General features: G+C 41.8%; 3 protein-coding genes across 4 annotated transcripts; 2 read left to right on the top strand and 1 right to left on the bottom strand.

The window, feature by feature from the left end:
• Nucleotides 1-4,202: 4,202 nt before the first annotated feature.
• On the top strand, nucleotides 4,203-18,406 carry st8sia2 (ST8 alpha-N-acetyl-neuraminide alpha-2,8-sialyltransferase 2; the record flags this gene model as incomplete). The annotated part of the gene is made up of 6 exons (XM_080475541.1): nucleotides 4,203-4,300; nucleotides 5,709-5,765; nucleotides 7,133-7,273; nucleotides 7,357-7,614; nucleotides 11,480-11,773; nucleotides 15,967-18,406. 6 exons carry the CDS (start codon nucleotides 4,203-4,205, stop codon nucleotides 16,268-16,270), a joined length of 1,152 nt encoding a protein of 383 aa, XP_080331667.1. The 3' UTR covers nucleotides 16,271-18,406.
• A 13,984-nt stretch (nucleotides 18,407-32,390) lies between these two features.
• On the top strand, nucleotides 32,391-62,351 carry chd2 (chromodomain helicase DNA binding protein 2). Of its 2 annotated transcripts, none has more exons than XM_080475536.1 (42): nucleotides 32,391-32,818; nucleotides 34,216-34,283; nucleotides 34,432-34,492; nucleotides 36,682-36,738; nucleotides 37,907-39,816; nucleotides 42,960-43,242; nucleotides 44,911-44,997; nucleotides 45,200-45,261; nucleotides 45,681-45,815; nucleotides 46,110-46,289; nucleotides 47,024-47,163; nucleotides 48,481-48,706; nucleotides 48,799-48,899; nucleotides 49,126-49,167; nucleotides 49,275-49,453; nucleotides 49,536-49,660; nucleotides 49,891-50,107; nucleotides 50,195-50,284; nucleotides 50,375-50,565; nucleotides 51,069-51,257; nucleotides 51,365-51,527; nucleotides 51,712-51,864; nucleotides 54,165-54,236; nucleotides 54,453-54,602; nucleotides 54,702-54,850; nucleotides 54,948-55,044; nucleotides 55,168-55,260; nucleotides 55,343-55,516; nucleotides 55,978-56,147; nucleotides 56,259-56,300; nucleotides 56,416-56,555; nucleotides 56,639-56,777; nucleotides 56,890-57,040; nucleotides 57,166-57,288; nucleotides 57,389-57,508; nucleotides 58,069-58,209; nucleotides 58,352-58,468; nucleotides 58,579-58,757; nucleotides 58,866-58,965; nucleotides 59,049-59,238; nucleotides 59,379-59,622; nucleotides 60,558-62,351. In XM_080475536.1, the coding sequence occupies exons 5-42, from the start codon at nucleotides 39,755-39,757 to the stop codon at nucleotides 60,841-60,843; spliced, it is 5,502 nt and encodes a 1,833-aa protein (XP_080331662.1). In that variant the 5' UTR covers nucleotides 32,391-32,818; nucleotides 34,216-34,283; nucleotides 34,432-34,492; nucleotides 36,682-36,738; nucleotides 37,907-39,754; the 3' UTR covers nucleotides 60,844-62,351. The 2 variants fall into 2 exon arrangements, with proteins under 2 accessions (XP_080331662.1, XP_080331661.1); XM_080475535.1 differs by having other exon boundaries at nucleotides 46,107-46,289.
• Nucleotides 62,352-64,399: 2,048 nt separating this feature from the next.
• Nucleotides 64,400-79,725, bottom strand: rgma (repulsive guidance molecule BMP co-receptor a). Its single transcript, XM_080476201.1, has 4 exons — nucleotides 79,117-79,725; nucleotides 73,538-73,653; nucleotides 71,443-71,960; nucleotides 64,400-67,301 (listed from the first exon to the last, which is right to left on the bottom strand). Exons 1-4 carry the CDS (start codon nucleotides 79,128-79,130, stop codon nucleotides 66,567-66,569), a joined length of 1,383 nt encoding a protein of 460 aa, XP_080332327.1. The 5' UTR covers nucleotides 79,131-79,725; the 3' UTR covers nucleotides 64,400-66,566.
• Between the last annotated feature and the right edge of the window lie 64,454 nt (nucleotides 79,726-144,179).

Below are 144,179 nucleotides of genomic sequence, written 5' to 3'. Positions count from 1 at the left end.
GAAGCGTCGCACATGCAAGCAGCCAATTAAGAGGCTGATCCAACGCTGCCCCGGCAGCCGGAGTCAAAGGTCACCACTGTCACACTGTGCACGGTTTATGTGCTCTGGATCAGAGGACCTGGAGCTGGGGAACAACTTTGTACCTGAGCTGAAGCCTTTCAGCCGCTCGAATTAGTGACAAACGTTTAGACACGTACCTTTTCTATTGTCCAGATAAAGACTTTATAATTCTGCTGGATTAGTGCATTTCCTTTTCTGGTCAGTCCACATGGGGCCAAAGTGGACGACGTCCCCCAGCTCTTATCTTATCCAGACTAGATATAATCTCTTCAACCTCGGGGCCTCGTCACAGATCGGCCTGCCAGTTTCCCCAAAGTAGCACAGTGTGACAGACTGAGTCTCCCAGCGAGTCCCTCACTCTATCACAAGGAGTGAAGCCCACCGCCCTGCAGAGAAAACTCATTTCAGCCACTTGTATCTGAAATCTCATTCTTTCAGGTGTCGGGACCCAGAATTCATGACTGGCCAGGTTTATTGTTTACTTTTCTCTCTCACTGTGACCATTTGCCCGAAGCTACAGCCGATCTCTGTTCTTACATCACCGGCGAATGAGAGCCCGAGATACTTCAAGAACTTCATCGTAGGAAGGTTCCCTCTGTTTCTGTAAGAAGACCGTAGACTCGGAGGTGCTGGCCAGTATCGCAGTGAAGCCGGAGGTCCTCGAGTCTTCAACCTTCGGCCTCCGCGCGCGGCGTCCTGCTGACCTCGGCTGTCAATGAGAATCATCAACCATAATGGATCCGACTCTGATTTACTGCTGAATATACAGAGAGCAGATAACCTGTAACGACTCCCCCGTATTCCCACAGCACCTCCCCAAAAGATTCGTTTGAGTCACACACCTAACCGATCCGAAATAAATCTGTGGCGTCATTAAGATAATACATCTCAACCTGATTCCAAACTGGATTGCTTGACTCCCGCGTCAAAACAGACACAGCTGCTTCTGCAAACGGGACACTGCGAAAACCCAGTGCGAATGCGCTGGCTTTCGTCTGTGTAGGTTGTCAGGTGGTTGTAAAGTCTAATAATAGCTCAACGACACTCTTCGGCTCCACAAAAAAAAAAAAAAGGATGTGCATGACAACAGCCGGAGCATCATCTGAGTCTGCCTCCGTCAACAATACCCCCTCGCTCCTGATGCTCGACACAACACAGGCACACGGAATGCAGCGACAGGTTTCCAGCGCGGTGGAAGTCGGGGAAAGGAAGGCAGTGGAAACAGAAGCTGCTGCTGCTGCTGCTGCTGCGTCAATTAGTCTAATGGGCGCTTCAAGGCCAACTGTTGCACAACAGCTCCAACAGGAAGAAAGAAAGAAATGAAGCTGTAAATCCTCACTGGGGTGCTTTGATTTACACCTTCCCTGTACTGAGGGTATACTGGGTGTGGTCCTGTGACTTTTACTCTGTTGCATGACATTTAGATTTCAAAGCTTGGACGTTGTTGTTGTTGTTCTTGGGTTTTTCAAATGTTGAACAGGCCTCTTGTATGTGCAGCTTCACAGATGAATTTGTCCTGAATTCTATTTGACATTATTACCTGAGGTAAACATCATCACGAGGCCTGTCATTAGGCGCTCTTCTCAGGGCTTCCAGCCGTACTTCTTCGTTTATGCAAATCAAGACATTTAACCACGCGGATGAGACGCAAACCGGGAGCTAATAAATGCACGGAATGTGCAAAGTGACAGAGTCTCGCACTCGAGATTTGTTTTGGCCGTTCCGTCTTTATTTTGCTTTTTAACAAGCAGTCACTTTTAAAAAGAAAGAAAAAAACCTTGCCTGCTCCATGTGTGATGTGCAACATCTTTGGGAATGAAGATGGAAATGATGATGGGTTCTGATCTGTCTTCCCTTAACTATGACAGGATGTAAAAAAAAACACATTTCAATTCTGTATTTTTAATTACGATGCCAGCGCTGACAACCTTCAAATGTGGCTAAACTACATTCACATGCTTTAATTACTGCTGCCAGCGCTGGGGCTGTTAAGATTAAATGAGTATATACACACATTTGCAACTTAGGAATAATTAAAAGGTTGACATATGTTTATTAAAGGACCAATGGCTGTTTGATTAGGGAGAACTGGCAAAGGAAGTGAAATGTGTCTTTGCTGTAACTCCGACTAATAAGCTGAAGAAATGGCAAGAAAGATCAAAAAATGCTCTGTCATGTTTTCAGGGATAATCAGAAGCTTTAGGGGGAGAAACATATATTCAAAGTAAAATGTAGACACGGTATAGCTGGTGGGAGTCGGTGAGATACAAAGATATATAGGGTGTATTTCTCTCCCTGAGTGCAGCACCGTCACAATTTTACACTTTAAAAGAAAAAGACCGAAAACTCAGCGAGCGAAGCAGAGGAAGCGAGAGATGATACATTCAAACTCATTTTGAAAATGATACCACAGTCCCACGTTTATCGGTTTGGAGAAGCACTCTCATCAGAAAAAAGAAATGAAGAGAAAGAAAATTGTATTACTTTCATCAAAGGCTTTCTCCCAGCGACGGGGGATAACAGAAATAGATCCACAAAAACTTAAACGCCATCAAATCTCTCCTGAAACCGTCAGTGGCGGGTTGGAATCGGTATTCACCGCGTAGCGCCGCCGTGGATCCACCTCCAGTTAAGTCGAAGGACCAACTGTGACTTTGTCAGGAATAGAAGAACCACAGTCTAGAGCTTCGAACCTCTAAGGACCAGCAGTGAAACAGCTTGTTGCTCGTGTCCCTTTTTGTTTGTTTGTTCTCGTATGTGGGCTGCCGAGAACTGAGATCTCTCTCTATATCACCTCTAATCCATCCATCCATCCATCCATCCATCCATCCATCCATCATGTGTCTATATGACAAATGCCCTTGTAGAAGTAACTGAGTCCACCAAACTGCCCCCTAAACATGGACTGAGTGCATTAGTGAGATGTGAATGGGTTAATAATAATAATAATAATAATAATAATGGCTTGGATTTATATAGCCCTTTTTTCTTGCGCGTAGAGAAACCATTACTCATTCACACCGGTCACACCGGTGGTGGTAAGCTGCATTGGAGCCACAGCTTCCCTGAGACTGCCGACAGAGGTGTGGCGGCCATTTTGCACCTACAGCCTCTCCGACCACCACCAACATTCATGCACCATCCGTACCCATTCATACGAGGTAATGTGGGTCGTCGCCCCTCGTGTGGTTAATGTGACCATAGTGCCTTGCTTGCCTCATGCACACCTCGGGGCGCTTCAGGGTCACCAAGTAACCTCACATGCCCGTTCTTCTACTGTGGGAGGAAAACCGGAAAACCTGGAATAAAACTTGCACGTGCTCGGGGGGGAACATGCAAACTCCACACAGAAAGGCCCAGCCGGGATTTGAACCCATGTCTCTGAGAGGCCAGAGAAACTAACCAGTGACTTTAAATAATGTCTCACTAAAAGTTTGGCAGGGTGAGTAAGAGCCAAGCTGGCAGGAGGTTTGTCTCCGGGTAGGGTTCAAACATGGCGGAGAGGTCAAAGGGTGGAGGCCTGAAGCATTCTGCTGTCCCTCCAGGTTGGTTGGTTGGGGGGGGGTGGATGAACCAGCTCCTGGACCAGGTTCACCCACAGTGACCCGTCACCCTGAACTGGACCAAAGTGTTTGACACCGGGACTGGAAGTCATGAGCAAGTTCTAATAAATGTGTGTTTGAAAAAGCTGTGGTTTGGGGGGGGGGGGACTACTTCCTGTGCGCCGGCTGCCCGGGACCATTTGGCGCAGACCTGCCGTCCACCTGCGCAGCGCGTGGCGCGCCGCAGTGTCTCCACCGGAGAGCCAGCTACACCTGGAGAGAAGTGAGAGGAGAAGGAGGAGGAGGGGGACAGAGAGAGGGCCCCCCCCCCCCCGCGCGCGCCTTTAAGGCTGCATGTGGTCCACGTCCCGCTGCTCCGGTGGCAGGCTCCGCTCCGGAGGTGCACGCGTTCAAAGTTTGACTGGGGAATAGAGGGAGCGAGCGGAGAGCCGGGAGCCCGTCGGGAAACGCGGGAGGGAGGAGAGCACCGGGGACCGGGGAGGGTCCGACTCCCGGCGATAAGAACAAAGGCAGAGATGACTGAGCGGATTGTCGATTAGTGAATGGAAAACAGAAGCAGGTTGAAGTCAGACTGCAGCCATGCCGCTCGTGTTCCGCACGCTGCTGTTCGGCTTTGTGACGCTGCTGGTTGTTCTTCTCATCATTGATGATATTGCAGAAGTGGAGGAAGAAACTGCGTAAGTAGCCGTGTGCGCGCGCGCGCGCGTGTGTGTGTGTGTGTGTGTCTGTGCATTTGCATTTGCATTAATGTGTGTGTGCGCACAGCCTATTGTTTCCCTGTACTGCCCTGCAGCTTCATTTCCTCTTGCAGAAGATGCAGTCTGTGAAAGTAGCGGGGAGAAGAATGAATGAGTGTTCTAATCGGATGTATTTAAACTTTGTGGTGGGATGTGCAGTGCTGAGCGGTTTGTTTCTACATTTGTAACACTAGGGTGCAGCAGCAGCAGCAGCGGCGGCAGCAGCAGCAGCAGCAGCAGCAGCAGCAGCTGCCTGTCCGGGTCTCCAAGGATTAGGCTGTTTGTCTTGCAGCAGCCTGCATGCAGGATGGGATACATTTACACTATAAGAGAGGGAGGGAGGGAGGGAGGGAAAGAGGGAGAGAGAGAGAGAGAGGGGGGGAATTAGAAAACAAAGGAAGCTTTCCTGCTTCTTATGTTTTTTTTCTTTCTCTCATTCGTTTTCAGAGCAGTGCAGTAGAAACCTTTACAAGTCTCTCACACTCAAGAGGTGCCCCTCATTGCATTTGACCTGCAAAATCTCCAAAAAGACCAGAACAAAAATCTAACCATCCCTCCTCAGGTTCTCCTCAGATGCTGTGTTACCTGGATGTGCAGAAAGAAAATGTGGGTAGAAACAAAGAACAAACCCAAAAAAAACAACCAAACCCCACTTTGTGTGTCTCTGTGAGGCTTTTTGGGGATTCTCAGATTTCCCTTTCAGCAAGAACATTTTGTTTTGAATGCAATTACCCGGCTGTGGCTCACATCGTAATGAGGTCACATTGGTTTGTGATGCGCCGTGGGAGAAGAACCAGAACCAATTCCACTTCTGCATAAATGCAGCTTAATACTATTACACCAATATGTTTTCAAGCCACCAGGACGGTTGAGACGGGCCGGCAGCAGTTTAAAGCTTCTCACTCCTTCACTGGTGCGGCTGCTGAGCGCTCGGCACAATCATACCAACGTGTCCAAGGTCACAAGAGTGTAATTGTGTGAGGCTTACAAATGTGAATGACACTTGCGCCGTGTTTACCGTGAAATGCATCTGGGCTGACGTAATGGACCCTCCTGCAAAAAGATTGCCCACTTGCCGGTGGAAAAAGAAAAGCACCTTTCAGCGTAATGGCGCTCCATTAAGGCCACATTTCTCCTCATTACATCAGCAAATGGGTCCACGGTGGATTTTTGTCTAAAAATACCTTGATGTGTGCCTTTCACCTTCGTTCTGTCTTGAGGGGAGGATGTACAGTACGCCTGCTGCTGACTTACAGGAGGAGCATTGGATTGGAGAAGCCAGGCTGTGAATCAGTGAGTGATTCATAATTCAATCTTCTTTTTCTTTTTCTTTTTTTTCCTCCCACAGAAATATTGGACATTCAAAGGAGATGAGCTCACAGCGACTCGTACCTAAACCACACAGGTTTGAAATGTTATCTTTACACACACACACACACACACTGTAGACCACCAGTAGGGACCTGAATGGTTTCTGTATAGTTTCCAGTTGCCATTGGTCACTGAATCCGTCGCAGCCTTGATAACACAGTGAGTCATTCACAGCGGTACTTTTTAAGGCAAGACGGCAGCAGCTGCTATAAATACCCGTCACTGTGGTGGTGTCCATGCGATAACGCCAACATCTGCTGCAAAGAGAATACTGAATTGAACTTCTTTATAAAAGCGGGAGCCGGGGCTACAGGCTCGCCTGAGATTGCCCCCACCCCCACCCCCCATGAGACCTCATGAGTTGGAGAAGGCGGATGAATGGATGTTACCATTTTAACAATTCGACCAGATCCAGAAATAAACGTACATATTTCTCTTTAAATTGTGAACGTCTGGCTTGTTTGTAGGTCAGGCGTCACATACGACCCGACGACGGCATAAAAAGCTTCCAGTAATGACGGCTTCTCCATCCCCCCCCCCCTCTTATTTTGAAGGAAAGATGTATATACGGATTGTCTCTATCTTAGCCAACAAGCTCAACCAGTTGAAAATTCTAAAGAAAAACTTTTACATTTGAGCAAATTGTCATTTTTAACTCGACTTCCTGCTGCAATGAATTAAAAAAAAAAAAAAAAAAACTGTAGGTGATTTGAAGTACAGGCACGGAAAAAGGCTCATCCACCATTTGAATCTCTTATTTTCTCTTTGAATTTTGTTGCATCCAATAATATAATATGACTCTGTGCGTTCTTTGCCAAGTCTGCTGAAAGCGCCGACTCCCCCTGTGCTGCAGTGTTTCTCCTCAGGTTTTATGACGCCAAAAGCCCGTCGCCCTCTCTGCAGCCTTCAGCCTTCACGTTGTCACCCTCGCACTGCGGCCTCGACGAGAATGCTACTTCGGTAGCTCCATGGTGGCGGTCCCTCACTGCTGCGTGGCTGATCTCATGTTTGCAGTGTTGTGTTTTGTCTGCCACTTTTATCGGCGGCATCCTGGAAATGAAGTGATAACGCAAGCCTGGGGCAGCCAATGGGTCTGTAAAAAGGTTTTAGGGACACACACAAAACCTATCTTAGTTCCAACGGCTGAAGCTCAGACTCTCCACATCTTAAGTGTTTCATTTTAAAACCCATTGCGTCGGCGGAAGCAAATGAAAAGCAAACAATTATGTAAGACTCCGAGAAATGGATCCGACTGTTCTCCTCTTTTCTACGTCTGCTTGGAGTCGGAGGAGTTTTAGTTTTATCAGTCATTTCCAAAACTTAAAAGGCCAAAAATAAAAACCTGAAAGATCACCTCTATGTAAAAAAAAAAAAAATACAAGTTGTTGTTTTGCATTTCAGAAAAGCTGCCCTGCCCGTGGATCCCACCACTTTGACGCCACAACGCACAGATACGGATCGTCGTCGTCCAGCCTTCAATGCATCTGCCAAACCCTCGCCTCACGCCTGGACCTTCAATAAGACCCTCTCCAACCTCATCAGGTACTTCCTGCCCTACGCCTCATCACCTCTGCCGGGCGGTATAATATGCACGTACAAACTGTATATTTTCCCCTCGTTCACAGGAAGAACATTCTGAGATTCCTCGACCCGGAGAGAGATATCTCCATTCTTAAGGGCACGCTGAAGCCGGGAGACATCGTCCACTATGTGTTCGATCGCCACAGCACCACAAACATCTCGGAGAATCTCTATCGTCTTTTGCCGACCGTGTCGCCCATGAAGAACCAGCATCACCGGCGCTGTGCCATCGTGGGGAACTCTGGGATCTTGCTGAACAGCAGCTGTGGACCCGAGATCGACTCTCATGACTTTGTGATCAGGTTGAGTTTTGTTTATTTTTTCCCCTCTTCTTTACATTTAAATGTGCACGATTTGAACAGTTTGCGTTTTATTTAGTGATTTCCAGAAGCTCCAGCCTCTCCTTGTGTTTCCTGTTCAATCTTCTATCGTTTTTGTTTGGCAAGGACTCGTTAGATGCTTTATTTGATCATTTGAGGAAACCCTACTTGGCTCGCACAGTAGATCTATGTTGGAACTGTTAATTAGCTTTTTAATAAGTTCTGACAGGTAAAAAAGACTACATTTTATACACCAAAAGTGATTTCACTTTGGAAGTTTCTTGAGCTGTAATTGCACATTAAGTTCAGCATTAGACTTATCTTACTTTTCAGGGAATATAATTCACATTGTAAAGAAGAGGAATACTTTTATTAAGGCATGAAAGTCACTCTGGAGTTCTCGGTTTGATTCAACTTTAGAGTTGGTTGCCCACACAGCTGGAAATACATTAATTGCACTTTTGAAAAAGCTGTCAGTTTTTTGTTTTTTTTTAATATCTTCAAGCCAACTGCCAGACTGAGAGCAATTAAATGCATGATTATACATGAAATTGACATTTTGAGAGGCGTTTGCGTCCAGCAGTATCGCGTTGTGCTCGACGGAGAGATAGCGGCTCTCATTTACCACAGAACTCTGTTTGTGAAGTCGGTCTGTGTTTGGGTACCAGAAGAAGAGTCGCCGAGGGGCTGACGTTTTCCCCCAAATGCATCCGTATTGCGCTCGTATTTTAACGCGAAGCTTAGCGTTCTGGTTCAACTCCTGCATTATCTGCTCGGGTATCTTTAGTGGAGGATCCCCGTGTCGTAAATCAGCGCTTTAATGTTGTCATATAAATGGAGACGGAAGCAGCTGTGTGCAGTAACACCTCATTGAGCCGACTGATCGATGGCTGAGTGGACCTTAAAATCCCGCGTGTCCTTTTTTTTTTTTTTTTCATCCGGGAATTGATTCTGTTGTCTGCATATCTTGTCTTTCCTAAGTGCTGCGATGTTATGCTGATGAGGAGAGGTCATGATTTATAGACTCCGGCAGCGTGATAATAATGCGGGGCCATGGCGGTAATGGCTGGCTGAAGGCAGAGAGCAGGAAATGTGTCATTTTGAGAAGCGGAGGAATTTGCTTTGGCACTCGCATATCAGATAGAGAGATAACGTCTCGGCTAAATATAGTTTCAGTGCCCTTCCCCTGGTTCCCACAAAGTAGGTTGACAGTTTTGGGGGAGATTTTCTGAGATACTCGATACTAATACTCGGGGGGGGGGGGGGGGGGGCAGGTAGTAGATTTTTGCAGTTCAGTGGTGTAATAACGTCTCTGAACCAGATGTTTCTTCAGCAGTAACATTAACTATTACACTGGAATGATGGAGGCCATTAAGTTGGAAAAGTAGGCAACATAGGGAGTTGAAAACTACGGATGCATTTCAAAATAATATAAATCGATGAATTCTTTGTTGCTGTATTTCAGAATCCACAGGCAATTTAAAAAAAAAAAAAAAAAAAAAAAAGCATCCTTTAAGTCTTTTACACACTTTGTCTGCTACTGTATTACACATTTATTATTTTAACTTATCTCATAATAAAAAGGAAAGAAAACTTGCGACGTAAACCCACCTGAGAACCACTGCTGTGGTTAATTTGAAACTGTGAAACTTACATATATTTAATATTTCTTCCACATAAACTAAAATGTTTCAATTTCCTTCATTTAGAAGTTTAAAAAAACCCAGAAATACTTCTTTATCAAAATATTTTATACAATTAGATGTTTTTCTTTTTTCAACCAGAGGCCACGATCAGAACAATTAATCCTCATAAATGCTTGAATGATGTGTGTAGAACTAATAAAACAATTCACATTTCATTGACAGTCTATTTTTTTTGAACTTGTATGTGACTGAGAAAGAAATATTCAGATGTTTTTGTGGCGTCGACATCATTTAAATACAGTTTTATAAACTCCAAGTAGGACTTACGCCTCAGGATGATGTCAAAAGTTGCTTTATTGTCCCCCGCATTGGTATTGGTTAATAACTGTAATCCTGACAAACAGAAACACATGGATAAACTATTCAAAACACACGAAAATCACTCCAATCCAGCAAAGTGTTGCAGCTGGTGTCGCTTCAGAGGATTGAGCCGCCTTCTAAACTGTTTCATAGAAATGGTCAAATCTCGCCATTTCTTGAATGTATGTGGAATTATTCCTGTTCATGTGAAAAGCAGCATGGAACTAAAGCTAATAAATGATTGCACTGAGATGTGGTGAAGCAAAGATAACAGGAAGAAAACTCCAAAAGCCGCTAATTAAATGAACGAAATTAACAACAACAACAACAAGCACTCCCGGTGTCTTTTCCCCCGCCTCGCTTCACAGGATAGAGACGGATGACAGTTGAGATAATTACCAGCTTTGTGTTTTCCAACATTTTCTTCAAAACGGAAGTCAATTGCACTCGGCAACATATGATCCTTTTTTTTTTTGCTGAATTTCACTTTTACTTTCCGCTCCGTTTCCCCCTTCAGCGGGGCAGAAACGGTTTGACGAGCCTGGAGGACATACAGATGGGTGATAAATTACAGAGAAAACACACAGAAGAAGGTGTTGGAATACTCCAGACTGCCAGAGCAGCTCCGCTGATGTCTGGCGTTCGATGCGTTGTGGCAGCCGGCTCCCAAAGCTTTACTGGTTCTGACCAACGGGTCGCTGTCGGGCCGCTGCAGAGCTCGATAACAGAGAGTCCTCCAGGACCGGGGTTGAGGAAAAAAACTCCGCTAGATGTGGAACATGAACTGTTGGTAAACATTTCTGCTGGACTTTGATGGATTAAACCAAAAGTTTGAATCCAGCTTGAAGAAATTCGGTGGAACTTTATTTACACAGCTCCGGTTTACAACACGGCCATTCACAAATGTTGTGAACGCTACAGAGAGGCTGGGAAGCTGCTCTAGTACATCCACCTTCACAGGGTGGGGCGGGAGGAGGGTGAAAGAGAAAAGGGATGAGACGGAGAACAACAAACAAGCTGACATTGGACAGCCATCTAATCGCCACACTGCAGGCTTGATGAGTGCGTGAGGCTCGGATGGTGGACGTCCTGCGGGGAGGCACAGAGAGGACAGACGCAGTGACATGCAGTGGTGATGTATGAATGTGTGTCGGCTGGAGATCAATTTGTCTTTGAAACAACCATTTGACAGCGACAAGATTGCATTTGTAAATTAATGATGGGGAAATAAAGCGACGGCTCAGTGACAGCCGGAGACCGGTGTCTTGCGGTTGTCCGTCTCCCCGCGCAATCCATCTTGTCCTTGTTAACACGGAATGTCTTGAAGGGGCTTCTCAAAAATTGACACGCGTGTTTATTTTGACTCGGAGATGATTTAGTTGGACCGCGTTTGCCTTTTTTGCAGAGTTTGATAACAGGGGAGCGGGACTGAGAAACACTTGAGTGCCCTCAATATTTATTCTCACCCCAGGATCTTCCATCGTAGCAGGAATCAAGGCGTTTGCTTCTCCTGGAGGGATTTCACCTCTCCTCTGAGAGACTTTGAATGTAGAATTTATGAAAATGTAATCGAGGTCAGTTGTTTTCTGGAACGCTAAACGCTCCGTTATTGTACGAAAGACTGAGAAACCTATACACTTGATTCATTCCTGTAACCGGTTCAAGGTAATGACGTCTGAGAATGAATAGAAAATGAAGTTATTTCTCAGAGGTTTCGAAAGGTGATGCAGAAGTTCTGTTTTCTCACTCTTAAGAAGGTTCGAACCCTCCCGGCTCAGGGTGGGTACTTTGCTGTCAAACCTGTGGTTGGTCACCCTAAATGACTCCACCTGTGCTTCCAGGTGTAACCTGGCGCCGGTGGAGGAGTACTCTCAGGACGTGGGCTGCCGGACCAACCTGGTGACCATGAACCCCTCGGTGGTGCAGCGGGCCTTCCTGGACCTGGTCAGCGAGGAGTGGCGGGAGCGCTTCCTGCAGCGTCTCCGGAGCCTCAGCGGCAGCGTGCTGTGGATCCCGGCCTTCATGGCCAAGGGCGGAGAGGAGCGGGTGGAGTGGGCCCTCCGGCTCATCCTGCTGCACACGGTGGACGTGCGCACCGCCTTCCCGTCGCTGCGCCTGCTCCACGCCGTCAGAGGGTAAGGGAGCCGCCCGGTAACAGCCGCTGCACCTGGCGCTGGATGTCTTGTAGGAGCACCTGCGAGCAGCGTCATCAAAAGGCTGGCGTGTGTGTGTGAGCGTGCGTGTGTGTGTGTAATCCACTCTGTCCTATTTAAACCAGCGTGCAGCGCCCGTCAGCTCTTATTTATCCCACCTGCGAAATGGCTTTCACTAAGACGGCGGTATTTTAAACACAATGCTGTTTGTTTCTGAGTGCTACTTGCTGCTGCCTCCGTCTCTTAAAGGCTCAGCTTCTGCTCATTTGCCGTCTTGCTGAGAGTTTGATTAGACAATCTACTGCGCTCTCATCTTGTGTGTTAAGGAGAAGCACAAGCGAGGCGGCAGTTCGCTTTATGCAAGAACCGGGAGCTGCTTATGACCAGACACCAAAGATATACCCACGAACCCCTCAGAAGCACAATGACGACCCACTTTGTTTGTTGTTGGCTTTATACGAATGCATGTAAATAATCATTAACGTGCTCGTCATTGTTGTATTTGGGCAGATTGGTCAGATGATGTTTTTGTATTCTAGTCATAACTGTGTTAAAGGGATTAAAGTGCTCTTCATCACGGCCGGTCCAACATTCAGCACAGATATCAGAATAATGTCTTGAAGGTTCAGTCTCACACTTCTCACACATTTCTCGGATGCTTATATTCCCAGGTTTGATATCCATGAGAACATATTTATTTCACATTTAAATAATTTATTTGGTTTATCCCTCCTTATGCTTCCCCCTGGAGCTCAACCAAAACAAGATTACTTCAGTTTGTATATGCAGCATTTGGAGGACTCTTTTCCTTGTGATGCAATAGAAGTTTTCCTTTTCTTCCTGTTCTGGCTTCATGTATGTATTTTCTTAGGCAGTGGACCACCCAGAGGAATACATATGATATGAGTTTAATGTTGTGAAGTCGTGCAGACAGCACTCGTTGTTTCTTTTGCACTGTTATTAATGACGTGTATTTCTATTGCTTTTTTTTTTACCTCCTATAAATGCAGTCTAAAACTGATACATGCCGTATTTGATTGAAAAGCACAACTACCTAAAATCAGTTGAAACGACCTGCAGGCTTCCTGGTAATGTGTTACCAGAACTGGCTTCAAGATAGAAAGAGGAAACCTGCTCCTCTGCAGCGGCTCAACATTTCCATAGATCCCCCCCCCCCCCCACAACACTCACATTCGCTGACTTTGTCTTGGCAAAAACAGCAGGATGTAATGAGCCCATGTCAAAACCGTGAGATTGCCAGGCAACCAGCGGAGAATCTGTATGGAAGCGCTGGACAGATGGACCTCATGTTGTTCATGAGGTCCATCTTCTCATCGGATTCTGCAGAGCAGAACAAAGAGGCATGTTGGTAGGATTTGTTTTTAGCTTTAATTGAGGTTGTGATGTCAACATTTCCGACGCCGCTTAAGAAGAAAATTGTCTTGTGAAGAGCCGTTAGTCTTCTGTTGAATTTCTGTGATCTGTGTTTTGTTATTTTGTTGTTTTTATTTTTTTTTATTTGTCAGCCGTGTTGTTTCGAGGCCTTCAGTAGGAGTTCTGGTGAAGCAGAGATAACAAGAAAAGCTGTTAAGCTTTGGCACTAGATTTGTTTGTAGCATTTTAAAATCACGTTCTACATATAAAAAAAAATGTTTGTGCCGATTTATTTTGAAGCTTGTCAAAGATTTGGTGTAAATATAGGAATGATGTAGGAGTTTAGTTTTTTTATTTATTTATTTATTTTTTCAGATCTGTCAAATCCAACCTCTGCTGCCTTCAGGCTTTCATAAAATCACTCTGCAGTTCTTCCTCTCTCTTCCTGCCTCCGTCATCGCAGGCAGACCCTGCCGCTCTGGATCGTTCCTGCCTCGTTAAAAGGATAACATCGGCTGCTGGTCAGCCACCAAGTGATCCCATTTTCTATGCTTCCGCTAATTCCCAGTGCTGAGGCGCAGAACGGACCACGTCAGTCCTTAAAGAGCTGTCTTTTTATAAAAGACATTCCAAATGCCTTAGAGGTGAAACGCAAGTCCTTTTTAAAGAAGAGTTTCACCCTCAACTCTGCGTTTATTTACGCTATACTCTGTAATAGCGATGCGATATGAAACAGCGCTTTATATAGTATGTATGTGGCCCCGAAATTTTAAATCAAGTTTGGGAAAAACGGTTTGTTTCTTCTGGTTGTCTGGATTCGTACGGTCTGTTGTTGCCTTTGGCCGAACTGTAAACCTGCCCAGTGTTTGTCCTGCAAGGCACACGATCTAAATAGTACGGCCTCTGCATCTTAATGCAACCTTGCACACTAACCTCTGCGGGTGTGAGAGGAGGCAGCGACGGCCTGAGGCCCGGACAATATGGGCCAGTGACTGGAAGAGACAATGTAGTTAGGGCGAGTGGACGTCTGACCATCTGTGCCCCCGAAAGCTGCTCCCCAGGGAGGCTTGATCCACGTCACTGTCGCTGGGGGTTTCACAGGTCGCCTTAAGCAGAAGGCAGCTGCGGAGACGCACACCTCGACGGGCCGCAGCTTGGTTAGAGAAAGCTGATGCAAGGAAAGAAAGCGAGTGCTCAGCAGACGCAGGAACAAGTTCCGCCTGTGAGAGTTATTGCCCTTGGAAGATGAAGAGTTGCTCAGCCGAGTGGAGGAGCGTTCACTCCAGAGTTTCTGTCACTACAGGAGTTTCTTTGTCTTGAAACTAGACAATGGGGAATTATTTTCGTTCTGTACAGATGGAATCACGCAAATGGCACTAGATTGGACCAGTTCGTCTCCAACTGAAAAAAAAGGACTTTCTTTGTGTTTAGAAAAATGGTGCTGGCTCTGAGTGTTTTCTGCAGCAATGATCCAATCTAGAAAATTTAATTTAGCCTGAAAATATAAATAGATTCCATTGGTTAAGTCGGCAGTGAAAAACACAGTGACGTTTAGATTATAATGATATAAAATGAAGAAAACACGCTTTAACCCTTTATGAGCTGGACTTGGTTTGATTTCATGACTGAAGAGTTTCTCAACGTTACTGTTTCTGACTGCACGTTGTAAATCTAGGGACTCCTGGAAGTGAATCTTGTCTGTGATTGAACGGTTCCACGGTGCAGATGTCCTGTGCGTCACCGTAATGACGAGTACATATGTGCAGGATTCTGTTTTCCCTGTTTTATGGTAGATTCTGAAGTTCCTCGACATCCTAGATGGTGAGGGAGTTTTAGTTATAAGAAGTAACGTGAATATCCAGAAAGTTTGTTTCTCCCATAAATATCTGTAGCTATCTTTTTGTCCAATGAAAAAAAATAGCCAACCTCTTGCTTCACCTGTCGAGATTTCACTCTGAAACATGTAGGGGTTTAAAAACAGAACTTCCATGTTTTTACTGTTTTGAGTTCGAGTTCATCTTCTGGATGTTTGGCTGGCGATCAAAGCTAATAGTCACTGAGGTAGTGTTCTGGAGACGTTGAATTTGTTCTTTCTTTTTGTTGTATTTCTTAAAGGGACTCCTGTGTGTGTGAGACATACTGTCATGTCCTTGTCAGCAGGACACAGATGATTCACATTTCATATGATTGGAAAATGGTGATTTTCCGCTTCACCCTCATGACTGTAATCATATTCAACACAGCTGGATTTAGTTTTGATTTTATGGCTGGAAAATTGTCACTTTTCCCAGCTTACTTAAAAGTTTTTAATAACAGTTTTCAAATATTTTATGAGTTTTTCAATGGTACGATTAAGCTCATGTTATAAATGTGCGACCCCGCTGGTGAAGCTGAGCTGTGGATGTCCTGGGGGGAAACTAATGACTGTTATATGGGAGCAAAGCTCTTATTTCACTGCGTTCTGGTAATTGGGGGTTCTGGTTATCAGAAGAACTCATACCAGACCTGCCATGGGTGACAGGACACGATATAATGGTTTTGTTATCCATCAAAAATCACTCACGAGACGGTCGACGTGTTGCTTCAGCCGTACCTCTGAAGTTCGGAAAGAACAGAAAAATATCCTGCAGGATTTCATAATCTTGATTTAGGATTGATCCTCTTTCTGAGGTTCGGCTTGATATCAATATATTCCTGCAGGACAAAAGGCTTTCCAGTCAATCTTGATTTCATCGGTTTGATTAGAAGAGAGACGTTGCATTTCTTTTTGGAATGACGTCTCGTCTCGTCTTTGTTGACAGGTACTGGCTCACCAACAACGTCCACATCAAGCGTCCCACCACGGGCCTCCTCATGTACACCATGGCCACCCGCTTCTGTGAGGAGATCCATCTCTACGGCTTTTGGCCATTCCCACTGGACCCGCAGGGAAAGCCGGTGAAATACCACTACTACGACACTCTGAAATACGAGTACACCTCCAGCTCCAGTCCTCACACGATGCCTTTGGAGTTCAGGACCTTGAGCGCGTTGCATAGACACGGCGCGCTGCGGCTCCACGCCGGGACCTGTGACACCGAACAGACGGACCCAGACGGCAATTAGCTTGAGGGGGCGATGTCGTCCTGGAAACCGACTTTCTTAACTGAGCAGTTTTCTTGTTGCTACCACTTTTGTGAAACTTGAAGTAACTTATTTTCAGTAATTGGAATGGACATTTTCTATTTTGAAGCTCCGACAGGGAGTCAGTGTTTTACCTTTTATTGAGATTTCTATGGCAACCGCTAAACCTTCCGGCGTCAGAGCTCAGCTGAGACTTTTTGGTTTTCTGAACCCGAGGCTACAAGTGTGAAGCAAACAAACACAAGCACATCGTTTGTGTGAGGGGGGGGACAAAAAAGAAAAGAAGTTATTACTACAATTTAACATTTCAGCTGTATTTTCATGAGGCATAATGACACCATACTCACTCAAATAGGAGTTGTTTGCTGGATCTTATTTACTTTATTTGTTAATTGAGGTTTAGATCAACACTTCAGACAGATCGCACATCTGAGCCAATCTGAAGAGACGAGGACCAGGTTGTTTAATTCTCTGAAGAACGTCGTCACATTCCCCCATGAGAGCTGCTCCTAACTGGGGCAAGTCTTATAGTTGAACTGGACTGATCCACTGTCTCACAGATGCTCCGTTAGGTTCTAGTCCAGTGAATATTAGCGATCAAATACTTTTAACACCACGTTGCTCCATTCATTCGATGGACCAATATAGTTTTTCTGCATAGTCATGAGGAGAGATGACCTTTTTTTGGAATAGAAATGAATGGCCTGTCTTGAGTAAACATGCGCATTTATTTTAGAAATGCTCATTAGCAACATTTATCTTTGAACATGGGTGTTGGGCTACTTTTAATGAGTATAGGGAAATTTAAATGATAACACTGCACTGATTCAATTCCAGAGCCCAACAGTCGCTGCATAATGCGTCTTTCAGTGTAGAGCTGCATCTCAAATAAATAGAACACAGTAGAAAAGTAAAATTACCCCAAAATGTATTTTTGAAAAAAGTAAAAAAATTCTTTATAGTTTACTTGCAATAGACATAGAGTGAAACATTTCAGGCCTTATTTGTTTTTATTGTTTTTACTTTTAGCTTTAGAGTTATGAACATTAAAAATCAGTGCCCCCCCCAAAAAAATTGCAAAAACATTTGATCTTGTGAAAAAAAAATTGTTTTAAAACTGAGATTCAAGTTTTGAGATGAGTGTGCAATTAATGACTAAACAATTCACTTTTCAACGACAATGTAATTGTTTGAGGTGTGCCTGGAGATGGAAACCAGAGAGGACGAGTAAAATAGAAGCAATATAAAAAATAAAAAAAAAACATATTTTTTTTCTCCAAACTTAGTAATGGGACTGTGTTGGTCCCAGTTTATGATATAATAGGGCTTTAGTAGAGATGTATGGCAGCATGTTCATGGCATGTAGAGCAGCTGAATAAACGGCTCCTGTTAGTCACCGTTTGAGCCACAAGATGGAAGCACTTAATAATCAGGGAGGCTGACGATTGAAGCAAAAACACACCTAACGTTTCTTTTTCAAAGCAGATGTACTTGACAAGGCGCTCCTGAAGGGGCTGATGTGACGTGCTGTGCTACCTGCGATAACACTTCCCCTGATAGTCCCTCACTTGGTCTCACAAGCGAAATCTGAAAAGGGTGACGTGAACGCCAGCGTGGTGGGTTCGGTTTCCTCGGGAGTCAAATGAAGGCGCGCAACCATGTTAGATTGTATTTGGAGGCTGTGAGCACAAGGGAGGAGTGTCGCAGCTGTGCACATATGAATGTTTACTTAGACTTGGTCACACTAGTAAAGTCACTTTGTAAACTGTCCTCCGAGAGCGTCGGCTGCTTCTTCGTCGTGAGGTCAGACAGTAGTCTTCCGGTGAGAGTAGGGAGAGCTTCGCTTATTGTCATGAATGTATTTTCTTCCAGATGTTGTAAATGATAGGCCCCAATATTGAGCTTTAAAGGGATTTCTCACCACGTTTCTGGTGCTTGCAGAACACTGAGGAGGGAAGCGGTGGGAACATGGATGCCTTAAGTCACTTTGTGTTACTTTTGGGTGAAGTCTTAAAAAGAATTGTAGCTGCTGCTATGTTGTGCCTATAAACAATGGATTTTACTATTTCGAAATGAACCGTTTCACTCCCCGAGAAATAAAGTTGTTCCAGTTTGAGCAAAGATTCATGTAAAAGACTAGTCTTTGGTGGCGTCTCTGCAAAAACATAGTTCCATGACATAGCCATGTGCAAAGCTTTCACTCTGATCTAATGTCAAATTTACTTATTCCTCTTATTGGCTTGAAATCTATTCTGCGGCAGAGGAAAACGACCTCCAACATCCTTCCATTTGCCACACCCCTTTATCCAACTCAGCTGATCCCAGCAGATGATGGCCAGAGGCAGATTATCCCCTGGATGATTCCACAGCAAACACAGAAAGACAAGACAATCAAACATACTCACTCTACGGACAATTTCGACTCGCTGGTTTCGCTTCAAAAGAATGTTTTCAAACTGTGTGTGGAGACCTGAGTGGTAAAACCCATGCATGCAAAGAGAGAACATGCAGACCACCGTGGCAGTGGCAACCACTGTGCAAAAACACATTGCGCTTATGAAGAACTACCTTCAGAAGCACGGGTGGTAAAAACCCTGTTATTAACACAATCCAGTTTGTGTGGGTTTAATTGAAAAAGATAAAAGCATCTGAACCAGATTACATCCCCAAGAGACCTGCTTAATTCCCCAGGATGTATTGAAACAAACGTCGTTGCGAAGTTCCCTCCAACGTTGTGTGCCGCCGACATGAAGTGATGCTTTGAAGGCATCGAGTGTTCACACTAAAGCTCGAAAGGACTTGGCGTATGTGCGTTTTGTCAGGGTGCGCTCGTTTCCCCCCCCCGCGCTCCGACAACCGAGGCGTTTAAAGTTAATAAATGATCCCCCAAAATATTGGCCGTACTTGTGAGTGTGCGTGCTTGTTCGTCTCTCTGTTTGCCTTGTGATGAACTGTGACCCTGCAGCACCGATCCATCCCCCCCCCCCCAAAAAAAAAACTATAACTTTCTCAAAGTCTACACTCAAACATCCAAAAAGTACATAATAGTATTTCCGCAAACATATATTCCAGTGTTAGTCAGGGAAGAAAGCAGTACCAGACTGATTTTTTCAAACATCTTAAATGTGACTTTCTATTTTTCTACTTCCAGGTTGTCTAAAGGGTTTTTCAGGAGATGTCTTGACACTGAACTTTGCTCTGTTTCCCCCGCAGGAAATGTCCCCGTTAACCGAAATAAATAAAATAAAGAATTAATGGAGGTATTTGAAGTATTCCAAAGCTCTGTGACTAAAACAAGTGACCTCTCATGCGATCCGGGCCATGTGATGCCAACCATAAAAATGTTGTTTTGACAGGATGCGCCTGTTGACTTGCATGTTGACCTTATTACGCCGCCAATTAAGTTAAGAATAGACATGAAAGTCGTCAGCCGTCTGCAGCAATGAAAGGTTTATTTGTGAAAGCATGTCTGACTTTGGCAAAAAAAAAAAATTATATATATATATAATCGAAACATAATGTGGCCAACACTGTTAAGTTAATTAACCCAGAATCTGGAATTTACCACAAACTTTCTGACATGTACTTTCTGCAGACTTGTTTTGGATACTTTTGTTTCTCATGTATAATGTATGACTCTTAACAAAGAATGTTACATTTTGCATGTTTTGTCTTATCATAAAAAAAAAATTTTTTTTTAAAAAGCTTGTGTATATTTAGATGTTTAGGTTTTATAACGGTCAGTATAACTGAGCGGTTTTGACAAGACTGAATGTATTTTTCTGCGTCACAAAAGATCCAAACGGAAAAAAGATATAAAAAAAAAAACACATCACAACTCAAGATGTTAAGACTTCAAAGAAAGCCGCTTTATTTCAGTCGTGTTTTTCAAAGTAATGGAAACTTAAGGAGACAGACGTGGGCAAGGAAACCGAGGAGGAACCGAGCGGGCTCGCGTTTTTCCATAAAACCTCTGAAACAGGCTGAACATTAAACCTGTTCAAATGTGGATTGAAGGAAATGAGCTTTCTACCACTTTGATTTGACTTTACAGCTGGAACTTGCCGTCGCAGATGATTCAGTTCGAATAAAAGTCCACAATTGGCATCCGTGGATGAGCAGGGTTTTTCCACAATTTCGAGACGTTTCTGAAGCCGGCCCGCTCACTAAAACTGACAATACTGAAATGAGCGTTTACATACAGTTTTCAGGAAAACACATGAAATCGACAGAGTCTGCTCAAGATATAGTAAATGACATATCAAAAATATGTTTAAAACTATGATTCACGTAAGATTTGATAAATGCTTTTGTCCGACATTCACACACACTCGCTCCATATTTAGCCATACTCGGATAGAACTCTCAATTTTAGACAAAACAACAAAAACACATCTATACTTTCTCCAGGAAAGACGCCGCTGAAACGGCTGTATGTGACTATTCTCCGCATCACTCCCCTCTCTTTTCTATTGGTGGCTTTTGTTACTGGACGTGGGATGGGAGGTCATTTGGAAACAGCTGCACCTGTCAGACATGAAGTACTATCACATAACGGTCCGGATTAAAACAGAAGGTCACCTACAACGCTCACGCTTGTGCTGCAGAAACCTAATCTGAGCCTACAGGTGCATCTCGGAACATTTCGAATACAAAGGAGGAGTTTAATGCTCCCACGAGAGCAGAGATAACTGACACAATAAACATTTTGATGATAATTAGATATTCTGAGGTCCACCTGTGTGCTGTTTCTCCCCCGCAGCCTCCTTTCTCAGTCAGGTCTCTGGGGAATATTCAGGATTTAGTGATTCAATTAAAGATATTAGAAATGCAAAGAGCAGTTCTTCCTTTTCGACGAGGGGACCAAGTCGTTTTTTTTTTAGGGCTTTTTCAAACACAGCGTTTGCAAAATGTGACAATTACTCATTAAAAGAAAAAAACATACATAAGATATTGTGCTGGCAGTTTGTAGTGATTTGTCTTTTTGTGAGCCTCCGAACAGTCACGTTTAATATTGATGGAAAATCACTGGGGGAGATATTAGAGTAGGACCAGCTGTTCATTTTCTATCTCGCATCAAGCAAAGTACATCTGGGGCGTACAATGTCCACGTCTAACTGAAAACATCACTCTTTGTGCTCCAGTCTTCGGTCACAGAACCTTTACAGCATTCATAGCAAGTAGACGTGTTACATAAATATTTGACATCCTGACTTATACTCTTGAAGCGCTTCTTCAAATGTGAACACTTGATACTCCAGCCGAGATAGCAGCAAAACAGGACCGCGTGAAAAGACACACAGAGTACAAAAATAAAGACAGAAAGCCTCCAACAGTATATATGCACGACAAAGTGGTTACTAAGTACATACAAGATTTGGTTCGGTTAGAAAATATCTGATACTGTATATTACGAGACTCCTCTTTGTATTTGATGCATGATAGTCCATTACGGCCACCATGTCATTATTTATTGATGTTAGATTGAACTGCACTAGAAAGTTAAAGTGACCTTTCTTTAAAGCAGATATTGATTAAGGTTACAAACTCCTCAGCCCATCATGATGTGTACAACATCTCAAGTGTAAAAGAAGAATTAAAATATATTGTTTTTAAACTTGTTTTTAACTTATGAGCAGAAATCAAACCATAAATGTTCTTTCGGAAACAGCAAAGCAGCTAATAATGTTATCCATACGATAACGATCACAGATAAACACCCTGAACCAGTGGCATAGGACGGTGATATGGTAAGACTTGGCAACACAAAAACAGAAGGGGGGGAAGAAAAAATAAATCACTTGAGTTTTCCCGGGGCGTGGGGGGGGGGGGGGGGGGGGGGGCTCAACAGGAGCTATCGAACGCCGGCGTCCACGCTGAGGTTCACCTGCAAACAGAAGCAGAAAGTCAGAGTTGCAACGGCTATATCTGATCACACCGAGAGGAGGAAATATGTTTGCCCACAGAATCCAGTCTGACTTGGAAATCAAGAATGCCAGAATGCAAACAGGACGTCACGTCTTCCCTTGAGGAAGCGGCTGTGTGTGTTGAAGAACAATTGGAAGTACGGAAGGGTGAAACTTAAAATCAACATTTGACTCAAACAAAAGGTGTTTGTTTGTTTTGTTTTTTTTTAACATTGTGCATTTCTTCACAAGCCAAGTTAGACAAATATACAATTTAACATCAACTAATACGTTGAGTTGCTAAGTTCAGCTGAGGTCCAGATCTGTTGAACCGTGAAGAGTCACAGCTCATTGAGAAAAACAGGTCGTTTATCTTGTTCAATCTCTGGAAGCAACCTGCTAGTCAAAACTGAGTTCTGTGTCATTTTACATGCAGGCGAAGCAAAGTGTCATAACCAAAATATGACAAAACGTTAAATTAAAATATGAAGAAAAAAAACCCAGAAGACCTGGAATCATTTACTCAAATATAGGGAAATGAATGTTTTTCCAAATGGGCACTGATCCTCACTACTTTAAATTAAGCTACACTCTTACAAGGAAATAGCACAATGTAAAGAACCCTTTTATTCATTTCAACATTGATCTACTTCTCATAACTAAAACTCCTTGACCATTGCTGAGATCTAGAAAACTGAAGGAATATGCGAAAGCTGAGCTCTAATGCCCTGTGTCCACACACTGGTCCTTACAGGGACTCCAGGATCTCTGCAGGACAACACAAACAAATCCGTGGGTGAGTCTTACCCACGGCTCACATTTGCAACATGAGCTTCTCTGTACAGTCGGCGCAGTAATTTTAAGTTTTCCTGGTAAAAGGATCAGACGTTCTCACTTGTACTTTTATGACAACTCAACCGCTATAAAATCGAATCACATCGTGGCAAAATAGAAGTAAAAAGAACGAGGACATGTTGTCTCAACACAGTTTGTTTCTGATGACTCCTCACAGTGGTCTCTTTCTCCAGATATTCGGAAGTTCCTTTCCAGTTATTTGCACACTATTCTTATTAGGATTCACCTCATGATTCTTCGTATTAGGCCATGAGCACGTGAGTTGTTTTTTTTTGTTTTTTTCCCCACTTGGTGCTTCTATGACCTTGTCAGTGCTTCATGAATACAGAAACAACAACCAACAAACCTGTATTTGACATCGAAGAGAGTTGAGTCATCCTCATCGTCATTCTCCTCGTTAAGAGGGGCCATCTCCACTCGCTCAGCTGGAGTAGTTATTATATCGTACTTCCGAGTTTTTCTGATTCGCCTGCCAGATCTGCAAGAAACAAGACCTACAAACATGAGGCATAAAATCGTGTCTTTTACTGAGTGAGAACCCAGCAGCTTGACTTCACTATTTTGACAGATGGAGCAGATTAGATTGGTAAACTTGGAGCTTTTACAGGCACTTTAATGCTCCGCCTGGCTGCTAATGTTCAACTATAACAGCCTTATGTTTTCCTCACACAAACTGTGCTGATATTAACATCCGATGGATAAAATGTAATTGCCTTAAACAATCTGTCATTTATCAGCCAACATGCCAAATGAAGGTGGTTCTTAACTGTGACACTTTATCTTCTCTTTGCAAAGCAACAAATTGTACTTTGGATAATTGAACTGGTCGTTTCCATCAATTATAGTTTAATGGACTGCAAAGACTCACTCTGTCAGATATGCAATCAATAATTGTAACAATAACATCAAAAACTAGTTGGACTATAAAAGATTATGTACAAGATACTTTTTCAATGCATTGATACATGTAATAGGTCTAGAGCTTTTTAGGTGTTTATATCCCTCATTTTACTTGTGCCATGATACTTATGTTTAAACTGAGAATTCCCTGGTTAAAACAGGTTAATAAACCAGTAATATGTAATTTAATAAAATTCTAATCAAGCAAGCTTATCTTAAACTCGCTGTAATAAAAGCTTATATTGTGGAAATGTATAAAAAAAAAACATTTCACATTGACTTATATGATTCAGGTCACATGTACATGGGATTACATTACTCTCATAATGTACCGACACGTTAGATGACTGCTTACAAGTGTTTCTACATTAGAAATCCCTATAGAGACGCATCATTAAAAGACCTTCTGCCAAAGCTACCACATGGCAACAATTGATTATTTTACCAGAACCGCTCCTGAGAATTCAAACAGCCGCAATGAGAAACAGTTTATCATTTAAATATAAAGAGAGAAAGGTCTGCATGGAGCTGCCTTACCTGACTATTTTGATGACCAGGCAGGTGATGAGAGCAGCTGTTAAGGCGCACACGACAATAACAATGTTTTTCAGAGTTGGAAGATGCGTCATGATGGATGAAATCCGGGATCCCACGGTAGCCTCTGTCACATTATCGGTTATTGCGTTCTGGCTCCCGATGGACGATGTTGAATTTAAGTGCGTCGCGGATGAAGGAGTTATTTGAGGCTCGCTGCTGACGCGCCAAAGCGCCGCCGCAATAAAAGTTAAAATCACGTTGTATGTCAGCATGATGCTGGAAAAAGAAAGGAAAGAAAAATACAAAACAAGCTTGTACGGTTCTCCCAACGAGATGAATTCCGGCAGCAGCTGTTACATTATACACAAGCGGCTTATCGGCGTCAATTCTTGCTTTTTACACAATAAGGACCATGTGAGGCGCAAATATCCATTTCTCTCCTCTCAGCGTCTGGCAGCCGTCTCGGTCGTGTTTCGCATTGGCTCCTAAAAAGACAAAAAGGTTGTGTGTTTTTTTTTCCCTGGAGGTGAGTCAAAGCTATTCCTTCCTGACTGACTGAGGACTTGGTGTAGAGATGAGGAGGATAATCCGCCTCCGGAAGCGCTCTGTTCCCGGCGCGCCGCGACGCGCAACGACAACAGCAGTATGTGGGCTGGTGCTGCCTTCACGTCACTACCGGACTGCGTAAAACACAGACATCCCTGCTGCCTCCAACAGCACAGCCCCGGTCACAAGACAGGATCATCATCATCATCATCATCATCATCATCATCATCATCATCATCATCATCATCATCATCATCATCATCATCATCATCTTCTTCTTAATTGAAATACATATGATATTGATGTACAACCGGATATAATACTTGTTTGTTTTTTTCTGGCCCAGTATAGTGAAGTGGTTAGAACTGTTGTCTCCCAACATGTCACAACATTTGTCATTTAAGCACACAAACAAATAAACACCTGACATATTCCACTTTGTGTGATGGATCTATGATACGAGAGTTTTCATTTCTGAATTGAACAACTGAAATAAATGAACATTTTAATGATATTGTTTATATATTGAGCTGTACCTGTAGTGTTCCAAGCATAATCAGGTAACATTTTAAATGATGGGCCATAGTTCTGTAGAGATACAAATGTTTACTAATCATTCATCTGCATTTACCACAGAAGTGTGACACATAGCAGCTGGTTTTCTTGTGCTTCAGATTTTGATAAAAGTACATCTAGAACATCTAGAAAAGTACATCTAGAACATCTAGTGGCAAGATTGAGTAAAGATAAGTTAACAAAGATCATCATTCGTCCAGGTAGAAGGCATCTCAAAACAAATTGATTCCGGTTAACTTAGTCAAATTTGCAGCATGAATGGAGGCGGGCCAAAACGCCTCCCAAGACATATGAGCAGATCCACTTGACCTGACGTCATTTTTTGAGGTTTCTCCTATTGATGGACGTTCTGTAACCAGACCCAACCCATTCACAGTAAGTTTGATGCAAACATTGTAATAATATCAGCAGAGAGATTGCATTTCATCACATATATTTGCAACTTAATTATGACCATTGTAATCAAAAAGTAAAAGAGTTCCTTTGCATGTTTTTGAATATATGCAGCTGCATATACATGTATTGTGTATTGTGATGAATATGATTGCATGTTAGATTTATTTCGGATTCATTTTTCCAACTGGCGACTCATTTTCAATCGTATATAATCTTGTCCATTGTAGATTGCTTTCATAATTGTTTGATGTCTTTGTTTCAGGCATATGGCCGTGTCATCGTTCTGTTCAAGTGTTCCAAATATTTGTGACATTTGGAACACTTACCTCACCAAGCTCATTGATCGTTATGGTGGGAAGAAGCTGGAGCGAGATCTGTTTGAACAAGCTCTGGATGGTTGCCATGCCAAGTCTGCAAAGAGTAAGTAACTGTTTATCAAACATTGTTGTATATTTAGTGACATCCTATTATATTTGTTTGATTTCTTATGAAATGATTGAAGCATTTTTGATCTCTTCCGAGCCATTTATTTGTTGTTTGCCAAATTGGAGGAGGAGTATGGTTTTGCATGGCCATGGCTGTCTTTGAACGAGCAACACAGGCAGTGGAAACTGAGGAGAGACATGACATGCTCAACATCTGCAGCAAGAGAGCAGCTGAAATCTATGGAGTTACATACACCTGAGCAATCTACCAGAAGGCTATCGAGATACAGTAACAGATATACAGTTTATATCTGAGTCATCAAGAGACGTGGCGCTATAAACTTTTCCAGTTGAAAGATTTAATTTGGATTTCTGTAGGATATAGTTTCCTCTTTGCTTTTAAATAAGAGTAGCCCAGTTTATGAACTTCTTGACAACGAGTTACCTGAAGTGAAATTATACTACAGTTACACTTGAGCATAGAACCTACTGGAAGTTCAATGGGAATAATATGGCAGCCACCAATTGTCACTTCTGAAACGTCTAAAATCTGAACCATAGTGCCTCAACTTGTCCAGGTCTTTCCTGATGAACATGCAAAGGACATGTTTCCACGATTTGCTGACATGGAGAGTAAACTGGGTGACACTGATCGGGTCAGAGCAATCTATATTAGCCTCTTGACTACTATATAAAAACAATTCCTAGCTGTTGGATGAAGACTCTTTTTCTTATCAAGAAGAAATACAAATAATAACTAATTATCTAGATTGTTTTAACCTTTTTCTTCAAAGCATTTCAGACCCCCACATCCAATCTCAAGAAGGTTATGTTAAAGGCAAAACAAATCCACTTTTATAAACAAAGGCGCCAGTCTTCAAGAGAGAAGCATCAGCCCTTTAACAAGGTCAGCTCTATAAAGTGTTTTATTGTAGCTTTATTTGACATGATCAAATCTAAATTTGACAACCTCAAAGCTCACAAAGCATCCTGCCCCCCCCCCCCCCCCCCCCCCCCCCCGTGTGATACATTGGTGTCCCTCCAAGGTGGTCCTGAACCCAAAGATAGGAACCGCTGATCTACGTCGCTCATAAAAAATGTCACGTGTGTTTGTGTCTCCAAACAAAGATATTTAAATGTGGATGCATTCACAAGGGGAATTCAAGAGAAAACTAAAATATGCATTGTCATTAAATGTTAGCATTTGGCAGATATTTGACAGTCTTTCTGATGAAGTAAGTGAATTCTGTATTTCCTTTGTCCTCAGGGGCCACAGCAGACACAAGTTTCTAGAGGCAGCCGACTCCGAGGTCACAACCTCAGATTCCAAGGAAAATCCTGAGCAGACAAGACGGTAATAAGCAGCAAGTAGATCTGTGAGAGTCTTTAAGCACATATATAGCCATTTAGTCCTCTCAAAATGAATATAAAGATCTATGCTTTCTGGGGAAGAGACATATTTTAAGAACTTATCACTATTGACTTATAGCACATTGATAAGAAAATCCGAACTATTGCAGATATACTTCAGATACATGAAACTTTACCTATACAGCCTATCTCGATGCAAACACAGAAGACTGTATTTTTGGTTTCACGTCCATTTTTGTGTCAGAACTTAAAAGACTTAAATCTCTACAGCTTGTTATAGACGTCTTTACTGTACTTTTGTTTCAGGGGGCTATTTGATCAAAGTCCACCAGATGGCAGCACTAAATAATAAAAAAAGGAGCATACTTGATTCCTCGAAAGGCCAAGTTCCCACTATAATGTCTGTCTGTGGTTTTAACACTCAGCATGCACAAGGCCAGAGGTGGGCAATTCAACTTCTCGAGGGGCTCCATAAAAATACACCGTGTGGAGAGCTGAGCTGTAGATTGACATCACTCCTGCTCAGTGTGTCCTAATAGGAAGCAGCTTGTTTCATGTTTTTCTTTCTGTCATTCCTGCTCTGCCTCGGTTTTGAATCTTCGTGTTTTGTCATGAAAGGTTTAATCAAGATTAAATCTTTAAAAACCTATAGTGTGCTCTCCAAGCAGTCAGCACACCGCAGCAACTTTCAGTTCAGTGAAAATGAAAGTAAATCAGCTGTATACTGCCTATTGCATGTATTAAGTCACTTAAATCCCCATTTATAGTAGAATGTCCTACTTTCTAATGCTTTTCACATAGACATACTGTTAACAGCTATTGGGATCAATAGACATTAAAAAGCAGCTCTCTTTTCCTGCTCGTTGGAAGTCGAGCGCGCCTTTATAAATAATCTCCAAATGACCGTTGGGATTAATGTTTTGCACTGAAGCTTATTTTACAATTATATTTTGTCATTTACACTCACAACAAATTCAAACTGTGTTTTAAGTAAATGATTAATAGTACAGTTTCACCGTCCCCTTTCTGGCACCACCCATTTTGAAAACCTGTCAGACCAGTGATTTAGGGAGATACCAACCTTCGCTTTTTGGAGAACATGATCTGACGACTTGACCATATGACAAATTGTTTACTGAAGGCCAAACCACACTGATGGCCATTTGCTTTGCCACGAGTACTTCAAACAAAAGAACAATGGAACTGAGCCAAACTGTTGTTAAGTCAAGTCAAAGGTTACTCCACCATGAGACAGGATTCGGGTTGAGCATTCTTCAACACGAAACTGGACACCCATTTGTCAAACCCTTCCTGTCGTTCGGGCTGTATCTGAATCACGTGGGGCACACCCTCACTTTGTTTGCAGCCTACAAACAGCTGCAGTGTCATCTTTCCATTCGGACAAAGAAAAGCTCCATGGTGATGGTTAAATACTTGATACAGATCAGGGGCAGTTTGAATTGTGTTACTGGTTCACCTGGGAATGTAGAACCAGCAGTTATTACTACGGGACCCCACAAACAATATTGTGTTGATTACTACTTATATTCCTAAACAACCACTGATTCTTGCCACTTCCTAGAGATCAGAGCGTGTTCTCTCTGGGTTTTCTCTGCGAATTCTAGTTTCCTGACACATTCTGAACACATACGCTTGAGGTTAATAGGCCACTCTGGAATTTGTGCTTCTGGGTTTGGAATGCGTGAGCCCCCTCCCACAGCCCAGAGAAAATATGTTCAAACGTTAACTGTGTGTGTGTGTGTGTGTGTGTGTGTGTGTGTGTGTGTGTGTGTGTGTGTGTGTGTGTGTGTGTGTGTGTGTGTGTGTGTGTTTACATTGGCTCAAGGCCTCCCACTACCCGAAGTCCTGCAAAGTACAGCAACGTAAGCACACTGTAGAAAAACAGTTATTCATATTCCCTCCGTAGAGGTTCAGTAGTTGTTGTACCTTCAACCTGTTTAAACAACTTGAGGCAAGTTAATCATCAACTCTTTCCATTGGATTACATTTCCTGTATGCGGCTGTTATACTCTCTACTTGCAGGGCCGAGTATGGCAGTGCAATGCTTGACAGGGCCACTGCTGTTGCTAGGCTGAGAATCTTTTTAAAGAAATCTTCCCTGATGGGGAGCATGCGCAGATCTGTGAAACATCTGATTGGTCGGTGATGGAGGTGGAGTACATACCACAGACTCCACACACTGCCCTACAAAGGCTACACTGAGTGAAGAGTACAAGTTCTCCAATTTTGGTTGGCTTTCTGGATTACGACACAATTATAATAATAGACACCATACATGACATGAAGCAGGGCGAGATATTTGTTGTATTTAGTTAGTGTGCTTCACTGAGGTTAAAAAGAAGCTTTTAAAATTAGAATTAAAATCACAACATAGCATTGAAGAAGAGCATTAACGGGTATGCACTTAGTCATAGACAGGATTTTTTCACTCCTGCTGCACTGGGCCAAAGACAAAAAGTAGCACTCTTTGTGTTTTTCATTAAGAATGTGTCTGTGTGCGATCAGGCTTAATTTACAGATGAATTTTGTCTGTTTTGTGAATGGATGGATGAGATTTGGGAACTGAAAGTGATACTATGACCATGGCTGGGGTTGTTACCAACATCAAATACAGCCTTTTGTGTTATCGTGGGTTTATTTCACATCCTGAAGGGAAAAGGTAGGACAAAATATGGTTAATAGTCATCAAACATAGTGTCACCCTTTAAAAAGGATACAATGTGAAGTTTAAGTAATTTTAAGTCAATTTATGTTCTCCATAAGCAAACATATACATTTTGTCCAGGATCGGTAGGCCACATTGAGTTTAATAATTGTCATTGTATCCATGCAACAAATTCAAAGAATTCATAAAAAAACAGTGCTCCTTTATAACTAAATGACCCTCACATGCCAAAACACACTGTTCACACAGCTATGTGAACATGGGCCTAACAAATATAAGACCAAAACCTGCCTGCCAGACAGTCCAATTCAGCCTTGTGTGATATGAAAATACCCCTACTTGGGGAAGAGTAGGGGAAATAACACAACCCCTCCAGCTGGGCAATGCAGCAACAAGTCGATTCCCTTATAATGAAGTGTCATCAGTATAAAAGCCATATTGTGAGGGTGGTTATGTAAAAAGATCCATGCAGAGGGCTAAAAAAAACATACATCGTGAATTTGGTTTTGTGACATTTCACTGCACTGAAATGGTAGACTACTTGTTTTTCAACTCATTAAACTGAAACTTTTTCAAATACATATCAGTGGATCTCAACGTGTGGGCTGCCCACCTGGGAAACGAAAATAAAAAGAAAGAAAAAAGAAATGAAAAAAGGTACATATTTAGGTTACACGGTGGATGATTCTAGTCCATCGCAGGGCAAATACAGAGAGACAGACAAACACACACACTCTAACATCCACACCTATGGGCAGTTTTAAAACCAGTAATTAACAGAAAAGTGGAGCCGCCAGAGAAAACTCACCCACGCACAGGAAAAATATGCAAACTGTACACAGAAAGGCAGGCCTAGATTAGAGCCCACAACCATGTCGTCATCCCAACACTGTGTGACTGGGTAAAATTCATCCATCTTCTGTACGGCTTCATCCTGTTCAGAGAAGCAGCGTGCTGGAGCCAATCTGAGCTAACTGTGGGCGAGGACAGGATCCAGCCTGGACAAGTCGCCAGTCCATCACAGGACAAACACACAGAGACATACAACCACACACACTCACATTAACACGTAGATGCTGTTGACATGACAGTGTTTTCAAGTGAAAATGGAATGTTTGGGGGGGGGATCGTTTGGGGTGCTTGGAGCCACTGAAAACGTAACTTTTCGACAATGTTCCAACGCCATCTCCGAGTGGAACTGGAAAATGGAACTTTTTGAAAATGCTCCACCTCTGTCTTCGTGGAAACAGGGTAAAATGCTACTTTTCTGAAACACTGCCACTGTGCACCACGGCTTTAATAAATAGTCCTTCGGCACATGAACAAGTAGATCAACAATAACATCAATGATATCCTCGAGAGTGGCATGACTCTATGTCGATATTCTCCAGAGACTAGGTTGTTTTTTTTAATAGCTGAGAGTCACCCGTAATAGCAGTCCAACTTTGTTTTCTGTCCATTCGAATGTCAATGTATTTCGCCAGTGTGAATGTTTATATTGTTTTGTCCTCTGTGCATCTGTGTGGTCTCATTACATAAACTAACAACAGCACCCATGAAAAATATCATTTTCAGGGTTTCTGCTGTTTCCATGGAAATGGACATCCTTCTCAAAATGTTCTAGTGTAATGGCAAAACTTTTCTGAAACGAAAATGCAAAAATGATACGTTTTCTCTTGTAACGTTGTGTAAACCAGTGTACACACAGGACGAACATACAAGCACCACAAAGAAAGGCCCTTCCAGCAATTGAACCCATAACATTCTTGCTGTGTGGTGAGAGCCCTAACCACTGTCCCCTCATACAACACCGGGTGTAAAATCATCTCATTGGTTTCTTATTTAATCAAACCACAGATTTGTTATTACTTTAAAAGCAGTTACATAGCAAGAGTTAAGCATTTCACAGCGTACTCTTGCATTCAACTATAAAGACACATGGGACAAAACATGTCTAAGAAATGGTGGACGCTACTGTAAGAACCTCAGAAGTGTTTTTAAACGAAATTAGAAACGAATCGGTGATCGTAAAGGGGTTGTGTTGTGTTATTGTGCAGTGGTGGTGGGATGAGCATGGCGCCGGGGCTCAGTGGCGCTCGAGAGGAAGCGCAGCTTGGCTTACGTCGCGCGCGGAGTGGGCAGAGCCGCTGAGATATGAGCCCGGCAGAGGCGGAGAGGACGACACACGCAGCAGAGGCGCGAGGCGGCGAGCACAGGCAGAGAGCAGGGCGCCACGATGCGGCTCCGACACCCAGAGAAACGCAGAAAAACACCTCGAAATGAGACACCGGCCGCGGCAGACGACGGCGGATAGACCCGGCGAGAGAAATGGGTAAGAAGCTACGAGTAACCATACATTAGGAGCAGAAAAACAGGAGCCTGGCGCGCGCGGCAAAATGGAGGAGAGAACGACAGTCAGACGCAGTGTTGTAAAAATGGCCATGTTGAAAGCAATGGATCAGTCTAAACCCGTCTGCAGCCTGAAAATAGGCAATAATTGCATTTCACTCGATGTATTTCTGCATGTTTGTGAGCTCTGTGTTGAGTTGGGTTAGTTCAGATGTGGACAGGTATGGTTGTTCTCGTCCTGTTTGGAGTTTTTTCAACCTACGCATTTAAAATTTGCTTTGTCCTTGAAAGGACAAATGCCCTTGTTTGAATTTGCTCGACAAAAAACAACAAATTTAAGCAAATGTCTGTATTTCTGACGTCGTGTGGACATTGATGGACGCAAAGGCTACAATTCTGGGCTGATTTTAATTTTTTTTTAAATTTATTCATTTTTAAAGGTTTTTCCACCGAATAAGAAATCCCCAAAATATCGAAAACTCGACGTTTTGATTCTTTTTCTCACCATAGTGTTTACATACTGAGTTTGTGATTAGATTGAGGCAAGTATTACATGTTTAATACTTAATATTTATAAATATTTGATACAAAATGTGCTATATTTTCAAATTGCTTAAAACGTGACTATGACCTCAATTCTTTAAATGTAGACACCATATAGAACTATACCTGACTTGATAGTCAATATTAAGGCTTTGTATGGCATAAAAGCTCACATATACTTCGAAATATAAAATAGGGTGTTGGCTTTTAACCCTTCGAGGTAATGGATGGTAAAGTCATTTAAAAATACACATACATTTTGATTTTTAAGTCACATTACTTCTGTAGGACATGTTGGGTAGGATTTCTTTTTGTTAGAAACCTTAACAAGTAAATGAATTAAGGCAAATTCCATAAAAAGCATTAAAATGATACAAAAAAAATAAAGTCATCTTCTTACCTCGGTTTCATACATGACATTGTAGATTTATCAACGTGTAATGTCAAATGGTAAAATTAATCAAATAAATGGTATGTAGTCTTTAAATAGGTTGTTATATGTAAGGTTATATTGTGAATTTTAAAGGATTACTAAGACGTTGTGTGTAACAAAATGTCCTCTTTATGCTATGCTCGAATTGATGTTGCTGTTAAAGACACATTTAGGTACCGTTTGATTCAAGAATTCAAGCTAACACATTTGCATGACTAAATATGTAATTACTTTTAACAGTTTCATGAATATGTTAATGAGCTCTTTAACCATCAAAAATTAAACTCACAAGTGTTTTAAAAGCAAATAACTTGTTTGCAGCCTTTTGTCATGTCATTGTAAGTTACTGTTTTGTCGATTGCTTTATATAGAAATGATTGTAATCGCGATTTTTATTTTTACAGGAATTCCATTTGATTCTTCGCAAGTTGCATCAAAGAAGAAATTAAAGACTTTCACCTTCAGCTAAAAGGTATTTTGTTGTGACAGTTCAATTTTTATTGTTTTCAGCATTCTGATGGGTTTTTTCAGTTTTTCCGTCTTTACCGCAGCGAACTTGTAGCCAGTAGGGTGTGCTGTTGTCGCATGTTTTCTGAACCCTTTTGTTTTTTGTTTTCAAGGGTTGACATTTAGCAATCTTGAATAGAAGAATCAAGATGATTCGCTTCAGGATCGAAACATGTAAGTATCATTTTAAGGCAGAATTAATGTTTCGATAAAACTGCCGGTATGATGTCTATATTTGGACTTGCCTGTGTCGGATCATATTAGCTCTTTTAATAGATCGTGTGCGTGTAATGGAATAAACATCAGCGATTAGTTTAGTTTATTCTTTTAACTCCCGTGTGAATAATGAACTGTGAAATAACAGTTTAATTTCACCTCCATTTCCCCCGGGTGTATGATTTTCGAACAACTTGCCCATAACATGAATGGTTCCCTGTGTTGTTAACTTCTGGTTATCTTAAAATAACTTGCACAATCAACCCAATCCTTTATACTACCTTAAGGATTTGAAATGCTAAAGTGAGTGAATTACTGAAAGTAGTTTAATAATCAAATTCATCATGAGATGTTCAAGTAAACAATTAGTAATGCTTTAAAAAAAAAAAAAATTATGTTCCTTTTCATTTTATCTTATTTACATTTTCCTACTTTAGGAAAAACACCACCTATGGTGAAGTTTGTTTAGCATCTAGCTAACATGTGTAACATCTCCCATCTTTATGAATACCCCAAATTAGCCTTTTTTTGTTATAACACTATTCTATCATAGCAAAAGAAATGACAAAAAACACTTTGCGTTCATGGTCTATGAAATTAGTAAGTGCCCTTTTGCGTATAATTATCATCATCTGTGGTACATAGGAAGGAAGAAGCTTGTGTTAAATCAACTTTATGTAGGCGTCGTATTGAGTGAATGGCCATGGGAACTTTATTTACACGATCATTTGTTGATTTTTTTACTCACAATTTAATCATGACACATTTGTACTTCAAATCCATAATCAAAATGAAGCCGTGAATTCAGACTGGTTATGATACCATATGGTAAAAAGACAAGTTATTACTGATCCTGTAATTTATAATGTATAAAAAAAGAAATCCATTCCAATTTGAAAATCGGCACACTCTTGGCAAGTCTTATGAGGTGGATTAAATTGAAAAATGGCTAATTTGGCTATACTGCTAAGTTCCAGCTAAGAATGTAAAAGTTTGACTTTAGAGTCGAATTCATGGCGCCGCGTCACATTGACGCCGTTCCCCGAAATGCCCCTCTACAAATTTGTAACCTTGCGTCAAAGTGACCACAGACCGCAAGGACTGTGATTGGTCCGCTCTACAACATAGTTTCCGGTATTCTGCTTTTCCGGGTTGGACGTTTTAGAATAAATCTGCATCTAAATCGCAAATGCTTCAACCGCTGTTCAAATATGCTGCGTCGCACAATACTGTACCAGAAAGAAAACACTCTACCGAGGAGTTTGCGTTGTATCAATGGTTAAAACATCTCTGCCTTCAGTCAGCCAGCAATTGTTTTCTACTTTTAACAGTCAAACTGTTATTAGTGGCTGTTAAATTATTTGCTGCCACAAGAATGATGAGAAACCCTCTTGCACTGAATCGTATTATTGAATAAACCCGTTGTTCTAAAATCCAAAAGCGACATGACAGTGTCTGGAGTTTAGGACTGCTCCATTTTGCTAACATTACCACCTCTTTGTAATCGAGACTCGCCAATGTCACCCTGTAGTATTTGCGTATATTTATTATTGTAAATACTTCACATCACTTTTCAGTATCTTTTGTACTTCATTGGCGAAAGAAAGTCTTCAAAGTAGCAAAAGCAGAAAGTCAATAGGGAGAATCGTAAAGGCCATATTGGTGGTGTAAATCATTTGGATATTTTTTTCCAATTTAATCCATTTTATTTGGCATCCAGTAGAGTTGCAAACCGCTTTTTGAATACTCACAACACACAGAATGGGAACAACACTCCATACATTCAATAGTCTGTACGAAAACAATTCAGGACACTACATTAGTGCTGATTACTGCATTTAATCAGTGATAGAATGGAAATGGGGCCCTGTTCTTTCAAATAGTAAACCCCAACAAGTTGTAATCACAGTCAAAGTTGGGTTTTATGTTAGCAGACATCCAGTTTTGTTGTATGACTCTTGAGAGTGCCTTGAGATAATCGTTTTGGTGCTATATAAATGAACAAAAAAAACCTGTTAGCCATTGTTTGATTGCAATTGACATTTAAATGCTGCAAGGCCCAACTACTTTAAGTGAAGGTTTATGTTTTGCTTTATCTGTGCTGAATGTAATTGAGTCTCATTCACTTTTCCTTGTTTCTTCCACAGTGGAGGCGTGAGTGACGGTGTCGAGGGTCGGACTTTGAAGAAAAAGAAGACATCTCTGTAAGTGTCCTGTATTTGATGCTTACTGAATATACCAAGTAGATCATTTCAGTTTGTAGCTTCATGGTGAGTTTGCTGACATTACATTTTTAGCACTAGAGCTTTCCACAACACTTTGTCAACAACGTATAGAGTTCCTTAACAGAAATACATGATAGTACATTTAAGATGGTGTCATGAAGCTACGATAGTCACTGCTAAGATAAAAACCATTTTTGTCCATGATGGCCGTTCTGCCACTTGTTGGCACTTCATACAAAATTCAGTGATTGTCGACAAACATTTTAGTCTTTTGCACTGAAAACACCATTGGAAAAAAGACTGTCTGCAACACAATGTCACTTCCTGTTTGTTTGGAACACTTTCCACCATTTGAGCTGCTGGTCAATTAATGCTAGTGTGCATTCCATCTGTTGCTCACACGTTTTGGTTATCCTGGTAATTACTTTGTCAGTTCAGCCAATGGATGTTATTCTGTACAAAACACTGTTGACTCACGCAAGTGTTTTCATGCCTTGATCTTAATTCCAACATAACTGCTGATGACGTTCTCCATACAACACATAGTGTGTCTAAAGTACAATTTCAGAGTCATTGTACCCCTGGTGGTTGGTTTGTTTTCAGATTTGGCTTCACTTTACTGGTAACTTTGAATTTGCTACATGACACAGGGTTTTTGTCTTTTCTGACACATCTCATGTTAGGAGTATTGTGTTATCCCATTTCTCACTTTTGTATTTACATCCACTCTAGCCATTTATTTGATGCTTCGAAAGTGGTAATACTTTAAATGTCAAGGTTTGCTTTCACTATAAACTTCACTTCTTGAGCTTTGACAAAATGCTGATTGTCAATGTTGGATCTCTGACGTCAATGTAGCTGTAGTTAGCATTTAATTCGGGATGCTAATTTGATTCTTTTCGATTTGGAAACTAAATCAGATTTTGGTAAATGTTTGTCTTCTTTCTCCTTTGTGACCATATATTGACCAGAAGGTATTCAATGGTGCAGTTCTCGCAGACCCAACAGAAAGTTAGCATTATGTGTATAAGCTGTTGTAACTTAGTCAAGGTTAGCATGCTCTTTCTTTTCTTTTTTTAGTGCAGTGAATCATTTCAGTTGCACTGTGGGCTTACAATTCTTCCTTCTTTTGTTTTATCCTATCAAGACCCCAATTCAGCGGCATATTGCAGAAGTGGAGACATCCTTGTTTAACATGAAGATGGCAGGCGATTTGGCAGTTAGCCAAATTTTGACAAGACGAAAACTATGACTGGACTTTTGACATTCGGATTTTTTTTCTCTTTTACCCACAACATGGACTTTGGAACACGTCGCTGGCTGTATATCGGACTTGCGCAAAAAGAAAACTTTTTTTTTTTTTGGGAAGAAACCAAAGCAAAAAAATTTTTTTGCATTTGTACATTATTCAAATGTTGTTTTGAATAAAGTGTATGTACTTGTACTTTTTTTCCTGGTTTTGTTTCATTAGCTAGTTGCCTAGGATATTTCGCGACTGTTGGCTAACGAAAGTTAGCGCTCATTTTCCTCACTGAAGATCAATTTGATTTGTATCAAATCTTGGATGGTCGATTATGAAACCTAACAAACGGTACAAAGTTAGTTGTACAAGGTTCTATTGATGGCGTTCGGGTATTGGTTTCGTTTCATGGCAAAGTGAAATATTACCATGATTGACAAGATAAAAACAAATGGTTAACTAAAATGCATCTGGTCAGTTTTAATCACTCCCACTGGACAATCTTTACCAATTAAAACAAAAATGAACATGACAAATCAATGCCATTTGCATTGGAATAAGTTTAAAAAGTGTTTCTCATATGAGCCCAAATGGTTTCCATAGGCTTTTCTAAAATGGCTACTGGCCGTTCTTCTTCCTGCCTCTGCAGGAAGTGATGTAATTGCTGCAAAATATACACTTTAAAAGCCTCCTACCCTTTCTTACTTTGAGCAAGTGTGATGAAAACTTTCCCTCTGAGGTTCATGTCCTGGGGTCGATACTCTATGCAAGTTTATCTTAAGTAAAAATTAAAAATCATAATGTTTGGGGGGGGCGGGACTTAGCCATCACCTGAGTGTGGGGTAAATGGAAATAACGTCAATCAAAAGCTTTCAGAGCAGGGAAGGAGCTCTAGATGGCGGCTGAGCCTTGGGAAGGGAGCCACGGCTGCGTTACACCCTTCGTCTCGCCGGCATTTTTCCGCCTCGCGCCGTTCTTTTTCGGACTCTAACCGCGAACCGAGGCTGTTTTTGACGGGATTATTCGCGTTTTGTTGCGGTTTTCGTGCCGGTTGCGCCGCTGAGCCGCTCCGTGCCGGGGGAAGGCTCGTCGTTGTTTTCCATACTGAGCCCTGGCAGCCATGGCGCGACTCCATTTTTAGCGAGCTGCTGCTGCTGCTGTCTCTGTCTCTCTCCGCCTGTCACCATCTACAGACTGTCAGGCCTGCCAAGCTTTAGCAAACTACTCTTTTCACCCCTAATTCATTTTAATTTTCTCTTTATCATCCTTTTTTTTAATTATCATTTCGAGTCGGATTGATATTTAAAAGACCGAACTAGAATCTATTCATTTGCAAGCTGGCACCTTTCTCCACCTCCATTTGTTTTGTTTACATTGTGTGGAGCTTAATTTACTAATTTTCTCACGCTTAAATGTTATTTTTCTTCTGCTTCATCTTGATGACGCAGTTACAATTAAAGGCATGCGGCTCGATCCGTGCACTACATTGAAAGAGACACGGTGGATCTCTGGCTCCTCGTATCGACAGCCGACATTCCTTCCGACATTTATTTGCATCGAATGTGAATAATGATCGTCGAATCTTCCGATTTTACGCCGTTTTCGTCCGTCGTGTCGCACCGCTGGGGCTTCGGCTGCCACCCGAGCAAAGTCAATCTGACGGGACTCCGTGTGATAGTTCATGCCTCCTCTTAACTTTCCGACAGTAAATACCAAGACAAAAACACCATCCCGTCGGGTTTTCAGGATACTACCATGATGAAGAATAAAAGCAAAAAGCAAGAAGATGAAGGATCGACTCAAAGCAACGCATCAAGGTACGAGACTTATACTTTTTTTTTTTTTTTGAACCCGTTTTGCCCCCCTCCCTCCCTCCCCTCCCATCTGCTTTGATTGTTTACCCTGTCAGGCATGGTTGATCACCTGTATTACTTTTGGTTTTTGAAGAAGTGCCCCGCTGTCATGAATGACCTTGCTATTGTTTATTAGCCACACCCTGATTTTTCCAAGCATTTCTCCCACTCCTATCACTTGGAGGTTTGAGGCCTGTGTTAAGACTCCCAAGATGTGTGTTTTAACAGCGAGGGGGAACTCTTTATGTCCTGGATGCTGCTGCTGATTTCCCCATCAGTCGCTATAATGTTATATGACCTTGTGATTTTGTTGGTGCTGCATTGCACCATTTTAACAATGTTGTAATCTGGATTATGCTTATTTACAAACAAAATGCATTTATTTGCTCCTTCACATTTCTTGTATATCCTGCCCTTTTCCATATGTCACACACATCCAGAGTTGTTGCTTCTTGTTAGGCTGTTTGCAATTGGCTGCACTCTATTTATTTATTTTTTTAATAGCAATATCCACTTTTTAGTTGCACTTGTTAAAGTTTTGATAAAGTTATACATTTCTGCAAACATAAGCAATTTTTGTCTAGTTTTTTTTCTCTTTTTGATGCTCTTTATTCCTGAGATTGTTAACAAGTTTTCTAAAAGTTACTTCAACTTGATCACTTGTGTGTAAAGAAATCATGTTGTGTTTACATGCCCACATTTTGTGCCACATTTACCTGACAGGTTTTCAGATCATCAACTGATTTGTCTTCAGGTTTTTAGGAAATTCTGGTTTGAATTTTAACCCACTTTCATTTTGCCCATGTCTCCAATAACATATCTGGTGACAACCTTTTAATTGGTTCAGTAGATGCTTTTTATGTGTTTGGATTAATGTGTTGACTGAATAATGCCTCAGATAAACAATGTAAATCTCCTTTTTGTTTTGTGGGGTAGACTGTAAGGAGTGTGGGTACATAAATATCACAATGCTAACTACTTTGTCTCATTTTCTTATTGTCAAACATTTCTATGTATTCATTTTTCAAAGGAATCTTAATTCTTCACAGTGGATGCATATTTTCATCAATAAAGAAATCATCCCATATTTTTCTTTTGTTTGTGTCAGGACCACAAAATATATTTACTGCATTTTGTTGTTTTTTGTGAAGTGTGAGTTTGCAGCCATGTTCTCACAAAAGATAATTAAGCCAGATTTGTCTGTATTTAAGATAAGAGTCCTAAATTGAGGTGATCATTCACTGAGTGCAGCACACTGCAGCAGGTTACATCACAACTGTAGTTTGTGTGTGTGCTCTTGTGGCAGCCATTTTAGTGTTTGAAGCAGTGAATTAAAACATGTCCTCTGCAGTGATGACAGGGAGACCTTTAACACACACACACTCTCACACACTCTCACATCAGCACTGTTCACACTGAAAGCAGCAGTAAAAACCAGCCAGTATGTCACATTCAGTGTGACTATAAAGCAGGATTCACGTCCTGTCATGAGCCACAAAATGGCCCTTGCTTTGTGTGCCCAGCTCACTTATCTGTATTAAAACTGAGAACTACAGAGGAGGACCAGGAAGTGTTCAGACTCCCGTCAAGCCTGCACACTGCGCTCTGACAGGCTGCAGCGCCACACGGGAACACGCCAGCCAATAGGAATTCGGGATTTCGCTGCAGACCCGCCTCCTGACCTCTCATGTACTTCCGAGTTTGGCCGTGAAGCAGCGCGAGCTGCAATTTTTATTCGTTTTACTTCGTTTGGTCATCTCAACCATTGTAATGTCTGTTACGCAACAAATGATACTTTTTGTTTAAGGTCGATCTATTTATGAATCCTTAAGAGCCTTACTATTTCCCAGACCAGCCGTGAAAGACTGTCCGTTTGCACAGATGAGCGATTGTTTCCAGAGACGGCGCCCTCTGGTGTTCAGAAAAAATAATACACAAGGCGCTCCAGAGACGGAAGTTTTAGTTGATTTTAACGTTCATGCTCAAAATTGACTTGTGTTAAACACTTGGAGTTAATTTAGTCTCTCTGTCAAATGACCTGCTTTATGAACTCCTTCTGCTCTGTAAAGTGTTGAATGGTCTTGGGTCTAAATGCAGTTGTTTGCCACTCACTCCTTTTAAATCAGGCCTTAAGACAGGCTCAGGCTTTCCATTAAACAATAGATATTACTTAATCACATTTATCCTAATATAGCTGTCCACTTTATATTCGTTTTATGCCTTTCTTAATTGCTTTGTTGTTTGAGTTCTTTGTAAAGCACTTTGAATTTCATTGTGTCTGAATGAAATAAGTTTGCCTTGCCTGGAAATCCTCACATGAGACGTACAGTCTGCAGTGACCCATGTGGCTTTAGTTTGTAACTAAAAGGCAAATAAAGCCTTTCCCCCCCACTCCTTTAATGACAAAATTGATGACAAAAGATTGAGATATTTGGTGTTCTTTTCTAAACGTATTTGAAATGTCGAAGAAAATTGGAAAGACAATTCTTCCTTTTTAGAGATTACCTAGATTTTAGAGATTAGAAGAACACAAATGCTGTTATACTGTGACAACCACAAATAGACAATTCTTTATTTGAAGGAGTAAAGAAAAAGTTATTAGGAAGGCATGACTCATTAAGCTTAAATTAGATAAGTTGGGCTTCTTAAAGTGAGAGTATCTTATTGTTTTGTTTTTTTTATCCTGATTTTAGCATTTTTATATAGAACACTTGTTTATAATTTCTGACTATAGCGCAGCTCTTATATTTTAAATGTCTGGAGTATATCACTAGTACACACTGCAGAGTTTGGCTGAGTTAAATTTGATCTCATGTGAAAGTAGGTCTTTAAACCCTGTTCAGATGACTGTAATAGGATTTGCGTGAGGCTATTTTAAGTGATGTACATGATGTAATGAGATATCGGGTTCCTCTCGACCGAGACTCACTCATGCTGATGCCATTAAGCCCATGCAGGTTCTTGTCCACATTAAATTTGCGTTTTAAAGCGTTTATTCAAGGTGCTCTATGAACCCACACTTCTGCCATTGTGTTGTTAAATGTACAGACTATATTTAGCACATGTACTGTAAAGTCAAAGAAATGAACATATTCTTGTTCTTGTAGCAATTCGGCTTCAGAGGAATCCAACCACTCTGCGTCGGAGTCAGGGAGTCAGTCGGAGAGCGAGCACGGCAGCGGGCGTGCCAGTGAGCATGCCAGTGAGCATGGCAGCGAGCATGGCAGCGAGAGGAGGAGATCCCACAACTCCGAGTCCAACAGCTCGTCCGAGTCCGAGAGTCGCTCCGAGTCGGGGAGCGAGTCGGCCGAGTCCAAATCGCAGCAAAACGCAGCAGAAGTCAAAGACAAGCCAGTCAGGAAGAAGGAACGACTGGCAGATGTGAAAAAGGTGAAAGATCCCTGGAGGCGTTCTGTGTTAGAATCTCATTCCAGTCCCTGACATCTGTTGATGGATGTGGAGTTAATGTGATTATCATCATGTCACCGATACGACACGGGCAGTGCACTCCTTAGTCCTCAAAGTCTCCCTTCATCCACACTCCTCGTATTTGTTGCAGCCTTGAGCTGAGTGACCAGCCTGTCCTGTGTAGGAAGAATAGAAAATTAGAAATGTAGATTATATTTACTTCTGCAAACCAACTCTGATAGGTGACAAAGACCAAAGTAGTAATACTAATGCCGATACAACTGCACACGTTAGAGGGAAATGTGTCATAATGACTGTTATTTCAGGATTAAAGATGCGTTTTAGTAGACAAAATATCATCTTAAATGCTTCATTAAACTTTGAAGTCTTTGTTTCACATAATAAATTAGATTTGTCTTTAATATTTTAATACAAGTCATCCAGGACACTGTATCCCGGAATTTTGTCCTCATACAACTGGACTTAACTTCAAAACCTCAAACAAGTCACCTTTTAAGATGACAACCACACAATCCTCGATGCTATACAATCTTCATGAATCACGAGTAAATGTTTCATTTCAATAAATTCTTTTAGTTTCCATAATCACGATGCATAATTTCAATACTTTGTCCAAATGTGTAACTTGTGTTAATATTTTATTGGATCAACAAATAATGAACCAGCTGTTATTTAGAGTCTAAAGCTGATTTCCCCCAAAATACCCATTTCTACATTGCATCTATCTAGTATTGTGAACGTCTGTAGCTTCTTGCACCTTTTATGAAATTAGAATATTAAGTATTTTTGAATTTTGAGTCACCAATTGACCCCAAATGTCTTATTTTTCCCAAGCAATATATTTTAAATAGTTATTTTAATCCTCATTTTATCTAGATGGCAACTGTAGTTATTTCCCTGCATTTAAACTATTTTAACTCACAATTAACCTAAACTACATCTATTAGGAGCCGCGCGGCGCCCGGTGATTCACCACTGCTTATTTTAAGGCACTTTGAAGAGGCCATGTCAACTTCTTTCTGAAATCAGTAGCAATAATTCCTGTACATCCTTGTGGTAAATATGCTTTGTCACACTCTGGGCCCCCCCTTTGTGTTCTACATGACAGTTTTATGTCGCTCGCCACAATCAAAGTTCTTTCACATCTTTAATCTGGCGTGTACAGCTTTAGTCTTTAGCAATGGCCCTGCAGCACAGAGTCACAGATAACATGCAGGACAGGGTTTGGATGCGATAAATTTGCATTGAGATGTGGAAACTGTGCCGCTCCATTACGTTTTATGAGAACAGCAATCGGATCTGGAAACGTCCACGTTTGTTTTTTTTTTTTTTCCAAAATATTGCTAAAATGCGTGACCGTCATGCAAAACAAGGTTCAATAGTGCTGCTTCTATACTTCCCCTCTTTGTGTTTGGCGAAGCGCGACCTTCTCCCAGTCTGTGCTCCAATAATGTGTAAAAGAGCAAATATTGAATTGGGACTATTTCCATTGCAAATTGCGTTTCGTTTCAAGACTAAAAGAGACGAGGCATATGGTTTAATCAAATTCTGGGACTGAAATGTTTAACATTTGCAATCATTCTGCTGAGTGCCCCCATAAAAAGGGTTAAGGGCTGATTTTGATTTCAGATGTGGGAAGAGCACCCGGACGTGTACGGCGTCAGGAGATCGAATCGCAGCAGGCAGGAGCCGGCTCGATTAAACATCGGAGCTGGGGTAAGCTGCTGGAAAGGATGTTAGAAAGTGAAGCGTGAGACATTTACTATAAATACACACAGGGTCCACGTCTGGAGAGCAAGTCGCCTGCACTGTGATCAGCTTGTCTAGAACGAGACCTCTTGTGCCACCTAGCGGACAGCATGCTCTACTACAATCCAGTACGTGTGCGCTGACTGAGTGCAACATGATGTTTTCACAGGGTAGTAGTGGCTCTGAGAGCGAAAGCCCTAAAAGAAAAACATCCCGAGCTAAGAAAAAAGAGTAAGTATGACCATTTCCAACTTATTTTAGAATGATTGATTCCTCGTTATTTCATTTATGATTTATATGACATCAGAGCACCGTATTATTTCAAATATTTAATTTTGTCATGAAACACTGCCCATGTTTTGCATCTATTTAAAAAAAAAAAAAAACTCATTTTACTTGTAATTTGTGTTCATATCTTATCATTTATTGCCTACTAGTAAATGGGTATCTGTTTGCCTTAGAATGAGTTTTAGCCGGCCAGGTTGATGCTCTACATCCAAATCAACAAGCAATCGGTCCCGTCACTCGATCGGTCTAGATTAAACTCGGTTGTGCTAAACACCCTGGGGCCAAACATTTTCCATGAAATTGAAATTGGTCAGCGGTAATTGGCCTCGAGGAGTGAACTTGTGGCATTTCTTTGTTGTAAGAAATATCTGGAAAGATGATGACTCAAATGATGATGACGAGGAGGATGGTGATGAGGAGGAGGAGGAAGCTTCCGACAGTTCAGACAGTGAGCAGGAAGAGAAAAAAGTTAGATCCAGAAGACTTCCTACTCGAAGGTAAGAGTTTAGCGAAGCCTGGCCGTCAGACAGCTACCCACTGTCACCTGTAAATCATCTGCTGTGTGTGAGCGGCTGCTTGATGGCATGTTTCCTCCTGACTGCTGCAGCCTGATGTGATCACCAAAATACCATTTTCTCACTCAATATTTCTGTTGTGGTTTTCTTTCTGAATTTGATTTTCCAATCGATCTGCCCCGTGCACAACCTGAACAACTGAACAGGACTGACGAAGGCGGCTCGTCGTCTCCAAGGGGCTTTTCCTGATCCTGTGTTTGACTCTTGGTTCAGCAGAGCTCAGGCCAAGTCGTCGTCGACCGCCAAGAAGCAGCTGGCTCAAAAAGGCAGGAAGTCCAGGAAGCAGGAGTCGTCGGGTGAGGAAGACGACGATGACGACGACGACGAGGATGACGACGACGATGAAGACACTCCAAAGAGACAGACTCGAAGAAGAGGAGCCACAAAGGTCAAAAGGTAACGACCGGGACACAATGAAGTTTCTTTGAAGTTGCAATTATTTATCAGAGACGACTTGTAAAATCGAAATATATGTTCCTGTCATGCAGTTTTTACGCTGTATCCTGCAAACCTCAACATTTAAACCCGGGTTTACATAAACTCAATCACTTTTTTTATAAAAAAAAAATGTAATTATTTCAAATAAATACCATTTAAAAGTAATTTATCAACAGCTCACCTGCTCAGGCAGGGGAAGTGAGTGAAGACACACTATCAAAGTAATTCAACTCAAAAAACAATGAATTCTTATTTGAATAGACTTCACAATAAAATATCTCTGGTGTGTGGTCTACAGGTTTCTGTTGATATGCAATGTGACGACAGACATTAACCTACAGGATGATATGAAACATATTTAGAAGTTGACTGTTTTATTTCTACAGTCATAACATAAAAGCTAAAAGGTTTGAGCCCCTTTTAAATGTTGATTGTGATTAAGAGGCGTTGCAGTTACCAGTTAAAACATCCACTCTTATTAAATATGAAAATATTTTGACATTTGATGATTTATATGCTGAAATAATGAATAGCTGAGTTTATGAATAATAAATGTGAAATATATTCAGGTTTAACTATTGGAATGTTCCACTATGTTAGAATCACCTGTGATCCATTCACTGATCTCATTCTCCTCTGATTTGCAAATTGCTCTCACATTTTGCTCCTGTGTGTGTGTGTGTGTGTTCTAGTTATAAAGAGGACCAGCATGACTTTGAAACAGACTCGGACGACCTGATTGAAATGACGGGCGACGCCTGTGAAGAGCAGCAGGACGACGACAGTGAGACCATCGAGAAAGTCATGGACACCAGGATTGGGAAAAAAGGAGGTAGAGAAGTGTTTCTGCTTTTAAAGCTTGTCTGCAAAGGACCGTCGTTAGAACCACGTTTGAACTAAATAATTTTTTTACCACTTTAGTTAGAACTGTTTCACTCAACAAGTGACAGACTAACCGACCGACACAGGTCGGTTTGTTAAAACGAGCACTTATTAGTTAGTCTTTCTATAATTGATCTACACTGCTTAAAAAAATATAAAGGGTACGTCTGGCTAGCACATGGAGGGCTGTGCGGCCATCCAAAGAAATGCCTCCCCACACCGTTACCGACCCACCGCCAAACCGCTCATGCTGGGGGATGTTGCAGGCAGCAGAACGTTCTCCACGGCGTCTCCAGACTGTCACGTCTGTCACATGTGCTCAGTGTGAACCTGCTCTCACCAGTGAAGAGTACAGGACGCCAATATTGGTGTTCTCTGGCGGATGCCGATGGCCCTGCACATTGTTGGGCTGTCAGAACAGGCCCCACTTGTGGACGTTGGACCCTCATAGCACCCTGGTGAAGTCTGATTCTGACCGTTTGAGCAGAAACATGCACATGAGTGGCCTGCTGGAGGTCATCTTGCAGGGCTCTTGCAGTGCTCCTCCTGTTCCTTCTCGCACAAAAGAGGAGGTAGCGGTCCTGCTGCTGCCCCATGCTCTGGACACTGTGCTGGGAGACACAGCAAACCTTCCTGCCACAGCTCACACTGATGCGCCATCTTGGATGAGCTGGACAATCTGAGCAACTTGTGTTGGTTGTAGACTCGCCTCCTGCTGCCTCTAGGACTGAGAACACTAACAACATTCAAAAGTGACCAGAACATCAACCTCCTTTATAGGAGTTGTCTTGATAATTGCCTCTCATTTCCACATGTTGTCTGTTTCATTTGTGCAAAAGGTGAAATTGATTCACAATTCGTGTTGCTCCCTAACTAGGCAGGTTGATTTCACACCAGTGTGATATACATGGAGTTACATTGTGTGGTTTAGGTCCTCCCTATATTTCTTTGAGCAGTGTCTATTTCAGCTATCTTACCAAGTCTTTGCATCTTATTGTGCATCTTCACAGGATGTACTGAATACCTAAAATCTTAAATATAATAACTTATTTAATATATCAATTGACAAATGGCATTTGAATTGATACGCAGCATCACCGAGTCTTGTAGCCGCTGCATGTGTATGTGTGGCGATGTGCTCTGTCTGACTTTGACTCTTCTGTAGTGGTGATGAAGTTTCCTAAAGTCCTCCATCCCCGTGTCTCACTACTGCTGGCCAAACAAAGTCTGCTCCGTGATCTAAAGCGTCTGTTTTTGACTCCTCCAGCCTCTGGGGCTTCCACTACCGGGTATGCTGTGCAGGAAAATGGGGATCCGTGCGAAGGCTTCGACCCCGAAAACGATGAAGGGGAGACTCAGTATTTGATCAAGTGGAAAGGCTGGTCATATATCCACAACACGTGGGAGAGCATGGACTCCCTCACACAGCAGAAGGTCAAGGGACTAAAGAAACTAGACAACTACATAAAGAAAAGCGAGGAGCTGAACTCATGGTGAACAGGCTTTTCTCCACACTCAACCTGCTCTTTGGCAAATGTGCTCCTCGGCCGAGTTTCCGCTGGTAACACCCTGCTGTGGTTTGTAGGCTGAGGAAAGCGTCCCCCGAGGATGTGGAGTTTCATAACTGCCAGCAGGAGCTCACATCTGACTTAAACAAGCAGTTTCAGATCGTGGAGCGCGTCATCGGTAAGAAGCCAGTGCAAGTTCATCTCAGGAAATCGGAATACAATTAAAAAAATTCTTTCAATAGAGAAACTCTGAATCGTGATTTTTTTTATTTATTTTTTAACAAGAAGACATAATCCTAATGATCATAATTTATAGTAATCTTTTGTTAGTGATAACAATATAACTGTGCAGTGCCTCAGATTCAATTTTGCAACCATACTAAAATGTTTTTTCTTCCAACCAGCAACCAAAACAGGAAAGACACCTGGAAGTTCTGACTTTCCCTGTAAGTTTCTGTTCTCCTGATGAATTTCCACCAACACCGGGGTTTTTTTGGTTTTTTTATTTGTGCCTTCGATCAGGTCAAAATCAAATTGTCTCCTTTCCAAACAGCTCACAGTCATAAAACCCCATCTTCCAATGAGCCAGAGTACCTATGCAAGTGGATGGGTTTGCCCTACTCTGAGTGCAGCTGGGAGGACGGCGCTTTGGTCAGGAAGAAGTTCGAGGCCTGCATCGAGAGCTTCTTGAGTCGAAACTCCAGCAAAACCACCCCGTCGAAGGACTGCAAGGTGGGTGCCCGTCTGATCGCAGCGACTCAGGACGGTGGCGGAGTTTGTGTGTTTCCCTTTTTAATTCTTGCTCTCATTTCAGGTATTAAAGCAGAGACCAAGGTTTGTTGCTCTCAAGAAACAGCCGTCGTACATCGGCGATGACAACCTCCAACTGAGAGACTATCAGCTGGATGGGTTGAACTGGCTGGCTCACTCCTGGTGCAGGTGAATATACATATTTGGTCTTATTTATTTATTTATTTTCAAAAAGATTAAAACTATTGGGCCTGCGTGTTCAAAACGTGTTACTCTGCAAATGATTTTGATTGAACGGCCACTTTACTTGAACCAGGTTCCTTCTTATCATGAGTCCTTCTGAGAAAATCTAATTCAGTTCAACTTTATTTATGTTAAAACCACACATGAAACGACTCCTCTGTCCTTCTCCGCCATAGATGCAACAGTGTGATCCTCGCCGATGAGATGGGACTTGGAAAGACCATCCAGACGATTTCCTTCCTGTCCTACCTCTTCCACCAGCATCAGCTCTACGGACCCTTCCTACTGGTGGTCCCTCTGTCCACGCTCACCTCCTGGCAGCGGGAGTTTGCCACCTGGGCCCCACACACCAATGTGGTGGTGTACCTGGGTGACGTCATGAGCAGGAAAAGGGTGAGTAGAGCCAGACTGTGTCCCTTCTTGGGAGTTTTCTTCACAGCCGGCTGCATAAGCCTGAACTGTTGGGTTTCTCGTGTGCAGATCCGCGACTACGAGTGGGTGAACCATCAAACCAAAAGGATCCGTTTCAACGCGCTGCTCACCACCTATGAGATTCTACTCAAAGACAAGGTAGATTTGTATTTACTGCGTTTAAGATCTCAATTGTGTTTGTGTACCTGAAGTGGATGAGTCGCTCAGTGTCTTCACGTGTGACTCCAGGGCGTGCTTGGGAATATTAACTGGGCGTTTCTGGGCGTGGACGAAGCTCACAGGCTGAAGAACGACGACTCTCTGCTCTACAAAACGTTAATGGAGTTCAGGTCCAATCATCGACTCCTCATCACCGGCACTCCGCTGCAGAACTCCCTCAAAGAGCTCTGGTCACTGTTACACTTCCTCATGCCTGACAAGTACGCCCTTTTTTTTTATTGCGTTTGTTTCTTGATATGACAGCAGGGGTTTTCTATGTGTGGGAGGACGAGCTCCTTTCTCAGAAATTCGACCACATTGCAGCGTCTTGTACCTTTTCTCACACAATGTTGTCATTTTTAGTTGAACGCTGGACTTCCACCATTTCCATCCTTATAACAGAACACACCATGTTATTACTACTTCGAGAATGATCCAATAAATTTCAATTCAAAAAAATCTGATGAGCGTTTATATACAGACTGTCTTGATTATTTTAATTTGTCTCTGTTGCACATGTAGTGCGACCTTCTCAATAATTAAAACTATAGAAATGATTGTAAAAAGCATCCATCTGACCCTGCAACAAATCTCTCCAGCTGAAGCACCAGAGAATTCTCTCCCCATACTTTGTTTTTGTTTGGGTTTTTTTCAATGTGGAAAACGCCTGATTTGAATCCAGCATGACAGGAGTGATGTTTGTAATATCTGCTGTGCCCCGCAGGTTTCATTCTTGGGATGACTTTGAGGATGAACATGGGAAAGGAAGGGACAACGGTTATCAGAGTCTCCACAAAGTCCTCGAGCCTTTCCTGCTCCGGCGTGTCAAGAAAGATGTGGAGAAATCTCTCCCGGCCAAGGTGGAACAAATCCTCCGCGTGGACATGTCCGCACAGCAGAAACAGTTTTACAAGTACGCTTTTTCTCCTGGCTTCGCCGCCGCCGTCTTCCCGTAACTCACGTGTGCAGAAGCTGGGTCTCTCCTCTTCTTTGACTTGGTTTGTTCCTGAATATTTCCAGGTGGATCTTAACAAGGAATTACAAGGCTCTTTCCAAAGGCACCCGGGGCAGCTCCTCCGGCTTCCTGAACATTGTGATGGAGCTGAAGAAGTGCTGCAACCACAGTTTCCTCATTAAACAGCCCGAGGACGGAGACGCTGAGACGACGCAGGAACACCTGCAGGTACGTCTCTTTGTGCACCGGCTTCAGCTCCGAGCGCCACCCCGGGATAACGCCGCTCTGCAGAGGAAACGAGCTGCAGATTAACATAGAAGAAAAACACAGCTGTTCTCACACACACACTGCTCTGTGCTACTTTGATATTTTTATATATATATATATATATATATATATATATATCTTTTAGGGTCTTGTGAGAGGTGGTGGGAAGCTGGTTCTGCTGGACAAGCTGCTGACCAGACTCCGAGAAAGAGGCAACAGAGTCCTCATCTTCTCCCAGATGGTCCGGATGTTGGACATTCTGGCCGAGTACCTCGCTAAAAAGCGATACCCTTTCCAGGTAAAACCTGCACAGCTTTTTGTGTTTCACTCATGGTTTTCATACTTGAAACAGTTTGTCATGGGAGGCCTCTGTTTTTTTTTTGGTATTCTGTCTGGTGCTGGGCTCTGCAGGTTTGTGGGATGAAGCTGATAGTTTCTTGCTTAATAAAGTCAGTCAGATTTTAATTTGGTTCAAAAGTGGTTCTCTTCAAACAAACTTATACTTAATAAGGTAAAAAACAAAACCCCAACATACTATATGTTATTTAATCATTGAAATGTGCCAATAATTGACAATCACCTTCATTGACACCACACTACAAAATCTCATCAACACGTTCTAATCCTTCACAATCTAATGTCACCATATTGCAGACCCCTACCACCGCACTAAATCTTTAGGTTACTTGCAACCCCGGTTCTCTGAGTAGCATGAGTGAGTGTCTCAGATTGGGAACGCCTACAGCGTGACGTCATCAGAAGCTCCTGTTGCATTCTGCCAGCCATTATTTCCTGGAATCAAGTGCGCCAGTGTCCAGGGGGCGGAATCCCTCTTCCCTATAATAGGGCTTGACACTGCTGTTGGTCATTCTAAAAATGCACACCTCTTCTCGCTACGAATGAGCAAGGACACAGCATATGTAACTGCTTCTGGTCCTCTGAGGAGAATGGTGGGGGATTAAATGACACGAGGTCAATCTGGGAACATGACCTCAGCAACTTAGGCATAGGTTGTAAGGTCACGCTTAGGTACCCCGAGTAGAACTTCATACATGTCTCATGTACTGACAGAGCATGAATCTCCCCCCCACGTTTAGCTGAAGCCAGAGACAACAGTGAAGATGTCTTCATGGTCACCATTTTCAAGTCCGCCTGTTCCAGTGGTTCAAAAGGTGGACCAGAAAGGGCGTCAAGCATTAGCGTCATTAGAGCATTAACATGATTTGTAAAATTTTGGTGGTCTCTAAAATATTGCTAAAATGCTGTTTGTTCCTATGCATTTCCTTTCTGTTTTTTGTTTGGTTTCAGTTTTGTCATGATCATGTGTAAAATTAGGCTATTTTTTTAATCTATTTTTATTTGTGCATGAGGGTGAATCTTCACTTTTTCGCTGTAATAAAGTTGCCGGCCTGCATGCAATTCTTGTCCTCACCATTGAAGTGTGGGGGCGCTAGTCTTAAACGTCACTTTAAATCAGACAGCCGCTCAATTGCAAATAGGGAAACCTCGTAAATTTTTACGAGGTTTACGGATTTACGAATAAAAATAAGCTGGGGGACTCTGAGGAGCAGCAACAGGAAGCTGATCCTAGTCTGTGGTGGCTTTTGTCTGAGGGAAATGTCCATAAACTGTATTATTAATATTCAGCACTGTGTTGGGATGGTGCTGAGGACTGGAGTTCTGGTAGTCCGGACCTTCTTGTGGAAATACAAACCGTCTCGTTGTTTTTTTGCTTTCATCCAAAAATTAGGCTACCAACAGCACATGGGAATTTATTTTTCTTTATACTGAATCCTCATGTCAGTATGAGGGGCTCCACAATTGTTGAAAGCGACTGTCCTGTCTGTATTCATGTTATGTGTTTTGAATGTTGTATTTGTCGTTTTGTCATTTTGCTCATCTTTTTTTTTATTTTAATTATTCATTAATTATTGTTTCAAGATTCTTGCTGTAGGACCCCCTCGCAAACGAGATGTTACATCTCAAGGGGTTATCCTGTTAATAAATTAATAAACAAATGATCAACAGATCGAAAGGGTCTGGTGCACAAAAACTTCCTCGTGTTTGTTGTGAATGCATTTCCTTTTTAATACTTTTTGGAAATCATTTGTGAAGTGATTTAATATCTGAAAGGTGCCATAGAAATCAACTTTGATGGGTCAAAAAGCCTTTGTTTGATGCTACGTATTTAATTAGACATTGAGTTAAATGAAAATCTGTTGCTAGACGCAGGCCCCTATGTAATTGGTGGGTGTTTTTATTCCGTGTTTACTGTGAGAGGCCTTTGGAGATGGGCGCACCGGACAGATTAGGCTCGGATGAGGATCCGATGTCAGTGTTGTTGCTCACACACTCTGCCAGGAGGAGAGTTCATGTGTTTATTTATATCGACAAGTTATTTTCTCCAGAGGACCAGCTGGAGTGCTGCAAGTCACTGGACTGGGCTGGTTTTTGCTGACTTGATTCTTTGCTTGGACGCGGTGATCAGTCTGAGCGTATAGACTGCATGTAGTGACATGGAGCAGGGTGATGCCAAGGTTATCTGCCAGGGAAAGCTTCAAAGGGTGAACCTGTTTCCTGTGTTTGTCTCCCGTTCAGCGGCTGGACGGATCCATAAAGGGAGAAATCCGAAAGCAAGCACTCGACCACTTTAATGCAGAAGGTTCCGAGGTATGTTCACTACTGACTCATCAGCTTAAACAAGTGAAGGTTATATATAAATAGATATATATATTATTATTTTCTGTTGTTAAAGTAACAGGATTAGCTCATCCATGTCACACAATTGCTTGAATTTTGGCTTCCACTTGAACCAATTTGAGTGAGTTCTCTTGACACCAGTACCATGTTGACAATGTTTCTTGACCTATTTTGTGTATTTTGTAGGACTTCTGCTTCCTGTTATCTACAAGAGCTGGAGGTTTAGGTATCAACTTGGCCTCAGCCGACACTGTAGTTATCTTCGACTCTGACTGGAATCCTCAAAACGACCTGCAAGCTCAGGCAAGAGCTCACAGGATCGGCCAAAAGAAGCAGGTAATCTATAACTCAGACTCCTAGTTTTAGGTCAAAACAATTCATGCTGTTTGAGCGGCACCGTTGTATTAAGATCCTTCCACGCTTTTCCCTCCACAGGTAAACATCTATCGGCTCGTCACTAAGGGAACCGTGGAGGAGGAAATCATTGAGAGGGCGAAGAAGAAGATGGTTTTAGACCATCTTGTCATCCAGAGGATGGACACCACCGGTCGCACCGTTCTAGACAGCAACTCAAGCACTACAAAGTAAAGATTCCATGTCTCCTTCAAGAATTTCTCTAAAGAGCTCAAAGCCGAGGATGCAAACTGAATGCAAGCTTTATTTATTTTCTTTCTCCAACAGTTCAAACCCTTTTAATAAGGAAGAACTGACTGCAATTCTCAAGTTTGGTGCTGAGGAGCTTTTCAAAGAGCCAGAGGGAGAAGAGTCTGAGCCACAGGTATCATCATGCGTCAATAGTTATGGATTCATTGAAAAGTCTTGGTTGTGTGAGTGCTGAAGGCTTCTTTGCCAAAAAACTACGAAAAAAATGTCTGAAATCAGAATTTCTTTGTTTGAGTAGGAGATGGATATCGATGAGATCTTGAGGCTGGCCGAAACAAGAGAAAGCGATCAAGGTTCAAGTGCAACGGACGAGCTTCTGTCACAGTTTAAGGTATTGCTGCTTCACGTTCAGACATCGACACGATGCACAGGCTTCTCTCTTTGTCCTAAGTGTCTCCGTCCGGTTGCTGCAGGTGGCCAACTTCTCCAGTATGGAAGAGAGCACTCCAGACTTTGAGGAGAAGCCGGTGCGAGAGTGGGACGACATCATTCCCGAGGAGCAGCGGCGCAAAATTGAGGAGGAGGAGAAGCAGCGAGAGATGGAGGACATCTTTATGCTGCCCCGAAGCAGGAGCTCCAACAAACGGGTGAGAAAGGTTTATTCGTGGGATCAATCTTCTTTGTGCATTTTTCAACATTTATTGTCACCTCATGGATTCTCTTAACAGACGCACACACACACATACACACAAAGCGGAGGTTTTTGTCACCAACCGTTTAATTCAATCAGGTTTTTTTTAATGCATTCTGGAATCTAAACAATGATCGCCGGATTAAAGTCTGGTCATGTCATGTGCTCACACCGTACATCAGCAACAGTTACAGCAAAACATGCAGGAAAAATAACTATATATAAGAATTAAAGTGATAATAAAATCAATAGAACTGAATAAGAGGTAAATAGAGGAGTTACACCTGCAGTGCAGCATAAAGTGACTGGTTGCTTCACCGACGGGCAGCAGCAAACAGGAAGTCTTCAGCCCAGTTGTTACCAGCTTTTCTTTCAGATGACGGCGATTTGTTAAAGCCAGGCGCCTTTGTCTTTCAGGCTCGGGCCAACGACAGTGACAGTGACGTTGGCTCCAAGCTGAAGCATCGCTCTTCAGGCTCCGATAGTGAGACTGACGACAGTGATGATGACAAAAAGCCAAAACGGAGAGGACGACCAAGAGCTCGCAAAAACAACGTGGAAGGTTTCACTGATGCAGAGATCCGCAGGTAAAGTGTCCTAAAAAAAAACCTAAAACATTTCTTTTTCTTTTTTTGTGTAATTAAGTTGCATTTCTAAACATTCTATTTAATTGTAAATGTCCATAATGCCCTCCTCAGGTTTATTAAAGCGTACAAGAAATTCGGCTCTCCACTTGAAAGGTAAATAAAATGTTGATGCCAACGAACAATCAATAAACAATTATTTGATGACTAAAGTAGGAGCAATCAGGATGTCTTTGCTTCGTGCTCAACAAATTGTGCGTCTCTCATTCAGGTTGGAAGCAATTGCTCGAGACTCCGAGCTTGTGGACAAATCGATCGCGGACCTGAAGAGACTGGGTGAACTGATCCACAGCAGCTGTGTCACAGCAGTGCAGGAGCACGAAGAACACCTGAAAGAAAACCCAGTTGAAGGTGCGTCGTAATTTTTGGTCCCGCAAGCAGGTGAAGTCGGCGTCCTGCAGGCACACAAACGATGCAATGTGTTATTGTTTCAGCCAAAGGTCCCGGGAAACGGCGAGGAATCAACATCAAGATCTCAGGAGTCCAGGTCAATGCAAAGTCCATCATCCAGCATGAGGAAGAGTTCGAGCCACTGCACAAAGCAGTGCCCGCCAACCCAGCTGAGAGGAACAAGTAAGATGTGACTGCAAATAGAATGCGGCAGCAAGTTTTTGGTTTGGCTTCTGAAATGAGACGTGCCGAAGGAAGGTCTTTCTGTTTTTTGACGGCACTCTGTGTTGTGCAGCTTCAAGCTGACGTGCAGGGTGAAGGTGGCTCACTTCGATGTGGACTGGGATCTACAGGACGACGTCCAGCTGCTGCTCGGCACCTACGAGCACGGCTTTGGCAACTGGGATCTGATCAAGACTGATTCTGACCTTAAACTGGCTGACAAGGCAAATATCTTTCTCTTTATTTGAAACACTAAATCATTAGCTGTTTAGTGACAAATGTGTGAAGCATTTTTTGGCTGCTTATCAAAAAGATGACTCCAGCCTTCCTTTCACACCCCTGCCTGCAGATTCTCCCAGATGACCCAAGCAAGAAGCCTCAAGCCAAACAACTGCAGGCGAGAACGGAGTATCTCCTCAAGCTGCTCAAAAAGGAACAGGACAGTTCAGATCTGTCTAAAACCGGAGAGGAGGTACGATGCTGCTCATCACGGAGCGTTTCATCCACATTGACGTTCGCGTTTGCATGCTGCGCAATCCTCGTGTAGCTCATCCAAACCTCCTTCCCCAAAGGTCAAAGTGAAGAAGAGGAAGCCGCGAGTCAAAAAGGAGAAGGTCCTTAAAGATGAGCAGGGCAACGACATCTCCTCCCCGCGCCTCTCCGACAACCCGTCAGAGGAGGGCGAGGTCAAGGTCAGCCACAGCCTGAGCACTCCCGAGTCACCTGCCAGAATATCTAAAGGCCATCAAAGATGCACTTGGCATCTTTTCCTACTTATTCCTTCACTAAGTCCGAACATTTTCTGCACAATTACAACAAAATATATAAACTAAAGAGTTTAGCGAAACAATGTGATGGTTAAAAAGGCGCTAACCTATCAACCAAAAGGAGAAAGAATCCAAAAGTTCACATGATGACCGTTTTCAAGGTTTCTCAGATGCAGTTTAAGTCATCTGCATGTCTGTGCAGAACAAACGATCGAACAGGTTGAATGAATCGCTGTCGATACTCGATTTGGGCAATGTGGAGTTTTTCATCACTAAAAAGCAGAAAACAAAGTTTCTTCAGCTGTAACTTTTGGAAATTTGAAGGCTTGCAAGTACAAAAGCACCATGACTGGAAAGAAATGCATAATGCGGCTGTAATGCACTTTTGATTGGGATCCTGGCAGCGTCACAATGCTTGTTCTTCCCGTCGTCGTTCTTGCTGCTCTTTTGTTTCACCTGCTTTGTATTTCCTCCTGTTTGAGCAGGAAGACGGAGCAGAAAAGTCCCCGGTCAAGAAGAGACAAAAGAAGAAAGACAACAAAGAGAACAAAGAAAAACAGGGGACTCCTAAAAAAGAGAAAGACGGGGACAAAGAGAAGAAGGGCGCCAAGTCCAAAAAAGAAAAGGTAGTTTTTATGAACTTTCTAAAAGGTTCTGACCTTTTTCCCGTCCTTCCCCATCCTGTGATTAATCTATGAAGAATCTGTTGAAGCTGTAAATGGTCGATACGTTTTGCTCATCTTGATATCTGCTCATTGTGTGTCTCAGACAAAAGCAGCCAAAGGGAAAAAGCCTCAAGGTCCCGTCCACATCACGGCCGGGGCCGACCCGGTTCCCATCGAAGTAAAAGAGGACGATGAACTCGACCAGGAAACCTTCAGTATTGTGAGTTTCTTTTATTTCTCCTGCCAGATAGAAATCAGAGGAGTTCAGACATTGTTTCCCCGGTTTCCAAAAAGAGGGACGTCCCTTTAAACGCCACTCCATGTGTGCAGTGCAAGGAACGCATGAGGCCGGTGAAAAAGGCCCTGAAGCAGCTGGACAAGCCGGACGAGGGTCTGACGGACCAGGAGCAGCTCCAGCACACGCGCACATGCCTGCTGAAGATCGGAGACCGAATCACAGAGTGCCTTAAATGTTACAGTGACCCTGAACACGTCAAAATATGGCGAAGGTAAGATGGACTATCACCAGCCCGACGGTGAAGGTGACACTCGCCTCGTCCGTCCGTCTCTCCTAATGATCAACTTCTGCTCTTTTGTTTTTTGTTTTTTTTTGGCAGAAACCTCTGGATTTTCGTGTCCAAGTTTACCGAGTTCGGTGCCAGGAAGCTTCACAAGCTTTACAAAATGGCACAGAAGAAGCGATCACACGAGGAAGAGGTCAGCCAACACAGCACGTTCGACACTGAATAATGTACCCGCCTTATCTGAACCACACTGACTGCATTGTGTGACCTTCGCAGAAGGAACAAAAGAAGAAGGATGACTCTTCAGGGAGAGGCAAATCCTTCAGGGCAGAGGCCTCCGGTTCCAGTCGAGACTCCACCGGTACTCAGCCATCTTCCAAATCGTCTCACTCCAACCAGCCGGGACCCCACGGGCACCACAGAGAGCCATATAACATGGCTAACAAGCGGCACTTTGGCAATGACGGTATGTGTGGCATAGATTTATTTTAAGAGCAAATTTTCGAGTCCATGAACGGCTTCTTTTGTTCAAAGTTTACATATTGACACCACTAATCAACCAGATACTTACAGAAGATGACCCCTTTCCGTCCTCTTGTTTTTCAGATCGAAGCGACTGGCAGAGGGACCGTAAATACTACCCAAGTAACAGCAACTCGTCTTGGCAGGGAGACCGGCACCACTCGTACGACCCTCATCGCTATAAGGATCACTACTCCGACCGACGTCCACACGGAGACATGTATCGCAGCTCGGGCGGTTACCGCAACAACAGCTCCCCTCGGAAACGGCCGTACGAGCCGTACGGCAACGACCGGGACCACAGGGGCCACCGGCCGTACTATGACAGGTGAGGTGAAGGAATAAGAAGTTCCTCTGAAGGAGTTTGGTCTTTAGGTCATAAAACATGCTGGCACAATGGAAGAAGCTCTGTCCTGTGGTGTCAAGACAAACCCATATACCAGCTTAGTTTTTTATTTCATAGTAAAACTATACGCAGTAAAAAAAAAAAAAAAAACTCTACAGCCTCAACTTGATAGATAATCTCCAGAGGTCTCACTCTGCAGGAAATATGTCTGACTGGATCCGTAGAGCTCCGGATGTTTCTTGGCCTCCACCATCAGTCCTTCCTTATCCACCGGAGAGCGGAGAGTCACATGGTTCAAACTACAATCTGTGTCCTCTTAATAGATGGAATGGAATCCAATGAGACTCAACAAAGAGCCAGTGCTGTTAGTTTTTGGTGCTTTGCCTCTTTAAAATCATCGCGGTACGTTGGAGCAGTTTTAGGTGCAAACTAGGCTGGCCCAGTCTGCTGAGCTGTTTAATCTGGGCGGTACCACAATATCACCATGCGGGGAAATATGACACGGCCAGTTTGTGAAGGGTTTAATCCAGAGCAGTAAACAAAACAAAGAAAGAACTCAAACCAGTCATTTTGGTCCCCGTCACAAGGAACTGTGATTTTGCTCGACGGTTCATGTCGAGGTTGTAGATTTCAGTGAAAAGAAACTTCACAGCAAAATATATTGAGGTATTTATAATAGTGTAGCTGCCATGTTAGCGTTAGCATACAGCAGACATAACGCCAACACTGTCTGACGGTGATTATTAACATCAAATTGATTTGTTGCTCCTTATTTGAGTACTATTTAAAATCTTTTTACTTCTGTCACTGTTATGAGTTTATCTATCGGGGGAGAAAACAACAAGTTTTGGTTGTAAGGTGATAAAACATGCTTGATTCCTTTAGTTGAACAAACGCCACTTTATTCTGTGTCTCAGGCATCCGGACAACAAAAGAAGACGTCCAGACGACTTCCGTCCGAGCTATCACCAGGGACGGGACGGCCCCCCCCAGGACTTCAGGAGGATGCCGGACCACAGGCCGACAGGCCCACCGGGCTCGGAGCACTACAGCAGGCCCTTCCACCCCGACAAGCCCCCGCCGCTGATGGACCCCCGCTCCCCGCAGGCTCAGAAGTCTCCCCAGGACTCGCGCTCTCCGAAAGAGCGCCCCGCGGAGCCCATCGCCATGGCAGACCCAAACTGGAACAGCAGGAAAACATAGAAAGCTGTGGCGTGCAAGAAACTGATCCCAGTGTTTTGTCCAGAGTCGAGGCCTCATGCTGCCGCCGATGGACAAATGTGGACGCACCAATTATAAGCTCACAGTTGAAAAGGGAATCAACGTGCACCCCATTTACCAGCAAACAGTTCCGCTCTTCTCCTCCAGTGACTGTGGCTGTGAACATTTAGCATCCTTCTGGAAGAAGGAAGAAAAAAAAAACAAACAAACAAACATTCATGTTTATTTAAAGGAAGTGGCTCATCGGCTTCTCATGGTCAAACCGAGTGGAACACATTCTGATGCTTAGTCCCGTGGACTATGATACAAGGAAAGTTTAGGATACATGAACTGATGAGTGATCTCAATCCTAAAAGTGCCTGATGGTTTTTTTTTTTGTTTTTTTTTTGGAGGGGCGTATTTGAAATGGGAACTTTATGGGATCATTCCCCGGAGAACCATGACACGGACATTACCTTCTGTGTTTAGCTTTAAGTCTTGATGGAAAAGCGTAACGTGTGTTCTCATCCGCACCTTCTGAAATGTCCCAACGTGTCACCGGAAGGAATCGTGGGACTTGAAAATGTGGAGGAGCCAATTCTCCTGAAACACGCCAGTATGTCTCATGTTCGCTCTCTGTACTCGTGTCGCTGTATAGTTCACTGCAATCCTCTTGCTCTGTTCACTTCAACCACTTTCCTCTCGGCAGGCCCAATGAAATGAACGCTTTGTACGCAGTATTTATTGAAACGGCTCGTTGGAAGGGTCACAACACTATGAAATGGAACAATCGCGGGTGTTTTTGCTGCTCAGTGTTACCATGGTTGAGATTGGTACTTCTGCGTAGTTTCTTCGGCCGTCGTCCAGCCCGTCCTGAGTATTCAGGTTTGTCTGAACGGACAAACCAAGCGACGGTTTGATTCTTCATCGATGGCCTGGCAGTATTTAGGACTCTGGGGAGTTCGCCATGAAGTCTCTGTCAGTATGTTTATCACCTTTGGTCGCTCGTCTCGTGCCAAATCTCCTACTCTGATCATCTTAGGTTGTTTTGTTTCCTTCCTTTTCTTTTCAATGTTTCTCCGTTTGTGCCTTATTTATGTGTATTACCATGCTGTTTATTGGTTCACCAACAGTCCTGAGGGCACGCACAACGAAGATGGAGTCCCATTGTAGGAAACGTGATGCAACTGGCTGACTTTAGCGGCGTCCCATGGAGGGACCACATGTTCTGCCTGTGTGTGTGTTGTTCTGTGATTTTTTTTTTCTGGAGCATCAACGGGGAAAAAAAACGCGTTGACGACGTCATCGTAAAGAAAACCGTGGGGCGTTCTGTCTGGTGCGCTTCAGCTGGCGGCCATCTTTTTTTCTTCCACACTAAGCAAAGTACAATTCCTGTATCATATGTTCTTTAAGGAAAGTCTAAATAATTTATATTTGTCACGAAAAACCACTCTTCATGAGAAATGTGCTGTACATATGTTTGGACATATGTAATAAACTTTGTTACGCAAGGCTGGCTTGATTGAGTGTCTTCAGTGTGTCCTCACTCCGACACAGCTGATTGGAATTATGGGCTCGTTATCAGGCTTTCTGCAGAGCTCGCTAAGTTCAGGTGTGTTGGAGCAGTGGAACAGGGGAACATGCAGGACTGCAGGACCAGGACCAGGACCAGGACCAGGACTGCCCACCACAAGCTCAGTGGACACTCCCGTCTGTTTGGAGGCTCCAATGACCAGGTAAGGTTGATCAACTGTTAGACGTGGTCTTGGTCTCGCGAAATATCGATTCTAATAGAACAAGGAGATTTGTTGATCAAACAATTTCCGTGAAGTTTTGCTCCTTGTTGGAGCACGTTTGTTTTTTGTGTTGCTAACTTTCTTTCAATAGTTGAGAGAAGTTCACCTGTAAAGGTTAAAGTGCATTTTAGGTTCATCCCGGAAGCTTTTTGTGGTTATCAAGAGCGTGGACCCGCAGATAAGATGACTAATCTTCAAAACTTAGAGAATTTATTATAAAGTTTGTATATATTTACCCAAACTGCAGTTTATGTAGCATTTCTAAAATTTGAAAAGTACATCTTGGAACTAGTACTTTACTATCATGGCTGTTCCAGCTATCATTTGAACTGTTTTTGCCTTTTTTGGTGCGTTGAACCATATATTGCCGCTTTCAACCATTACTTTTACTTTGTGGCATGTTGCAATGTGATGCATATTTTAGCAGCCTAACTATTGAACCAGCCATTAGATGAGAAGCCTGACATGATGCCACATGATTTTGTCTCTTGTTAAGTAGGTAAGTGGTCATTCGTGGTTGAAAGCCACATTTAACCAAACAAATTGTTGTCCTGGTGTAACTTTAGCCTGAAAACCAGTTGATTGCATCAAATTCAACTCAAACGTTTTGGTGTGTAGTTGGTAATTAGTGTGTCTGTGTGTAATCAAACCACAGACAATGAAATCCCTTTTAAACCCCAACAAACCCCACCCCATTCCTCCATATTTTACATCCATTTTGAAAGTGAGGCTCCAAACCAGTAATAATGGGAAATGTTCACATTTTCTGCCTACCTTCTGAATTATAGGCCGGTGGGACTGCAAAATCTTTGATTTCTCTCGCACTTTATTAGTTGTGAAACGACAGCTGGATTCTTGTATTTCAGGGATTGAGATCTCCACTAATACTCAGATTGTTGCATTTCAATTTAAGAATTTGTTCTGATGTTTTTATTATTTTTACCCTGTATATGTATGTAGTTGTGAGGCGCTTTCCATGAAGATAACTTTGCCCTCGTTCTTTTCCTTCCTGTGGAAATGATAATGAATGTGGTCTTGGGTAAAAAATGTTCAATTCAATCTTTAGCCACTATATTTTGACCGTGACATGATTTTGTGAAATTGGAGCAATCAATATCATATATATATATATATATATACTGTATATGCTTGTGTAATTTTATGAATGAGTGGTTTGACATGTAGGAAATATAAACATCCACAAAACAATATCAATGCTGAATTTATCAATCTAGTTTGACTATTGCATTTATATTAGTTTTATACACATTTCCTCGAATGTCAGGGCAGAAATATAGAGAATGGATTATATTGGTAATTTATATTGGTATTCCACTTGTATTTGGGAAAAAAAACGTAGGTGATAAAATCTGGCCTTTGTTCAGTTTTACAAAACTATCAGTTTGTTGCAGACATGGGATTTATTTGAATGTTAATTCAAACGACTAAACAATGTAGTTCTATTAGAAGCGACTTTGATTACTTTTTGTGTAGTGTCAGATTGAAAACAGACAGCAAAGCTATTATTTTGACAGTTCAACTCAAAATTGTGGATGTATGTGTGTGTGTGTATGTATATATATATATATATATATATATAAAATTACTATTATTACCCTCCCTCAATTATATTCGAGGAGCCGTTGACACGTTTCCACCACCGCAACAACTTTTGTCCAGCAGGGGGCAGTCAAACACAACACAAAATTAAAAGCGTCGAGACTTTTCCAAAAAATGCCTCCATACAAAACACAAGAGAAGAAGCCAACTTCTTTTATTCAATAAATAATTTACATTATAAACAGCTGGAGTGTGGGACCACATTTGATTTACATACAACACAGTTTGATCTTTCTGGCATTTCCCATTCAGCTATTTCTTTTTTTTAATTATTATTATTTCTTTAAACAATTACAAGTCAAACAAAAAAAAAATAAGAGCTAAATGAAAACAAAAAAGAACATAAAGTGCTTTAAACTGAAAAACGTGGGCATCCCAGAACATTGTTCTTGTATCTACCAATCACTTTTCTCTACTTGGATAAAATGTTTAGTAAACGACTGCCCTTGTTCTGTGGCGCTCATGTTTTTTTTTTTTTTGTTGCAAGAAAGAGTCCCTTTTCACATAAAAGTTCACATTCACCAAAACAAACTCATGTACAAAAACTGGAGTGATAAATTCAAAACACAACTAGTATTGTACAAATTTAAACTCAACAATACACAAAAACATATGTACAATCTCACATTACACACGTCCAACCGTATACTGTAAAACACACAATACAAATGACATCTATTCACACAAGATTCAACGTTACAATCATGTTTGTTAGGCTTTAACTTTTTTGTTTTTCTTTTTAGTTGTCAAACTGCACCAATACATATTGTGAGGGGCAGGGCTTAAGGCCTGCCGAAATACTTCAGTGTAAAGGATAAATGACCATCAAACTGAGCCCCAGTAGCAGCCGTATCTACAGGGATGAGTTGCGCACGAACAGATCCCGCCGCCGAGGACCAAGAGTTCAGACGGAGACCTCTCGCAGCGAGGAGCGCCATCGTGAAAAGCAAAAGTGAGACCGCAGAAAATGAAACCGAATTTGCTTGTACAGTACGCGTTTACTGCAAATTCACCCGCAAAACGCACGCTATATACAGTGAACAACCCCTTTCAGATGCAAACTTGCTGGAAGACCGAAGGTGAAAACTCAGTCACGGTGGAAACGTTGGCACGCGGGCCTTGTTCTTTGGCAACGAATGAAGCCATCAAATCACGTCTACAGGCCCGCTCTTATCGTTTGCTCACGACACCGCAGTTGGGTCAGCACGCCGCCCGTCTAGGAAAGTAAACCCAGTCCAGGTAACGTCGTTACAGCGAGCACAAATGGCATCTACAGCTATTTAAATTCACAAAATGGTCTCAAGAGTCGCCTGATGGGACCGGTTGATCGATGATCTGTAAACGCTTCGAGTGCCCTCAAGGAAGTTTTGTTCTTTTTCTTTTGTTGTTGGCTACATTCACATAAACAAACACTGTGTGAGCCCCGTGTCCGCTCAAACAGACGGGAGGGAAGTATGTATGATCCTGAAAGTAGATGAAGCCAGACTATTGTTGATCAATGACTCTTTTTTAGAATCTGCTCCTGGCCGAAGCTCATTCAAGGTCACTGGAGAGCTTCATCGCTTTTCTAGTTCTAATTGCAACACTGGAGGTTTGATGTCTCGTCTCTGGAAACATATGCACCCACGAACACTAAATTAACCACAGATTCTGAATTCGGCACACATATTGTAATAACACACACACACACACAACCTAACGATATGACCCATTAATCTCCACAGCAGACAACTGGAGACGTTGCTCTGACATCTTTTTGGCTGAGTGCTTCCTCCAAAAAGGCTCAGACTTTTCCAAAGCTGGAAACTAATCAAACATAGAGCTGCTTTTGGCCTAAGGTTAACAAAAGCCCCTGTCAGGTCCTCTCGCTTCGCCACATGAGCCACAGAAAGCTTCGCTGGCTTGGCACCAATGAGAGGGGGGTGTTCGGGGGGGGGGGGGATCAGCGAACTCTTCTTTCTGCAAAAGATCATCTTGTCCGGCTTCCCATCGGCATGCAGCTCTGATGAGAATGTGGGATTTAATCCCAGGTGGATATCCTGAGCTCCGGGGGTAGCTGGGCTCTCTCACCGCTGCTCCCTTCAAAAGATAAATCCTACCAGCCAGCTAAAATACGTGCGATGATGGGTGGGAGAAGGGAGGACGGGGAGCTCCTCTGGTTATAAGACTGACGTCACGACGTGAGCGTACCACTGGCGGGAGACGTAAAGCAGTGGTCAGGTCACAGAGGAGAGGAGCCCACGTACGACACAGCGACAGAACTCGAACACTCACCGACGGACACACCATGAGGATACCGTTGTCAAGAGACTATAGGTGGACTGTGCAACACTCGCGCCACAACAGGATGGCGAGCAGGTTGAGGAGAAGGACTGAGAGTAAATCTTTGCCCCCCTGCGCCACACCGCCCAGCAGAGAATCGTTTTCAAAGATGTGATGTCTTTTACTGTTCGAGTGGAGCATTTTTACATCCTCGAAGGCGTAGTAGGCCGCCATGGTGAAGTTTATGTCTCCGGAGGAGAGAAGGTCAAACACGCATGATTGAAAGTACAGATCCTCCACCGGGAGTCGCTCTTTGCACTTGGCCTTTGCGGACTGGTAGGTGAAGCCGTTCGCCCCGCTGCTGCTGCCGCTGCTGCTGCCGCTGCTGCCGCCGCTCTTGCCCCGGCCCGAGCCGTGGGCCTCGGTGGCCCGCGCTCTGAAGTTCCTGAAGTCGATGCGCTGGTTGGCGGGGCAGCCGTGCAGACACAGGTACAGGTCCTGGTCATCGCCTTCCTCCACGGAGTTCACCACCTCCTCGGGCATCCGCACGGCGAAGGTCAGGTAGCGGCCCACCTGCCGCACCACGATGGTCGTCCCGATGTACCTGGCCTGGATCTCCACGTGCTGCCCGGGAACCTTCTCCACCACGCGGAGGGTGTTGGCTCCGTGGCGGTCCCCGCCGTTCTTGGAGCCGTCGGCAAACGCGGCCGGCAGCTCGTCCGTCTCCGCGTGGTACATCTTCTGATCCACACATTCCTGGAAGTTCTTAAAGATGATTGTCAGCTGCAGGAGAACGGAGGGAGAAGGCAGGAACATTATCAACACGGAGCCATGAAGCACTGCTTCTCCACTAAACCAGGAGTCTGCAACCTTAATGACAGAAAGACATTCATGCCCACAATCAAATAAACAATGCACGTTTAATAATTAAAAATAACATGACACAGCTTGCATAGTTTGACCATATTTACCAAAACTGCAGTTTATGGTAAATTCTTTAAAAATCCATAAATGTAAGAACTGCTGACAATTTTTCCTTTTTAAGCCATTTTTTAGTCATTTTAGTACTCCTCGCCACCTATATCACACACAGGTCAATCTAAATCACTGGCAGAGAGGGAAAATGAGTTTATTCCTGGTTAACTTTCTGAGAGGTGCCGTTAGCAACTCTGCATTTATCAGCAGATTTTAATTAAGTGTCACATTTGTCACCTGCAGCTGCGAGATAAAGAGTCTCTGTGAGAGATTGTTTGTTGTGCATCAAAATTAAGAAGATAAAATATTAACAGATTATTTTGTGAACACTCCATGGAGTCCCTACCGGGGCGAGTGTAGACCCACATGCAGTGACTATCGGCTTCGAATCCCAAACTTCCAATCAATGCCATTAAAATTTAAAGGTCCTATTATACAGTTATTCAACAATTTCACATCCACCAATTTGTATTGAAAGTGTATTTCTCCCAATCCAGTACTGGTCCTGAAGTTCAGCGTGTCTAAAAGTCCCTCTAGTGAGCACTACAGAGAACAGGCTACTACTGTGCCCCCTTTACGGTAGCGTCTGCTTGAAGGAAAAAATGGCGGCCGGGAGGGAGGTGATAGACTTTCTTCATGGGCCATAGGGACACATTTTACTGTTAAACCAATCGAAAGTGAATTTTGCATAATATGAGACCTTTTTAAAGTGAAGATGAGTCCAGGGACCCTCCAGAGTCCTGAGCCCAGCATCATACAGTCCATCTGAGATTACATGGAAGTCGGCCTACATCAACACACGATGTTTGGAACGACCTCCCAGGAGAAAAATGGTGGACACACCAAACTTTGAGCTATCAAAATTAAGAACTGTCGGTGCAGAATCACCAGAAAAGAAATCAAAAGTCCCCCCCACTTGTCTCTCACTTTTCCAAAGTCAAATCCTAGTAAAACTCCAGTAAATGTAAACATCCGAATTAAAAAATGTGCTTATACATATGCATGAAGAACAAGTTTGTGCAATGTGTGCTATCTACCCCGGTGTCTCGCATAAGTGTCACATTTCAGGGCTGGCTCGACACTGAGGAGGCCAAGGTAAACGCCCTCAAAAAACACGAGTCTCGGCCATGTAAAATCAGGCCTCAGTTTGCAGACACAAAGACGATCCATTCATAGCAGTGAAAAACCTGCCGGTGAACCCCCAAAACTATGCTCCAGGAGTGGCGCTGGGCCAGGACAGAGCGATATACTCTGCGGCTAATTAAGTGAGACTGCTCAGGACTCTGGAAGCTTGGTTTCATCGGGGACACCAATGAGCCATTGTCTGAGCAGCGATGCCGCGACAGCCGAGGGACTGTGATGTCTGCCTGCTTGAGACGTTGACATGGAGGGGGTGGGGGTGGGGGGGGGGGGGGGGGGGGGGTCCAAAGACTAGTCCATTAAATTAACAATTCATCTGTTGCACCGGCTCTCTCGTCGTCGGCCGACAGTTCCCACCTACGTCGACTTCTGTTTTGTCCCTGCTTCATTTCTTAAACGTTCAATGAAAGCAAACAAAAGAAGAAAAAAAAAAAAAGGCCGGCGTTATCGCTCCATCGGTACAAAGATGGAAATAGGCAGACAGTTTGATTTGCTGTGGGGAGAGCAGCGTACCCATGCAGAGCTCTAATGCAGATCTTTTACCAGAAGGGCCGTGTTTGCACAGGTGGCACAGGCTGCTGCTTTGTTTTCTCTTTGTCCACAATCACAATCTTTAAAAAATAAAATAAAAAAAAGCCGTCTCATTTGCTTCCAAGAATAGCAGTATAAAAATGCAATTATGTTAAAAGAAAAAAAAAAGACCACAAACACTTAATAGAGCATCATTATGAGCCTTGATTACAGAAAATTACAGTTTCGACAAATGTGATTAAGGACAAAGTCCTCTTATAGCTCGGTGGAGGATCATGAGTGAAGCACTCGGACTGAGTGAAGGAGGTTCACATCCATTCCTGCTGAAACGTTGCCAACTCAAGCTTATGACCTCCAGTTTACCGCAAGCCATTTCTGAGGCCGACATCCAAACCAACCGGTGTACCATTAAACAAAACACAAATAATGACATGCGTTCTGCTGACAGCGCCACGAGGGAGAAGTCTCTGGTACGGCTTACCTAGAAACACCATTTACTGTGCTCAGCCAGGCCCGAGCTCTAAGTAGGCCAAACATCAGGCTGAAGCTCGCATGAAAATGGAGTCCCGTCTTAACGTTTGACGCAGCGCCGCTGTTATAATACTAACATATCATTTATAAGGCTTATCAAGATCTCTGTGATCGGTGCTGGGCTCAGCTTCTTCATCTGCGATGATGGAACGGGTCCAAACACTAACCAGAATGCACAGTTTGACAGAGCGGCAGCGGCTCTCACAATCAGGCCACAGAAAAATCAGAGAGGTGCAGATACAGTTACACCAACGGCGTCACACTCTGCTGCAGCTCGACACTCGGCGATCTGCTGCTGCAGACGCTGGTGAAGGAGCCAGAACTCGGCTAACGTCAAACATGAAATCCGCCAGAGGATCAATCGATTTACTTGTTTTTGTTTTGTTTCTATTACTTATAGTCAACGTCACAATATCTGGAAAGATTGCCAGCCACAATGTTTTTCTTGATCCTACATAAGGCAAATGACCATATTTGGTTAAACGTCACTTCTCCCCTTTTTATTTTCAATTCAGCAGTGAATTAATGTCAATAACTGAAAACATGGAAAAAGTAATTGACTTGCTTGTGTGGAATTTATAGAATGTGGGAAAATGATGACTTTAGCTTTTAAAGTCTCATAAATCGACACAAACACTTTTTTTCTCCTTCCAGTTACCTTGTAAAGTCTCCTCTTTTTCTCAGTCACTGCACAAGGTCACCTGATTGATTTCATTTTAAAAATGCGATAGATTATGAAGAAATTGAGACGCCATATTTTGTCACAGCATCTATAAAACAAGTGACAATATTGCAGGCACGTTTATGAACTTTTGTGGCGAATACATTATTTTGTTTGACAGAAGTACAATATTTTGTATGAGATGTGTAGTATCCTGAGAGTGTAAAATCAATGTTATCATCTCTTATAGAAATCCACTGAGGCCCTTAAAAAGGCCCTGAGGTTGAAAAACTCTAAAACACTTTCAGGCATTTCAGTAGATGCCTGATGAAGAATTTATTACTTTATACTTAAAACATGTCCACAATCATACACAATAGATAAAATCCTTCTTTTGTTTCACAGATCAAGACTAAATCAAGAAGATTAAAATCTGCCCTTAATAAGTAAATACGACAATCAATTAATCTCCAAATCATTTCAAGAACGACAAATTCCAAGTCCAGTTTGCTTCTTGTTCCAGTTTTACACCAAAGCTGAAGTCATATTTGTGGATTTTTAACTGATCATGAGATAAAGCATGTTAAGACGTCACCTCAGAGAGAGAAATGTTAACATTTTACTACCATTGTAAAAACAAGAGTTATCCATTAAACCTCTTGTGACAAGGACGCCTGCATTTTTTATTTCATGGCTGTAGAATTGTTTAAAAAAAAAAAAAGAAGCAATGACTGAGTGCTTCTGCTCTTATTTCATTGATAACTATAACTTTAGTAATTTTTCATAAATAGTGTATTTCTACAAAGGTACTGGGAAGATTATAATTCAATGGATGGTCGTAAAATGGAAGGCCCGGGGCCACTGTCATAATTCGTACAAAGCCGACTTCTAGACTTTGAGTGGATTTTCTAGAAATCCTGAAGAGTCTCTGAGTTGTGTTATGAGAAGTGTGCATGTAAAATCTGTCAGCAGTGATAGAATAAGAATTTGAGAGTTAATGAAGGAAACAGCCGGCAGAATTTGGGATTGACTTTTGATGGTGAAGCGACACGAGCATGAGTGACGGACGAGCAGAAAGACGTGTACCTTGCTCGTGGCGGTGGCTAAAGAGCCCGGCACCACCGGGGTGTTGGTCACCTGGACGGACAGGTACTTGTTGTGGATGAGCGGCCAGGCTCCCTCCACCTTGCACGTCTGGAAGTCGTCGGCAAAAGTTCGGAGGTGCGGGTCCCCGAAGAAGCCACAGTGGGTGTAGTTGGGAGGCGCCGTGTTGCGTGGAAGACTGCGCTCATAGTGGCACACTTCCGGCCCGTCGGAGCGCTCCTGGCTGTCGGTGAGGACCGGCGGGGGCGGAGGAGGGAGCGGGGTCCGGGCTCGTGGCTGCGACGTGGGTCCCTCCTTGGAGCAGTTGTGCTGGCTCATGAGGTCCTCTATGCCATGCTGGGCGGAGTGGTACGTCAGGTCACCCCTGCAGGTGCGAGCCGTCCGGCGGACGCAGCCGTTGTACGCTCGCAGCGCCGTGCAGAAATCCTCCTCCGGTCCAGAGTTTGAGGTGGAAGCCCAGAAGTCAGAGTTGCACTTGAGGATCTTGCACTGCAGACTCACTGTCGGGGAGAAAAGAGACACCGTCTCAACACAAGAGACAGAATGAGGCGAACCCTGCATAAACTGGCTGAGACTAATACAAGGATTATAAATCATTATTACAAATGGTTCTAAAACCATGTCAGAGCTGTAAACTTTGGTCCAAACCGTGGTCAGATTAACCTGGATTTAAGGTAATTTCAGTCTTTTGTACTGATAGGAGTACTTCCCTTTCATACCGACCAGCTTTTACCTTATACAAGAGGGGGAAAAAAGCCATAATGGATCCTAATCTCCTAACATTTACTGATAATCTACACTGGCAAAGACTGTTTTCTCCAACTTTGATGCCACATCCGGCTAACTCCCGACACAATTGTTCTTCAAACATATCTCAGGATGCTCTGTTGCGACACAATGTTTGACTAGGATCACCTTGAACTAATAAAACATTTATTTGAATGGGCTATGAGAAGTTTCCCCCAGCGTCTCCATGAAGGGAGGGAGGGAGGCAAGTCGTATCAACTTTGAAGTCGCACTTTAAACCAGATTTCTCCCTGGAAAAATAAATAAATAAAGCTTCAGTGCGGCTCTAGCCCAACCCCCCCCCCAGCCCCTCTCCCTCACTCTCCACTTACCACCCATTTGATAGGTGGCAATAGAGTCATCTGGTTCTGGCCTATCAGCACATTATCACTCTGCTGTTGGGGAGGGAGGGAGGGGGGCAGAGTGAGCTCACTGAGGTGTCACTACTGAAAAAAGAAGTGAGCCGCAGCAGCCATTGTGCTGTCAAATGAGGCATTAAATCTATTGAAACATAAAGAAGTTGCTACTGTAGAGCGCGTTGATGTAACCGAGCTGGAAGGCTGAGAGAGAGACTGTTAATTTCACAGGGCTAAAGTGGAATACTGAAGCATGACCCCCATCCCCCAATCAAAGCAAGAGGGAAGCCTCAGCAGCAGCAAGACCTCGATATTAGAGATCTCTCTTCAAATAGATCACATTACCTCAGAAAGCTGCAATACTCCTCATTTCCAGTGAATATTTTTCACTTTCTTGTTTTTTTTGTTTTTTTTTTAAACTACTTTGGCACTGAGTTTCTGGAAATTAACGACCAGATTGGTGCTAAAGTTTGTACTCCAGTAAAAGTACTGCTACAAGTTTATCATCATACTCAAGCAAAAGCACCCCTGGAAAAAACCCAAGTAATCAAAGTACTAGTACTTTTTGATTAACTTGTAGCCTTTAATGTGACGACCTGGCTCTCTAAAGCACAATTTATCAACAAATGGCAAAACAGACAATTTACATCAAAGGAAATAAATATTAATATAAAGCAGGATTTATTTCTAAGTTTAAAAAAACCCAAAACAAGTTGTTGGGTACAAAATATACCAGATTGGAATGATTGAAGAGTAATCAAGTGTGGTTTTACTTAGATTACATGTAGTGACGAAGAGTACTCAGCAATGTGTTGGTAACTTCCTGCTCTCATTTACACACTTTACACTTTTAAGCTCCATAAGTGGCCCGATGTCACCGTTTTCGGGAGCCTGTACAGCGTCAGCTCTCATTTTAAAAAGGAAAAGTGTCTTACCGGAGGGGAAGAGCGAGAACAACAGGGCCAGGACTCTGCACACTTCAAGCGCCGAGGGTCTCCCTCTCTCCCCCATAACCATCCATCCAGCTCGGGGTCGCGCTTCGCTCCTCTCCCTGCTCACAAACGACAGACAGCGGCGGGGGAGAAGAAGTCAGCGAAAGTCGCTCAATCCTGCGCGGAAGAAGTCCCAGAAAGAGGCGTGGAGCCCGGTCCGTCGTCTCATCGCTGCCCCGCGGAGGAGCTGTTGTTTGTGTGCGCCGTGCAGCAGCGTTAAGACCGGCCGACGGGGCGAAGAGCTCCGCGCTCGAAGCTCCGAGGAGGAGGAGGAGGAGGAGGAGGAGGAGGAGGAGGAGGAGCAGCGGCCGAGCAGAGGAGGCCAATCACGGCTGCATGTTCTGCCCTTAAACCTCCTTCTTCTCCTCCTCCTCCTCCTCAGCTCAGGTTACACCTCAACGTGCAGACTTATTCCACCACCACCAACTTTTCACAACAATCCACAAAACCAGATAAGACATGCGTGTCAAACATGAGGCCCAGGGGCCAAAGCCGGCCCTTCAACTCGGCCCCTGAAAAGACGGCATCAAAAACCCAAAACATTTACTTTTTAAAGGTTTATTGATTTTTTTTTTTTAAGAGGATTGAACACAATAAGAACCTGCTTGTGTAACAATGTTTTCAAGTCAAAACGGAAAACTTTCGTGGGGCCATTTAAGCGTCAACGTTTTGAAAACTGCTCCCAAGGTGGAACTTCTTGGAAATGCTCTGACACTGGGCGTTTCACAATTCCAAGTGCGTACTTGCGTGCTTGGCGACTACATACTTGCCTGTGCGTACACGGAAGTACAGGCTTTCTTGCCAAATGCATAATGTGTAATTTGGCACAAGTCCGGTCTTGATGCGTCCTCCATAATGTGGGCGGAGCGAGCACACATTATTTCATGCGTATTCGACAAGTTGCATGCTTTGAATTGGGTCAGGACTTTGTCTCCAACTGATGAGGTTTCACAAGTACGTAATAACGCAAGTACGCATTTTGAAAAATGGCCTCTGTCTCTGGAAACGGAACAAAACAGAACTTTTCTGAAATGCTGCTACTGTGCACGTGCCCCACGGCCAGGGTAAACAGTTGTAGATGGACTATAACAACAATAGCGGCCTCCAGAGTGGCAGGACATTTTTATTTTATTTTTTATAGGGGCACAGAGGCACCAAGAGTTAAACATGCAAGGGGGAACCCATCTGCTTTTCCTCACCAACTTCTATGCTTCCTCTTCAAGTTATTCTCTGGATTAAACCAGTAAAATAGTGCCATAATAACCTTTTAAATCTAAAGTTGTTCTTTGTTGTGGTGGAGCGCACAAATGATCAAAATGTCTATATTTTCACATAACTAAACAATTACTTTTGAAAATGACTACAATCTCATCATAAAGCCAATTATAATTAAACCTGCTGGTGCAAAATACAGTGAAATGTCCAAAGCGAGCTTTCATGTCATCACTGATATCTCAGCTCAGGTATCAGTGTTGTTTGTCTGCTACTCTTAAGAAATGTGTAAAAAAAAAAAAAAATGTTTTCTTTGAAATTTTAACAATTTGCTTGGTGGTTTGGTGGGCTGGTTTTGGCCCATGAACCTTATGTCTGATGCCCCTGCCTAAAAATAAACACAAAATTGTTTACATTTCTGACTAAAATATATCATTAGAACAGCAAATCTGCTGTTTTGACTTGTATTTGAGAACCTTATAAAAGGGCCAGTGGCTGTACATCATTCCTATGTGGCATTGACAAGGGATCACAACTTCTACAACCCCCCCAGTTCCACCGGTCAGGCAGGGCCGTGAATCATGTGTGCCAAAAAACGATGCAGACGACCTCTAAAAGAAATGTGATTTAAATCTGCAGCTGTAAAAACAAGACGTCTCACATTTCAATGCTCCCCAATCTGCAGCGTCAATTAAGTGCCGGTGCGAAGGGATACTAAATTACAAATTGAGCAACCGGCTACAATTTTCAGTATGACCGATGTTCCAGTTCTAATTGTTTTGTTGACCAGATGTTAAAGATTATTGGAAAAAATTACACCATAGTTTTAGAAGACTCTGTGCTGACCAGAACATATCAGGTTCAGTGTCATCGTACTAACCAAGCAGCATCCATTGCTTGTGTTTAACACGGTGGAACAGCTCAATACTTGGTGCTAATTCGTTGAGAAGGAATCGCTTGTCATCGAACATGTTCATTGACAAAAGGTTAGGTTGACTAATAGTTTTCAGCTTAGTGTATTATCTAGTATAAATACTGTGTGATAAGTGAAGGCAGAGATCCTTTGGTGTCGACAATATAACCTGTTAAATGAAAACACAATGCTCGTAAGCATCACTATACTCCTATACATAAACAGAAAGTGCTTTAGCTATACTACTAGAGGTCAAGAGCTCACAAATGAGCACTTCCAAAAAATATAGAACTCGATGTTTGCAAAATACAAACTGCAATATTCATTCACTATTCATCTCTACTGTATGAATTATTCTTATCATGTTTAAATAATGATCTTAGATTCCCAATTACAGTCATGATTAGCATAGTGGCTTCTATTGTGACAGCAGTTGTGTGGTGTAAACTCAATGTCGGCTTATTTAATGTCAAAAGATCGAGGGAAAACACAGAAAATTGAGGCCACATGTTTTGAATGAAATCTTCCGTCCTTTATAAAGATAGCCCATTGAAGGCATTGTGGCAAAAGTTTACTCAGTAACCTTGTAAAACAATTTAACACACTTTCAAGCCATTGATTAAAGCGCCTGAAGAAATGAAGGCCTAAACAAATGAACATGGACAAAGGCAGATACACTAACACGCTAGTGAATGAATGAAAAGTACAGTGCATCCCCTTTTGACTTCACTGTACATTTTCCTCCTACGCGTAATATGCCTATTTCATGCTTTTTTATTTTTCTAATGGATTTTAACACGTATTGCACAATTGAGCAGAACACCACCTCTTTATGACACCACACACCTTGTTTTGACTGAATTACAATAGCACAAATGACACATTGCCGGTGGTTTTCACTGCCATCTCAACCAAAACGGCACACTAATGGCGGCCCGCTCAGGTTATAGCTGGCAGTATACAGTATTTTTCCACAGTGTGGTGAATGTCTTTGTGGTTGCTGTCCTTCTTGTGGGTGATGGATACGTTCATGTACAATGAGGTCTGAGCCTACACATGTTTTCAACAAGGGTGGCCCCCGCGTAGACTCACTCCCAAACTCTTAATACACCAGCCTTTCACATCTGAAATGAATGAGTGCAGCTGAAAGGTATCAGCGGCACTGCGAAATGTTTTGATGAATCCTGGAATTATTTGGGGATTGCATGGCAGGGATATTATGGCTGCAGCAAACCCAGAAATGAAAATGTCCTGTAACACTTGGAGGGCTTTGATGCTGATATCTTTATCAGGTGTTAGTGTTTTGGTGGGTGGGAAAACCTCAAAATCGATGTGTCAGATGTGAAAAACAGATGGCATGCGTGGCCCGTACGCCAAATGGATTCACCTGTTGCAGTTACTGTGCAGACAAAGGAACGCTATGTTTGGTCATTTTCTCTCAACATTATCGTGCTTTTTTTGCACAACAAATGTAATCATGAGAACAATTTAGTCTTTTTTCTTGTTTGTTTTAAAAAAAGAATCATCAATATTGTAGATTAAATAACTGCTGGCATTAATAAGAACAAATTTTTCCCAAAATACATTCGAAGTGCGAAGAGGCAATGGCACGGAGTCAATATTGACTGTTTTTTGATTGTGATACATCAGCGATGGATGAATTCAAGTCCCGCATGCATTTCTTTTGTCCTGGGCAGCCCTATGTATTCCTAATTCTCAATGAGGAATATGTAATTATTGTAATTAGCACTGCCTATTAATAGATTACGATAAGTGCCCACTGATAATAAATTTAATTAAGGCATTTATGAAGGGGGGGGGGATGGCACCTCACCTGACTCCAGTATTCCTGAGCTCAGTTAAAAGAATCTCCTTTGATTTTTAAACTATAAGACGCAAACAAGCAGCTATATCAAGCTCAAGAGGCAGTTTTATGAGGTTTTTTTTCCGTCCGATATAGATTTAAGGGTTAATCATTTGCTCAGAAGCCACATTAGAAATCAAAATCAGACTGACTTTTTCTCAGCAGATGTCTTTGAAATCAAGTCCTACGTTCACTATATGTCACATTTAAACTCGCAGTGATCAGGGCATTGCTAGGATTCATTTAACCTGATTGAATATTATGTTATGAAAAAATAATCTATTCACATAATCAAAACGATTTGCCAGCATGACCACACTCAAACCATCTGTAAGGAAAATGCCTGGAAGTGTCTCATATTTCATTCATAGGTTAATTCACTGCAAAAAAAAATAATCAATGCGCTTCAATTCATGTCAAGAAAAGCACAAGATGCATCAATGCCAGGTTTGAGACGTGATGAAATGTTCAACAGTCATTTTTGCAGCAGGTTCCACACATGGTATATTTAGGTGACGACAATGATGTTCCTGTGATAAGGAGAGTCCAGACACTCCACTCTGTCCTCATTTGTTACAGTAACTAACCTATGTTGCCTGTTTGAATCAATCTCACCTAATTAAATATTACCTGCGGTGTAGAATAATCTCTTGGGCATTGACTAATTCAGAGGATCAGCCTGTGACCACGTTCAGACATGACATGTGTAAATTAGCATTAAGTGGAAACATCTGGAACAGTGTTCTCTCTCCACCCACACAATACAAGTGGAGGCGACACAATAAAACAATAAAACGTCTCCATAAATCCAGTAATACAATCATGTTTTTACAGTGTGTTGATATAGTCCATATATAATTCACCTGTCAAAGCAGGTTGCACAGCTGAGACGCAGCTTCGACATTTCCACGCGTGCAAGTCCTATCTGCCTCTCATGCCTCTTATAGTGTAATGTGGATTGTGTGGTCTTCGTTTGTTGCCCCCTGATCATTCGCATGTAGACAGCCACAGGGACGGATCCCCTTATCCAACAGATGGCGCTTGTTATGAGCTCTGATATGAAGCCTTGAATCATGACACAGACGCACATGGCATTATGAGGACAACCAAACCTGTCATTAAACTGGAGCTTTATGGACAGCTCGGCTATTGCTCTAATTACTGCTGTCATACAGATTGGGTTTAAAAAGTAAAACATCTGCACACATTCGGGGCATTTGTCCTGTTGCACAGCTCTGATGAACATCATCCTTATTTATTATTCTTATTCCTATTATTCCCTACTAGATTCAAGTCGTGGTGTTTTAAAAGTGAATGTCTCTGATAAATGCGGAATAAATTGTTGATGAAACGCTAATCCAAAGGGTTCCGTTTTATCAGATTAGTTTTTTGTAAATGAGGCTGGTGATGTGAAACATGAACGCGCTTCCCAGTGTGACGGTTGAGACGACAGGTCGGCACAAGAAATGACTGTACTAATGCCTGAAATAAAGTCGCACAAATAAAGGTTTTAATAAGTGGAGACAAACCAACCTTGGCGGCTGCATGGGCTCTCCTCTCCTCCGGAGTCCTGCAGGAACCCGGAGGACTGCGAACCGGAGCGAGAGGGAAGCGCAGAAATCTCCCTCTTCACGGCAAATAAACCCCCCAAAACCCGCACGTCCAGTGTCACAGTAATCCCAAATCAAACGCACTCAGCAGCTTTGTGAGCGTAAAACGCGGCCGTCCGTGCATGGTGTCCTCCGACCAGCCTCTCCAAGTCGAACCCGAAGTGCGTCTTTTTCTTTTCGGAGTTGTCGGCTCTCATTCGCGCACCCGGTGGACTCGGAGCTCCGCTGCATCGCTTTAACTCACTGGACTATCGGGCGATCGTAAAGAAAGACATTACGAAAGATTAAGTCCAGTAATTGGCCTCATCCGTGCGCAGGATCCAAATTGTTAGTTATGGTCGACGTCGAGAAGGGGTCGAGGAAAGGGAGAGAAAAAAATAAAAGCCCTGAGGGGCAGAAAGCTGCTGCCTGCGCCGCTGCGCACGGAGTCGGGCCGCTGTGTGCGCGCGAGTGTGGATGTTGTGAAATGGGTAGTTAGAAAGTGTGAGAGAGACAATGATCGGCTCTGCATGACGCCGCATGGGAGCCCCCCCTCATCTCAGAGCTCCCCCTCCCTCCGTGCTGGGGTTTCTCTCTCACATCAAGAATAGGTCACAAGCTGCACAGAAGGAAAAAAAATACAAAAAAAAAACCATGCAGAGAAATACGGTCTGCTATTTTGTTTTCAGATTTTTGCAAGTGAACATACCCCCATGCACCACCAGTACTGCTGTCATCTGATCCTTTTTCTCTCTTGCCCTAGTTTCAGCCTCGGTGCCTAAAAATGTGATGTTACTTCAGGTGTCAGTACATTCCTCAAAAAAAACAAATAGAGAGCGGGATAACACGGATTTAATAGTGAACCATGGAACACAAATGTCTCAAAATATGGTGAAGTGAAGCTGTCACCTCTCAGCGTTGAGCGCTAGTCTCACTGGATTAAATCACTCTGCACAGCATTAACCCCATCAAGACAAATCAGACACAATATCGATCCATAGAGATTTTGGTTAGCGTCAAATTCATTCATTAATTATTTTTTTTAACCAATCTCCTTACGTTAACCTCAGATGTTTGATCATCTGTTGAAGAGTCACAACTTCTATGTTGCTTGTATCACTGTCTCATACAACAGCAAACGTCTCTGTGTTGACCTCAACATTTGGCCTGTAGATACATTGAGATTGATGGACTGAGATGAGAAGACTGATAAGATCTATAGCTGATCCATATACATAGAAAGAGGCTTTCACTTTCTGCAACCTAAGCACCTGAAACATTTATTATGGTCTTGCACTTTGGGGGGTCTGCATTACATTTGAATTAATTTCACATTCCATTACAAAATCTTTGTCGTTGTACCCCTTTCATTACTATTTAATCAAATGTTTCTTTTATTTATTTATTTTTTCATTGCAAAATACTGCTCCTCCTGATTTTTTTTTTTCCACAAATTGCACTGTGTTGTTATAGTCAGGGATCGATGTACCTTCTTGACAGCACCAATCCTGTCTGTGAAGGGTTTGTCCAGTATGGAATCATATAATTTGTTCGGCATTGCTTCATCATCCATTATGCTTATTCCGTTAATTTTTGATGAAGGTCTCATGCTTGGGGATAATGAATATTATTTATTATCCTTCTCCATTAGCTTTGATCACAAATCACACCCTCTATGTGTGACATTGACAACCCAAAAAACACCCTCACTTTCAGATCTGCACCCTCCAGAGATAACCTTTATCAGTCCCTCATGTTACCAAATCACAGGTCTGCAAAGGGACAAATCCATAATAATCAGGATTTAATGGCGGATCAGATGGACAAACACTTTGCAGCCTGGGGTATAGGGGGAGGGGTGTGCTCAAAGGCAGCGAGAGAGAGCTGCAAAGAGAGGCTGCACCTGTGTTTTAGGATCAGACTGCATGCTGGAAAATAACCCCCCCACCCCCCACCCCCTTCTTTTGAGAGCTTTTCAAGCCTTCACTCCATACAACATAACTGCTTCTCTCTGCTCCAGCTTCCCCCTGACTTGCTGGATCTGTGACCAGGAGTCGTGAATACTGACTGCCAAGCCACTCCAAATGCAGTTAGTAAAAACTCTTCCTAACGAGCTTGTGATTCCGCCTCCGCGTTAATGCTTATGTATGAGATACAAAGCGACCGAGCAGAGCGGGCGCATAACACCACCTCTTTTGTACGTCCAGCAACAAACTGACCCCTGTAATCCGTTAGTTTACTATCACAGTGCAGAGCCGCGTCGTCCAGATGGCCACTGAGAAGCAGCATATTTTACATTGATGTAACAGAAGAACCTGAAAGAGTGACACCCCAGTGTGAAAAGTACGGTTTTAGAGGTGCCGGATGCTGGCCCCATCTCAAACACAGCTGGTGTACACGCTGCCTTGCTGAGGTATTATGGCCAGTTAACACAACAGATCTGCTTTACATGTCAGTGGATTAATAAAAGGCTTTTGTGTGTGTGTGTGTGTGTGTGTGTGTGTGTGTGTGTGTGTGTGTGTGTGTGTGTGTGTGTGTGTGTGTGTGTGTGTGTGTGTGTGTGTGTGTGTGTGTGTGTGTGTGTGTGTGTGTGTGTGTGTGTGTGTGTGTGTGTGTGTGTGTGTGTGTGTGTGTGTGTGTGTGTGTGTGTGTGTGTGTGTGTGTGTGTGTGTGTGTGTGTGTGTGTGTGTGTGTGTGTGTGTGTGTTGCGTTGCAATGTGATTTCCAGCAGAACGAATCAGTGACAATCAGCCATGTAACTATTATAGGAATGAGATGAGCTCTCTGTGACGCTTGTGCCCTCGGGGCTCTCCATGCTTCTTCATTAGCCTGTGATTTAGTCTTCTATCAAAGTACGTGAACCTCAGGCTGCCTCTGCAGAAGTATAGCGTTCATAAACAGTATATAGTGAGAAACCCAGGAAAAATCAGGCAGGGAGCTGCAAACCTCTTTGAGTCCTGCAGTGTAAAGAAATATTAAAGTCCTTCATCCTTGAAATATTTATTTTACAAACTTTGTGATGTAGAAAACACATTTTGAAACAGACTCTCCTAACATGTACGCATAGGAAATATCTGTGAAGTGTTTAATTGTGACTTATACTCTGGAATTTAAGCAAGTTCAGACAAATTGTTCAAATCCTGTTTTCCTTTTAAGATCGGGACATAAACAATATTCAGTCAGATGTTATCTCGTGAGTTTTTTTATTTGACTACTGGCTTCACGTACTCTATCGTTGTGTAATCATACTGGGAAAAGTTTACAATGGGAAATATGTCATTTCCCAGTTGGGCTCAATCATGAAACGACGAAAACAGCCCCATTAAAATCTGCTGAAAAAGTATATTCTGAATTTCATTCTTTTGCTGTTTTTAAAGTAATTTCATATTGCTCGTGCTCATGTGGAAACACAGTTTTTTTAATTCTCCGTAGGCTGGACAAACAGTGGCTGACATTTTTGCTTTAACTGCAAAGCAGTAACGTTTGTTTATTACAAAGTCCATGGCAAAAAAAAAGAAGCCGTTTCTCATCAGGGGTGTCAAACATGAGACCTAAACAAGAGGCTTCAATACAACCGGCTAAACCATCAACAATTATCAAAGGAAACGTGTATTTATTTATTTTTTGCCAAATTTCTTAAGAGCAGTGAACACAAAACTCGACCTGAGCTGAGATATCGGCGATGCTGCCATGAAAGATTGTTACTTCGTTATGAAAATACAAACCAACATTCACCTTAAAGCCATATTGTTGGTGTGAGTTTCTAAAATCATTCATAATGCAACAGCGATAGAAGGTTATTGGACATTTCTCTGTATTTTTCACCAGAAAGTGTCATTAAAATTGGCTTTTCGTTGAGATTTTAGACATTTTCAGCACAAATGTTTGGGTTTTGTCACAAATATAGACATTTTGAACACATATCTTCTGCACCACAACCCCTTCCCCCAAAAAACAAACAAAAAAAAACCTTTAAAGTTTAAATTTGATTATTAGTGTTGTGCCGATACCGATACCAGTATCGGGAGGGGGGGCCGATAACACAGTAAAAGCTGGTATCGGTATCGGCAGGTCCGAACTATTAACTCCCCGATACGCAGCGCCGTGTGTTTCTCTCTCCTGACTCTCTCTCACTGCTGCCCTGACCCCTGATCCATGTATGATCCATGCATGCCAAGGAAAGCCTCATATCTATATTATTTGTCATTTTAATTTAAGTTTAACTGGGCTTGGACTGGTACATGGATATTGCACTATTTACTGGCATTTGTGAGCTAAAACTCAGGTTTAAGAAAAGTTTATTCTTTTTTCAGTTTCACCCATACCAGGTAGGAAATAAAAAAGTTGTCCTACATTTACTGTGTTGGTGTTCTTTTCCTGTTTCACAAAGGTTTAAGCAGTGCCAGATGAAGCCATAATGGCAATGATTTATACAACCAAGTGAGTATTATACAACCAAGTGAGTATGCAGTTCTTAAGAATTGGAAGAAAAACAGGCCGTATCTTTTTTAAACACAATAGGTATAGGCAAGTATCAGAATCGGCAAGTATCGATATCGGCCGATACTATGCAACCGGGTATCGGTATCGGTATCGGGACCCAAAATTGGTATCGGAACAACACTAGTTCTTATGGCACTATTTTTCCAGTCTGGCCGACTTAATGATAAATTTGGCTGCATGTGGCCGGCCCCTGAACTGAAATGAGTTTTGCATCCTCAATCTAAACATAATTAAGAAGTTTATTCAGAAGAGTGATGTTCCGTGTGAATCAAAGTTACTGAAGCTTGTTGTCTGCAGCAGTATTCAAGAGTCAGACCGGGATTAGTAAGCATCATATGCTTGTACTGACCTTCTCGTTGCCTTTTGTTCTCCTGCAGCATAACAATTAGCTTGTCACAGGGAGTTTGTGCAGAGGTGTCACACGGCACAGTGTGCACTGCAGACACTTCTGAACCATCTGACAGCCCACACTTCCTCCCGTGTTCATCATGTCACCTAAAGTAATATGCACATTTTTCTATCTGAGATTCTCTCCATTTCAAACAGTCTCCCTCCTCTTGCACAGTGTAATAACTACCTGTACTGTAGTTGAAATAGAGTTGATTAATACATTACAGCACTGATTTCCAAGTCCTGATCTTCTGAGGAACTGCTTCTTTGAATTTTCTTTTGACATGCCCCTGCTTCATCGCACCATATTCAAATGAATGGCCGCTTATTATCATTCCTCTGCAGAGTGAGATGATGAATCTGTTCATTTAAGCCAAGTTTGTTGGAGCAGGGATACGTTGACAAGAGGAAGAGAAATGGGATTCCAGAAGTGGGATACAGCGCACTGCAGCAGGGTCGGTGGTTTGCATAGGTAGGAGGATGAGTCCTCCCTCACTGACCCTACAACTCCACACTTCGTCTCATATAAAGGAAGAAACTTTTAGTTGAATGGACCTGCTTATGTTGTTCACATTATAAGATAAGCTTATTATTGAATAGATTCTAACATCCGAATTATGATATGGTTGAGAATGACTCTTCCTCTTTTAAATATAATTTAAATAAATCTCAATTACATTTAAAGTATATTTAATTCTAAAATGTGTGTTTAAATGTGAGTTTGTCTCATGCTGAGAAAAGGCATCCTGGTGACCCTGCCATTTTTATGGCTGCTGCTGCTGCACTGCACTGCTCCGTGATGCTTTGTTTCACCATGTAAGGGAGACCGGCCACATACTTCAAGAACAACAGGGTTAAATAATTTCTAACAGAAATTCTGTACATTCAATAGTTCCCGTTGTCGCTTTTGCTTTGCCTGATATTTAAATAACACACATATATTTTGAATTTCAGTTTTAGTGGGCCAAAATGATACTGATATCAGTTTGAGATTTTGAATTTTGCTTAACTTTTTTTTTTTTTTTTTTTGCAAGAAAAGATCTGATAATAATTTAAGTATATGAGAAAATAATTAATAAAATCAATAAATTAGTTTATTCACAGATACAATTTGTCTGTTTGTTGCTTTAAACGCCCCCCCCCCCCCCCCCCCCCCAAAAAAAACAACAACAAAAAAAAACCTTTTCGCAGTCAATTTGTTTTACAATCACAAAATCTTTAATGGGGGGGGGGGGGATTGCACATCGATTCTCTTATATAGTGATCATACTATAAATGCATATCTCATTGTATAGACTGCTGCTGACAACATATAGTAGTTGTAATACATCTTTTCGGTCAATCAAAAGTAAATCAAATGTGACTGAAGTGTAGTTTTTCATGTTAAAATTGAACTTATATTGTGTCTAAAGTGCACATTTCTTTTTCAAATGCCCAGTGAGTGCCCCCTTCAGTCGTCACTGAAAATACAAATGGGCTGAGATTTCTGTTTTTTGTACATGATTGGCATTTAAACAGAGGAGACTGTGCCCACAAAGTGTCTGTCTTTGGTATTAAGGTGTGGGCTTGAATTAGAAAAATTCTATTAAGAGGTGATATGGTGTGGTTCAGATAGTGTCTGTGGAATTACTGCCACGGCCCGGAACAATATGAATGTGGGGAGCTTGCAAATTGGCCTGTTCATGCATACAGAGGAAGGGACTTGAATGTGTAAACCCTCATTACAGGATCTCCTTTCTCATTTTGAGCAGTAAAGGTGATTTCTCCCCCCACCACTTCTCTGTCTCTCTTTTAAAGCCAGACTGCAGTCCACCAAGACTTATGCACACTGTTTAATTCCAGACATGGACCAAACTAGACAGAGTGTGTACAGACTGCGAGACGAATAATTGGCTCGGCTGCCTAAACCGACCCCGTGTCAATGCATGATGCATCACTCCAAGTCAACTTTCAGGCAGAAAAATTAGTAAATGGATAACCATTTTAAACTGAATGATCATCTCAATTTGGCTGCTGACAGGTTTTTTTTCTTTCTTTTTTTCTCTAAAACATGTTGGTGAGCAGCCATGGGTGCATTTGCGTGCAGAATGCCCCAAATGTATGCAAGAGAACTGAGGCTTATCTCAATAAAACAGCTGCCTTTTTAATTTCCTGCTTGTGAAATTCTGTACAAAAAGTAAAAGCCTATCTATATATTCATTTTATGAATACAAGATTAGATAATCCCAGACAATAAGGGAAATATTGGCATTATGCCTATACGGGTCCTCGCTGTCATTAAAACAACTCTTTTTTAAAAAAAATGTTTAATGCAAAATTTAAACAGACAATAGATACTAATTGTTAATTGTCATTGGATAAAAAAAAAAACATACTGTGTGCAATTCAATAACTCATCAAGGCCATTCTTTTCTTTACTGTTGGTCTGTTTATCTGCTTTTCGCTGTCCTATTGTGTCTGCTGCAGAGATGCAACAAAAGCCAACTGTCAGTCTTTGTATTCTCCTTTCAAATCAGTTTTTTTTTTTTTCTGCCCATCTACACTCGGGTCATGGACACATAACCTGTGTAAACGCTGATCGATGATAACACTGACAGGAACACAAGCACAGGCTTTTCCAAAACAAGCTGATCTGCAGGGTTTTGACCTGCTTGTTGGCCTAAAATGGGGGGTCTTAAACGAATACCACCAACACACATTTAGGAATTCAGTTTTTGGAAAATAAGCAGCCTGTCTGGATTCTTCACAGCTCTTTAATGTCTTAGCGTCTTCTGTTGGGTTGTTGAACTTTACTAGTGTCCTGCGGTGTTGTCGTGTATGCACAGCTGTGAGGGCTTCGCACTGCCCCTGCTTTTGTCCCGTCTTGTCACAATAGCGGCTGCAAAGAGCCGCTGCAGGTGCAAACACATTATTGGCAACCCCAAATGACTTTGCAACCTTCATACTTTGGTGAACCAGACAGTTTTCATTGGCGCGATATACCTTCCCGTGTTTGTTGCTCACTGCAAGTAAACACCTTCACCTTTTATCATATAAAAACTTCAGAGAGTTGCTCGATTGCGTTTCCAACAGTCGAGCCAGTAAACCTTGAGTATTATGGCCCAGTTGGCTTTCAGGTTTTTTTCATGGATCACCTTTAGCCTCAGCTGCTTTTCAGCTCGCTCGCTCTCTTTATTACTCTGACCACACACATTGACTTCAGAATTTCTCAGCCAAGATAGCTGCTTCTACAAATCCCACATCACAACACTTCAATACTGCGATTCCTTTTCAATATGACAAACAAAACACGAGCATCATTAAAACAGGAGTTTGGAGTCAAACAAATAGTTGACAAATAAGGTCGTTTTTATTTTGATGATGTATTGGCAGTTTTCAGCCTTAATCGTGGCTCCATTTATTTCTAATTTGAAGACAATATTTCCAGGAGCAGGAGCAATGAATGAATTTGCAATTCGAGATCCAGAACAAACCAAAAAAAAAAAAGGAGTAATTTCTATGCTGAAATATTTACAGGCTCTTTGAAACGATGGAACAGAGGAAGTCAGTGGTGGCTGAAGAACAGATTAATTTGAAACTCATTAGCATGTATGCTGTCTCCCCGGCAGGCCAAAAAGGAGCGATTAGTGACTCCGTGATGTTTGGAAGCCTTCGCGGAGAAGTGTTGGTGAAGGCAGCAGTACTGCGGCCTTGTACATTTATCCAAGTTCAGCTCCCTGAGAAGCCTTCCTCGCTCCATCTGCGTGAAGCACGCTGCGGTTTGTTAATGCGCCGTGGAAATGTCAACGCTTTGGGTCCAGATTAATTGAAGAGTCTGTGGATGTCTAATTATAGGGAAAAAACACTTGGAGATAAGTAGCAGCCCTCTGAGATAGAGACTTTTCCCTGCAGGCAAAAATGATGCTGTTATTGATCGCTTATATGTAAAATGAGACTGTAATTTCTCTTGGCTCTTGCAGTTGAAGCAGGTTAATTGGAGCGGACAACTAGTAAAGTCCGGGTCATCCCGACAAATCCTACTCCACTTGGGTTAAAAAAAACGTTGTATCCACGATAATGTGGAGATAATAGAGGTAAACAGGTTATTTGTTAATTTGCAGGTTTTAAGTCAACTGTGAATGTAAATTTTGAAAAAAAATCCTCGTGCAAGATGGCAACTGATTCCTATTCAGGGTTTGATACATCAGTGGCTCAAGTTACCAACAATCCTGACTATAGAAAATACAGAAGCCCCATGTAACCTTGGGAAGGAAAACTGATGCTTTCCCAGCCCCCACAAGAGCCCTGCTGCTGAATCAGACCCTAATTGGTTAACGAAACCAGAGGAAGGCTTGTGCCAGGCTGCTTCATGAGCTACGGAGGTTAGATTTGATATATAGGTCTTTGGGGATGGCATTCGATGAGCTGTGATGTTAATCGACACTAAGCTGAATGAGAGTGGAGCCTTAGTACGAGAGGAGACCGCATCTGGTGTTTGGTCAGGTGTTAGTTAAACAGAGGAACGGCGATGGAGCCTGTTGACGTTTCACTGACGGCTCATCGTAGCAACACCTCACATCCTGCTGCCCTCCTGGAGAGTGGTGAAACAGGAGGAGACAAAAAGCCCCCCCCCCCCCCCCTCCGAGTTTAAAAAAAGAAAAAGACAAAATACCAGAGCCAAAATAACATCCGTGAGTCATAGTTGCCTTCAGGCCACGTTGACTTTATCTTCTCTGTCTCAACATGCAGGCTGGTCCTTTTACCAGTAACTTTAATTAAAGCTCAAGTAGAAGTCACTACATATTTAACCTCAATGTAATAAGTCTCTGCAATCGTAATGTGTCTTTAGGGTTTTAAAAGTTCTTTATTTTTGGTTAGTTTATTTAAACTGTGTAAAATCTGTGAGTCACGCTTTCTTTTTTGTCTCTTAAAATATGTTCTGGTTTAATTTTCCCATTGTGTAATGGATCAGCAAATTAATTAGGTGCAGCTGATTTACAGCTTGTGCATCTGAAGTTGGACTCGCTGTGAGCTGCTCCTTTTTGTATGGGTGAAAAGGAATGACAGTGAATTTGCGGTTCTCCTAAGTGATACATGAAAAGTGTGGTTCAGTGTGTCTGCCTCGACTTGCCCGTGTATTGTCTACATTTCCTCTCATTTGTGCCAATCAAAGCAAACCAGAGAAGAGAGATACCCCGAGCTGTTGAAATTTCAATGATATGACAAATGATATATCAGGTAAAATAGGCTACCTTTTATGTTGTGCTATCATGTGTCCTGCAGACGCACGCTGCAACTGTCAGGGCAAGTAGATCTCACCTCCATTTTTTAAGTGTAACACACACACACACACGATAAAATGCAAAACTATAATAAATGTTACAGGTGTGCTGGTTGTAGAAACGTAGAATAGCCTCTAACTAGTGTGCTGGTCAAGAAATGTAATCTTTATTTCATCTTTACATCGACTAAAAGGAAGAAGGCTTAAATTAAATGATCTATTTTTTTTTCTTCTTTTTAGTAAAAAGATCAAATGCACAGATTGAAATGTTTGACCAGGGGAATACACTTTCCCTGAAGCAGAAGTAGCCACGTCTTTTCCTTCGGGACAGCCTGAGGCTGCTGCTGCTGCTGCTGCTGCTGCGTCTTGTTAGTAGTCTGGAAGCACCCAAAGCCATCCACTTAGCACAGTTCTATTATGTCCAGCAGCATGAAAAGAGCTGGAGCTGCCACTTCAGCTTTAGGGAAGGTGTGGGGATCCAGGCGGAGGCGGAAAAAATGCTCTCTAGTTCTGTGCTGCACATTTAAAAGCGAGCAAGCTGATTTCTCTGCACTTGCTGAGTAAACTGCCTTTCAAAAGTGACCTAATATTTTAACTCCATGAGTCAGTCAGTAGCAAGACTGTGTAAATGCTGCATTTACAATCCCAGTGGCGAGCAGGAGAAAATCATTTCTCAGGGGTTTCATTTGCCACCAACTGATTAAACTCTCAGCAGTGAGGCGAGAAGTTTCTCTTCTGGTGACGGACTGGACTACATTCCTGGAAAGGAAGAAAATACCACGTCCTCAAGTTTCCGCTGAATATCAAACCACACCTGGATGAGCTCAAAGATCAGTCCAAGCATAACTGGTTTCCACCGCCCCGGGGCCCCTTTCACTCTGAAAGGTCTGCGCTGAGAAATGCCAGTTACCTTGTTTATCCCATGAGTCTACTGCATTTACACAGTGGAGATTCACAGCAACGAAACCTCTGGGCTGCACTATTAAAAACATGGCTCAGCCATTTTTACATGCACTCGTGCAAAGCTGGGGGCATTGACTTTTCACATGTTTTATTAAATCTGGTCAAAATTGTAGCTGACATGTAGTGTCTTTGCCATTATATCGTTTTAATTGAACAATTCGGATTTTATCATTTGACTGAACCCTGCAGCAATGCTCCAACACCACCTCAGCACCTTCAGGTGTGTTTCTGTATTTGAACTTTATTGCAGAGAAAACAAACATTCAGCCTGACTACTCCCTGGATGAAACGGATAACTCGTGTATTGTGTGGAGCTCAACTTTTTGTGGATATTACATCATCAGATGTTTGTTATTGGACAGACTTGGATTTCATGTTTATGAGCTGCATGATAAATGCAAAAAAAATAAAAAATTACTATCAAGATGGGAAAATGTCAGGCAGGCTGGTAACTTCATGAAATGGGAAACAGGTTATTGGTGCACAAGTTGCACTAAAAGAAGGTTGATTATGCTCACTAATGTTAAAATAACTAAACATAATCAAGTCAAGTTGACGGAACCTTGTTATGAAATCAAACGCTATTCTTTTAGGTTGCTTCAATATTAATACAATTGAATCAAATAAACTGTAAAATGTATAGTTCAAATTACATATTCTATTCTGTTCCCAGCTGAACAACTGTTTATTGAACTGGTTGACATTATTTGGTTAAGTGAATGCAGCATCCTTTTCTTTTTGTGTATATTCTATTGAAATGGTTGTTATTTTACCACCACAAGCCATGGGCATTGTTCACCACAGAGCTGCATGTTTGGTACGTTGTTCTTGTCCTGAAAAAAAAACCTGTGGTCTTTAAAAAAGCATTCGCTTTACACAGTTTGTTCAGACTTCCTTTGTTGTCAACACATTTATTGAGCCGTTCTGAGAGCTATATGCAGATCTTCAGGTGGAACGTTTGGCTTTCAGAAGCTCAGTTGTACTTACTTTCTTTAAATGTGAAAGTGCAATGAGTCGGCTATGTTGTATGTGTGTATGTGATTCGATATAGGGGGGTACCAATAGTCACCTGTTTTCTTTGTTCTGTTGCTTTTCATTCAGAAAGATGTGACCCCAAACAGCCATTGACAGCTTTGGCTTGTAGTTTTTGCCAGTCCATCCTTCTGCCTCGGGATGTTAGAGCAGCTTTGCCAAATTTTGGCCTGGTAAGAAGTTTTTCATTCCCCGACTACAGTTTGGCACGAGTTTAAGATGCTTTGAGGCCGTCACGGTGCTCCAACGCGTAGCACAATTTACACCAACCATGACAAGTTACTCAAAACAGGATCTCTGTTTGACAAACCTCTGGGTGGAAGCTCTGCTCCTGCCGTCACTGATGAAAACATTGAACTCCTCTCCTTACTCCTGCCAGGCCAGTGAGGGATTTCCTGAACATCAGTTTCCATGACTGATGGATCGGTTGAAGGTGTCCACTTGAATGGGCTCCGTGCTCCCCTGACTTCACACATTGTGACCATTTCCCAATGAGGTTTTGTCAAACATAAGGTGCATGCCTTGCATTGCCGTGACCTGGCGCAGGTTGACGAACGAATCCGTGTGGCCCGCAGCGAGGGTATTGGAGAGATGGTGCAAAATGTCCAAGAGTTCTACATCCGAGGTTGACCGAAAGTTCTCGTTTCTACAGATTTACAGCTTGTCTTTAAAGGATTTGAACGTGATTTGCAAGTAAAACTGCAATGAAGTCTTTGTTTATGCTAAAAACAAAAAGACTTTTTTGGGACATCTGGTACCTTATTTGTGGTCCGTCAGAAATTGGCAGTCAAATCAAAACCACTTATATGATCCTATAGGAAAACCCTTTATAAGAAATAATTTGCGTGTTTTTATTTATTTTGTAGTACGTACAGGCATTGATAACCTTTTGCTGGAAGGTTCTCTCATTATCAGTGTCTGCATGACGCGCACGCTGACTTCTACTTCAAGGGCTCACTCGGACTTCTGACCGACAAATATGCTTGCAGGCCAAAATGTGTGACCACACAGATTGTTTGCACAGCAAATTCATCGTCTGTTCGGGCTCCAGGAAAACAAAGTGGCCGATTTGTTCTGAGGAGAAGCTGTGGAGAGAAGAGTTGCTGTTATCCATCAGATTCATCATCAAGTACAAGGACACACAGATGGTGTCAAACTCCTGATGACTACACTTTTTGTTGTTGTTGTTCTGCCAAAAGCAGAATAAAGCCCTTTAGATTTTGGCAAGATGATACTTCACATTTCAAAGCCAAAGAGAATAACAGATCCTCCATGTCAGTGGTTTAAATTAGACACGTTCCACCTGTCAGGCTCAAATCATTTGCACCTACCGTAATCTGGTACTCTGTTCATGAATTCTAAAGTGTGACGAATCAAGGGCTCGAATAACCTTTTCCATGTGTTTCATCTGTTATTAGTATGATGAATTTATGAACAACAAAAATGCCAGATTTAGGTGTTGTTTATATGAACAGCTCACATTTATTAGTCGCCATTGATTCAAAAAATCAGTGTTTACCCATTCAATTGTTCAAAAGTAACGCACACATATTTTCACATATATTTAGAATACTATAAATAAACACGTATAATTGGGCAGGACATGAAATCCAGTTCTGGGTGTCTGCAGCAGAGAAAACTAGAGCAACATAACCTCTACTCCAGCATAAAGACTCAGAAAGTGGAGCGGCACGACACCGATGAAGCACGGCTTTGACACGTACAGTGATGAGAGACCGGCAGGAACAACATTCCCACAGGGGAGGGAGATGCAGGGAGAAAGAGAAAATCGATCTCTAGGAGATTGAAGATGCAGATACAAAACATCTGGAGTGAGGCACTGACAGTGGGAGAAGAGAGTTAGATAATCCAGTGTGGCTAAACGTCTATCAAAGACAGACCTGAGTGAAAAGACCAGACGGGGAGGAAGTGGACGGTGTTGTGATTATTGTGTTGTAAAGTAACAGCAGTTCCAGACGTCGTCCACACAGACACTGATATGTTTTCATTAATAGAAACCTAAAACTAGCCCTGTAGAGCGACTGTAATGCTGGAATATGGGATACTAAGCATGAAATCTTGGAACATGTGGTGTTTGCTGTTCTCAGTTTCCTCTTAATGCCCGTGGTGATGAGGAAGAACAAAATATTTAGTTGTGATGGCCATAACAAGCTCAGTAGCTTCTGGAGCACGAACACAACACGGAATCTGCTGTTGTTGTGTTGTTGGGTGGTCGGGTCATTGCCCACAGGTTCAAGGAGAGGTGGTGCGATGACATCAGTGTTTTCAAAGATGGAGACGCTGTGCAAGTCGTTTCAGATTTAACCTTCCTGGGAGCCTGCTTAAAAAAAGCTTGCAGCTTTGGCGTGCATGATCGCCTGTGTGAGCTCGGGACGTCGTTACTCTTGTTGGAACAGTCGAAATGTCTCAAAGCTGCTGTTTCCACAGGGACCGTTAACATTAGCATAAGCATCAGCCAACTGTGGTCAACAGAGAAGAGCAGCTCTGTTACTATTTGACCGGAGAAAGAGCCTCATTATTCCTCAGTCTGACTGGAATTAGTCCGTATTCACTGTCCCTGTAAAAGATTAGCAGCCATTGAAAAGCATAGTTTAGATTCATAGACACATGTCCTTGTCATGACTGTTTTGTTGCTGCTTTTTCACACTATCATTGATTCAGAAATGCTTTCCTCCAATTAACATTAAGATCATTTTAACACAGCGGGAAACTGCATTATCCATTTTTGTTTCAGAAAAGCTTTATGTAAATGTTTTTTTTTTTAAGTGGCTGAAATTGTCTTTCTGTAATGCAGCCACGTCTGCAGACAGAGAACAGTACGTTGTTAACCTTCAAGCTTCTTTCAACTATTTTGTCGTCGTTGAGCCGAGTCGGCATCTGATGTGTATAAGTATAATGTATAAAGACAAATTAGAAATTATGGGATGACAGTTTGTGTTTTTTAAATTATGTTATTAATTTGTTAGATTTATCTTATTAAATAAAATTACACAAGTCACGGATTTTATTAACAGTATTTTGTAAATTATTTAACAAATATTGTTATATTCATTGTTAAAATGCTTTCATGTGTTTCATTAATTTTTAAAGAATTGTGTTATATTTTGAAAATTAAACAGAAGTCCTTATTTAATACATAGGAACATATTTTTGGTCAAATGTAACTATTTTTTAAAACTTGTGACACGACATCAACTTCATTTATGGTCTGTTGTCGATGGTGTCCATAGCAACACCTCGCAACCACAAATAAAAACCTTTGGCTTGTTGAGAAAGCTGAAGGAATGTAAGATTAAAAAAAAAAAGTACGGATCATATACATAAACCAAATAGATGCTATGAAAATAACGTGTACATTTGTTGTTAGAAAAGCAATCAAAATGAAGCTAAAACCACAAGCTATCTTGAAATATAACAATTTCCACCAAAAATAGAAGGGAATTCACATTTAGCCTCGTGACATTATTGAAAATAATAACAGTGCTCTGGATATTTTCATTTCTATAGTAGATGCTTTTTTCAGGAGGCTTTCATCATTCAGGGAGAAGCGGGAGAACAGGCACTTGATTTTGATTTTGAGTATTTTGTGTTGATACTGACGATGAATTGGAAAACAATGTCTTGCCAAGACGTTTACGTTTGTCAGGAGAAGTCGGTATTGATCAAATGCTTCTGGTTGTTTTCTCATGCACTCTGGAATCCTCCGTCAGGCTTACCACACCGAACCACTGACCGGATTATATTTGGAATATTTGTCACTCACGTCTGAGGCCTGTCTCGCCACTGAAATTGAACTTATCGGTGAGTGGTTTCTAACAGTTTCCACCCGGCAACCCTTGAATACGTTTAAAGAACTATCAGAAATTATAGAATATAATCCAGAAAGGCCTTTTTAGTGTTGTTTATGTCGCCCGATAACATAGATCGTAAATTTTTCTTATAGAGGTTTACAATCAATGAAAATCAATAAAATCTTCAGTTAAAAGTCTTTTGACTCGGGCAAAGAAAAACTCTGCAAATATTAATCTACATGAAATGACATGGCAAATTACAGAATGTGAAAATAAGACTAATATTATGATGACTGAGACTGAGAATTGATAAGTTATGCTTTGGCTGGTTTTTAGGATTGAGTCCAGATTATCTGCACATTCTTATTTTTGCCATTTGTACACATATTGAGCCCCACCCTCCTCAATAAAAGGCTTTAGTCAGAGTTTTTGAACCATGACCATCGAACAGTGGCAGGTGAAGCTCAACTGAAGATTCACAAAGCTGTGGGCTCAGCAAGAAGGCAAAAGAACCAACTTATTTAATTGTGCGGACAGACAAAGCATGAGCCTGTTGAATGTGAAAGGTGATTTGTCGGAGTCTCCAGGGAGTGATGAAGCCAACTTCACTGCATTGATTACGAATTTATTACGGCCGACAATGAGCAGACAATGCTTCCCTGCTTCATGTGCAGTTGGAAAACGGTGGCGATAAGGCTTTTTGTAAGTGAAATGACTCTATTGTCTCAGTACGGAGGATGCATGGTGTTTTGGGGCGATTTTTCCAGATGGCTGACAGATGTTCATTTGCTTTCCAGATGCTATCACTCTCTTTCTTTTTCACAGTAAGGTGATCTGCACTTGTGATCCCCGGTGTATCTTTGCTGCAAATTCCAGCGTATCAGCAGTCTCACACACGCAAAGTGTCTCTCATCTCACACAGCAAATAAACAAGTGCAAATATAAATAAAAAGGAAATCTACAGAACCAACAAAAATAGCAAAATTCGAAAGACCATTTCAATCTATTCAACTGAGAGCATCTCTGAATGCTACCTATATAGAGACGTGTTTGTGAAAATAAAGCTGGAAATCCTTCTTGGGCAGTACCTCCCACGCAGAGAAAATCTCAAGTAACTCTGCTATTTCAGAGAAGATAGTCAATTTCTTTCACAGCCCAGAGCCAAGAAATGTGCCCTGCAAAATCTGGAGATGCTTGTCTTCATCTTCTTTTAACGGTATTGATTGGCAGTATTGACGGTATTCCATGGGGACGGAGGGGGTGGGTCTCATTTTGGTCATTTTTCAAAAGCCTCACTTGTGACCTGCGCAAATTAAAACCACCTTAGGGGTTGCTTGTGTGGCTCAAAAGAAAAGCTGCATCTGTCTTTTGAATTCTGTGTTTCTCACAATATTCTTTCTCCACACTCACCAGTCCTCCTTTTTGCACCTGAGTCTTCTGTCACAATGCAGCAACTTGACAAAGAACTGAAGCCTTGGCTTCACAGGCAACCGTCAGCCCCTCTGCTTTCTACACAATGGAGGATGGGGAGGTGTCCAATTGGAACCGTGCATGAAAACGGCTCGGGAGGGAAAGATGTATAAAGAAAGCATGAATAGTGTGTGAAAAGCGAGCTGGAAGATCCAGAGATGAGCGGAGACGGGCCTCGTGGCAATCCGGAGCTGAAGTGAAAGCAAGGCAAATACATTAGAGAGGCTATTTTTATTTATTTTTTGGTGTCGACATTAAAAAGTCATCTACTACATTGACAGTCATGCACCCAGCGACAGCGTTGGTCTTTATTGTTGCTTCATCAGTACTTTTCATGCCATTTGTCAAGGGCTTCAGTTAAGCAAACATCAGAGATTAGAAGACAATAATTTATCTTACGTAAAACTTTGTGAACAATTGCACAAATCAAAGCTATATGAGAAAGCAAACACTTGAAAAGAAAAGAAAAAAAAAACCTGTTCAAAACCTGACTGGTGCTGAAAAGGTTTGAAGTCAGGGTTTGTTTGGGCTGGACCAGGAAAACAAAAGCATAATAAGTTGTAAATAATAACCACTTGAATTTTTCTCTTTGTTTAAGAGTCAAGGAGCAATGAAAAATGTGCATATTTGATCAACTCTTTTTATTTTAAAAACTCAACATAAATAAATGGAAGCTTGCATCAGAAATCCTCTTATCACAGCGTTTCTCTTTGGGCGAACGTCAGAGAAGCCTGTCACTTCCTTGGCAGTGCTTTTCCTGCAGCCTCTGGTGTGCATGTTTTAACTCACCCCAATAGCAGTGGCTGTCATGCATTAGCATGAACGAGCCTGAAAAAAGAAAAACTAGCTTTCACTGCTGCATTACACATGCATTCCCCAAGGACTTCTGAGGAATGCCGTTGTCTTTGTAATTTTTGTGCTTTGGAAGGATATCACAAGCTGGATCGGACCTCTGGCGAGCCAGGTTTGGCGAGCGGACCACATGTTTGACGTCTCTGGTTGAACCCTTTTTCTGTCTTGAACCACCTTGCTTCAAGAGGCCATTAATCCTTCCCCGCTGCTCTCAGTGTGAAATGCTGAGCCTCTGGGTTGTGACATGAGTGTGCAGTGCTAATTGAACTTGATGGCTCGTGCTGTTCTTTGGTTTAAAAAAACACAACAAAAAAAAAAAACCCACTTAGAAACAACTGGACGCCCTTTGTGCTGCTCGGAGACCTCAGTGATAAAACTCTTAACTTGTCAGGCTAGTTAAATTATTTCCCGAAGCTGAGGATTATCAGTTTGAGCTCTCCTTATTCATGGCGTGTACTGTAGTTTTAGATTTCACTGTGTAAGACTCTTGCACAGTTGGGCGCTGCCGATACTTTCACTAACGCGTGGAGCAAGGCTTTTGTCATCTTGTCAGGAATTCCACCAGCCGTTTTAACTGTGGGGGCATGTGAGAAAACGGAAGCAGCAATTTCTCAGTGCGTCTCACTGCGGCTGCGGCGTATCTGCTCCCCTAATCCCTGACACAAAGCCTGGATGTGCAGCACCTTTGTGTACGTCAGCGTGGCGGGCTTAGGAAACAGGCCTCGGCACGCAGCGCTCCTCGCACAGCAGCTACACTGTGGAAACTTCTACACTGAGAACATCTCCTGTGATATGGAGGAGTAATGTTGGCAGGGATGCAAACACACCCACAACACAAATACATCATCTTCTTCTTTTTTTTTTTAAGTTGATCATCTTTCAATGGGATATCTTAGATGATTTATTATTTGCTCAAAGGCCACAAATATCCCCCAAAACAATCAATTGGATATATTGAAGTTGCCATGAGTGCTGGGTCAAAACAGGAAAATGAAAATAATGATTCAGAGCAAGTTGTTGCAAATTGTCGATATCTACATTCCTACGTGAAATAACGAGAGGAGAGTTCGTGGTGTTGTTTCTAAACAGTGATCCTGATGAACACACTGCCCTGCTGTTCTTAAACATCTCTCATGCCTTCAACAAGCAGATTAAAATAAATGAGCTGCTTTAGGGCTTCGTGACAACTCATTCATTTCGATTTGGTGTTTTTGGTGTAGAAGGTTTCTGAAACGTGGAGGAAAGATGTACGGTAAAACCAAGAATAACTGTGAAATGTCTTTTCCCTTGCTGATGTGATACTGAAAAACAAAGAATTGACTTAAAGAGAATATTAAATGATCTCAAGGGGAAATGATTTCATTTCTAATTAATCACCTCCCTTATATTTATCACTGTAGACCCTTTGCTGGCCAGAGTCATTGTGAAGTGAAGGTGGTATATATCACATCATTGTACAATGAAGTTGTTTGAAAACACAAAAAACACCCGAGTGCTAAACAGATTTCTGAGATTCAAGTTAAGTAAAAAGTATAGTAGTAGTAGAATCTACTAAAAGTATTAAACTGTCTTGCAATTTGTAGTCCCAAAAAGTAACGACTGTTGAAAACATGACAATGTTTTAGTAAGATTTAGTGCTCATGGACCAGGACCTTGTGAAAGGTTGTTGGATATTTGTTGTCTATTTGAATTTATGGCCCAGTTAACAATGGGAGGTAATGGGCCTCTTAAGTTCTTAGAATTAAGACAAATGTATGAATCTCAAGGCCTGTGGGCCAGATTTGTCCATCAGTTTATTTGTCCCTAAGGAGCTTGAAATGCACATCAGTCTGGGCTGCTTCACAGTGTGAAGTCACCATAAACTATTGTACATCTCAATGCATTTCAGTTCTATAACCCGCAAAGTGACGGCATCCTGCTGCTGCGCCGCCTTGTTTCCACATCTCTGTTCGGATAAGTGCTTTTCCAAAAACTGATCGAGACGGAAAGAGTAGACTAAAATCCCAAAATGTCCAAAAAGAGAAAAACGGATGCGAAAGGAAGGGAATTTAATGAAGGAAATGCATGTTCATGCTTTAAAGGAGAATAACTGCTGTGTCTTCTGTGTGTGGGTCCAGGTCAACGATGAAGAAATACAGCTTATGTTGGCATTTTCCTGTTTTTCTTGGAGCTTTAGTTACCAAACTTGACTCTGCGTCTGGAATCATGTTATCCAACAATTAAAAGGCAAACTAATCACAACTTAATGTATTTCTTTGGTAATATGTGCCAATCATTTCAATCCATATTCTGTTAGGTAGTTGTTACATGTGGTCTTAGTTACTACGGGCCTTTTGAGAAGAACCCTAGTGCCGATGTGGACCCCGGTGAAAATGGGCTTGACTCCTCTGGTCTGAGACGTGTGTTTTCATGAGTATATTTGTCATGCTCCCTTCAGTTTCACATCAGATGTCCCCTTGAGCTGCAGGGTGTGAGAGGAATTCACTCAGGGAGCAACAGTGGGATTCAAAATGCCAAACTTCTTACTACAACCACTTTTTGTTTGGTGGGGGTGGGGGTGGGGGGTGCAAGCAGACACAAAATTCACAAATTATTTGTTTGGTTTCAATTTGATCGACGTCCATTAGTTTAGTCTAGAAGGATTTTCTAAAATTGATTCATTCAGGCAAATCTTCATCTCAGAGGGACCGAAGCTTTCAGTTGTACAGATGCAGTTTCTCTTTTGCATGCAGAAGAGTAAACCTCAAACCTGCACCGGTGTGCAACTTTGCTCCCAGTTATTTTTGACTTGCATTTGACGCCACACAAGTAAACGCCTCGAGTTCCGCGGCCTCGTATGTAACTACGCTTTTATGTAACTAGTGACACATGTTAGTTAGAAAAAAAAGGCCTTTCCTCCTTTGCATGTTTCTGTGCTCACATGTGTTGCGCTGCTGCACCCAGACGCGTCTGCCCCGGCTTCCTGGAAGCTGTGAGGTATTTAGAGCAGCTCCCACCGAGACCTGAAAACACAGAGAACATCAGCTTGTCTGAAAATGTAGGCGCGCGCCACTGCTCATCCATAGGGACCGTTTTTAATGCTTCATTTTTCCCGAAAATTCATATTTACAATGATTTCACATAATGAAATGTTCACCAATCTCCTACGTACTGTATGTCTCAAGGTGACGTTCCCACCAATACATTCAATTTAAATATACGGATGAAACTGTATTTATTTAAAACACTTGCAAATCAAAAAAAAAAAAAAAAGTGTAATGAGACTTCAGGTTATTTGAAAAGAATATATATTTTATTTCTGTTATTGGCATTCATGAGTTCTTGAGCTTTTGCCCACTGTGCTAATTTTGGGGTTATGCTATTGTGAAGCAGAACGCCTTTAGAAGCTGCCATTTTCATTAACGCTGTCTTGTTCCTCCAGCAATCCCGAATGCAAACTCATTCTGGCAGCCATGCATAGGATCAGGCCACCTGTCATCTTATTTCTGCACATGGCCTCTACTGTCAAGCACTGGCTGACATTCCTCCCCGTGACCCCACCCCCACACCCCCACACCCCCAGCACCTGTGATTGGCTCGCCTGTTACCATCACAGCTGTCAGACTCCCCCTCACAGTTAATTAAAGTGACAGACCTCCCAAAAAGCTGTTCCTTCCAACAGCTCCAGGTTTGCTCGCCAAACATATTTCAGGAAGGATGTTAATTGAGAAGACAGTAAAGAGTGAATACATTGACTGGATGATCAGAAGGTTCATTGAGATTTCTAATATGTAAATTTGATAAGTTACATCAAAAACTAGCCGTTATTATACTTATTACTCCAAATAAGAGGCAACCACTTACTTGAGGAGGCCTTCCATTACACTTAACCTCAGTTTGTCTAGCGTAGATGTAATTCACTCATTACGTTTATCTGAAGTTATGTCAGTTAAAGAAATATGTTCTTCTTTAAAGAAAGTGTTAAGACAATATCACTACAAAAAAGGTAATCCAACATTTGTTAAGGCTGCGAATGCATTTCAGGATCTTTGTATTCAGTCTTGCGTGTTGTTGTCAAGACTGAAGTTTAGGCCCTGTTTGCATGACAATAATGCTCCGAGCCACTGAAAATGCAACATTTTGAAAACTTCACCCAAAGTGGAACTTTTCAAAAATGACCCGACTTCTTCTTCGTGGAAACGTGTGGAAAATGCTACAATGCTACGCCAGAGTTAATGTTTATAGCGTAGCGTTCAAAGCATGCACGTGTGTGTTGTTTCATTACAGAAAAACCAACAGTGACAACTCATTACTTGGCATGCAAAGTGTATTTTCAGTCTTTCTGTGTTTTTGTGTAAACAGACACCATTTTCAAAATGATGCCAGGTTCAGTAAAATAGCAACAGCTTCAGCTCATGCTGAAACACTCAGTTTTGCAAAGGATTGTTTTAAGTGGAAGGACAATAATTAATGTGATAAGAAGCAATGAAATAGCCTTTGGTGTGAAACTACGAGTGTGATGGGAAAGCTGCAGACAGTTCAGAGTCTGGATTCCCAATAATAATAAAAACTAACTTTCATTGGGAAATGTAGGACGTTCAGCCTTGAGCTAAAAACTGATGTTTTGGGTGAGAACAGACCTGTGGAGTTTGAGTTTGTAGTCAACCGTGTGAGTCACACCAAATGTGTAAGAGTTGGCAGTCCTGTGACACAAACCACATATAAACAGTTTTTATGTGGGACAGAGACAAAAAGACCACAGAAACTTTGGTAATTGTACTTGTGTGACTTAATAACTAGTTTACAACACTGAATCTAACCGCCATGAAGTGGATGTACAAGGTGAATGGATGGATTCATGATGGACTGAAAATATAATTCAATGGTGAATACATGTGGGACTTCCTTTGGAAAACAAAGACCACACAGTTGCAGGCTGACGACAAAAAAACATGTTTGTTAATTAAACAAAATAAAAACATTGTTTAGTTGATTAATTTAAATCATATAAGGAAAAGCTTAATTTTCTTATGATTTAAATTAATCAACTAAATAATTGTAAATGATCAAATCAATGTAAATATTTTTCAGGGGCAGATTAAAGAAGCAAGCTTGAGTTCGAAGGTTCACAGGTTCAGATCCTGCTGACAGGTTACCACTGAGGGTAACCTTTGACCCCCAGGAGCTCCCCTGGTGCCACACATCAGCATTCCTCCCACTCCTAGTATGTGTAATTAAGGTCAACTATAAATAGGATGGGTTAAATGCAGAGAAATCATTTCTCCAAGGAGATCAATGAAAGGCATCTAAACTGTTGGGTTCAATCGTTTTCGATAAGCCGTTGACACAATTTCCAGGTGGTTAGTGGGGCTTCCCATCGCACTGCTCCTCTCTGATGAGAAAATGTAAAGACCGCTCATAGCTGAAGGAAATGTTTGGTTTTGTAACTTTGGCAAAAGTTCAACCACTCAAAGAAACAAAATGCCAGATTTGGGTTACTTTTACTGAGATGAAATGAAAGAAGTGGATCTAGGCACTCCTGAAATGGTAAGACTTCTCGGGTTCATGCCATGCTAGAACTGGCATCAGGGTGTTGGTAAATAAGCTGGAGGTCTGATCCACAGTGTCTCTGGTGGACTGGACTCGCTCCTGGCTGCTAATGTTACTGGTGCCACAACGCCACAGGGTGCCTTCACAAGACTTGTGGAGGCCATTTCTGGCTCTTAGGAGCCGTTTTGGCTGCAAGCGAAAGCCAAGAGGTAAATTCGGCCGATGCAGTCATAAGCTACACGATATTCTCCCCAACATGTTGACGCTCCAGTCACACAGACACCAATCGGCTACGACAGACGATCAAACACAAATGTGTAACATCCTGCATGACTGGATTTGTGACAACTTCATCTCCTGGGACGTTTGTTTCTAGAAGGCTGTTACATTCACACAGGCTGACTCACTTCATCCAGACAGTTCATCCGTTTGAAAATGGATCAGTTTCAAACTCGCTTGCTACTCTAAGTAATCTCTCATGGGCAGGCAACAGGACAACGGTTTGTCAAATATTTTTCAAACTGAAAAATATCTATCTGTTTGGCACAGAACACGTTCAGTGGCATTAATAATTTTCAACAGCAGCAACATTAATATGTAAAGCCTGTGCATGATTGTGCAACACGCTCGTTGAAACCCTGCCTGCCATCCGTGAATAAGCCCGAGCTCTGTCATTAGAAGTCTCTAAGTTTGGGTGCACAAGAAAAAAGAAAAGGAAAATGACTTTAAGTTTGCAGGAAGAGAGTCTGGCAAAGGAGAGAGTTTGTATGGAAAGCGAAGCTCCGACTGCCATCCGTATTTGTGCATTAGTCCACATTATGGATGGTTTTTACAACAATGTTATTGGATTCACCTCATTATGCAGCACTGCGATGCCTCTGCAAATACACCCTTTGATCCATTTCCTAGTCCTAATTCCTGACGAAAATACAACTCGGTCGTCAGCAGAAAAATGCCGCTTTTTTTTTTTTTTCTTTCTTTCGGGGCAGATTGTTAGGCTTTTCTCTATTTAGAAAGAGAAATTTGGACTCTGCAAGGAGCAAATGGAAAGATGGTAATGATGTGAATGCCTGTAAGGTTGCAAATAAATTAATATGATAAAATATGTTATCTATTATATGAAGGGAGAAAAAAATAATCAAAATCCAATAAATGATTAAGTCACGGGATTAAAGTAACAAATTAACCCAATAACCCCTGCGTGCAATTCATTATTCATGTCCTTGACAGTTTAACCGGTCCTCAGGAGAGCCAATCTGATGTGGAGCTGAGGGAGTTTTTCCTCAGTCTTGGTCTCTTTTCTGTGATTCAACTCTGACAGTGAGCGACTTTGATGTTTTGTAGAAAGTGTAAATGGAGGCAGAGTTGAATGAAGCGGCTGGGTATCACTGTGTGACTGACTTTTCTTTTCTTTCCTCAACACCAGTAGCCAAGCAAAGCCTTTGCTTTGGATAAAGCATCTGATCTGTGCCCTTCCACATTGTCTGGCCTCCAACATATTTACTAGATGGGGCTGTTGCAATTATCATCCCGATATGACAAAACACCGACAGAAGGAGGGGAAAAGACTTTAAATGAGGGAATCTTTTATGGGAGTGACACTCAGTGAAATTAGTTGGTAATGAAGCTTTATTTTTCCTGAATGGCTGCAGTGTTTTGTTCAGCTGACAGGGAACGAAGCCCGCTGCTGAAGGAGGCGCTGAAAAAAGCGTCCGGTTTTTGAAATGCCCCTATTCAGGCCGAAGGAAAGGAGTTTTTTTTTTTTCTTTCCCCAAGCCCACTGTTCTCACACTTGTGCTCGCATCTCATATAAACCGCCTATGGATTCCTCAGTCCACAGAATGGCAGTGTGGGGGGGTGAGAGAGCGACGGGGGGAGGGAAGCAGAGAGTATGTGCCAAAAAGAGCGTTTTATTAAGATGCTGATTTCTTATTCACTGGTCCTCTGTAAGAACAGAAACCCAGAGGAATGCACATTGAGTGCAGCAATTCTCATTCAGAGGCCATCACACGTTCATCGTATATGAGCTGAAAAAAAAAAAGAAAAGAAAAAAAAAAAAAAAGGAGTTTCCCTGGTGGGAAAATAGTGACCCCCCGAACCCGGGGGAAAGATAGCTGCTGCTTGCACAAGGGGTTGGGGGGCTCTGAAAAGCTGAGGTACATTGTGAGGGGAGCTTGTCACTGCTTCTCACCTGCACTGAAAAGAGAGCAAAAGCCCTCTCAGGGTGTTTACACCAAACCCCCCTCTGCCATTCTCAGTGGAGCAGAGGAATAACAACATAAGTCCCGGCTGAAAGTGCGGAAATGTGTTGTTGCCAGATCTTAATCAAGTTGTTCTCCAGAAGCGTGGATGGCGTGTCATTCTGCGCTCCCACTTCTTTACCAGATATCTCGCCTCTGATCCCTCTTATTGGTCTGTGGTAGATTATGTTGAAGACATTATGAAGCATGAAGATCGTCACAACAAAACGCCGTCACACCCGATAAGCATCATAAAAACAACCAACCAATTCCAAGACGTGAGGTGGAGTATAAAGGCTGAGGGAAGAAAAGCAGCAGCAGATCAGCGCTTCTAAATCAAAAACAGAGATTTTAACATCTGAAGTTGCTGACAGCCAAGTGGATCGAGAAAAATGAAACCCAGCCCAACCTAAAAATAAAACTCCAGCCAATAAATTAATTATGAGCCTCACTGTTAATATTTTTAAGCAACTTGAAGCACAGTGATACTGTAAAATGCAGATAAGCACATCCAAACGCATACTTAAGAGTGAGTTGCCATTAATCTGCATCCTGGCGGAGCTGCTTGGACGTGCATACATTTTCTTATATTTTCCTGGCGTAAAGCTGGCATGATGCTCGACTTGTGCCACTTTTGGAAGAATTAGAGATTACTCCCTCCTCCAGCTGTCAAGACTGTTAAACAGATGTTGGATTGGAGACAGATATCCTCGATGGAGAGAATCCAAGAATGCTAACTGGATTTACAAACTGCTCTGACGGACACATGCCATTTGAATCCTGTTTGTGTGTGAGAGAGACACAGAGAAGGGAAAACACAGAGTGCATGTTTTACATACGAACAAAGCGCCGCAACAACTGTGAATGCAGCGGACCCATCCTGTAGGCTAGCTGAAGAGTAATGACGGCGTATTGGCAGCTCCACAGAGAATTAGTTTCCTGGGTGATATTAGTATTTGTGGTGTGTTGTGCATGTCAGTCACATTAGAGATGCTCTTTATATAAAACCTCTGAAGAACTTCAGTTCAATGGGTCCATAGTCTGGGGAATGCTTTGTGGAGAGCCAAAGGTCAGGCCTTTTCTTCCGACGCTCCCCCTCTTCTCTCAGACTGTGTGGTTTTGCTGCAGAGGCCATGTGGTAGGATTGCCCTTAGAGCTCTGCATTTTCAGTGGTATTGATGAATTCATACACAAACTTTCTAGGAAATTCTGCATGGATTTACATATCTTCATATTTTTATCATTTCTATTGAAGGGCGGAGACTATACAGATGGCATAGGAAATAATTCTCGACAAATGTGGTATGAATGGATATTCAGTGGTAAATACACATCAGTTTCCTAATCACCATCCTCTCCAGCCTAACTCTAATATATTAGAATATATAATTCTACCCACTGACTGTACAACCTGATTATAGCCCTTTCTAGGTTACTCATTAAAATACTCGGAGATTATGCTGTTCGAGGACATTTAAAGACAGGGCGACTTTTGACTTAAAATGAGTGTAAATGAATACGATTACGTTTTTTATATTTATTTTTTTCTATTACCGTATATTTGCACGCTTCAGTTCTCTGAACGGGATTACATTCTCACTGTGTGTGAATGTTCAGTCCTCCAATCCTCCAATTGACATATATTGTATGTGAAAATGGTCATAGTATCTTATTGCGTATGTTCATCCATCCATCATCTATACAGCTTTTTTTTTTTTTTTTTTCCCCTCTGAACACTACGATTTCCTCCCACAATCCAAATACATGGATTTCAGGTCCATTGATGTCTCCAAGGCGCTTGTAGTAAAGAATGTGTACGTCTGTTGATGTTTGTACCTTGACCTCGTCTATAGTCAGCTGGAATCGCCTCCTGTGCCCCGCGGCCTGAAGTTGGATAAAGAATGATAGAAAATGTATGAAGTTTGGTTGGATGGAGGTTGTTAATGTCTGGAAGCATCTTTTTTTTTTTTTTTTTTTTTTTTTTTGTGATAATCATACTCGATAGAAAGTCATCCCCGGTTCAACCTCACAGACACTGTTGAACTTGTGCATTAATGCGAGCGTGTGCTGGGCTTTTATTAAGTTCACACAGTCATTTTATTATTACAGCCGATGAAAAGTTAAGAGAGAGTCATAAATATGTTTGAGCCACATGGACTCTCTATTTCCCATTAACATTGATGCAACTCAAACTCTTAAATATCATTTTGTTATTGCAGTTATATGAAAGACAGTTAAATGAATGATCTTTAACCAACAAGTGTCATTGACTGAGTGTGAGAGAGACTACTTTTAATGCTTCAGGCCTCCTGTTTGACTCAACTAAAACTCTTCTGTCAAGTTATCAAACTTACATTGACTTGGTTTCACCCTGTAAATAGAAGCACATTGACCAGCAAGAGCAAAATGCTTTGCTGTCCATTCTGCCCAAGCACAGTTATTGGGGTGGAAATTTAGATGTGGGGTTACAAAAAAAAAAAAAAAAGAGTATGCAATACCAAACAGTGCAGTAGTTTATCTTACTATTCTATTGGTTGCTGCTTCGTCTTGCTATTCATTCACAGCTTAGTTTCTTTTACCAATAAGTGTTATGCTGACTTCTGCATGTCTGCTGATAACTGGAGCCTTGCTGCAGGAGCAATGGCATATGAAAATAGTCAAATTTAATTAGGACCTTTAAACTGAAACTGGTCCCAGTAACATTTCCGCACCAGTCTGGCTTGTAACTAACTGATGTAACTTCATGTGTGAAACGGTGCTTACAGCTCTGCTAATGTGTGACATCGAAACAACCACATGCACACTATTAAGACGCTATAAACAAGAGAGGGAATCAAATTTAACAAACCAGATACTAGTAACCAGTTATTCTTCATGTAAGTAACTGATAAAGTAACTCCATTACCTTTTGAAATAATTTACTATAACCTAATTGACGTACTAATTCATTGCGATTTACCCAACGCTGCTTATAATATTTCCAGGTAAACTTATATTTACATTATTAACCAAAGTTGTGTGTCAACCTGGCAAAAGTATAGAGATAAAGACTTGCTGACGTAAAGACCATTTCGTAGCTGAAACACATCGATAACCGTTTTGCTTCATCTCCAAAATGTAAAAATCAAAAACAAAACCACCAATGTTTTGGGATAAAAATGCAAAGTCGTGAGGAAAACATTTGTAACTTGACAGCTGCTCCGCCTGACATTTTTCAACACTTCATGCCGGGTTAAGAAAAAAAAAAAAAATACAGTGTGATTTTTGTCATAGCAAGCAAACTGTTTGGGTGGTCCTGCACCACACACACTTGCTGCAGGATGCCACAAGTGTTTTGGATCGGTGTTGAAGAGTTCAGCTGTCCTCAGCTCACTTCATGTTAGTGAGCTTTTATAGAGCCAGATTAACATGTGGAGACGTTATGTGCCAAACAGAAAAACAGAATTCCCCTCAAAAATCAGAAATGGTGCCTGCCTCCTCTCTGTTTTCAGCATTAACAGAAACATTGTAGCGTTTTCTTGTAGCTTATGCTGTATTTTCAAAAAATCCAATATACATTTCTAAAGGTGAAATAAAAGATGATTTCTTAATTGCCAAATAAAAATAGGCCAATTCTTTTTATTTGGCAATTAAGAAATCATCTTTTGTTTTACCTGAGGTTTTGCTTTTTGTGTCAGAAAAGTGTGAACAATGAACGTTGCTCCACATCAGCATGCTGGATGCTCGTTTGGACCAAGCCTGTGTTATCGGTGGAAGACTAATCAATTGAGAAACAGTCAGAGAGAATTAAAGTGTTTAGACTCCCAGAGGGATGTGCCAGAGGGATGCTAATGATTGCAGTGCACATGGCAGCGCTTGGCAACTAGTTTCCCCAAAACACAAAGCGGGATAAAAGCCCTGGAGATGGTCTCAGACCTCTGATTGGCCTCGCTCTGACAGTTTTAGCAAAGACCGTCCCATACAGAGACAGAGGTTGTTTTTTTATTTGGTCATTTCTTAGAGATGGAGGAGATTGAAATGTGGTCTCTTTTCTGCGATAACTCAACAGGATCTGTAACAGACTGAAATGTTACATCTGTTCCCAGAAGAGAAATGAGGCTGTCGACATTTCAAGGAACACCTGAATGTAATGTTGTCCTATTTCAGTGTTGTTCACTGCTTTCTGACGCAGGCGAAATCTTTGAATAAAATTAGATCAAATCCTGAATAAGTAAACCAATTGGTAACTGTTTAGAGCCGGGGATAAAAAGCGTGGGAAGATGATCTGCCAATCACAGAGCTTGAACCACATTGCATATCAAAGTGTCATGCAGTAAACCTTTGCCTCACACAATGTTTGTCCCATTAGAAGGAATCATTGTTAAGGCAATAAAACACATGATTATTGTCTTAATTTATATTTCAAAACTGTTAGAACTGTCACACTTCTAGATTTGCTTTATTTTATTTATTTGACAATAAATTCAACTTTAAAACTACACATTTAAAAACTACTACAACCTATATATTTCTTTTAAGAATGATTTTATCTGAATAAAATCCCAAAAGCAAGATATTCTGGGGAAAAAAACATCCACCTGAACCCCCAAAATGTTCCTCTGACTGCAGAAGCCCACTACTGCCCCACATCCTACACTTTGAAAACTACAAATTAACAATTACATCTTGAAAAAAACAAAACAACATGAACAATATATTATCTGTTATTTTTAATCCCAATGTTGCAAAGCAGATGGGATGAGTCCGAAATAAAGAAATTTCCTGAAATACAAAACGGATCATTTTAAACATTTCCTACATGGAAGACAGTGTCGTTGATGCAATTCATCCTTCTTCGTTGTAAACCACATTTATTTTGAGGCAGTTTGGAATCATTGGCATTTGTGTTCATACCTGATGTTTGTCTTTAGAAATAAAAAAAAAAAACAAGCTTCACAACTCTATGCACTGACTGAAATGAAATCGTTCTGAAGTTTAACGTGTTTAAAAATCCGGAATCTATCATTTAAATGACTTTGAGAAACTTTACTTCCCTGTCAAATACTGCATGGGAGTGAGTTATCAGGTGTTGGTTGTTCCATTTCTGTTAACATTGGATCAGCATGTGCACACACACTGATGGAAAATCAATCCTTTAACACTGGAGGAGGAACGTGTAAAAAAAAAAAAATAAAAAATGGAAGGAATAAAAAATGTCCAACTTGAAGCTGCTGATGACCTAACCAGCCACAGCTTTAGGAAAGAACACATTTTACTCCCTCAGTCATGCTTCAGCTTGATGGAGGTTGAAAAACGTTTTGAAAACCTGCAGCTGGTGAGCGCTGCTTCTGTCCAATCGGCTGTTTTCTTCCGTGTGCCGTTTGTGTATTCTGGTGGTCAGCTCGCACAGGTGTGCATGATTCCCCCGTTGAATCCACCCAGTTAGTGGAGTTAAAACCCCGGCGAGAGCACAACAGATGGTCCGATGTGATACCTGTCAGCAGGCATGAGGGAGAGCGGGAAGCCCTGCGGTGGAGCTGCCGAGCGCCATCAGACCTCCCACATTTGTTTGGAGTGGTCAAGTCATTAGCAGCCAGTGTTTCTGCTGTTTTTGCAAAGTGACACATGTGTGACAAGCAGGTGGTGAAAAGGCTTTTTGAACAAACAGCCAAGAAACAATTTTTTCTTCAGTTTCGTGATCAAACAAAACTTCACCTGGTCTTTGTCTCACCTTTCAATTACTTAGAAATAAAAGACAGTCACAGGATTACCTCACTGCTCGTCTTTTCTGGTTGGCTGTTGAGCAGAGGGCGACTTCATGAAAAGATTGTAGTAATATCAACCTTTCAGTCATGTTTAAAAAACAGCAGAGAGAATAATCTTATGGAGAACATCAGGTAAATCATAACAGGTCTGAGAGTGATGCAATGCTGAGTGATTAGTAAACTCATATTGTCTAAAAACATACGTTCATTTTAGGTTTTATCATGGGGGGGGCATTGTACCCACTAAACCTCAAAGTGTCTGATGCAATTGACAAAAAGCTTTTTCAGAGCAACGTCTATTTCGACATTATGTAAGATGCACTAGTTTAAAAAAAATCTAAAATTGGACTGAAACTGCTGTCTTGAATGATTAAAACACAATGGATTCCCTTATGGGAAAATATACAAATATACCTTGTCAAACTTGTAACTTCCTACTGTAAAATAAAATGTAGTTTTTACAACTCATACTATTTCCAAAACTGTAGAAATTCTGTGTGTATATATAATATTAACTTTACAAGTATTATTTCACAAATCTGCAGACTAGGAAAATATGAACTATTGTTTGTTTCCGTGTTGGGAAATGGACATGTCGCCACACACAGCGGAGTTTAAAAAAAAAGTTTACACTTGCATTAAGTGTGAAGTCTCACCAGATTTCATCGCAGGCTTTCAACTTGCGAGAGCTTCCTGTTTTTGTGTGAACACTGGTTACTCGGTAGAGGGAGTTTCCCCAACTGGTAGCATTCCAAGTTCCAAGCTCCAAGAGTACACACTTATTGTGAACACTTGTGAACCGGCTCTTGTCCAATCAGGTTTGTCAGCAGGAAAAACGTTTGCTTTAAGAAACTCGTTTAAAAACTGTGTATTTGTGGGATCTATAAAAACCGAAATTAAAAATCTGTGCTGCAGCTGCCAATCTGCCCGTCCAATTCTACATTCATCCTGCACACGCTAGAACGTCTTCATATAGCTATTAATTATTCAAACTGGAGGCTGAGAAAGGTTGTTGGAGCTGGAGAGACTTTATTCCAAGGACACTGATTAGTGATTGCACGCAAAGGAAATCAGACTGGAAAATGTAAATTCTCATATTAATTTACATAATCGTGGAGCCGGCGCAGCACATAAAGCTTCTTCTCCAAGTTCCCCTCAGTGAGGCAGCTCTTACGTTTTTCCTTTCCAGAGAATGAGCCAAGCGTTTGGCCTGAAATTCATCAAGCTACTGTGTTGCATGGAGTTTGGCAATGGTTTAACTGGCTGGGCAAGATTACACAACCACATGAGAAAGAGTACAAATATCTAATCAAACCAGAACTTGACACCTTTGTGTACCATTTGTCTCTCATACATACCTGGCATTACTCTGAGGCACAGTATATTTTCTTTTTCTCTTTCTGTTCCAACCACCTGCCCCTCGCCTTGTGTTCGTCTCCTGAGTTGATGGATGAAACAAAGGAAGCGGGGAGGTGGCGGTCCTGAGGCGCAGGCCTCAGGTGTGAACAGGTGTGTGGGTTCACTGCCATGCAGGAATGGGAGCAGTTCCAGGTGCACAGCTGCGGGGTGTGGCTCGCACATATATATGTACACCCAGCCTCCCGGCCTGTGTTGAAACAGTGAGTCCCTGGGAAGGAGGGAGAGGCGGGCTGGGTGGGGTTTCTGTGTGAACTTAATCTTGCTTTGCCATAACTTTGAAAAAGAAACTCGAAAAGAGGGTGTGTGTGTTTAGAGCCGAGGGTTAGAGGGCGACGGAAGGGAAAGTCATGAGAAATCGTAGGCTTCGCACTCGCACTACAAGCGTGTGTGTGTGCGCGCTGCGGTGTATGTATCTAGAAAGAGCCGGCCCAAAAGCAAACAGAGTGACGTGTGGAGGTGGGGGCTTGCTTGTCTGGTTTCCCGGGAAACTATTGTTCTTATCAATCCGTGATTAAACAAGTTTGGTAGTTTGCTCTCCTGCTCTAACACATCCTGGCGAATATCTGTTGAAAGAACACGTCTATATCGAGCTCCTCTAAGCCGTGGACAGCATCAATCTCGGCCCCGGGACAGATTAGGTTGGAGACAAGCTCTCTGTCTGCGGGGTACATGATCTGTAAGCCCCCTCTATCAAAGGTCAGAGCAGCCAAGTGAGGAGGAGCATCGGGGCGTTGCGTGGCTGGCAATTTTCAAAGGAGAAATGGGTCAGTGGCTACTGTGGACTGGCTCACATGCACCACAGATAGACAAGCCCACACATGCTGTCAGGGGATTGTGATATATATTTATTTATATTTGTGCGTGTGTGTGTGTGAACAGCGATGCAGGGAGACCATGGCAGATATCGTGTGCGGATTTGGAGCTTGACATTCTGCAGCTTTAAATCCCAATTTTTCTTGTACAATGTGATCCCACAGTCCCATTGACTGTGCGACAGTGTGCCAGATGAGCAGTCTGACCTTTGGCGTCCTTGGAACAGTTGATGCTGTGTAATGTATTCCTCAGTTGATTCCTTTTTTCATCCTATGAATTTTAACAACTTTTTTTTTTGCCGCCTCTCCATATGTGCGCTCAGTCTTTCTCTCTGTTTCTCTGCACTGCTGGATATTATTCTTCTTATTACCTTTCAGAACTCCAATCACCACATGTCCTGTGGAGAAACAAAGTTGCGAGACACAGGCAAAAATCAAAACAGCGCAGGGAATGTCAATTTTGTCCAATCGGCTTTGTCCTCCCTCCTTCAGGCCAAGATTAGGTTGATGTCAAATCTGAGATCCAATCAGCACAAAAAACACAAAAGACATTTGACGCTCGTCAATGATGACACAACTAGTTTTTGAAATTTTCAAAAAGAAATCTCAGTAAAACTAAAATTAAAATTTATTTTACTAAGCATATAGTTTACTACACATTGTAGAGTAAATCTATGGGATACAATTTGGGAATCATAAGCTAAACTCTAGTACATGACCAGGACTGTAATAGGACCAACTGTTGCATTAATTTCAACATGAAGACAAATCTTTTTTTTTTCTTCCACACATCCCAACAGTGTGTCATGGTATACATTTCTTATGTTAAACTTCTGACTCTGTCTCTTGTTTCAAGCTACTTGACTTCCCCTCCTTGTGTCTGATTGCTGCTCCCTGCCCTGATGTGTGTCACCTGTGCCTGAGTGTGTGATTGTCTTCACCTGGTGGCGTTGGTGTATATTGGGTGTCTTCTGTGTGCATTGCTTTCCAGCCTCACAGGCCATGTTTACATGTCCCTGGGTACTTGAAAAGACTGTGACATTTCTCTGCGCTTGTCCTGCGCATTTACACATAAATGCAGCAACGACTCACGACAAACGATGATTCTTGAAATCTGCGGCCACAGTGGAGTTCTGGATCAAATCTGTTACTCTGTTTGCATCTAAAGGCGGGTAGGTGGATATTTAAGTCACAATTTGTGACATCCTGTTTTTTTTCCAGGATTCTGATTGGCTATCATGGCTTCATTTCTTGCTACACTGCCCCCTACAGGTTTGGCATACTCATAGCAGCTCTGTATATGTAGTCCCTGTAAATGAAGGGGAAATGTCAATTTTTGTAAAAATCCTGGTACGTGTAAACGTGGCCTCAGTGTTTGTCTCCTGTGATCTTGAGTTTTTTTGTGTACTATGGAATTTTGGACATTTCGTATTTCGTGCTCCAATAAAATGAGCTCCTGTTCACTAACGGCGGTGTCTGGAGTCTTGGGTCCACCTTCAAGCAAACCCTAACACAATATGTTTCATTGTTTAATAAAACAGGAAATCCAGCATTCAGCTAGCAATGATCAACATTAAGGAAAATAAATGCGGCGTGTGAGTGTGAAGCAGGAGCGTCAAACATCCAGCCCCCAAAAAAGGGAAGTGACTCCTGTTCTTAAATTCTCTGTGGAATAGAAGTAACATTGAGACGTAAAACTGAAAGACAGACGGTAGACAATCTCAAGCCAAAGATATCTACATCATTACTACTAAAGTGCTTTGGCATTGAATTAGTTCTGTGAGCTTGTAACAGAGGTGCTCGGTACTGGATCTCCTTTTCCCTTCTGAACTGCTTTAATTCTTTATATCCTCACTGACTTTGCTCCATACAGATTTGGCAGCTTTAGCAGGAATTAGCAACATGCTTAAAATTAAATTAGTTTGAATAGTTGGAGTTCTACACAGGTTCAGGTTTACAAAACTGTACTCACCCGCACCTGTAAAGATCTGGCCGGAATTACACCTCACGTTAAACCTGCTCCGGCCTGTACCAGAAGTATCAGAGCAATGACCCAAAAACCCAAATATGACTGCATGTGACTTCATGAACCAACATGACTTTGACACTTCTTGTTTAGAGTTAATCGAGATGGTTCAGTTTGTTTTTAAAATGCATCCGTTTGACTCTGTCTTGTCTATTGGAGAATTTGTTTTCATCCACCATTGCAGTAGAAATAATTCATCAGAAGAGGGGATACATGGACCAGAGGGTTGGGAAATGAGAGCACATCCATCCAAACAGATCACACCCTTGATGAAAGCAAACAGACACGGACTTCCGACAGCTGTTAAAATCAATGCCAGCCGATTTCATATCACCTACAGTTCCATAACGTGAATGCATTTGTCATTTGCAGCTGCCATTGGCATTCCTTTTAGCATCACATCAGCTGACATTAAGTCAGGGGATGCCAAGAGTGTCCATCAGAATCCATTAGTCGTCTGTTACTAATTACCAGTGACTCCGGGGTTGATTAAAAGAAATCTCCAAGCAGCAGCACACACCATTATGCTAATGAAAGCTCATTTGGAGAGGCAGAGCGGGGGCGCCGCCAAGTATTTGGACGACTTTTCTGTGCAGCCGAGCTGGCTGGACTAAATGGCTTCTTGGATAGTATGTTATTATACCAGAGAAAAAGGAGGCCCTATCATCATCACAGTGATGTTTATAATGACAATGATGAAGATAATGGCAGAACTTTGATAACATTGACTTCTTCTACTTTTAAAGTCCACTCAAGTTTCAATGCTTCTCATTTCCATATATATATATATATATATATATATATATATATATATATATATATATATATACTGTACCTGTGTATATATATAATTCTTTTTTTTTTGCCTTTGCATGGCCTGTAGCACAAAGAACTAAATTTCTCTCTGGCAAGTGAAGATAAAACATGTTTGGTGTGTTTCAGTCATAATTGATTTTCTCATCTAATTAGAAACCCTTCAGGTGAAAGAAAAAGAACGAGTCATTAAAAATAAGCTCCTAATCACCAAACAGTGATTACTTTCCATACAAAGACGTCAGGAGAGGCTCACGGCATGTTACAGACCCACGTTCACAAAGGGACATTGATCTGGCTTGAGAGAAGTAATGTAAAGGTCAGGGCTCCATATTAAACACTGTCACACTGCTACACATACAAGGGCAATGAAATTTAGAAGAAGGGAATAAAGTAAAACTATGGTCTTTTGATGACGGGCAGTTACAGCCTTCATTTAATTGTCTCGTTTGCTTGATGCCCTTAATAGTGGACGCGATTGTGCAGCTTGTTGGACCCCACAGCCCTTTTTCTACACAAACTAATCAGAAGCATCACAGAATCAACATTATGTCCCCAATGTCGTTGTGCAGCTTGTGTAAACTTGACACTCTGTGTCCGAGGGTGCAGTGTTTGGAAAAGTAGAAAAAATAGGTGTGATCACCAAATCTACAGCAAAATTTAAACTAAGCGCATCTTTACAAATCAGCGTGTTTGGGAAAGTTTGGGTGGCTATCAGACGTCCTTGGTGAAGCTTTTACAGAATATAAAAGTACATCCTAAAAGGATAAAAGTTGTGATCTCATCCACTGGAGGCTCATGGTTGATTCCAACCAATCTCAACCACACTTCTCATTGAAAGGAAAGTGCAAGTAATTGAAAATAGTTTGGTCGATGGATTGAATTTTTTGTTATTTCCTCCAGAACCTTTAAGTTGTTGTTGTTTCTGACATCCAGTGAAGAAATGTGGTGGATTGCATTGTAACCACTCTAATCCCCTGCTTCCCTTGTTTGATGAAAAAATAGCCTGGGGCTCCTCTGGGGTTCATCCTCGCGAAGTTCAGCTCCAGATGCACCGCGTCCAGCCCGAGAGCACCTGTTAAAGGCCACTTCTTCTCGGCATCTAATAAACAGCTCAGAGTCTTGATCCTCTCACATGGTGTAGAGGCCACTTTTCATCCCTCGCGTCTGTGATTCCCCGAGTATTTCCAAAAATCCCCTAGGCGGTTCAGTGATCTCTCTCAGCTGTTAGCATGCCCTCGGGCCAGGGTAGCCTTACTCTGTGCTCCAGCTGCAGGCTTTTGCTGTGGTCATGGGGCCCGACTGAAGGGCACTATTGTCCATTCATGGGGTTCACTGTGTGAAAGGTCAGATGAGGGGGAGCCTGCGCTTGAGGCCTGGCAGGAAATGAAGGTGGAGTGGCAGTTTGGGTGATCGTGTGGGGCTGAAGCGCGTACAAATAAAATGGCTCAAATGAACACTGGATGAGTTGAGCTGCACTTTCTTTAAAGCTCAAAGTCGTGATCGGCGAAGAATGAAAACATCGTAAACGCGTGTACTGGTGCTTGAACAGAAACGCTGCGAATGTGTGTTTTCCCTCAGCTGGCGGGGTCTCGCCTGCGTGCAGCGCAGAGTTGAGACACACCGTGTGACTGAGAAGCCACAGTGCCTCACAGATGTGCAGATAAATCTTCATTACTCACCCGGTTAAGCAATTCAGTCAGCCTCGCGGGCAGCGCTGTTTTGGGCCAAAGGCACCTTTCAGGATCCAGAGAAACTGCAGAACAAATTGGAGAACAAATACTCACACTGGGTCATTCACATTATCCTCGGGAGGTGGGCGTGCTGCACCCAACAATGAACACGCCACTGTCGCTTTTAAAAGTGGCATTTCTCACAGAAATACTTCGCAGGACACAGTCCAAGTCCTCTAACCATCAGCAGCTCAATGGCTTTACAAGGAGCAAAGACATCCGAACAGCTTCATTCAGACGACGCTGTGAATATTTGACTACATATGAGCAGAATAACTTCACATGCAAATATAATAGACAAATAGTGATTTGCAACCTTTGTTTTATCCGATGTACCTTTAAAACATTTTTGATTCTACTATTTCTCATTTTTACCTCTTACATCTCAACATTTGTTCTGCCACCACTCGGATAGAAAAGAGTTTTATTATTAGGATCCAATATCTTCAGTAGTTCATATTGCTCCCTATTTCATGATTGCCCTCTCTGTGTCAAATAAATACTGTGTCCACCTTTTTTCATAATGATAATTAAGCAGATCATTATGGTTTACTTCTATTAAAACAATTATGTATTCAGCATTCACAGTCATTTATTCTTTGCAACATTTGGATGACTTTCTAGAAAACATAAAACTCAATTTAAACGTCACAAAAAAATATAAAGCTTAATGAGAAAATATTATAATAAGCATGATGTTAAACATTTGCTATCAGAATGTTTTCTGTTGATAAAGTAGTCGTATTACTTCTCCAAACAATATATTACATGGACTATTATGCAATTACATGTCATTCTTATTTGTCCTTCAAATGCCTCCACTGACTGTGATTTAAAATAAATGATTGAATAAATAAATAAAACAACTTTTTGAAATCCTATTTCTATGTAATCCCTAACCATTGCAGCAGTAGCTCGAAATGGATTTGCACTTCGTTTCTGCTTGTGAGAATGAATCCATAATAAACTGAATGAATCCAAAAAAGCATCGAAATCCAGTTTTTCCAAAATCAAAATACTGAATATGTAACACCACGGCACTGCTGATGAAGATGGAGATTATTCAGAATTCCGTAATTTGCTCCGAGTCATGAAAATGTTTGCTTGCAGCATGCGTCAGTTTAAACCTTCTGTGCTGAGGTCTAAAGACATATAGGAGAGAGTTCACGCCTCAGGAGGGAGATTCTTTTTTTTATATTTGAACACAACACAGCCAATTATCTCTGTGCATGCAAAATGAAATAAAGACGGATGATTCCGTGTTTGTTGGGCGAAGAAAAAAAACACACTATGGTTTAAGGGAAATTTTCAAAGCCTACCAAGAGGCGAAAATGGAAGGGAGGCTATTGTTTTCAGACGATGCACCATCGCTAAGTCTATTTTCGTGTGGTACGACACAAGGTCACACATTTTCAGCCAAAGATAATGAGCGATTTACGGCTCTGCTCTCTAGACCACATACACAGAGGTAACGCTTCAGCATCAGCTGCATTATTTCTTTGTTTTGTGTTTTCTGCCCGCTGAGCGGTGAAGGGAAAAGACTAACAATTAGGCTTCAGATAATAACAGACAACAGTAATGCTCCAGAGGTGTAGGAGGAAGGGAGGGCCGGGACGACACCGACTGAGGCTGTTGAGGGATTATGGGCCAAAAGGGTGTCTGAATGGCAGACGGACTGACCTTTCTCTACACTGAACTGGCAAGTGATAATCAGGGGCAATTATAAAGGGCTCTTGGCCACAAATCACCTAATCCTGTTGTTGGGGAGAGAGCCAAATGTAATTATGGCACTCTGGTACGTTGACCCTGCGCCTAGCTGAACTAAGCCCCAAAAACCATCCAGAGCGATCCAAACCGCCAACTTCAGCTGAGTCCAGGCAGGGAACCAAACTCTTCTCATTTGGTCTGAACCACCTGTTTCCTGCAAATATGGCTGGTTGATTCCCCCCGACACTGCACTAATCAGGGCTCCACATAATGGGAGCATGTGCATGTGGAACACGGGTAATGCTTCAGATTGATTAAAATCTAGCCAAGAACTTTTTTATTATTTTTTTTGTTGCAGCATGTACATAAACTGCCTAATTTCTTTCTGTTTAAGTGCTACTTTGTTGTCACCCGTACAGAAACTGTGAGTCATCTGATTCCCATATCTGCACAAAACCGATTACCTTCACTGAAGGTGTTATGACCAGCACAGACTCGACATTAACATGCTAATTTATGTGTCTTGCCATTTGTGAACTCTTCTGACAGCACTGACCTTTGAGAGAATTGAGTGTCAGAGAAAATTCTGCAGTATGAAGTCATTTACAGAGGTCGATGGTTGCATAGCAGAAAATATTCTATGGCACACTTGTCAAAAAAAAAAAAAAAAGTCTTAGTGAAAACCAATTCCCCAAAAAATAAGAGTGAATTTGTCTTTTAAGTATGCACTGACTGAGAGGACAAAACCTGATGATTACCAGATAATGTAGAACACACGTGTCGAACTCCAGGCCTCGAGGGCCGCAGCCCTGCACGTTTTGCATGTCTCCCAGCTTCAACACAGCTGATTGCAATGAGCAGCTCGTTATCTGGCTTTGTGCTGAATGTGATGATGAACCATCAGGACATTCAGGGGAGGGAGACATTGAAAACGTGCAGGGCTGCGGCCCACGAGGATCTGAGTTTGACACCCCTGATGTAGAACATCATAGTTGTCCAATAAGATTAAACACACGAGTCAATTCTATGTAACGATGTCTTGTCTCACAAATAAATCCAGAGCAATAAATCATATGAAAAAAACATTACTATATACATATTTGTATTAATAAAAATAATAATAATAAAAATATTATCTTTGGAGGTCAGCGATGAAAAAAAATTTCATTGTGAATTATGACAAAGAAGAAATTGTCTACAAATATACTTGTTTCTTGTTTTTTAGTTATTGTTGTATATTTACTTGTTTTTCTTTATTTGAAACATTAACTGAAAGACCCCATATTAGCTATTAGAACAACATGTACTATGGTAAGTACATTTCAAAACTATTATTATTATTTTATTTTTCATTCACAGAATTGCTTTATTGGAACAATAATAAAATTTTGGAATAAATACTTCTGCTAATTTGGACAAACTAAAAGGCATTAGATCACAACTGGCTTCACCCAGGACTTATTCAGGTAAAATAAATTATTTGGTGGCCATTGTTCCTGTGTTTTGCTATATTGAGACAAAAGAGTAAACAATGTGCGATGCATCTCTTATTTTTCTCTCAATGAATTGATATGAAAATAAGAATCTACTGGTGGTCATTTAACTCTGATTCACCATTTAGTACTTTCGCTGATCCACAGGAAGTCATGCTAAGTGCTGTAAACCAGCAGTAAAATGGACCAAACCATTATGGGGTGCATAAGGGGGGAGGATGTGATCTTTCAACCATCATAAATGCATAATTTTGTGTTCGTAATAGACACAAGTGCTTTGTAATATGACTTGGCTTAAGATAACGCATCAGTTTAAATGAGATATCGGAGGATCAAAATGTTTTTCTCCAAGAAAGGTGGAACTGATATCCCCTTTGTGATTTTCGCCGGGATAAACATCAGAAAGTGTGAAAATGCATCGCATCTAGTTATTGTCAATAGGAAAGCCTGGATTTAATGAACAACCTGCTCCCTGGACAAATCTGCTGCCTGGAGAGTGAGCGAGCTCCTTTAATGAGGAGAAAGGCAGCGCTGTTTAATGGGATTTTGAAAAATGAGGAGACATTGCTCTCGAGGTCGTCTCAAACTAGTTTTATCCTTTAAAATGCAGAGAGGATATCGGTGACATTGCCGTCAGTGCAGCGGCGGCCCCATCAATATGTGAGTCAGGCGTCAGAGAGTCACTCTTAACAGCCACACAGCCGACTCCATTACCAACCTCCACTAGTCCAACAGCGCACTGATCAATCCACACAACCAACTCTGACAATTAATAATGACTGCACTTTTTACTTTCTCGCTCACTCCAACCGCAGACTTCAACTTTATCTCCACTTGCAGGAGAGCAATGCCAGCTTCTTCTTAACTGCATGATGGTAATTCACTACTTTGACATTCATTTTAACTACTACACTTTGTTTGATCATTAACTCTGTAGCATGTTCAGTTGTTTTAATGTCTGTTTAATTCCACTGGAACTGGTCATTTTGTAAAGAATAAGCATTTTCTATATTTCCCAGCAGTGCAATTAAAAAGGCTGAGCTTGGATAAGCAGTAGCAGAGCTTTGTCAGATTAGATTTGAACTAGTTCCAACATTGCACTTAACACCATTTATTTAAAGCGCCATCGACAAAACAACATAATTTATTTAACACCGCATTGATTTTGCTTCACTGCATACTGGTGTGATGGTTTTATTTGGTATTCTACCTGGATTGACCAGAGACTGAGTCACGCTTCAGCTTCTTATATGTAAGATGCAAATCTCCAACCATACTAAAAGTAATTTCCTTAAAATAGATTCAGTTTTCCATCTGTTGCTCTGAAAATTGATTCGGAGGCTCAAATTTCTCACAAATGAGCCAATACCAGGCTGCCACATAGAGAATTTAATAGAAAAAAAAAGGCTGACAAGTGGAAACTTGAAATATGTTACAAGAACGTACTCATTAATTTCTATTTTCTTGTTTATCTGGTAAATGCAGCTATCGTCTGTCAGACTCTGACACCCCAATAATTTCAGTCTGTCAGCCGAAATAATGTTGGAGTATTAAATGTCAGTCAGATTTTGATAATTTATACCCAGGTTTTCAGCACCCTGCTTGTTGAAGAGACGCATCCGCCCACAATTCATTTACCTCTTCTATAACCTGACTCCAAAACGAAACAGAAATTGCCATCAATCATCATGCAGCAGGGCGAAGGCCTCCAGGGAACGACAAGTGAAAAGTGGAACAGGTCGTGCAGCTCAGCACACAAACAAACCATCAGCTGGAAATTGAGTTTTGGCTGTTAGTGATGCAATCAGACAGATTTAATTAATCAGATGGAAGCCAGGCCACTTTTATGGAATCGTCACTCTATTCTTTTTTTTTTTCTTTTTTTTTTTTTTGCTTTAACGAGGATGGCAAATTAGATTTTTGTTTATTTTTAACTCTGTGACTAACTGTGGTGACATTTTGTATTTGAACACAAATCAATGAACCTAATCTCGTGTTCTCACAAAGCCAGTGGCTTCAAGCATTGAGCTATAAGGTATGAAGTGAATACTTTTCTCTTGTGTAACCTCAGTAGTCTTGTTACTTTGCCATTTGGAAATGAATTCATTCTCTCGCAGCAAAATCTTTCTCTTTGTTACCACTGCTTGGAGCTTTGTTGTGTTGTACTTAAAAGTTCATATATGTTCGATACAGGATCACTTACAAAGTGCACCACAGTCGGCGTGAAAGTGAGGCGTCCTTCTCCACAATATTATTTTGAAAAGCAACTGTACATTGCGTTGTACCTGGGTTCAATTTATGTTTTAGACCTCCTAACTGCAAATGCCATTCAATGTGTAATTTTGTTTTATGCAGTTTGACCTTAGTAACAAAATGTGTTTGTTTAAACAAATTAAATGAAATTAAACCTTGAATTCTGAAAAAAATATGATAAGCATAAAAATGATTATTGGCCAGAGGAAACAAATGCCTGTCATCAGAGGGACTATATGAGCATGAAAGTTTTACCTTCTGTCTTCTAAGTGCTTGATCCACTCCCAGCTAACTATGGACAAGTGCAGGATCCACCCTGGACAGGTCGCCAGACCATCACAGCACAAACACACAGAAAGACAGAAAACCACACAGACACTCACATTCACTCCTAGGAGCAATTCTAAGCTCACCAACAAACCTCACACGCATGTTTTAGAAATGTGGGAAGGGACCGTAGTACCTGAAGGAAACCCATGCACACATGAGCAGAACATGCGACATGCAAAGAGCCCCAAACACAACAGTCCTTCATCATGATGGGTACAGCGCTCTCTGTTGTCCCACCAAATATTGTGCTTTGTCGTTCATTGAGTTCATTGAACGTCTGCATGTAAGATAATCAGTCTGTAAGTTTAAAAAGCTGTGAGGTTGTCCTTAAACAGAAGCATTTTCAGTTGTTTCCAGTTTTACAAATATCCTTTAATTGAAGCAACCAGTAACTACTACATGAACAGAACTTGTATTGGTATGAAATGACTGTAGTCACTTCCATTAGAGCCAAAAAGAAAATCATGTGACAGTCAGCTGCAAGTGAAAATAACGATTGTCCAGGTCTGGGCAGAAAGTAAAAAAAAAAAAAAGCCCTTGTTATTGTTAATTCTTGTTTAATTGTAATTTGTGTTATCATTTTATTGTCTTGGGTTTTTTTTTTTACACTGGGTGCGAACCAAATTGCCTCTCAGGGACAATTAAGTTATTTTAAAGCTTTAACACACATGTATGTATGTATGTCACACATCGTAACTTCTGCACGTGACATACCTGTTTTGACCAAAACTATTGTGTTTTCCTCAAGAGAACTTTAACTATGAGCATGTAAGAAGTTGTTATTGTCATTGCCATGGCAATGAAGATCCAGATCACCTGCTCACAGTGCAGATTTCAGGGAGTGAATTCTGGGGTCGATGATCATCAGACCCAACAAAGACATGTCCTGTTGCTCCTGATGGCCAGTCCTCCCCCGCCTGTTGCTGTTGGCTTCCTGTGGTCACACATGTGATTATCAATGATCTATTGAGCAGGCGAGGAGGTGGAGGGCGGTCCTGTGAGCCACATCAATGCTCCCAATGACAAGTGATGATAGCAACTCAATTGGTGATAATGCAAAACAAGAAGTGCTTTTTCTTGACAAATGATAAATACAATCTTGTCTTGTTGACTTCAATAAAGGAATCAGCTAAACTTAGTTTAAAGTCAGTGCTCGCAAACACTGAGATATGACTGCTTTCACATACGAGGTGATGCATTTTAGATCAAAATCAGACAAGCTGATTAGACTTAACCAATCACAAGAATTGTATTGTTCATTATGCACACGGTTCTGTTTGTGTCTTTGTTTGAGGCCTTTGTTTAGAATCAGGGGAGTTTATCAAAGCCCATCTCGACAGATAACACAGCTCACAGTGTGACACAACAAAGAGTTAAGCCTTTCCTTCAGATTGCAGCATCTCCTGTTTCCAGAAAAGGTCTTTGAGGGGTAAAATAATGAGGGATGAAGATGCAACGGATGCATCTAGCATTACAGAGAAGTGCTCCCCTGAGCGAGCAGGGCAAGAGGAGAGGGACCAGGACATGCACAAGTACAGGCAGAGGGCAAACTGCCTCTGAACTCAGACTGATGACTGCAGGAAAAACCTGATGAGGCATCCGGACACGTTCACTCAACCCAAGAATTACAGAGACATCAGAGTCCTGCAGTCGGATCCATCAGCGTGTGGCTAGTAATTTGTCACACCTGATTACAGATGTATATATTTCATTGTGTTAAGAGGAAAAGTCACCAAGATGTCACAAAGCAACAAAGTCATCAAGTACAACGCGGAGTGTATTTGGTGTGATACTTCCTGCATCTAATCAGGTGTGCTAATATCATTACACCTCGGGGAAATCGGAAGCTTTTTGTTCTCACTGACTCTGTAAGGGGATTTTGAATTCACTCCCCTGAACGGGAACGCAGAGGTTATCAGATGACTGCAGTGAGTCTCCTGCGAGAATTTCCAGTCAACTGACTCCTAATGAGTTTTCTGCAGAAACAATTAGATATCAGCCATGCAAGACGTAAGAAACTGGGCATCATGCCACATTGATTCACTGCAACAATTCGTAGTCATTACATTTCTGATAAATGTCATTCTTTTGTTTCAGGCGGCTGGATAATGGGACAGTTTATCACACATTAGGCTGCATTTTTGTATCCGCGACACGAAGCACATTAAGGTGTTCAAATAATGGCCGCCATTTATATGATCACACTTCAGTGTCCGCTATTTCAAGGCTGAAATATGTTGACTCTTGTCGAAGTGAAAGTTGGAACCAAGAGGTTTGTTTTCCTCTTGTTCCCTTTGTTGCTCGTTTGAAGCCGAAATCAGTCAGAAATTTAGATGATGTCTCCTGCTTCCCCTGCTGTTTATCTCAGCTGCTCTAGGATGCTAAAATGCTCCTAGGAATATGTGCACGGCCTCACAAGCTTGTTTCTCAAAGAGACGGGGCATTCATCAGAGGAGCAGCATTTATGAACCTTTGCTCACAACCTGGCAGTGCCGCGGTGCTGCAGCTGGATGTTGCATATCATTTCCGATATCATTCATGAAAGGAGAAATCAAATTCCGCAGGAAATTTGCTTTGTGGAGATAAAATACAGACAGTGTCTGGCTGCAGCATGTTTGAAGGTCAGTCTCATTCTTTATTGCAGTGGTACAAAGGGACTTATCTTAGTGAAGACTTTGTCACTCGGAGCCAAATCAATATTCTTTGACATTTGTAGTAAGGTGCAGGGCAGCAGGGGTGAGACTGGAGCAGAGTGTGTACAAAGGATGGGCTTTGGAGAGGGCTGACAGGCCCCGGCGTGACCATTAGCTTTTGTGAGAGACCCTGCAGTGCTTGAAGAGTGGGAGGCTGGCGAAGCGCTGCGGGCTTTTTATTTAGGAGACACGACAGGAGACCCAGATGAATAACTCGGCTAGAGAACGGAGGATAATGGAAGGTTTCACTCCTCAATGCAGAGTTCAATGGGCATAAACAAAACACGGCTTAGCACTGCTTTTGAATTGAGGGCAAATAACCATATTTTCCGCACCGTATCCCCCCTGGATCTGATTTACCCATGAAGATCTAGTGTGGACCTTCAAATACATGTTGTTGGCGCTGCAGAATAAACACTCGGGTTAATGAATTCCTGCTTTGCTTCAAATCTAAATGCATCGCTCACAGTCTGAGTCACACATTCAATAGAAAACAATAAATGTCACACTGATTGGTAAAACAAAGCGTATTGGACAAATAGAGTTGCAGTAAAAGCAGCCTCTATATTAAATCTATCGTTCTTGCTCATGATACAATAAAGTCACGTCATTAGTTTTGACAGATTCAAATTTAAAAATCACTAAGAATAATGAATCTTTTAATGAGTTTGCACTGCTGTAGTTAGTCTAATTAGCAGGCATGAGAATGCAAGATTAATACAGTTTTATTTGACAAAATGGGACAATTATACAGTCTGAAGCGTTTTCTTCAAATTACCATTTTAGAGAAAGGTCACTTTCATCAGATATACCAACATGATGCAATGGCATGATATTTTTGAGAAAAAAAAAATTAAATAAATAAAAAAATCTTTGTTCTCAGCGAGACTGATTGCACCTTAGAAAAGGATATTTTCTTTCAGTACCTGCTGTGTCCAATTCAAGAGATAGAACGGCAAAAGTGACTCATGGATCAGAATATTGATTTCAGTCAAACAAGGGCTTCATCACTGTTACCATGCACGACACATCTCTGTGAAGGCAGAGCCACTCTGCTGTGTCCTTAGGGACTGGCCTCTAACAGGTACTATGAAATAATGAGGAATTTGAGACAGCGGATCAATAATTGAACAGTTTTTTTTTTCTTTTTTTTTTGTGACTGCAAAGTGTAGCTGTATGAACACGTAGCAGTGATGCTGCTGTCAGTCTGTTCCTCCCTCCGTAAATCTGGCCGCAGGGTAGCCGCAGGGCAGCAGCACACCGGCATGACTGTATTCCCATTTATTGCGGTCTGAACCCACTTCACTTTTAAACCTGTTGTTACACGCCGTTCCGTGTCCCTGTAATTACATTTGCTATTTACTCACACCGCACAGAACAAAAGGGATTAAATCTAAACAGATATTTTGTATCACTTTGCACAAGTTATTTGTTTTCACATAAATCCAATTCTTTGTGTGCAAGACTGTTGAGGCTACAATATTTCACTCTTGCCAGTGAAACCCAGGAGATAATCAATATGACATGCCAAACAATAGAACACAATGATTTGAGTTTAATACCCTTGGCTCGAGAATCACTAATGTTCCTGTTGCAGAAAATCGATCTCCTCCACACTGGCGCGGCTCTAACCGAAATGCACAGAGTGATGAGTGAAAGTACATCAAACACACATAGTGCTAATAGCACATTGTCCGCAAGTAGCCAGTATACACACTGTTAATCATTGTATTTGTGCTGCAAAAAGGTTTTGAATAATACACCCGTGCTTCTTTATTGACATTCGGAAACACACATTGGACACATACCTTTCCTTTTATGTTTGCAAATGTGAGAATATTGCATGTCTTCATATCATCTTGTCACAACAGTCAATAGACACAAACATACAATCTGTGTTCATGCACTCAATGTGATATTGCTTCACAGGCAGGAAATATTACATGCACGACTCTGAAATGAACATGGTCCTAATCCTCAAATATGACCATGAAGACGTATCCACCCATTCACTAACTATTATCTAAATCAGACTAAAGCATAGTCCATAGACCAACAATGGTCCGTGATCTATTGCCATTTCATGCAGCAAATATCAAACATAATTGATCTACATTTCAATGATACTGTTAACTTCAATTCACTTGCATGTAAAGTGTTATCTTAGTAATCTTTAGTGATCGAGCTATTTGTGTAATTTTCTGTATGCAGCCCTCAGTGCAAAACGTAAGGACACCCTCTGGCTTAGGTTGTGCTGCGGGTTGTCTTCCAGTGCAATTATCAAACGTTTGATTCGCATCCCTGCCGGTCTATATTAAAGTGTCCTTGATCAAAACACTGCATCCCAAATAGCTCCCAATGGAGGTTGAGCTCCTCGCATGGCAGCCATTACCATTCATGTGTGTGAGTGAGCGAGAGGTGGATTTGACCAACAGCATGAAGCACTTTCAGACCTGCTGACGATGTGAAATATGTGTTACTTATATAACGTCTGAGTTCTAACATGGTCACAGTGAGCCTGCTGACATTGAACGATCTCTGAGATGCTTTTACAACTTTAGCATCCTGCCGTGATGAATCAGATTTATCCATTAGTTTTTCTTTTGAATTTCAAATCAATTGCTGGAAAATAAACATAATGTTATATAATGGGTGCTATTTGATGGGAATGAGGGATTTCCCCCATCCGGGGTATTTAAAATCTGAGCTGTCATCTCTCATGCACTGCAAGAAAGATTCACAGGTTTGTTTCTATGTCCATGCCAAGTTAATAATGATGGCTTGATGACATGTTGGCATTGATGACAGGCATTTTGTATTTTTTACAGAGAAAGATGGATAAAAATATTATATTAAAAGAAGATTTCTTTACAGGTGCCCATTTATTCTACTCTTGAATCTCCGTCAGTCTGCTTTTAATTATTATAATATTGCTTCGCCTTATGGCTTCTTTTTTACCTAGTTTACTCTTATTTTATCTAGAACACCTCCCGTTTTGTTCCCATCACAAATCACATCCCGATAGTAATTCATCATCGCAAAATCAGTTTCATATATTTTCTTTGAGGAGAAGGATAGTGTTAAGTAAGGTCACATAAAAGAACTAGTTACGTTTTTGAAACAAAACCTTTATTTTCATATTTCCATGTGTGCATCTGAAATTCTCCATAATCGGACAGATTTGTGTTAACAACACGCTGCAGAAACATACACTGCACTTTGCTGACAGCCAAAGGAAATGTTCAAACTGCTCTGTATCTTCTCCAAGTTTGAGCTGCATTTCTTATTCCCTCAGATGACTACAGACAGTCTCACTGTATCACGCTGGCAATACAGACTGGGACTAAAGTTGTGAAATAACGTGAAGAGGTTTGCTCAGAGAGTTAAGCCCAACGTGTAATTAATTAACCATGTCCCAGAGGCAGAAAATGACAGCCGCATTTTAAGGCTTCTATTACAGGGTGTTGAGTTGCAGGCCTCAGGGGGGGCTGCCACATCTCAGGAATCTCTCCCCGTCAAATCAGATACATGATAAATATTCAATGACACATGGGCTTATGGGCAACAACGGGCTCTGTTTCCCTGAACTTGATGGAAGAGGGGGGCTGGACGAAGCAACGTAATACAGATCCTCCAAACCAAAGCGCAAGTCTGCATCAACAGCCCCTCGGGATTCACTCTCTGATCTCCAAAACCGTTGACGCCAGTGTCAGTAAATGATCCCCGCAGCACACTCCTCGCCTTACAGGTGAAAGCAGAGCACGACCAACCCCTAATTCACACAGTGCGGAGGGCGTGTGATGTTTTATAAAAGCAGACGTTAAATATCTCCCAAACGCGGAGCACTTTAGTGTTTTCACATCATCATGTGATATCTCTCATGCTTCTTTTGTCTGGCAGCGGCACCTTTGAGTAAAGGGTTAATGTTCCCTGTGTTTGCTTTTGCAGTTACTGAAGTCACTCTGCGACAGCATGATCAATAGAGCAGATTACTCCACACCGTCAGCTATCACCTTTCTCTAAAGCTGGGCAAATGAGCTCAACACAGCGGCACTGGGGAGGGCGGGCTGTTTGTCAGAGTGGCCTGATATGCTATAAATCACATTTTGGGCTTTAAAGTCACACTTTAGACCTCTGTGGTGTCACAAGAACAACATATCCAATTCAATGGAATATCTTGCATGCTTTTTTTAATAGATATACCTTGACACAATTGATGATTACAAACTGCGGAGCTGATTAACTGTAAATCATTGTTTCACATCAGCATATTGAACAAAGAGAAATGTTAATGAGGCGGAGGATGGGCAAACTGTGCTGTCACCCTGTGACCTTAATTAAGTCATCAGACGGGGATACTTGACCAGCGGTCAGGATGTGCAGTCACACTGTCCCGCTGCTACAAAAGCATGCATTGTGAATTTTAGCCTGAATTGAACCAAATGGGCATTAAAAATTATGTTTGTGTCTACTAACTGTATCTCACTCACTCTTTCTCTCTCTCGCTCTCTCTCGTCACTGCAGCCGAGCTAAAGCAGCTGTAATTAATGTTCTTCTCCAAACAAATGATTAAAATTTGAATATTCCTCAGAGCACCACAACCTCCATTCTGCCTCTGTCCTCAGTTTCACCCCAGTCTCATTTCATCATTCAGCTCGGTGCTGTCACTCATCACTGAGCCGGTTCAGCATCGCAGAGCTCACAGGGTATTTTTGGTCCGTGGCAGGCAGTTATTTTCAGGTAAAACGATCTAAAAAGGGTTCCAATAGATATAGCAAGGAACAAGCTGCGAGATCATTTGGCCCAATTTCCAGTCCTTCCTGAGGGAACTACTTGTCTTATTTTTAGCCAAAGGAATAGTGAGTACTAATGTTTAATAGTCTCTCATGTATCACGTACACAATCTAACAGAATTAAGTGATTTTAGTTTTCTTTGCTTTCCTTTCTCTTTTTTCATAATTTCTGTCTAAATACCACAAAACAGCTACCCTCAACCGAGAAGCTTGCTCGTCATATCAGGCAGTGGACATAATAATCCAAATGCTAACGGTGATGAAACCATACTGTTTCGCCCTCCTTTTGGAAAAAGCTATGTTGGTGCATCTTCTCCTCCTGACGGCAACATGAAATATGCCGGACTTCAAATAACATCTCAATAATTTATTTGGGGCCCTAAATCGATGTTAGCTTACCTTTTCAATCAGAGCTGTCTGTTTATTGGTAGTTTATCTGAGCTGCTGTATTTATGCTGATATTAATTCAAAACTCCAGTACTTTTTAAAGACGTAACCAAAGAATGTAGTTACATGTCTAGTCATCAGTCACCAACACTTTATAATCACCTCAACAATGTGTGAATACTGTGTTCACAGCTCTTTGATTAACATAACCACTGTTTCTTATAGGTTTTGATTCGAACAAAGTTTTTATTTAATACAAAAGGCAACAATAAAGATCAGATCACTAGGATTTCCCCCAGAATCTGGTCTCCTGACTTATCACATGTACATCTGCCTGTAAAAACACAAACCTCTCACAGTCCACCTCCATAGATTAAGGACAGGCCATATTCTGCACAAGTACTGAACATTTGCATTCATAAATGTGAATCATGCAGATTGATTCATTGCAGAAATTGTTCCTGTGAAGGGGTCTGTGACTGAATATAACTATCCAAGTGGTGATCTGATATGTCTATAAATGCAGGGTTGGTGCAGTATTTGCCATTAAAACCGTGTTTCTATATCCGTGCTGTTGCTCATCCTCGGTGTGTTTTTAGGCTCCTGACAGTGAAATTAGCATTCGGAGACGGCTGAGGTGCATTATGCACAAGCTCAATTTAGTTTTCAATCTTCCACAGGCTGATTGCTAAAACACAGGAGAAGAGGTATGATGAGAGGAAACTGCATTTGTAATGAAATGACTCCACATAGCAAGCTGATTAGTGGTGTATGATTGAATCAGCTGCTACGCAACTTCTGCAGATGAAAACATCAAGAATAGCTCAAGATTCAAAGGTTCAGATAAAAAATAGCAAAACCTTAGTGGACGCCCAGCCGCTTACACATTTAGAGTCCTAGTAGTCATACAACTTGTCTTAATCCTATTCAAGTAGATCGCTTACATACTGTATAACACCAAGTCAATAGAGATACATGTAATCTCATTGCCTCTGAAAAAGAAAGATTGCCCTGAAGATGCTTTAAGTGGTATTAATTTCACTCTATTGATGGGGCCCTGAGAAAGCAATAAGGCTGATACTGTGTCTCTGGTGAGACATTTAACAGAGGGAAATGGCCCACATGAATACTTCATGGACTTGGGTGCATATTTCCACACATCCATAACCTGTTTGTCCTGCTGGAAATGTCTTTTTTTTTTTTGTCACGGGAGCACAGCAGTTAGAAGAAATATGATATTCAACGCATTGAAGACAGACTAGTTTAAATTACACGACGGTGAATTGGTGAGCACTGCAACCTCACAGCAGAAAGACAGGGGCTTCTTTTCTGGCTGGAGTGTGGAGTTTGCATGTACTCCCTGTGTATGTCGAAGGTTTTAATGGACTACATCTTCTATGCAGCAGGCCGGGAACAAAAGGGATGGGTCAGCAGTCCACCATAGGGCAAACAGAGATAGAGGCAATTTAAATGCATGTTTTCAATTGGACTTTTGGAGAAAACCAGTGTACCATGAGTGAAGAAAACACATGCAATCACAGAGAAAAAATGCAAACCCCATACATAAAATATCTCAATATGACTTCATCCAACCTACAGTCACAGGCCCAGCCGACTATGTGAGGCAGGGAACAACCTGGACAGTCCATCACAGAGCAAACGGGAGAGACAATCACACAGGGTTGAGTTAGATGGAGAAAACCCACACATGCACAGTGAGAACATGCAAACTGCATATAGATATCGATGGGATGGTTACAATTTTCACATTCAATGTGTTAAATTTCACGGTAACATAATAGTAGGAGCATCGAAACCTGTAGCTGCTGCCACTCGCTGCGATACTACTGACAAATCTGTCTCCATCACCATGGCAACACTGTCTGAGGCAACCTGGTGACAGATGATCGTGAGTATCATAACCATTGGCTATAACTGCGCTGTGGAAATTAACTGAGTTGATGAGATTTCAATTAGTTACACACTGATATGTCCCACCCATATTTAACTTCAGTGAGCAGAAGATCATTCGCAAAGTCATAGTTGGAGCAGTCACTCATCTCGACATCATCTCATGTTATTATCATTAGAAAAACTGAGTAATTCTCTTTTAGCTCTGCTGTGACCTAATTAATACCACAGAGCAGTGCTTTGGAGAGTAGTGTTGTGGTGTTGAACCACGATAATGAGTTCACCCTTTTTCTGTGAGCGAGGGCTGACACCTCTGTTGTGAAGTAAGTTTGAGTTTAATTGATGGCGATATCAGGAGTCGGAGTACATACAAGAGGTTTAGGGAGAAGCTTTATCTATACAAAACCTTTAAACCATGTATGGACTGAGAGTCGTAGTTTACTTATATGCTATACAAAGTATGCTATACATACTTTGTATAGCATTGATGTGTATGTTTTTTATCAATAGATAATGCTAAACCTTTATAAATCACTTCAAAGGATGTCAAGTGGAATTTGCAAATAATCATACGTATAAATTGACATATTGTCTCTCTATTACATCTGTTTTATATGCACGATGTGAAATGATATATGCTGCAACAAGACATTCTATTTTTTGGATTTAGAAATACTAAAAAAGTTACACATTGAAATATATAGATAAATCCAATATATTCTGGTTTTTTCACATAATCATGTATTGTGGGACTCCCATTAACATAAGTTAAGTATTAGTTGGTTTATAGGTTATGTAAAAACAACAGTTCAGTTCTTAAAATACTTTTTCTGAGGCTCCTAAACACTTTACCAGCAATAACAGAAGAATATCAGGTCTCACAGTAGTTCTGTCAGAACCAGAGCTATTATCCAGGTCCATTGTGAGTTTCTAGTTCTTGACATTTGTTGGAAACCCTCCTGCTCCCTTTTTGTGTGGAGCAAATGGCCGCTCTCTCAGTTTAACAAAAGCGATGGTGGGGTTGTGCACATGGCTACAGCTGCGGATCCTCTTGGTTCTGGTTGCAATAGGTTTCAGCTCTTGGTTATGATGTCAGGTGTATTGGCCCTGTCTGAATGTTACTGGGCAGGAGCTCTGGGCTAGGTAGAACATCATGCACAGTCCAAATCAGAGAGATGATGCAGTGTGGTTCGGTCTGTCTATTCTGTTCTAGTCCATGGTTTGCTCTTCCGTTTTCCAGGCCCCATGTTGCCTCAGGCCAGATGGTCTGAAGGATCTTCTTTCCTCCAGTGCAGTCCTCAGCTCCACCTGAATTTGCATCTGCTTCTTCCCTTCTTCGGTGATAAGCTTGCTCCTCGAAAGGCCACCACACCCACCATTCTTTTGTTGCTCAACAACAACTCTGCACACCCACCTGGGCAACCTTGGGGTCCCTGGAGATCCTGTACACCAGCAGCTCACTTGTCTGTGTTACCTTGAACTCCTTTGAAAGCCCTCAAGCAGAACTGAACTGTGTTGTTTTCTGTAGAGTTGATGTAACTGAGCCTTCAGTGGAGGCCCAAACATCTCCCAAGGAGGCTTCTAACCTTCCTCTCCAAATGCTCCACAGTGGACATGAGTAACTTGTGGTCAAGTGGGGGCTCGATGATCCCAGGCAAAATCCAAGCTTTAGATTTGCCTGGTACCCAAGATGTCTGAAGTTCCTTGAGCCAACTATCCTGTTCCTGGCAGATTGACTACATACGTAGACACATTGCCCAGGTTCTTCGCTGGCTTTTCCGACAGTGAAAGTGTTCCCTGCAGGTTGAATTGGAATTGTCTGTCAATTTGCTCCTCTTCACCCAAAGTGATCTCAACTTGGCAAGAAGCCCCTGGCTGCTCCGTTGATGAGCTCAACGTGCCCCAATGTGGGCGGAGTCAACGTTGACATGGGTTGGGCATGTGAGAGACGTGCTTGGGCAGCGAGTGGCGTTAAGGCCAATTCAAACTCAATAAGAACAAGAAGAAAGCTTGGCACTCCGGGGTCCTGCCAAACAAAATGATGTCAGCTCGCTCTGGCTGAAGAAATTTGGTTCCGCTGTGCCAAACATCCGGGGTGAAGTATGTCGGTGCCGCACTGCTGAAACTTCAGCACTGCCGTGTGCTGCGCATGCGTGTTCCAGATTACTAATGACTATCAGTCATATTTTAATCATATATAGCAGGTAACCTCACTCCTGTATGAACCCTGCAGTTCGTTAGCATGTTGGAGGGCGCACTTACGTGATGCACCTGAACGCATCACTAAAAGCTGTCAACCGGACCAACATGGCGGCTCAGACACTCACCTTCTCTCTTGGAAGTGAGAAATAAGCTGTACCGTTGAAAAGTTAAAATGCTGCTTCACAGATGTGTGCCTGCCTTGAGGGGGCGTGGCCTACAGGTTCGACAGCTTCTTTAGGGAATATGAACTCTCCTATGACGCATTTGTTTCAGCAGCTGGCTGACGTCACAGCCAAACTTTTGTTATTGTTCTTATGGGTTCTTATGGGAGTATGCAGGGGCCTAAATAAGTTTTGTCTCTCTGTTTTACTCTCCGGACTGTAAATGCATGTATAATTCCTTTGACTCCGCCAACATTCCACGTTTGCCGTGATGTTTGCTCTGCTCCACTGTCAGGGGTTACTCAATTTGGCTGGTTTAAAGGCCCACAGCACATTCTTTACATTGAGTGAACTGTTGCATTTATCGTTAGATCTAATCATTTCTCATTAATGTTTTTTATATTCTTAAAATGCTCAGTTTTAGCTGTAATACTTTCACTTTCACTTTCACTAAATTTGCACTGATTATTTTTTTTAATGGCATTCAAGAAAGACATGATACAGAGCAGAGCATTTGGATAAAGCTGTGTGTTGGGCTCATTTGCCATCGTAAAGAAAGTAGGTTCCCCTCCTAATAGATGAGACCTTAATGTTTTGTGTTGAATAGGTCCTATGACAGGACTTTGTGATGTTTTTTTGTTTGTTTTGTTTGGTGTTCACGAACACGTTTTGCTTCCTCATTCAGTGCTGATTTATCATTGCGGGTTGGGCCAAGCTACTTTAGATGATTGGTAGTTGTAGAAACCAGTCTGTGGTGGTGACCGGATATATTTGGTGCTTTCCCTCAAAGCGAAAGCACATTGAACTATGATCAACGTGCTTTGACCTTAGTGCAATGTTGAATTATCAGTATTAAAAGTTTCCAGAGTTTACTGACCACAAACAGACCAGTGGTCTGGATGTTTTCTTTGAGGTGATTTTTGGGATGTTGAATATCATCTGTTGTGATGTCATGACTAAATCCCCTCGTGTTTCAACATCGATACTTCCAAAAAACTAGAATTTCTGAAATATGCCCTTCAAGAATAACATGCCAATGCAGCCAAAAGTGAAAATGTCTGATTTTATATATTATGAAATGAGTGGCCTCATCCCCTTGAATTGCAATATCCTTCATATTATGTTACATTGCAAAATTCAAGCTTATTGGCAGAACTGTTGTAAACGAGCCCTGCGCCGAGTTTGACATGACCTGAATTGCTACTCATTTTGAACTCAATGTGTGGATTCTGCCAATAATGAAACTGAAAATATGTGATACTTGCAGAATGAAGGAGCGAGAACACTGTTGAAATAGTCTCAGCAAGATTAAGCTATCATTTTTCAGAAAGCATGAACAGTATGATGAAGTGCAAATGGCTGAATGCTGCACAGGTGCCCTCAGAGACTGGAGAAGCTGGCTTTCCTATTACATCCAGTGAAGCATCAAATGGATCTCAGTTCGCGATAAAATTAGCCTTCCGTGGGTATGAGTGCATGAACTTAGACATCAGTAGTGTTTTTCATCAACACCATTTTCTGTGCCGGCATAAACAACAAGCCAGCCTTTTTTTTAATCTATCTGAAGTGCCCTACACAGTACTCGACTTTTAAGAGGTTGTCCTGAACACGCAGTCGGCGATTACGTCTCTGCTCCAGCAAAGGCAGCGAGATGAAGGCACCACTGAAAAGAGCCACTCGAGGGGAAAAACAACTATCCGATATACGTCTGGATCTATAGGGCTCCTGTCATTTGAAATTTACTGCATGTATGAGACAAGGTGAAATAGAAATGGACAGAAAATGACGATTTTTTTTTTTGGTCTCTTTGAAGCAGAGAAGCAGCCAGGCACGAGCTTTCATCTGCTGGGGAATATGCGCTTTGAAAATAGGTGTTAACCAACCCTGCGGCCTTGCAATTTTATATTGTATTGTAACAGACGTGCAGGGGAAGCAGCTGACATATGGACGGATGTATTCATTAATAATTTCTGAAATATTATAAGAAAAAAGCACTGCTAGAAAGAAATACACAAGTGAAGTGAAATGACAAGCTGTATATTATGCTATGGAGGGTTCAGCAGGTGGGGTCTTGGACCCTTCTTTGTTGAGGTTGTAAAGACTGGACTTGTATTTCTAAATGAATAAAAAAATCTCGATGAGGTGCTTTCTTGAGTCGAGGAAAGTCCTGTAAAACTGGCCGTGGCTTTTGTATTGAAGGTTGTCGCTATTGTATGTTGGTGAGAGTGGATGTGTCCACCTGATTGACTGTGTTGTAATGTTTTGGCAAATCAAGGCATCTGGTGTGTTCTCCTGGGGTAAAATGTTGGCAACCACTGGATTAAACTACTTTTGTACTCTGTCCATAGCAATAAATGACTGTAGGGCCATAAACGAACATTTATTCCTCTCATCACTGTCTACTGTGATTGCATTCAGTCACTTTGTAAAGTTGTCAAACTCACAAAACCCACTTCATTTATTTTAATCACATGTTAAAACAAACAGCCACTAGAGGTAGGTTTCTACTGCTATTATAGAATTTTATCGAGCCTTAAAAACAAACAAACAAACAAACCCAGAAGCCATTGTGGAGGTGCACAAGACAAGCTTTAAAACAAAAGCTTTTCTCAGAGCTCATGACTTTTAAGGCACCTTAATGACAAAGTGTCTTTGTTATTCTGCCGACAATCTTTACAGAGTGGCATTTCTCAGTGTATTCTTCAAAAAGCACTTTAAAATGGAAATTACTCATTAACAAGCTTCCTTCTACTGGGCGAGTTTAGGGTTGCGAAACAAAACACTTCCTTATTTCCATACCGCAGCAGAACCAAAATCTCTGCTCTGCGCAATACCACACTTTGAAATTGCTTTTTTTTTTTTTACTCCTGTTTACACAGAGTAGAGTCACAACAACATGAGAAAAATAAACAATTCTGGACCTTTCATCTTTAAAACAAAACCAAACAGAGGCAAAGGAGGACATTCGGTCACCCAGGTTATGACCTGTCTTTTAATCAATATTTTTTTAGTCATTTAATAATCATATCAACTAATAATAATAACCAATAATCAAAACACCTCCGTCAAGCAAAACTATGATAAACTTGATCATGTTACATGGCAGAACATGCTGTCTATACAGCAGGTTTAAAGCTGACATTTGGTAAACCATAATTCAAATTGTAAACCTCATGTTAGAAATCTGATGCCTTGAACTGTTCGCAATAGTGCATTTTATATTTTGGGGAATGATAGTGTATATGAGTGTAGCATCTGGAGTTTTTGCTCTGAACAAAGCTTCCAATCTTGTTTCATCCTATTGTTGTTCAGTTGTGTGTCTGCGTGTCTGTATCTTAGTATGAGAGCTGGTAATTTACACTCCTCCATGTACACGAGTTGAATGTGAATGAGGTATATTCTGGCTTTTAACAGTGTCCACGCAGGAAAAACTCCCCGTGAATAAAATAGGAATAGAGAGAGAGAGCGCCTCTGGTGTGGATAACCGCTGTGAATATTCATTGTCTATCCCACAGTGGGGAAAAAAAACGTGCCGTCTGAAATGCGAGGCGGGGTCATCAGCTTGGCTCCTTATCTCTCCTAGAGGAAAAAAAAAAAAAAGAAAAAAAGATGGAGGTATTTATCTCTGAGGGGGTGCCTGCTTTGATACGCCTTTGCAATAAATCTGTCTCCGGCTTTCAAAGAGACAATACACTCTCTGTGGAAGATACTCAGTCAGTGTCATACCTAAAACATTCATACAGGCTTTGTTTGGCTGGATAATTTCACTTCTTTAATCGTCTCCTTAACCTTTGTTTGATGAAGTAATCCGGACGCTGATGGCTGAGTATCTTGTATGTCTGGTGAAACCTTCATTGTTGTGTTAACCATTCTACTGGGTGGCTATTTTAACTCAGGAACAGAGAGGAAGCTGTGCTTTCAAATCAATCATACCCATTCTCTGCTAACAGATTCACTTTTCGGTGAACAAAGGAAAAAAGGTGGCAGTCACAGGTTGGGCACACATTAAGATAAAGACCAGATATTTAAGAAACACACATTGGCTTTACGTTAGCTAATTAAGTTTCAAATTGACCCATTTATCTTAATCTGAATAGCTTGAAGATAAGGGAACTGTATTACTTAGTGCTTAAAAAAAAACCTTTGTTACAGGTAGACAAAAGAAGATACATGTACATCATTAAAATCCAGGAGTGACCGATAAAGAAGAGTAGATTTTCCTAATGTAAAGAAATTCTCAATCTTCAGTATATCCGTGAAGACTTGCCATTGATGGAATTATTGAAGTTAATTTTTAATTGTATAATTATCACCATTTGTCATCTCCCTTATGTCGGCTTTTACATTCAAATGGGATCATTGAACTTTGACATGTTGACATACGTTGATATGTATTTACTATAAATGCAGCTGCAGTCCCTGCTGACGGCCGGTAGCATTGCAGGGCTACAAACTGTGTCTGAGAATCTTTATGCCGTCAGTCCAATAGACTGAGGTACAAATGGGACGTTGTAATTCAATTTGAAGCTACATAGGAGTTTTGGTGTAGGTGTATAGGTGTGAGCAAAAAAAACATTTTTTGTTTCAACTAACTAAAAATGCTATTGCTCATTCTACCAGAACAGACTCCACAAAACGACAAAAACATTGTGTTCATTATCTAGTAAGAAATGATCTAAAATATAAATTGCATTATAGACTCTTTATTGTTGGCATGAAAGCAAAGGTTCATGGATATACAGTAAGTGCATCTCAAACAATTTAAAGATAACTGAAAACTTGATTTTTATCAGTTTTAGGCATTTCCCCTACCAAAAATGTCATTATGATAACTATGACTTTATTAGAATATTAGAAATGTCTATAATTTTGATTTGCATGGCCTATAAGCTAAAATGATAAAGAATAAAAACAAAACAAGGCTTGAAAAGTCTAATTTTCTGTATCAAATCTAAAATATATGCAAGTTTCTAAGTTGAAGTTACGTTATGTGTTTCTTTTTGTGGTATTCTAATTCTTCGGATGCTTCTGTAGGTTTTGATAAGTGCTCACTGAGCCAGTTAGAAAATCGTTGCTATCAGAGGTAGACAATGTGTGGATGCAGTTTATAGACTTATTGGGGGGCCACAGTTGTCTGTGACAGACAGAAAGGATTATATTTGTCATCTTGTCCTCTAAAACACATATTTACTTCAAAACACACAGAGGCGTACTCCTTTGTCTAGTTGTTGGTAACTTTGCAAACAGTGAAACATTATTTCTAAATATACAGTCTTTCTCCAAGGACAACCTGTGGCTTTAGGGGGTTTGAATGTTGGAAACGATTTGGCGATAGCCAGTCGGCAGGAAGAAGTCCAAGCAGGATGGTATGAAGTCCATACCAGGACACTCACTCATACCAATCCTCCTGTGGGAATGAAACCTAATAAAATACAGTGAGAACCGTCGCAACAAGCAATGCACCAAAGCTGTGATACAGAGGCGTTTTTCTTTTTTTCTTCTCGGCGGGCTTAACATGGACCGTGCCAATTGTGAGGACAGGCTCATTAAAGGCTGCCTCCTCTTTTGTGACAGTAGCCATTTGTTTAAGAGCCTATCTTCTCTGCAGCCGACTCGGAAGCGATAAGTCAAAGCGGGAGACTGCTGGCAGAGACACCTGACAAATGATGGTATATACCAGCTTTAGATCATCGCTGCATCTATCTGGGAGCCAAATGTCCGAGAGGAATCAATTTCCTGTTTTGAAACTGGGCTCGGCAAGAAAAAAACAATAAGAAAATAACAAAATAAATTGTCAATATGTTAATGTGCACATACAGTGTGCGGGTTGAGAAGAAAAGATGTGGGTCAGATTATATTGCAACCAGACTTCCCAAGAAAAATGTAATAAGCACGGCAAACTGATTTTTATGAACATATTTGACTTCACCATTCAATCGATTTTTATTTGTATGCATGAATTTACAATTCCAGCAGTTAAAACAGGCATAAACCTAATATGAATTTCAATTTATTTCTCGATAAATGTCTATCACAGTGAAAGCACCGAGAGACAGATAAGCACTCCTATTCACATCTACGGGCATGTTGGAGTCATCAATTCATCTCTATTAAGCACCTGGAGAAAACCCATGCATGTACCTGACGAACATGCAAACTCCCTCACAGAATGTCAACCCCAGCTTGGTCTGGACTCCACCCAGAGACCTTTGTGTTATATGAAGAGAAAAAGACGGGGAAGATTTGAAAATGGTATTTTAACGGCGCCTCTCCCTGCCTTGTGATTTTAATGAAAAAATACCGACAGCTGGAGCAAACCTGAAATAAGTTGGCATTTTCACACTTCTTGGTTCCCTTATCTTGAACTCGGTGTGTTTTTGTAAAGGCTCTTAAAATAGCAATAAATACCATCTGTGTTTCAAACAGGGGAATGTTGTATAATTATGTTTATCCTGTGAAGTGAAACTTTAAAATGGGTTTTTGTTAACAGAGTTACTCTAAGCATGGAGTACTCCATATTTGTAGCCTTGTTTCATTTTGACTGGTGATTTCAATCTTGACATTTTATTATTTTGTGTTATTTTCCTGGTAAGGGGAAAAGAACAGAAATAAAAGCCCCAAAAAAGAAAATCATAATGGAATAATTTTAAAATAGAATAAATCAAATCCTTTTGTTTATATGCTGATGCGTGTCACAAATGCACTTTCTGTATAAATCCAATAAGTTAAATAATTTTGACCATCACACTCGTTTCATCTGTATGTATTCTGGTCAAACTGCAAACAGTTGGGCCGACATATGAAGCCAGTCCTAAATCCATTTGGCAAGAAGGATCTGGTTTTAAGACAAAACATTGTGAAGGTTCATTCTGTCAACTCTTCTTAGAGCTAATGATTGTTCGTTCCTGGAACTCGTGTCAAGATACTCCATAAACAACATGAGTGTTCAGACTAAAATGTTTCTCAGTGTGTACATCCTTTTTAACCATCTTAAAAACGTTAATTTTAATGGCATTTCTCTCCGAGTGCACATAACCTTCAGGCTATTCACATGAAAATCAACATATTCAGGACAGCTTTTTACATAAAATAGCCAGAAACAAACAAAGGCTCACTAACCTTGGTCTCATTTGGTGTCTAACAATAGTCTTTTCAAGTCTTTGGACAACAAATATCACAGAGGAGCAGAAGCTGCACATGAAGATGATGCAAGAGCCCGGCTACACAGAAATCATCCTAGTGTGTCCATTTTCTAGTTTATAACCAAAACGGCAAAACTAAGACCTTGACATTTTTACAGCACACAAAATAAAATTGTTGGCTGTGAAACATGGCATACACGCCACATATTTTACTCACATTGGAGTCGCTTAAATGATGTTCACCTTGTCTGTTTAGAATGTCGTTATTTGCAGTGGTGATCAGACATGAGACGTGCTGTCAGAGCTGTGAAGGGTTAAGCTGCCAGAGCTGTGTGCCGTCTGTATTTCACTTCCATTATAGCAGCCTCCCTCTGGCTGTATCGAGTGTCTGCTGCTCAGGATGTGGTGCAACAATTAATCCTCAGATTGATTCACTTCCTATTGAATTGCCCCCAAACTCAAGCTGTAATTCAACCTGTCCCTGTTAATCCTAGACCCTGCTTCACTCGGACGACTTAAAGCGAGACATATAGCAACTGTTTATCCATCACTGTGTTTAAATTGCGTTTGTGTTCGAGGTTAGAGTCGCTGACGCAGTCGTACGTCTTCAGAATTCTCAGTTTATCGTTTTCTGTCCGAGGATGTTTTTTTTTAATCAATCAAACTGATTGGAAGTCAGTGTTATGAGGCATGTAGTGAGTAAATAAACAGTAATTACCTTTGACTTGGAAGCACTGTGCAAATGATTGAATTTTTCATTTGTTACACATCACAGGTGTCTGCATTGCAAAACTGCCCCATGGTAGCCATTGGGCTAAAGAAAATATTGGTAATGAAAGTTTACAGTCATCCAGTCATCTTGTGTGAGGCTTGTTGTTAGGTTGTGAGAGGCCGGTCCTGATCCCAGCTGACTCTGGACACAAGGCAGGATGTAATGTGGACGGTTCGCCACTCCATCATGAAGCAAATGCAGAAAAACACACACACACCTACTCTGACAGGCAATTATGAACCACTTTATAACTAAATAAGTTGCCTTTGGATTTTGCGAGGAAGACTCGACACAGTTTTCCTGATTGCTGTGATGAAAATCTTTGATGTTGGAACGTTTTCGTTTTGGAACAGTTGATGTGTTTGCATAGTTGACCGCTAGAAAACCTTCTGAGTCAGGGGTTTTGAAACGTGGAGGATACGTCCTCCAACACAGAGCTTCAACCATATTGAACCTCTAATGTTTTGTCTCACTCCATGTAGTCATTCCCAGTCCTGCTGGGGAAAGGCTCACCCGACACCCCGAATTTCTTCTGCAGCTGCACCCCACCATCATCCTGGACGCC

Source organism: Lipophrys pholis (assembly GCF_963383615.2).
Source record: "Lipophrys pholis genome assembly, chromosome: 11".
Classification (NCBI taxonomy): Eukaryota; Metazoa; Chordata; class Actinopteri; order Blenniiformes; family Blenniidae; genus Lipophrys; species Lipophrys pholis.
Note: the sequence above shows the minus strand (reverse complement) of the source record. Positions and strands in the feature narration are given on the sequence as shown.

Coding starts and splice junctions, on each gene's coding strand:
- chd2 (XM_080475535.1), top strand. CDS start 39,755: ATGATGAAGAATAAAAGCAAAAAGCAAGAAGATGAAGGATCGACTCAA. Junction 49,168..49,274: donor TGGAAGTTCTGACTTTCCCT/GTAAGTTTCTGT, acceptor CTTTCCAAACAG/CTCACAGTCATAAAACCCCA. Junction 49,661..49,890: donor CTGGCTCACTCCTGGTGCAG/GTGAATATACAT, acceptor TCTCCGCCATAG/ATGCAACAGTGTGATCCTCG.
- rgma (XM_080476201.1), bottom strand. Junction 71,961..73,537: donor GTTCTCGCTCTTCCCCTCCG/GTAAGACACTTT, acceptor TCTCCCCGACAG/TGAGTCTGCAGTGCAAGATC. Junction 67,302..71,442: donor TAGCCACCGCCACGAGCAAG/GTACACGTCTTT, acceptor GTTCTCCTGCAG/CTGACAATCATCTTTAAGAA.